The sequence below is a fragment of the Aedes albopictus genome, chromosome 2 (assembly GCF_035046485.1).
Source record: "Aedes albopictus strain Foshan chromosome 2, AalbF5, whole genome shotgun sequence".
Classification (NCBI taxonomy): Eukaryota; Metazoa; Arthropoda; class Insecta; order Diptera; family Culicidae; genus Aedes; species Aedes albopictus.
The window spans coordinates 246,504,223-246,617,388 of record NC_085137.1 but is presented as its reverse complement, the minus strand read 5'-3'; the positions used below and the strand labels follow the sequence as shown (position 1 = coordinate 246,617,388).

Sequence of the window (113,166 nt, the reverse complement as noted above, 5' to 3'; positions counted from 1 at the left end):
AAATGAAAAAAACATGTTATCATTGTTTTATTTGATTGATTAATGTATGTATTTTAACATAAACAAATGTATTGGAAATTACAATAAAAAAATAGATAAAAAACACAGTTTTTAATTGGTATTAAAAACTCATCCAAAAATTTAAAAAGCGATATTTGTTGTCGTATATTCAATGTAAAGTCAACCACAGTGTTAGAAATGTAGACTATTTCAACAAGAATACTATTTGGATTAACAAATATTAATGTCGAAAAGTTTTCGTGAGTTTTCAGTTTGTATTAATTAATTGGTATGAAATTTGTGAATATTTTCTTTGAAAAATGACTATTAAAATAGCATCAGAAATCAAAGTGCCTTATCAGACCCGATTGTTAAGTCACTTTTGGTCAATTCTGGACATGATAAAGCATTGAAATTTCGATAGCACGGCTGCCAAAAAGTGCCTATTCAAAAAATATTCAATAGTGAAAATAGTGAAAAATTTTCAAAAAAATTGGTTAACTGGAGCAATTTTCAATTTTACAGAGTTGGTGTCTTCGGCAAGATAGTGTATTCCAGTAGTATCTACAAACTTGTAGAACATATCACGTTGAAATTTTACGATATAATCATGGAAAAGTTCAAAAAACTGATTTTAAGGTTGTTTATTAAACTTTCATATTTTCTCCCAAAAAATGAACTCCAAACTATATGGTGTCTTCAGCAAAGTTACTTGAAATTACTTGTTCTACAACTTTGCTGAAGACATCTACCCTCTAAAACATTATTTTGAAAAAATATTTTTTTGCTCGGGTTCACCCTACAGTTTTACCATACAGTGAATATGCATAAAAATAGAGACGATATTTCTGAACACATCTTCCAAAGACACCTATATGCTAAAATGTCATCTAACGGCTCTTAGAGGTTTTGATCGTCTTTTTTCAGAATTATCCCACTGTGCGTCGCTGGCTGGCTATAGGGGACTGCATGAAATTCTCTCCTTCTCTTTCACTCTTGCAGAAATTTTGTAAACAACAAGGCCACGAAACGTCACAATCCCATACAAAATCAAAACAGTGCGGTGCCCTATACTCTGCTGGCGCGATCGGGTGGCGTCGCTTGCCTATACCGACGATGGCGTGCCGTGCATTCCGACTGGATGCAAAGGGTCATTTCTTCCAAATATCTGTGTGGCATTGATGACGGACCACAACACAGGTAGAGTGTGGTGACATATGTGAACATGATGAAGGTTTTTGCCGAAAAAGAGTTGATGCTTCAATCAAACTAACTGAAAAGTTCATTTGTGTGGCTCATCCGATCAAGGTATAGGAAGTTTACATGCAATCAAGTCATTAATAGGAATGTTTTGGTTTTGACAAATTACAACCAACCAAGTGAAGATGGTTATTTCTAGTAATCCTACATTATAGAGATCCATTGTAAGGCCATTGTAAGGCCATTGTAAGCCAATCGTGCAGAGAGAACTGTCAAAGTGTGAGCCAAATGAACATGCTTATCGTTCGTGAGAAGGCGTCGTTTGAACGGTATTGCAATCGAAACTAAATAAGTTAAAATTATTCATTTTTAATATCGAAAAATTAACAGTATATGTAAGTTTAGTAAAAAATAAAATTTAAATGATTCTGCTTTCAAAAGTTCATGCTTATGACGAAACTTTTGTTGCTGCACTTCTCGAAAAAACTTCCATTGCTGCTTCTTGCTTCAACTCTGCCGATATGATTTGCGTAACACTTTGCAATGAATTTCAGATTGCTTCGATTACCCCGCTATTTTTTTGTCAAAGTTTTGGAAAAAAAAACTATCTACCATAATTAGAAAATGTAAACAAAACAACTTGAACCTCAACGAAGTCACGCACAAAGTTTGAACATCTAGCTTTGTAACAAGTGTTGGCAGCTGTTATAAACAAAACAAACAGCGTTGCCGAATCAACATATGTAACTTTCGCTCATCTCTATGTAGAGGATTTCTAGTTATTTCCTAAGAGTACATGCAATAGTTAGTTTGTGCCACTGAAGGCATGGCTATTGGCTATTAGCCTGCATTCAAATTTTTCATGCAGCCTAATCAATATTTATAAAACAAATGTTAAGGTAATTTTTTATTTTTTGGTTTTGCAAGATTTACGATTGTACACTGAAACCACTTTCTATAGCAGCAATTCTAATTTCACACTTCCAGCATTATCTACGATGCCATCGCTTGTGGCACCCGCCATTGAACTTAATTAGTGAAAAATGCCATATTTTTTTTCTTTTCAGAATAACTTTTGCAAACTATTTGTTCGTTTAAGCGAAAAAGACTTGAAATCACTCAAAGGGGCTTTTCCCTCTTTCAAAATTTTTAGTTAAAAATAAATAACAATAACAATAAGCGAAAAAGACAGTTTTTCGACAATTAGGGTGACCATTTTCTATAGCCACACTAGGGGGTTTCTTAACGTTTCAGGTTCTGATATAAATCATCAATTTAAATAAGTTGACACAAATTTCCAACCAAGTACATACCGTGATTCGAGTGAAATTGATCAACGTGAAATTTGTTTCTATCTACCAAATGACACTTTGAACTTAAAATAAGATGGGAAAAATTACCATCATACGGCTCAAGGGTTATTGAACGATGAGCTAACAAATCCTGCAACAAATTCATTACACATTTCTGAGTTAAATTTTCTCAAACAATGTGTTTTGCGTTTGTGAAAGACATCTGCAAACTTTTATTACCATATCTAATTAACATTCGAATTTATGTTTCTAGTTCTTATGTAATCGTTAAACCTTATGTTGTCATCAAAATTTATTTATTACCATTCACTTTCAAACAGAAACTTAAATTTTTCAGAAGTAATCGACACATTCTACCCTGACGTTACAAGGTTTTTATGCCTTTTTTTATTAGATTTTCCACTAGCACTCGTAAATACGACGGTAAATCTCAAATATTTTTGCATATTCGGATTAATTGCAAAATTAGCAATGAATATGATCTATTGAACAGTTAGTTTTCATTTGAAAAGTGTGTTGAAAATGGGAATTAATAGCGTGACGTTGTATTGTTATTTATAGTTAAACATTAATTGGGAAGTATCCAAGGGGGAGTCGCTGAGCACATCTTTACTTGTGCCAATTAATTGCAGTGTGCCAACGGGTATTCAATTGTGCCTCAGTGTGCCCCAAAGTGCCACTGCTTGATGATTCAGATTTTGCTTGGCAACTACCAAGACAACCAACTGTTTGTTTTCATTTTGCAGGTCAAATGCACATGGTTGCCTAGTTTTTTCACCCAAACTCAAGTGTCAAAATTGTGGCTCAGAGTGCCTCGGTGTGCCACACAGCGTATAAGACGGTGTGCTTGGCACCTCTTGGCACAATGTTCCAAGCGACTAGCCCCTTGGAAGTATCCCATAATGACATGAACGACGTATACGCCGCAGTAGCTTAAAACACACTTTCATTCAGCTCTCATGCATAACTTTACTTTTGTTCATACCAATAACCAATAACAATACCAAAAACCAATAACAGACGGGATATGCATATAAAAATATCGATGGTCCGACTCGAGTATCACCCCGAATAATCGGGCAATTTTTTGTTCATATCATTTGTTTATTGTTGTTCTTTTCGGGGATTCCTTCAGGGTGTCCTTGTGGGTATTTTTCCATGAACTTTCTTCTCAAGATTCTTACAGAACATTTATCCTAGATTTCCATCCAGGAATTCCACCTTTCGATTAATACAAAAACTGCAATCTTGGATTCCTTCAATAACTCCTGCTAAGGATTCCACCTTTTATACTTTCTGTGGATTCCTCCAGATTTCTTAACGGATTTCTTCTGAGAATTTCGATAGGAAAAACTTAAAAATTTCCTTAGGGAATAAAAGAGTTTACTGCATCAAGAACTTACGAAACAGTAGTTTACTCTGAAATCCAGGAACTCGATCTTGGTTTTTTTTTCAAGAACTCCTAAAGGAATTGCATCAACCCTGTAGGTTTCCCACAAGGAAGTCTTAGAGTATTGCTTGAAACAACTCCTAGAAAGAACTTCTGAAGGATTCCTACAAAGAACTCCAGGAAGATTTTCAGAAGAACACCAGGAGGGTTTCACGAAAGAACTTCTGCAGGATTTGCTTAAAAATTCCTGGAGAATTCCTAGAATAAGTTCTTGGTGGATCCCCAGAAGGAATTCGCTTGGAAGAATTTGAAATCAAAGTTCCAGAAGGAACTCCTGCTGCCAAATTTTGGATGAGTCCCATGAGTTCATGGAAAAATACTAGAAGTAACGCTTTGAACAATCCCAGATGAAATTCTACAAAAATTTTAAAGGAATCCCAAAAAGAAATTCTGCTGGAGGAATATCAGAAAAAAAAATTTGAAGGTAATTAGGAAATTATGTTCAGTGAATTCCCATAGGCAATTGCTAAGAATCGGAGGAACTCCTGTTGGATTTTACTAATGTTTACTTCGAGTGATATTTTGACATTAATTCAAATATACAATAAGTCCTCGAAAAGTTTTTGCACAAACGTACTGAAAATCTGACAATGTACGGTAAAACCACCGTCCCAACAGACTTAGTTAGCTTTCAAGTGTTCGATTCTATACATCATTACAACGTGGAAAGGCTGTTGATTGATTTAAGACCAAGAAATAATCGAATTGTGGCAAGAAATACAAAGTTTGGTCAACAATATGAAATTTTCAAAAATACATGTACAACAAATCATCTTTTTCCCTACGAGGAATGTCGGGAAAATTTTCTGGCATCCGGTATTCAAAATTGATATTGTGTACTGATTAGGATTGATTTTTGTATCTTGCTTATGGAGGAGAATCCTTGCGTTTGTAGTCAGAAAACAATGTGAAAATTGTTGGGGAGACTGGGGAGACTTGATCCCTTTTTCTTAATTTACCTGAAACTTTAAGAAAAACACAAAACTAGATCCGATTTCCGTATAAAATGACAGGTGAACATCTATTGCAAGTTTATACACAACAAAAGGCCTTTAAATTATTGTTAAAGTTTTCAAAACTGTGTTTTTATGGAGGCATGTTTTATGATGTATTTTTCAAAAATGGATGACACTTGATCCCCCTTTGTGAACATGGTTTATTCGAAGGGAAAATAATTCCAAAGTCTTCCTATTCATTTTTTTTTCGAGTTTTCTTGTATTTTCGATGAATATGGAGTGTTTGAAATTGAAAGATTTCCTTAAATTTTTAAGGATATGCCGTATTTTCAAAATGGGGAGACTTGATCCCCATTTTTTTTGGTTTGTACTAAAGTTATAATTATCTGACACATTTTATCGTTGAATAGACTAGAATTTCAAGTAAATAGAGGCTTCCGAATAGAATTTTATTTTTCACATGTACACAGTTCGAAAAAAACCTTTAAAATTATGACGGATCGAATGTTACCAAAGGACCCCGTCATATATGATGGAAATTCTTGTGTGATCTTAAAATTACATTGCAGATATCTGTTAGAAAATATAAAGAAATATTGTGCTCCGAGCGAGAATTGTGAGTAGAACGCCCGAGCTCTCTCGGCTATCTCAGCTTGTTGAATAGCAGACAGTCAAAGTTAAACTGCTTCTACCATAACGCACGCATTCCCGACATGCTCCGGCTGCTGCAGAGAGTACTGAGAGCGACAACGGGGAAACCGCCACAGCTGCGAGCAGCCGTTCGTTCAGCTGATGACGGAGAGTGGCTGGCATGATTTATAGCAGATGCATGTAAATTTAAAGCGAATATGCTTTAAAATCTGTAAACAAGCCGTCTGACCAGCAGCGGGCTGCTCGGCTGATGGTCAATGTTGGTGATTTACATTTTTCTGCCGCAAATTTCAGTTGATCTTCAATTTACGTTTAACTTTGTTTAACTTTCATATTTTTTTTGCTGTGTATAATGTGTGTGTAATCCTCGAGGGAACAAGTCACTGTTGTGTATACTAAGCTGAATTGATGCAAATATGTTAACAACAGCCTTATTTGGATAAATAAGTTTGAATGCATTTTATTCAAACTATCTACTGTGAAATTTTGACACGATTTGGTTAAATTTTCACAAAGTTATTGAGATTTTTCGGAATCGCCTAAAAGATTTCTGAAGGACTGAAAACAAACCATCAGCTGTTAAAAAATAATGCAATGTAGAATCGAAATCACTTGTAGCCAAAACATAGTTGTTTGTCCAGGAGTGGTTTTGGAAAAAATATGCTAGAAGAAAAATGTTTTTGATTCCGAGCAAATATGGAGGGAACAAGTCTCCCCAGGGATCCAGTCTCCTCAGTCTCCCCTACCGTATTTGTCCCGAAAACGTCATATGCCAAACACCTCAAAACTCACACCAATTGAAAGATATTGAGTAATCGTGGATTGGAACCTTCAAAAAATGTCAAGAAAATGATCTTTTATCAAAAAATAAGAGGGATTTGGAAAAAAGGTGATAAAAATTTCTTGGCAAGCGATTGAAGGTACTGTGCAAAACTTTACGGAAGAACTGAAACGCAAAGCTTGAGACGCCATGTATATAAATAATAAGTTAAATCAACAATGTTTTGATGATGATTTAAAATAAGTGAATGTTTTTTTTATGATAAATTGCTTTTGGTTTGGGAATAAGTTAGAATGCTTTATTGATACTTGAATTTTTGGCTAGATTTTGCTGTGCGCATAACTTAGAATGTGTCCATCAGGTATTTTCCAACAACTGGGCTTGAAAACGGTGAGTCGATAAGAAGTGCGTCCAACATAGCTCTGGTCCTCACAAGTTCCTACCTCATACTTCCACGGGTCAAACGAACGCCATAGCTAAGAGTTGTGTGCTTAGCTGGTAGTGCAGCCTGGGCACTGTTGTCCTTCTGACTTCAGCTAGATTGAGGAGGTACGACCCGAGCGTCTGGAGGTGCGGCTCAAACAGCGTCTGTTCTGGCATCCAGTGGTTGAGTAAGAAACGCTGCACCACGCCCAGCTAGATCCAAGGTGGTAACCCCATCAGCGTGGTCGTCCCAGTGTTGGTTGGGACGGTAAACAGAACTGACACGATGGCCCTCCGGCGAGACAGAAATGTTGGCGTAGGCCCAATAAGCCACCCGTAAAAATCCCCATTGCGAATAACATAGGAGAAAATACGACTCGATACAATTGGCACAGACTTACGTGACGAAAAAAGCATTGGCGTAAATAAGGGGTGGCTAGAGGGGGCTTAGACCCCCCTAGAAACACATAAGCCCTCCCTAGAAAATCTTCAAATTACATTGCAGAGCTTATTTGGATACTGAAAATGACACTGTAGCCCCCTCTAGGAATTTCACCAAGTGACGCCAATGGAAAAAAGGACTACGATTGGAAACTTGGAACATGGAATTGCAAGTCACTTGGTTTCGCAGGATGTAACAGGATAATCTACGACGAATTACATCCTCGCAACTTTGACATCGTGGCGTTGCAAGAACTTTGTTGGAATGCACAGAAAGTGTAGAACAGCGGATATCTTCTACCAAAGCAGTGGCACCACCAATGAACTGGGAACAGGATTTATAGTGTTGGGCAAGGTGTGACAACGTGTGATCGGGTGGCAGCCGATCAATACAAGGATGTGCATGTTGAGAGTTAGGGGCATTTCTTCAACTACAGCATCATCCATCAACGTCCAGAAAGAACCGTTCAACGCGCAGTTTCACGAATTTTAATATTTTTTGCTATAGCACCTACAGCATTGATATTAAAAAATTAAATCACCACAACACATTGGAGAATATTATGTCGTTTTAGAATATTCAACTTAGGCCGATGCAAATATTTAATTTTTTTTATGTCACCCCCCCCCCCCCCCTCAAAAATCCTCAAATATTGAAGGGGCGAAAAAAAAACCAATTTTCAATAGAAAAAATGTTTACAATCAACAATTTTTCAATAGTTGAAAAATATTTTTTTCAATAGTTGGTGTATTTTTTATTTTTTCAATAGTTTTTTTTTGTTTGTTCCTTTTTTATTTTTGCTCCACCCTCGTACCGATGAGAGATCTCGGACATAAAAGAAAAATAATATTTGCATCGGCCTTAATACGTATAATAAGATATTCCAGAATGAATTCTATAAACAAATTCAACTTTTTTGGATTGAAAAAGGGATAATTACATGTTTTTTTTTAATTTTATTGCTACGTTGTTCGAAGAATTCAAAGGAAACCAGTATATCTTCCTATTTCTGACGGAAGAAGTTATGATTTTTTGAAAATAGCCGAAGACAAAAAATTGATTAAATTCACCTTTTAATTTCAATGGGTTTGGCTGAAATTTTACCCAGTTACTTATTGTTGGATGCTAATCAAATGGGGGTGGACTTGAAAATCAGAGAACATTTTTAAAATTTGGACAGGCCTAATGTATACACAATAACACCTGCAGTAAAATTTGGTAAAATTGGAGGTTCGTTCCCGTTTTCAACTGTTACTTAACCCGTATCGGCCTGAGTCAGCGCATATGAACTAAAAATGTCGCCGTTCAGCGAATACACAACGGATTTGAATAATTTATTGACAGTACACTCGTACATATGTCTAGTTTGTAAAAGTGGACAGAGAACGTCGGAATGGTCCCTATGGCCGGAGTTATTCCGGTGGGTCACTGGGTCAGATTCGTATAAAAAGGGCTGTTTTTCGGTACACAGAGCGCTTTCCATTATGATTCGCTATTAAACTCACTCTATTTTCACTAAAACTTATACCTCTGCAACCAAACATTGTTTCCACACAGTTTTTGACCGTTTAGGAACTACCGGATGTGGCCACCGGACATAATCTCCGGAGGAACCTGCCACATACTGTATACTGGGGTACACAACCGTAACCTATTTTTTGCAGCTCTATGTATTGACTTTAGCGGTATAGTGTCTTAGAAGAATTTGTTCTATATATTGAACTCTTTATTTTGGGATTTTCACTTTTGTGATTAATCCACCTAAAAGTGCGACAGAAATTCACTTTTTTCAAAAATGAAGATAGAGTGTTGGAGTCTTCTGCAAAGTTGTAGTGCAAAGTGCATTGTTGGAAAGTTTGCCGAACAAACTATTACCATATTTGCTTAGTTATAAGAGATATGTGTCGTTTTTTGTGAACGACCCCTCAAAATAGTTTTTTCGTATATATCTTTTTCTGGGGATTTTTGGTCATTTTCGTGTGTTCTACAAAGTTGTTCTTTGTTATGAAATACTCCTTCTTCTGCTTTTTTATCATTGGAATAACGCTCCAGGTGGAACAGAGCCTGCATCTCAACTACATAAATAGATTTTCTTAATGAATCCTTGGAGAAATCCCTGGTGGAACCATGGAACGAATATTATAGAAATACCTGGAATGATAATAGGACACCTCCAGCATTTATTGTAGGAATTCCTCTTGCAATAACAACCAGTAGCGTAGGCAGCCTTTTCTTTTTTTCAGTTATTCTTTTTGATAAATACTAAGAAAATCGGGATGAAGGAGAGGGCAAGTCCCTTGTCTTGTATATTTACAACTGAGATTCCTACAAAAGTGCTGCTGTGAATCCTCCAGATATTTCTTTAAAATTTCTTGCTGTGATTCCTTCAGAGATTTCCAGTAGTATTTCAAGCGAAATTGCTAAAGAGAGAAATCTGGAAACATCATTGGAAATATCTATAGAAATCCTTGGATAAATCACATAATAGATTTGTATATGATAACGTGGACATACTTCTGGAGCAATCTCAGAAAGAATTTCAGCATTTCAGCAGGAATTCCTTGAGACGTTATCCAAAGATTTATTCATTTTCCCAAGAGTTCCTCTTGATATTTTCGGCGCATTTCTCCAAGAGTTCCTTCAGGAATTCCTCTAGGTAATCTTCTAGGATACCTACCGTGATTTCTGCATTGATCCATTGTGTTTTGTTCTCAAAGTTCTGTGCCAAAGTTATGGTGATTATAGAACTAAGCCACACCTCGAATTTCCAAAAGCACAAATCTGAGAATCCAAATGACGGATCACCCTGAAAACTTGATCGATTGGTCAACACCAGCAGCTGCCCAATCGATCAACTTTTCAGCGCGATAGGATATTTGGTTCTTCAGATTTGTGCTTTTGAAAATTTAAGGTGTGGCTTCGTTCTTCACCTTATCCTGAATCGGATACAGGAGAAAATAGACGCGGCTCTGCGGCGGCAGCAAGAGGGTTCCGTATCGGAAGATCTTGTGTTAACTATATTGTCACGCTCCGTATTATACTGGAGCAGGTTAACGAATTCCAAGAGTCCCTCTTTTTGGTGTTCATTGAGTACAAAAAAGCTTTCGATCGTCTGAGCCACGAAAATCTGTGGGGCGCCTTGAGACGCAAAGGAGTTTCGAATAAAATCGTCAACCTTATGGAAGCGCAGTACGAGGCATGTCAGCAGAGACCATACAAAAGCTTCAGATTTTCATCAACCGATGTCTGCGGTTTATAATTCGGGCCTGGTGGTCTCACAACTGGATTTCGAGTACTGACGATGTCGTTGGAAACCGATATCATCAGAAATTCGAGAACGTAAATGGAGGAAGTCAACCACACACCACGAAAGAACGGAGACGAAATCTGCAAGCAAGCGTTGGATTGGAATCCGCAGGACATCGCAGCAGAGACATACCCAGGGGCCCGTGGCGACGTAACCTCAACAAGGAAATCAAAGAAGGCGAACCTGTCCTGGGTCCAGGTCAAGGCTGAAGCCAGCAGCAGCCCAGGATGGACATCTTTTACGTTGACCCTATGCACCCTATGTACCCGTAGAGGTGCTCAGGATACATGAGTGAGTAAGAGATTCCTGCAGAAGTTCCTTCTGTGATTGCTACACGGATGTTTAAAAGTTACCTCAAATAATTTCTTCACAAACTGATCCAGGGTTTTTTTTGCCGAGTTCCTCTAGTGATTTTTCTCTGAATTTCTCTTCGTATTCTGGAAACCCTCTTCAAATTTCTTTGAGAATTCTTGTTGAAAGTGTTCCTGAAATGGTACTGTGGTTTTTCCAGGATTTCGTGATGGAAATCCTACAAGAAGTGTTGCTGGAATTCTTCAAGCCATTCCTGCTTGAAATACTTCAGGAGGATTCCCAAGAGCAAAAACTGCAGAAATATCATCTAGAAGTGCTTGAGAATTCTCAGCAAGAATACTTGCAAATCCTGGTAGAAGTTCATGAATGAATCCGTGCAGGAATTTCTAAGGTTATTCTGAGAGAAAATATTGGAGGAATCCTTGGGAAAATCTCTAAAAGGATGACCGGAGCAATTTGCGGAGGAATGATAGGAGAAATCCATGGAGAAATTCCAGAAATTTCCAGGAGAACCCATCAGACATTTCTAGAGGAGAGGTGTGGAGCGGACCTGGTGTGATGGTTAGAACACTTGACTATCACGCCGAGGACCTGGGATAGAATCCCACTCCCGACAAACTCGCAAAAAGTGAGTTCTTCCTTCGGAAGGGAAGTAAAGAATTTGTGGAAGATAACTCTAGGAATTTCTTATTGTATTCCAGTCATTTCTGCTGAGATTCCTTCAGGAACTCCTTCTGATTTTTTTTTCGAATTTTTGATAAATTTCATGCATTTTCTGCATCTCCAATTATTACTGTCGAGAATCTTCCAGGAATTCCTGGACAATTTCCTGCAGGTGGGAAACTCAGAAAAAATCCTGGAGGATTCTAGTCTGAAATTTATAGAAGAATCCCAGTAGCAGTCCAGTAGCAATCCCAGCAGTAGTTTCCAAAATAATCTGAAGAAGATTCCTAGTAGGAGTACTTAGTTTCTAAAGAAATCAATACTGGTATCGCTGGAGGAATCCCAGCAAGAATTTTTAGTAAAAATGCCAGAAGAATTTTTGGAAGTATCATGGTAAAAACTGCAGGAGCAATCTGAAGAATAAATTATAAAGGAATCATTGGAACTACAGGCGGAATTTATGAAGGAATTTCGAAAGCAATTTCTGAAAGTATCTATAGAGAAATCACTGGAAGAACTATTGCAGGATTTTTTAGATAAAACAGAATTCATGGAAAAATACTTGGAGAAATCACTTGACAAATCACAGGAAGAATTCCTGGAGGAACTTCAAGTGGACTCCCTGGAAGAATCCTGGATGATATCAGCAATCCCAGTAGCAATTTCTAGAGGAACCCAACAGGCATTCCGGAGACAATCCAAGAGAAACTTATGAAATATTATCTTGGAGTTCTTCAACAAATGCCTGATGGGATTATTTTAAATATTCTTGTTGGGATTGTTTCAAAGGTGTCTGCAATAGTTCCTTTACATATCCTTACAAGGATCCCTCCAGAGATTTATCTAAGGGGTCCTATAGAAAATCCTCTTGCTATGTCTCCAGAGATTTCTTCAAGAATTCCTTCAGGACTATGTCTTAGAATAGCAACAGATATTACTACAAGGACTTCTTCGCAAATTACTGCTGGGATTTCTCAAGCATTTTCAGCTGAAATAACTCCAGGATGATCTGTAGCGAGAGATACCTGCGTAATCCCAGCAAAAGTACCTGATGGTTTCTACCAGAAATTTATAAATAAATCCCAGCAATATTCCTGAAGTAATACTAGTAAAAATGTCTAAAAGTATGTCAAGGTGATTTCCAATAGGAATTACTGGGAACATTCTAAGAACATTTTTATAGTAATCCTCGTAGAAAACCTTGAAGGAATCACAGCAGTAAAGTTCGAAGGAATCTCAGCTGTAAATACTAGCGTGGGCATGCTTGTCACTTTCCTAAATAAGCACTAGACAGAGACAGATGGAAGAGGGGGATTAGCCCTCTCCTTCATCCCGATTTTCTTAGTATTTATCAAAAAGAATAACTGAAAAAAAGAAAAGGCTGCCTACGCTACTGGTTGTTATTGCAAGAGGAATTCCTACAATAAATGCTGGAGGTGTCCTATTATCATTCCAGGTATTTCTATAATATTCGTTCCATGGTTCCACCAGGGATTTCTTCAAGGATTCATTAAGAAAATCTATTTATGTAAGTTGAGATGCAGGCTCTGTTCCACCTGGAGCGTTATTCCAATGATAAAAAAGCAGAAGAAGGAGTATTTCATAACAAAGAACAACTTTGTAGAACACACGAAAATGACCAAAAATCCCCAGAAAAAGATATAACGAAAAAACTATTTTGAGGGGTCGTTCACAAAAAACGACACATATCTCTTATAACTAAGCAAATATGGTAATAGTTTGTTCGGCAAACTTTCCAACAATGCATTTTTCTACAACTTTGCAGAAGACTCCAACACTCTATCTTCATTTTTGAAAAAAGTGAATTTCTGTCGCACTTTTAGGTGGATTAATCACAAAAGTGAAAATCCCAAAATAAAGAGTTCAATATATAGAACAAATTCTTCTAAGACACTATACCGCTAAAGTCAATACATAGAGCTGCAAAAAATGGGTTACGGTTGTGTACCCCAGTATACAGTATGTGGCAGGTTCCTCCGGAGATTATGTCCGGTGGCCACATCCGGTAGTTCCTAAACGGTCAAAAACTGTGTGGAAACAATGTTTGGTTGCAGAGGTATAAGTTTTAGTGAAAATAGAGTGAGTTTAATAGCGAATCATAATGGAAAGCGCTCTGTGTACCGAAAAACAGCCCTTTTTATACGAATCTGACCCAGTGACCCACCGGAATAACTCCGGCCATAGGGACCATTCCGACGTTCTCTGTCCACTTTTACAAACTAGACATATGTACGAGTGTACTGTCAATAAATTATTCAAATCCGTTGTGTATTCGCTGAACGGCGACATTTTTAGTTCATATGCGCTGACTCAGGCCGATACGGGTTAATGATGCAGACATTGCTTTTAAAACTTTTCATTGATGGATTCAGGTTTTTGTAAGATACCTTTTGATAGGAGAAAAAGACTTCCCTAATTTTTTATATGTTGTGTTAAAATGTCCTAGCTTTCGATTGAAACAAAAATTTTGAAAATCGATGTTTACCAATGGTGAATTTAAAGTTTTGGTATATAAATTCAAGATGGCGATCGAAACCAATAAGGCCGCCCCAAGTTTAGGCAAAAGTACCTGTATTTTACCTCTTTTAAACAACATTTTGTTTTGAGGTGTTTTCTGGAGTAGCTTTCAAGTTTGTAACGATTTAAATGTGCAAACTCTAACTAACGTGGGGTACATCATTTTGATTAACCAAATGCATTTTCCTCATTTTTTTGGCGAGGACGTTCAGAAAACCTCCATTTTTAAAGACAAGGTGTAAATAGTGGGCTGGTCTCAACCACAGTTACTCATAGAATGGTGTATTTCAGAGATGGATGAAGCACGAACTCGCTGCATTCTACGGCGAGCACAGCATCCAAAAGGTGACCAAAGTCCAAAGGATACGATGGGCAGGGCATATAGCAAGAATGCCGGGCCGGACAATACTTATGGTATACATACCAGCGTACTATTGGAGTTTGTTCCTTGTTATTTTTTCTATGGATTCTATATCAATTTTATACCATAGGTGATAGTTTGTATTCATATGTTTATAATGTACTATTTTCAAATATTTTTTATTTACTTTGTATAGTTCGTCACCATGAGTGTCGATTTGGAGTTTTGTTCCGTTTTGTCACTGTTGGATGGCATCTTACAAATTATTTCTTCTTTTTATTGAATTTCATTTTTTGTGCAATCTCCTAACAACATACTGTTTTTCTATGTATCTGTCTATATGTATTTGTTGTCTGTATTTTTTTTATTCAAATTGAGCAATCACCTTACGTGGGTGGTCGATTGTTTGCCTGTCGCGTGAAGCGAACAACATCACTGCAGTCTGCACGGCATGCTTCAACTTCAAAAGGTCATATTACTTATCAAAGTGAATCCTGACACAATGATACCTTCCCTACTAACAATCACTCTCCTGCAGCCTTTGGTGGAGACGTGCGGTAAACGCCAACTGTCACATAACAAAGGTTGCTATTAACATTCCTTCCCTCTTCCAACCTGACTGCAAGGACGTGGCTGGTGCCGTTATTGTACCATTAAAGAGAGCCTCTGAAGCGTGCAAAGTGAGAATGTTGACCACTCCCAGTCAATTATTCTGTTGATTCATTGTGCAACAGTCAGTCTAAGCTAAGCTAAGCTAAGCTAGACATACCAGCGTACTATTGTTGAATATGACACATTGCACAGTGGTCCACAAACCAGATTTACGAGGAAAGATGCATTCAGCGCCTTTAAATGATGTTTTAGACAAATATGATTTTCTACAAAGTTGTTCCTAATAATAAGGCCCTCTTTCCAATGTACATTGTGGGCTTCGTGGCCGAGCGGTTAGCGGCGTCAGTCGTTTAGGTGTCTCGTAAGCCTCGGAGTGTGGGTTCGATTTCCGCTCCAGTCGGGGAAAACTTTTCGTCAAACGGAAAATTCTCCACTGGGCCACTGGGTGTTATATGTGTTGTCCGTTGTCGAATGTTCGTACTGTTCAGTCTGTAGAGGCCGTAAGGTCGAAGACGGTGTAATTGTCTTTTTCTTTTTTTACATGAAAATTAGGGTGGTCCATATTTTCACAGGAATTCGAAACCAAACTTTCTTATTTGCAAGAATAGCTATGTACATTTTTGGAAAAGTTGTAGATCTATCAATTTTGAGTAAGTTAGCTGAAGACAGTTTTTTTTGTAGCTTTAAAATTGGCCGATCTAGAGTTAGGGTAATACAAGAAAAACAGGTTTTCTGGCTTTAACTTTTTCATTTTCAATTTCTCATCAAAGTCGCCCAAGAAAAACTTGTAGAGCATTTGAAAACGCGTCGTTTCGTGCGCTAAGACGATCGTTATCTCTTTTGGTTCAAAAGTTATGAGCGTTTTTATTCAAAAACCATAGTTTATTCAAAGGGCCCATATAGCTGAGGCGGTAAACGCACGGGTATTCAGCATGACCATGCTGAGGGTGACGGGTTCGATTCCCGGTCGGTCCAGGATCTTTTCGTAAAGCAAATTTCCTTGACTTCCTTGGGTATGAAGTATCTTCGTGCCTGCCACACGATATACACATGCAAAATGGTAATTTGCAGAGGAAGCTCTCAGTTAATAACTGTGGAAGTGCTCTTAGAACACTAAGCTGAGAAGCAGGCTTTGTCCCAGGAGGACGTTACGCCAAGAAGATGAAGAAGAAGTTTATTCAAAAGGCGATATTACGGGTTGGAGCAAAGATAAAAAATATATTTTTTTGCAATTTCTCATCGTTATAGGCTATTTTACCTCATGCAAATCTGACAGGAAAAGGCCTACTTTCCCACACCAAATTAACAGTGCTGTAATGGTTCATTACAGCACTGATTTGCGTTGCGTAATGAACCATTACAGCACTGTTTTCAGTTTTGGTCAACTTCTTGATGCTTTCTGGACGCAGTTTTAAAAAATTGTGACAACTGCACAATATAACCTGTTATGATCAGATTTTCTTGAACATGACTATGAACATCAGTGTGCAGATTGATGAAAAAGTTTTGTTTAAAACTATCCTCAAGGGTAATTTATGTAATTGCAAAAAACGTTGTACGCAACTCGGTGCAGAACTCGATTTTTCCAGCACTCGTCGTAATTATCCAACTCGGCAAGCCTCGTTGGATAAATGTACGACTCGTGCTGTAAAAATCGTCCTTCTGCACCTTGTTGCGTAAACTACTATTCCAGCACTCAAAACAAGAAATATTGTTATAGAACATATCAAAAAATTAGAGAGGTGTTATTTTTGTAACTTAAGAAAAGTGCTTATTTTTTCAAAAAAATCCAAGAAAAATCAACAATATCTTTCGCACGGAATGACGTAGCAACATTATCAGCGATCGAAAATGTGCGTTTTTGAAAGCTCTAAAAGGCCTTATTATTAAGAACAACTTTGTAGAAGACCATATTTGTCTAAAAAATCATTTGAAGGCGCTGCATGCATCTTTCCCCGTAAATCTGGTTCATGGACCATTATTGTGCATTGTGTTATTCTTGTGATGTTATAGATATCAACAAAACATTGCAAAGCCCCATAAGTAGTTCCACTGTATTTACATCTTGAAACACGTTTACATAAAAAATCCACTGAAATTTAAACTCCCAACATGAGTGCCAATAGGTAATTTTGAACTTTGCCCACGAGCCGATCATCGCATAGGATCATCGACCCCGTCCGAAGTTTGGACTGGACTTCAAAACCTTCTCGATCAAGCTGAAAAGAGCATCATTAGACAGTCAGCATCCGGTTGTTCTTGAGCTTGTTTTATTTCATTTCATATGCAGAAAGGAAACCCGTCGCGAATACAAAACTTGATCTTCTTCATTAGGACACGGTACAATTTTCGTTTTATTAATTCCTCTTTCAGACAAACGAGAAGCGTTGTTTTTTTTTCACCAAAACTAGAATTTATCGACCGTTTTGGCTAAAATCTGCCTTTCGTTATGCGTTCTACCTTGTCGCATTCGGTCAGTAAGAGCTTTACTGGTGGACGTTTTCCGTTAATCTTTGAGCAACTAATTAGAGAATCAAGTTTTTTGGAAATGGTACACACAGGATGACTGCCATAAATTCCAACAAAAATTTTATTAGGCTAAAGCGTATTGGAGTTTGGATATAGAGTTATCATTTCTGAATCTGATAGTTTTTGGATATTGGCAATTTATATGCAAATTGATGATCGGCTCGGTCGCCCTGGTGCTTACATTAACCAGGAGAACGGAATCCATCTTAAGCAAAAAGCTCACATTTTCATTCTATTGAAAACAAAGCTAGTAAGTCCTATTTGTTTTGTTTTTTTTTAAGTTTTTTTATTAGGAGTGAGTATGCCTGACAACAGAAAGAACGGAAACAATCTATTTAGTAAACGTCTGTTTTTGCAATACAGGGCTGTTACAAAAGTGTCGACATCTGCATTAAAGAAACAAAATGATGCAAACAGGCGCAATCTTGGGCGAAACTGTTTGAAATGGATAAAAAAAAATTGAATCAGTTGTCGTTCGATTCCTTCAGGTCGGATATCTTCTATTTTATGAGAATGGATTTCCATTATTTAATTTTCAGGTTTTAAATTATTCCGATTTTGCATATTGCGCAAACTAATTTCAAAGCAATTGGACATTTAAAGGAAGGTCGAGTAAAAAATGATGTTTTCACTCTTTTATCTTAAAGTATGGGTTCTTGAGAATGCTCTGTCATGTTCTTATAGAAATCCAAGCAGTGGAAGCAAAGATATAGCCACAGACAAACAGACGTATCACTTGGAACAAATTGTGATAAAAATCATCGTCACGAAAACATAGACGCCCAATGCTAACCAGGCTGTGTTACACAAACCACTCAGTAGGTGGCAGTAGTGAGCAAACGTCAAACAGGAGCAAAAACGATGCGAGTGCCTTGACCGAGCGATTTGCGAACTACAAAATATTTGAACTAACCGTTCAAAAGGGTAACGATGAGAAGTGAGTAGAGTGAGACGTCTGTTTGTCTGTGTATAGCGTTTTGTGCCTCGCTCCCTTAAGTGCGCGAAACTTTGAACGCGATTATCTCGGAATCGTGTTTTCCCCAAAAACGTCGATGCGGTGACTACGATTGCCGAATCAGTTCTCAACCGATTTCAACCAATTTTTTGAGTGTTCGCTGTTTATGTGTCGCGTCCTTGAACGATCAATATTTTTCGTTTTAGCAGTGCTATCTATATTTTCTTTGATGATTTTCTTATTCATTATTTTTGGCTGAAAATAGTGACTTTTTAAGAAAAATCGTTCTCATTTGCAAAATAAAACCTTTTTTTGTTATTCCGATTGTTCAAGCACACCACAATGTCCTCTAGTAATGTTTTTGTTTTGGGAATAGCGCAATCAGTTGAGTTGTTTTACACTCAGCGAAGTAAACTAGCGAAATTCATCAAAACACCTTATGAAATTTAGCCATAACTGTAAAGTATGGATACCATAACAATACCTTATGAAAATTGATCATGCTTGTTATGACCTAATTACATAAGATAAACTTATGAAAAGAGCAGAAAAATCGTCGAATGATGCAAACTGGAATCGATCCATGAACGTCGAGATCGATGAGCTTGTGCCTAACCCACACGGCTATCGACACTTGAGAATATGTATAGTGTTGCTGAATGTAAGCCAAGCTGTGAGTCGATTCTGCATCATAAAGCAATCTCATGAAATTATTTCTTATTGTCGCGCTTATCTTAGATTCTCAGCAAGCTGCGTTCGAAACGCGCAGCCTCAGATCGCGCCAGACCGCGCACGTATGATTTGTACACGGTGTGCACCTTGGCTAAAACTGTTTTGCAGCCGCCGGGTGGAGTTGTCAGCCGCCGTGTACAAATCAAACGGGCGCAATCTTATGGCGGCTGACTCAGATCAGCACGATCTGAGTGATTAAGCTAGGATGCACAATATCATCATGAATTGTTTAACCTTCCTTTTGCATCACGTTGGCAGCAGCTCGCTGACGCAGTCGGTTTGGGTAAAAAATGACCCTAATGCCAAAGGAGGGTTAAAGACCTTATGATAATCTTAGCTTTATTTGGCTGAATGTACTGTGGAGTTAAGGATTTATCCGGGAAGGAATCACCCGACACATGCAGCACGCACAACTTACCCAGGCTGACGTCGGTTCGAAAGTGACGAAGGCGAATGCATTTGGTTATCATGGGCAGTGGCGGTTGCTACATACTCACTGATGCCAACGTTGTTAGCTTGACAGTTCATAACACAGATAAACGCACTAGATCGCCTGCTGAGATTAATCTCATAACCACAGCTTCGTGCAGCCAAATATATACCTCACATGTACTGTAACCATAGTCACGCAAGCCTCTTTAAATAAAAACACGTTTCACAGAAATTGTTATAACTTTGGCATTTAGTACTATTTTTCATGCTCAAGCTGATTTCACACTTTTAATATTGATCGATAGCCACTTCCCTGGATGTGTGGATATTACATCTTCGAATGAACCTGGTAGATATTTATCGGTTGAATGTGCACTAAATTGCTTTGCACCTTTTAAATCAACAAAATGTGAATACTTTAAACATGTTTTAATAAAACTGCTTGTTTGCAGCCTCGCTATTCCCGAATCTTGGCCGAATTATACTGTCAAGTTTACTCCGACCTCTTTCTTCTGAAATGATTAGAACGCTTTGTCGGGCATCACATTCGTGATGTTTTTCTGGCAAACATGCCTCTCCATGTGAACCAACATTCTTACCAAAATGGAAAGTCCACTGTGATTCGTTGTCCATATTGGAAGCCGGATTTTCCTGTTTATTTTTAATGATTTCCAATTGGATTTACAAAATGCTCAAACACCGTCATCTCTTCTCGGCAATACATTAAGCAGCGATTATAATCGTTATAGGAAATTGAGTGTTCGTGGATGCCCTCATGCGGAAGTTTTGTCGCCACTTTTATGGAACCTCGTAGCAGAAACGCAATTGAGGTAACTTGTGGTTTTCCTACTTATGATTAGGCCCACGATAAGCCTCAACAGGCTGCTTCATGGCAAGATGGGTCACCTAAGGATGGATCATCATAACTTTGTAAATACAAATCGTATTGGTTTGTATTAGTCCTCTACTTTGTGGCGTAGCCAGAAATTTGCTCTAGGAGGGGTTTTCGATGTTTAATAATACCTTTTTTTTATTTGACACTCACATTTCGTAAATATATACAATGAATTTGAGTCGTAGATTAAAAATAGCGACGCATCCCAAAAAATTTTTCATCTCAAAGCGTTTTATACTGGAAATTTGTTCCAGAAATTTTGGCTCTGGGGGGGGGGGGTTGGTTTAACTCTAAACCATTCCCCCCAACCCCCCGTGGCTACGCCAGTGCCTCTACTCTTTAATACACTAGGTAGCTATGCTAAAAGTCGATAATAAGTTCATTAAATACAAAATATGATGTTAAACAAGCAGTTTTAAAATTGACCCATTTAGCCCTATGAAAAAAGTGCGGGGCAAGATGGGTCACCTTTTAAAAAAAATACATTTTCTCAATTGAAAATCGATGTTTTCATTATAAAAGTATCATAATTTCGTGTCATAATTTTAGGCGTTCATTCCGCTTGATTGAACTGAGTTATGAGATAGTCTTGAAATAAAAAATAAATAACTATTAAATGCTCCAAGAATACGCTCAAAATTGAAGGTGACCCATCTTGCCCCGCGGTCGTTTATATGGAGATTATATGCAATGTATCGCATAAGAAAAATGGCTAAAAACCATTCTATTTTTTATTTCCAAGGGTATTTTTCAATTAATACCCTAAACTTTTGTATATTCATGCTGGTCACCTAACAAAATTATTTACATAATCAAAACACGAGTCATGCGCTCGAAAATGGCACTGACCCATCTTGCCCCGCCCCGCCCTGGCACTTTCACGAATATAAAGCCTGTATCCGCAATAATCGGGACACAGAAGTATGGCTGTAGCTCTGTAATGAATCGGTAAAGTTGGCCAAATAATTGACTGAGAACTCTTTGGTGTATGTTTATTATTTGTGCCAAATTTCATAAAAATCGATGCATTAGTTTTAACTGTGGATGAAAAACAAACAGATGTGGTTTTAATCATTTTGTACAATCATGACCAATTTTCATTCGCATAGTAGATGGTTCTTTTACGCTCCAGTTCAAAGTTCTGTGATGATAATTATGAAATTTCGTTAGCAGTTATGATACTTATAGAGACACTCAGGGTGGCCACACAAAATCAAAATTTAAATTCCCGCATTTTTCCCGACTTTTTCCCGCATTTGTAATGAAATTTCCCGACGTTTCTTTATATATATACCTATGGAGCATGTAAAACATCCAAGAATCCAAGCTTCTGAGTGGATCTTTAAAACATACTGAAATATTTTCAAAGTCATTGTGATGCTGTGACAGTTTTACAACATTTTGGAGACGTTAACATCGAAAAAAAAAATTACATGTAACATACGCTTGAAATTTGCTTCTAATTCTGAATGTCTTGAAACGTAAACCTATACTTGAAAATATTTGTGTAATTACTAAAAGATTTTTCTAAACTCTGTAAGAAATCCTTGATGAAGGTCCAATAAAAAAATCTACAGGGGATGGCCAAAATGTTTGGGATAGGCAACTTTTTTTCTCCCGCAAAAAAAAATCAACATGCTGTAACTTTTCATAGAGTGCTTCAAAAAATCTCAAATTTTGACTGTTTGTCAACCTATTATATGTGCATCATTGGTACAAATTTGGGCTCGATTGATTATTATTTCGCGAAGTTAGAACCGTTTGGGTAAAACACTATTATTTAGACAACTAATTTTTGAACTGTCATATCTTGGCAACCAGCGAACCGAATTGAATGAATTTTTTAACGTTTATCAACAATATATTGATACTTAATACGACGTTATAAAATGTAATATTTTCTTACGGCGAATTAAGTTATACCCGATTGAAATTTTTACCCATATAGAGGAAAATAAGTCAAATTTACAATACCACACAAAAATTACTAAATGTGTTCTTCCTTCAATCTAAATAGGCTCGAATATATCTGATTAGAGATAACTTGAGAACAGAAGTGGAAAATCTTTGGATATCAACGCTAAAATTTATTGACATTGATGTAAAAATAATACATTTTTTCGAGAAAAACCCAAAAAGTGTCAATCCATGATAACTTTTTTCAACGTTTAAAAAGTACATATGTTTTAATAGTTTGTGAAGCATTCACGTATTGTTAGTGTACGTTCAAAATTTCATTCAATTCGGTTCACTGGTTTCTGAGATATGACACCTCAAAAATTAGTTGTCTAAAAAATAGTGTTTTACCGGAACGGTTCTAACTTTGCGAAATATTAATCAATCGAGCCCAAATTTGTACCAATGATGCACACATAATAGGTTGACAAACAGTCAAAATTTGAGATTTTTTGATGCGCTCTATGAAAAGTTATAGCTTTTGGGAGAGAAAAAAAAGTTGCCTATCCCAAACATTTTGGCCATCCCCTGTAGTTGGTTAGCTGAAATACTCTTTGGTGAATTCTTTAAACGAGTTACGCTATCCCAGGAATTGTGAAGGTATGAAGGACGGCATTATTGACGTAATTCTGTTTTGATTCCTATATCCTGAATTATGGGAGTGTTTTCTGGTGAAATTCTTCGAGGAATTTGCTAACAAATTTCTTGAAAGAAGCTTTGTACGGATGAATTCTTCCCAAAGTCTCGTAAGCAAACCAGTAGTTTGGGTGTGGTAAGCTTTAAGCTAAAAGAAATAATTTTATTTAGCATTAAACAAACTTTTCTCTAAGTATTTCGAGATCTTACAATTTTTGGTGAACCTCCGCAAAGTACAAATTCACCGTACCAATAATTTCGACCTGCACTGTAGGATGTTCGCTGCATGTATAGAGGGTTCTTAGGTTAGATCTATGGTTCCGAAAACTGTAGTATTACATACTCACATTGGATAAAGCTTATGCCTAATCGTTCTAATTAGATGTAAGCAGTTGTATATATAGTTGCACGATAATCTAAATATAAGTTTTAACTAGTTAAGTTAGGTTTTAAGCAATTCATTGGAGGTTTACCTATGCGTTCAAAAACACTAACTGTAGGCAAGATTCAATAGGTAGTAGATATAATCTAGTTCAACGATTCTTTATAAAGCAAATTTGGACCTAAAGGGATAAATGATTGATAAAATTCATCACAAATTCACTAATTTTCCGGCATAGAACATTACCAATAGCATAGCACATTTCACTTTTCGATTTGTGACACATCATATTGTTAGTGTTCGGGGATTGTATTTGTACATGGATCGTGTGCCTCATCGGCCACGATGTCGTTGCGGCAGGGTGGATCATCGTGACAAGTTTATTGCAAAAATACTTGCAAAAATGTTTGTAATATTTTCTCACATACTCTGCCGGTAACGTATCAGGAAATCTATTCAATAATTGAGTAAACAAATAATTATTAAGAAAATAAAATTCCGTTACATTAACAGGTTCATATACAAACCACCAGATTCAAAATTATCCAAAATCCATTAGATTGCACATAGTTTTATATTTTGTATACATAAAGGGGTTTTACAAGGACTCCCTGGCAATGTATGTCAAAACTCTTGGAATAAACTGGCTTCTGAAGATACATTTAGATAAAAAAAATGTAGAACTCAGATAAATTCCCATTTAATGGGATATACAATGTTCATATGTCTGTCCTAAGGAATTCGTGCAAGAAGCTTTTCATATTTTTCATTGGTAACACCAGGAGTTCCTTTAGCAGAAAGGTTTCATAAAAAAAATAGAGAATTATGTCTTCTGGTTATCAACATGCAATTTTGCTTCCGTTTTAATGTCATGTTTTGCAAGGATTCTAGATATTAATTTATAAATTAATCCAGTAATTTTACAAATCGTTCTACAAATTATTAATTCATAAATCCAAAAAAAAAATCATCCAAGACGACTGAATTTTCAATGTGTTAGTAATTATTCAAAAAAATAAAAATAAAATGCCACTATACGAAATTGTTAGTATGATTACTTTGGTCATTGCAGAGTTTTTCTACAAACTCATTCTGAAATTTGTAGAAATACCGTTAAATACTCTTTCAAAGCAATAACTTCAGGAAGTCCTTCACTAGCAAATTAATAAATAATTTTAAAGTTTCAATGAAAACATTAATTGAAACTTATTCCAAAGTTCAGCCAAATATTTCGACAAAAAAATCTAACTATTACAAGGAACTACTACAGAAAAAATCTGAATAGAATCTCTAAAATAATGACAATAATTTCTCCATGGTCTCAATCAGAAAATCCTTTTCAAAGTGCGTCAACATACAAAATCCCATCGACAAGAATTGTTCGATTACCACCAGAATTCCAGGGGTTTTCAGCTAAAATAAATTTGCTTAGTTTTCCTGGCAGTAGACAGTTGAAACTCTGCAAACTGTGTGATTCCTCGATTATACTCGAACTGTATTTCTCGACAAATAGTATTGTGAAATATTCTGTAGAAAATTATTGAAAGAATGTCATACTCTTCTAGTTAAAATAATAGGTTTTTGCGCATGATTTTGATGATTTCTGGTTTACGTCATTATTAAGCTATGATTAACCATGTATCAGTGGGTCTGCTTCAGAGGCACGTTCTCCTCCATTTAGGAAATTTGTACCAAGTAACAGGCTGAAAATTTTCTAAGAAAATGTTGAAGAAGTATTATTGTTGTTGGAGAAGTATTTTATGGCAATTTTGATAAAATCAGTCAAAATTTGGCTGCCAAAATTATTATTTTTTGATACTTTGTTCACGTTTTGTAGATTAGGTTTTTAGTCGTTAAAAACTTTATTTTGAAAAAATATGATTTGAAATACGTTTTTCCCAAATTTAAGGTCTAATCGTTGACTAAGTATCCGGACAATCTAAACATGTCACTCGGATAATCTCTATCAAAAAAGAAATCACTCGTAATTCTGAATCTAATACTCATCTGCATCATTTTGTTTTTTTTTTGAGATTCCTGCGTGAAACTTCTGAAACTGTGTAAGAATCTGGATTTAAAGTAAGTCAAGTGCTAAATCTAGATTTGAGTTTACATTCTGGAGGCGCTACACAACATTTTGAAAATTCCCGATCATAAACTAAATTCCCGACTTATTCCCGCATATTTCCCGATGGATTTCAATTCCCGACTTTTTCCCGCATTTCCCGAATTTCCCGAATCTGTGGCCACCCTGCACTTTCTTGCAAAATTTCATCAACTTTTATCGATTGGTTCGAAAGCTACTGTTGATAAGGGTGAGTGTTAGTGAAATTTTTTCGTGTTTTTCATGTGCGATGTTTGCGTATTCATAACTTTTGAATTTCTTTACCAATTTTCATGAAATTTTCACAGAAGGTAGTTGATTATGTGTATATTATGTCGGCAAAATTTGATGATTATTGGTAAAGTACTTTCAATAGTACAACCGATACAATAGAGGGTGCTGACTAATTGCTGTCTGAGGGGCTAAAATCACGTTCAGTCCCAATACATGTTTCGATTATAAAATAGTTGATAGAGCATCGATTTTTTTGAAATTTTGCCCATGCAACAAATGTAGATTGAGAGGTTTGTGTTGAAAATTTCAGCCATTTCCTTTGACGAATTCAAAAGTGGCAGCGCTGACAAGCAAAACTAGGGGCTGTACAAAATTCAATGGCGCACATTCTACTCTTTCATTGCTACAACAAAAAGTACTGCACCGATTCACATGAAATTTTGTAGGTGAGATGAACATATCTTAAGATTTTATTAGGTCAAAATTGAGCAATTTTAATGTACATATTACAGAGTTACGACTGTAATTCTGTGTTCCGATTGTTGCGGATACAGGCTTTACTTGAAAATCATGAATGGTAATTCAATATTAGCTTCGATTATATTTTTCAAATATTGTTTCAATAGTTATCAAAAAGTGTGTAAAGAAAAATGTTACAAACGTACGACCATTATATTTTAAAAATAAAATGATTGTGAAAGTACTGAAAATTGCCTGAAATCTGTGTCCATTAGCAAAACTGCTAAGAAGTTGCCTCATCAGCTGAAGCATTTTGTAACATATAAAATGAGAATTATGTCTGCTTTTCAATAAGCATCCTGTGCTACTGTCTTCAAGGAATCAGAATTGGCAGAATACATTTGAGTTTTCTTCTTATTTTCTGCATGTTCTTCTTCTTAAGTGCGCAGAATTAGGAACTGGTATATAATGGTCCTAATTCTGCGCAGACATACTGACACTAAGTTTTGAACATATAATCAATAGATGAACTTCATATTAACGCTATCATAGTAACAAGACCGGGCCAAAAATCTCGTTAATAAAGATATCTGGAGCTCGATTTGAATAGGTCGTATGTGTTTTCGTCAATATAAAATTCGATCAGTTTATTTTAGCAATAGTAGTGTGGCATCTCGGCAACACTGCCGCACGCCCACAGCATCAACCTATAGAGAGAGCAGTCAGTAAGTTAGTGCGAAGTATACGTGAGTGTCGCGTCTGAATTAGAGAAATAAATACTCAAGTTTTGTTAATAAACCGTCGCGTTTATTTCAATCGAAATCCGCTAATCCGTTCCGCAGAATCGTAACCCGTCCGCTCCGAATCGTATATTCCCACATTTGGTGACCGCCGACGGTCGTTTTCGTGAATTTTCGAGACGATTGCGATTTACGACGCGAAAAGAAAACAAGATGGCGAACCCACAGCCAGCCGCCACCGCCGCCGTAGCTGTGAAATTGCCCGATTTCTGGAAATCGGATCCCACTATGTGGTTCGCCCAGGCCGAGGCGCAATTCGCGTTGGCCGGCGTAACACAAGACGAGACCAAATTTCACCACATCGTTGCCAAAATTGATCAGTCGGTGATCTGTCATGTCGCGGATCTCGTCAAGCAGCCACCAGCCAACGATAAATACGACGCAATCAAAACACGATTGGTCGCACGTTTCGAGCTATCGCCGCAGTCGAAATTGGAAAAATTGTTGGGAGCTTGCGATCTGGGCGATTTGCGGCCTACCCACCTGCTGGCTAAGATGCAGGAGCTGGCATCCGGGCTAAACGTCGACGAGGCATTTTTGAAAATGCTTTTCATCCAGCGACTGCCAGCGAACATCCGGCCAGTTTTGAGTATTAACGACGGTAGCCTGGCCAAAATCGCCGAGATGGGGGACAAAATGGTCGACCTAGTCCCACACGTCGCCGAGGTAAAAGCAAACGCTGCAGCTGCACCGGAAGAGCCGTTCTCCCAAGAAAATCTTGCGGCACAAATCGCTGCCCTGACCGCTGAAATTCGCCGTCTAAAATCTGGACCGGAAAGAACGCGCTCTCGTTCGGTATCCCGTCGCCGGAGTGACAACGGAAGTGGCATCTGCTGGTACCACCGAAAGTACGGTGGCCAAGCTGAGCGGTGCCGTAGTCCATGTAAGTACCAACAGCCAAAAAACTAGTGTGCCGCCCACCAGAAACGTGTGAGGTGGGCGCAGGACAACAAAGCTGCCGGCTGGTTATATACGATAAGACATCGCATACGCGATTCTTAGTCGACACCGGCTCCGACGTATCAATAGTACCAGCATCCAGGAAAGATAAACTGAACGGACCGTCGCCATTTCAACTACATGCTGCAAACGGATCGAACATTTGCACGTACGGTAGTCGATTCATCACAACGGACCTTGGATTGCGACGCAGATTTTCGTGGAATTTTCTTGTTGCGGATGTCACTACTGCAATCATAGGAGCCGACTTTTTGGCCAATTTCGGCATCGTCATAGACCTGGGGCATCGCCAACTAATCGATGGACGAACGAAACTGCACTCTGTTGGTGGGTTTGTAAATGCAGTAGTGCATAGTGTTACAACTGTTGATCACTGCCACCCGTTCCACAACCTACTTGCAGAGTTTCGGGAAATCACGATGCCTCCGACAATGCGAACAACAGTGCAGCATGATGTCACCCATCACATTCAAACAAAAGGTCCACCCGTCGCCTGCAAGTCACGTCGTATGGCACCCGACAAGCTGAAAGCTGCTAAGAAGGAGTTTGAAACTATGATGGAACTGGGAATTTGCCGACCATCCAAAAGTAGCTGGGCCAGTCCGCTGCACTGTGTTCCTAAGAAAAACGGTGAGTGGCGCTTTGTGGGAGATTATCGAAGTCTTAATCGGGTTACCATTCCAGACCGCTATCCCGTCCCACACATTCACGACCTTCTTAACAACTTCCTAGGGAAACGCATATTCACGACACTGGATATGATTCGGGCGTATCATCATGTACCAGTCGAAGAGTCGGATGTCGAAAAAACGGCAGTAATAACGCCCTTCGGATTGTTCGAGTTTACGAAGATGCAGTTTGGGCTATGTAACGCGAGCCAAACGTTTCAACGATTTATGAATCGCATTTTTGGGGACCTCGACTTTGTTGTTGTATTTGTCGACGACATATGTATTGCATCCGCATCGGAAGAGGAACATCGTGAACACATACGTGTAGTATTTGAACGCCTTCGACAAAACGGACTAGTACTCAACTTAGTCAAATGCCGATTCGCCCAAACCGAAGTGGATTTCCTTGGTTATCGTGTGTGTTGTGACGGAATTAAGCCGGATCCCGAACGTGTTCGAGCCGTGGTCCAGTACAAATCACCTGAAACCGTTAAGGAACTGCGTCGTTTCTTGGCTCTGGTCAACGGATACAAGCGCTTCATATCCCGAGCAGCGGAAATGCAAAAGCCTCTTCAAGAATTGATACCCGGAAATCGCAGGAACGACATGCGTAAACTAAAATGGAAACCGGTGGCAGAACAAGCGTTCCTGGAATGTAAAAACAGCCTGGCAAATGCAGCTCTACTACAGTATCCAGATTCAACAAAAACGTTGGGATTAATGGTGGACGCTTCGGATGTCGCCGCCGGAGCAGTTCTTCAGCAGCGAGTGAATGGTGCCTGGAGACCGTTAGGGTTCTTTTCTCAAAAGTTTTCTCCCTCGCAAAAGAAATACTCTGTGTTCGGTCGTGAGCTCACGGCCATGAAGCTCGCCGTCAAATACTTCCGATATCTCGTAGAAGGTAGGGACTTCATTATCTACACAGATCATCGTCCGTTGACGTACGCTCTGAACTCCAAATCAAACCATTTGCCACACGAAGAACGTTACCTGGAGTATATATCGAGTTTCACTAAGGACATTCGGCATATAAGCGGAAAGGACAACTATGTTGCAGATGCACTCTCCAGGGTCAATGCCGTTATTGTTCCATCCGGAATAAATTTTGGATCAATCGCTGAATCCCAAAAAGATGACGAGGAACTGCAACGACTTTTAACAAGGAAGGAGACGTCATTGAAGCTGGAATTGAAACAGACGAATCATTTGGATCAACCTGTCTACTGCGATGTGACGAACAATCGCATTAGACCTTTCGTGCCTAAACAACACAGACAGCATGTCATGAAAGTGCTCCATAGTCTGTCGCATCCGGGAGTTCGTGCCTCGAGGAGGTTGGTATCTGAAAGATTTGTATGGCCATCTATCAACCGAGACGTAGGTCTTTTCGTCAAATCATGCTCCGATTGTCAACGATCGAAGATCCAACGACACACAATAACACCATTAAAAGAGTTCAACCTTCCAAACAGCCGCTTCAAACACGTTCATGTTGACATAGTAGGTCCGCTGCCAAATTCGGGAGGAAATAGATACCTATTGACCATGGTGGATCGGTATACTCGTTGGCCGGAAGCGGTCCCACTACCGGACATGCTAGCCGAAACCGTCGCAAAAGCATTCTGCAATGTTTGGGTTTCTCGTTTTGGCGTACCGGAGACCATTACCACCGACCAAGGCAGGCAGTTCGAATCCGAGCTATTTTTGGAAATGACTCGACTTTTTGGAACACATCGCGTACGAACGACGGCTTATCATCCTCAGTCAAACGGGTTGGTCGAAAGGTTCCATAGAACCTTGAAAGCAGCCATCATGTGTGTGGACCCCAAGCATTGGTGTGCCAGGCTGCCATTAATCCTTCTGGGGCTCCGTTCAGCTGTGCGAGAGGACATCAACTGTTCAGTCGCGGACATGGTCTATGGGCAACAACTTCGAATACCAGGGGAATTCTACGATTTCTCTTCCGAGGACATCGATCGTACCGATTTTGTGAAATCGTTGCGAAATGTTATGCAGCAAGTTGGCCCCATCAGCAACAGCAATCATGCGAAACGCCACGTTTTCATCCCCGATGATTTGAAGACTTGCAAGCACGTTTTTGTTCGAGTGGACACAGTTAAACGCCCACTGCAGCATCCATATGATGGACCATACGAGGTCCTCGAACGGAATGACAAATCTGTCCTTCTATTCATGAAAGGGAAGAAGCAGCTAATTTCGTTGGATCGTGTCAAACCTGCATTCATATACAACTCTGAATTGGAAAACGACATGGACTCCAGCAAAACCAAAGTTACGCCATCGGGCCACAGGGTTCGATTCCTTGCGTAACTGGAAGGGGGCTCTGTGGCATCTCGGCAACACTGCCGCACGCCCACAGCATCAACCTATAGAGAGAGCAGTCAGTAAGTTAGTGCGAAGTATACGTGAGTGTCGCGTCTGAATTAGAGAAATAAATACTCAAGTTTTGTTAATAAACCGTCGCGTTTATTTCAATCGAAATCCGCTAATCCGTTCCGCAGAATCGTAACCCGTCCGCTCCGAATCGTATATTCCCACAGTAGCAATATGGATATTTCGATGGTTTTTAATGATAAAACCGAAAGCCGGTTTTGTAAGGAATCGTCTATATGTATTAATTTTGTTAAATTTCAACAGTTTCCGCTATAAGAAGCGAATCCAAATGATCGAATTTTATATCGACGAAAGCACATACGACCTATTCAAATCGAGCTCCAGATATAATAAAATTACTTCTGGAGACTATCAAGCATCGTTAATGCTAGTGCAGTGCTGGGCTAGTGATCTTTTGTAAGTCAATACGGTCAAGAGGGAGGAAGTGTTGATATAATCCGTCGCCCACGGCAGACCGACATGTCGAATGTTGTTTCGGATTTTTAAATAAAGAACTGTAAAAATCATGTGAATTAGCTTCGGTGCGTTAAATATTTTATTCTTGATCATACTTTGTATACGCTTATATGCATCAATGCTCATATTTCGACAAAAGTCTTTATTTAACAGGACGTAAACGAATTTCAAAAAAAAAAACACATACACATAGACGTTTGACCTTGCCATTCATAAAATTCCTGTTGTTTTTCTGTTCCAGCGAACGTGCAATAGCTTTTGGTTTCAACAATTCATCCGAAGTAGTATTGGGATCAGGATTACGAGAAATCGAATCCTGCCGAGTTTGTACAATTTTGGGTGGTATGAACTGAACAAAAAATAGGAAAACAAATACTTAGGTAAACATCACTTTAAAATGGTAGCTAGGTGGAATTAAATAAACAAAGAAGAATTAAAAGTCTTCATCTTGCTGATTCTTTTTTGGGGATTCGTTTTTGAGGATAGTCTCCGCCTTGTTCTCATCCATGTTCAGTGCCATCGTTAGGAGTCGGACCATACACTTGTGCTCTTCCTTTTTGTCGGCACCTTTTGAGGAGGAGAAAAGAGTTACAAATAGAAAGTTGAGATTATTCAAGTGTTGATCCTTGCCTTCATCGGTGACATCCTTCTCTAGTTGCAGCTTCTCTTGGGCAATCATGAGCATTCCTTCTTCAATCGTACCATCACTTATTAGCTTATAAATAGTCACAGGTTTTGTTTGTCCCATTCGGTGACTTCGATCCTCGGCTTGTTTGTCGTTGTATGGATTGAAGTCAATGTCATGGATGATCACCTAGAAATGAATAGTTATTAATACGTACTAATCTATGCCAGATTATCCAAGCCCAATCCCTACCGTATCAGCTGCAGTCAAATTGATGCCCAACCCTCCGGCCTTCGTTGACAGCAGGAAGATGAAAATGTTCGGATCCTCGGTGTACAGGTCGATCATTTCCTGTCGCTCGGTAACGGCCGTCTGACCATCTAGCCGCAGAAATCCGTACTTCCGGATGTCCAGGTACTTTTCCATGATGTCCAGCATCATGACGAATTGGCTGAAGATCAAAACTCGGTGTCCCTCGCTCTTCAGTTTGGGCAGCAGTTCGTCCAATTGTCGGAACTTACCGGATGCCACTATCAGCTGATCGGGGATTCGTAGGTCGTATAAGCTCTATGGGAAATAGAAGCGGCATTCGGAATTCGAAGCAAATTTGAAGTAAGGATGCTAACTTACGGTATACTTATCCTTAAGTTGCAATAACTTAAAGTCAGACAGGTACGCAATGTCCTGAAAAGTTTCATCGATATTTTTGTTCTTCCAATCTGAGTCTCCGGCCAGCTTTCGGGCAATTTTACGAACCTCTGCATCCGAGAAATAGTACCTAGTGAAAACATATAATCAATGACCAGCGTTGTTAATCAACAATCGTTATCCTGTCTTCCAACAGCCTCAACCCTTCAGGACGCGCACCGTTGTAAAAAGCTTATAACATTTTCGAAAAAAAATCGCTTGTTGCTCGAGTTGCATATGCGTGATGCAGTTTCAGGATGAAACAGTCCTGAAAGGTTAATAAAAAAAACTTGTGAAGAGTGGCGCATTCCTGGTAGCCACTCTGAGTACTCACGTCCGTTTATTACATTTTGATATCAGGTCGTACCACTTTTGTACCATGAAATTCGCGTGGAGAACCCGGTGACTTTTTCTCCGAATTTAATACGTTTGAATTTTTCGCGTTTAAATCATCGTATATGTTTTCTAGTGAGGTAAAAATGCAGCGGAAAAATTAAGCTGCAGCACCGGTGCTACAGCGACGGTATAAATACCAGCAAATAAATTGGCCGCCCTCAGATTCTTAGTAACAGTTCGTGAAATACCCTTGATCTTGAACCCAACTTACCTCAAAAGTAATGGGTGATTAGCCAGTTTTCGCATGTCCATCATGATCGACATTCCACTAATCTCAGTACTGCTCTTGAACACACCCGTTGCATTCTGGTACTCGCTGACCAAATCCATGTATTTCTCCTTTTGCGAATTTAGCATAGGTACTTTCATCTAAAACAATAACAAATCATTTATTAATCGCTCTGGCAACAAACTTCTATAAGAGAACATACAATTTCCTCTGTCTTCGGAGGCAAAAAGCTGAGGACATCCTTTTTCAGTCGCCGCAATATAAATGGTTTCATAATCTGCTTAGCCCGCTCAATTTGATTTTTCTCGAAAGTTGTCTGATCTTCTCCGCTGTCTTTCGTTTTCTGTAAATCAGGAACAAATAAACAGATTTAGATACGGCTGGAAAGCCAATGCCACCCAATCACTTACAATTCGCTGGAAAAGCGCCTTGATGTCTTCCACTTTCCCGCCGAACAGTTTCGGCATGACGAAGCAAAGCAACGACATTAACTCCAGAAGGTTGTTCTGAAGTGGCGTCCCGGTCAACAGGATGCGCCGATCTGCCCGAATTCTCAACAGATTTTCGTACCGCTGCGAGGTCATGTTCTTCAGCATGTGCGCCTCGTCGAAGATCACATACTGGAATGGTGTGACGCGCCACATTTTCTTCTCCTCACCGGAAGCGCCCATCATGTGGTAAGTGGTCAGGACAACGTCCACATCGGAGATTCCGTTCTTGGCCCAATCGATTCGGATTAGCTTGCGCTCCTCCTGGCTTCCGTAGTACTTCATGAGGATAAGCTCCGGGCACCACTTCCGAAGCTCGTTTTCCCAGTTGTCCAGCGTGGAGGAAGGTACCACAATCAGCTGGGGATGTTTGATTAGGTCGTTCTCCTTCAACCAAGCGAGGAATGCAATCACTTGAATCGTTTTGCCGAGGCCCATTTCGTCGGCCAGGATTCCATTCATATCGTTCCGATGCATCACGGAGAGCCAATTCAGGCCAACCAGCTGATACTCTGCCAGTTTGAAACCTTCGGGAATGTTGGACGGCTGCTCAACGAGACCTCCATCGGCTGCGATAGCCGATTCTAGCTTTTGACACATCTTTTTGCATTTGTTCATGATGGTCACCAGGTTGTTCCTTCGGGACAAATATTCCTGCGTGTGGTTAAGGATGTCCGTTTGAAGAGACTTGTGAGATTTAAGCTTATCTACTAGGTCGTCCCAACTCGTAAAAGGGCGCTGTTCCAACAACAGGTCTACTTTTTTCGTGGATAGAGTCTTAACGGCAGTCAGCTCATTGGCCGTTCCATTATTCAGGAACTCAAAAACGCCCTTCCGGTCTTTCGACATACCATAGTTACCACCATCATCACTATCGTCATCGCTATCGAACACCCTTTCCTGTTGTTTTCCGGACTCATCTTCGCTGTCACTTCCTCCATCCTCCGCATCCATCCGACGTTTTTTCGCCGGGTTATCCGGCTTCCGAGGGATGTTATTCAACGTGGGAGCCTTCTGAAACACCGCAGCTGGAGAAATGGAAAACATTCGCTTTTTGTTGGGCATGTACGATTTCAGATCCTCCAAAGCCTTTTCCACACTCCACTGATGTCGGACCAAGGTGTCCTGGACGAGCATCGTGTCCACATCGGGTCGCTCGGATCTAACTTTCTGTAGGCATAGCTCTTTATCCCGGACCGTGAGCACCGGAGGAGGATCCACTGTCCCATTCTGTGAAGTAGTCGGAGGGCTAGCGGTAGTCGCGGCAGCGGACGAAACTGCTCCCACCGTGGGAATCGGAACGGGCGATACGATAACCTTATCCGGTAGGGCTGCCTTTGTGGGAGTGGTGCCGCACTCGGTTTCACTCTCACTGTCCACTAGAGCTTGAATACGTTGTCGACCGGGAACCATCTCTAGTTTCTGGTCACCTGAAGTTACAAAAAAAATATGATCATCAGATTGTCACATATGGTACCGTGGGGTGTCCTAATTTCGCGCGGGTCCAAATTTCGCTCACTGATCATATTTCAGGCCAAACAATTCAATAGGCTCTATCTGCATTTGAGAGGCTCTCACAAATCATAAGACGATTGTTTTGACCATCGTTCAATGCAAGAAGACAATCATAATACAAATAAACAGCTGATGTATTAACGAAAGAGAGGGAAACCAAAGAGAGCCTCTCTTTTGCAGATAGGACCTTTAGACATGTTTGGCCTGATTTAGACATCATAATTATAAAAAAATTGTGCAATTGTCCCAATTTTACTTTAACTATACTATCTAAAGTAAAATTTGGACAATGCAACGATTAGTTCTATGATTATGTTCTCTAAATCTTATCAGTGAGCGAAATTTGGACCCGCGCGAAATTAGGGCACCCCACGGTAAAATCAGCTTAATTATTTGAGAACAGTTCAGTTTTCAGGGGCTGTCCATAAACCACGTGGTCATTTTTTTGGGACTTTTGAACCCCCCCCCTGCGTGGTCATTTTTCCATACAAAAATTTTTATATGTCCATACAAAATGGTCATTGGCCGAACCCCCCCCCGCCCCCCCCCCCCCCCCCCCCCTCATGACCACGTGGTTTATGGACAGCCCCTCAATGTTGATTATGAGATTGCTGCGGACCTGTGACACACAAAATATATGCTAATCCAACTCCAGAAATATCATTACAAACTCTATAAGTAACTATGAACTACAATTATTGTAGCTAACATTAGCAATAAAAATATATTACTAACAATCACAGACTTCATAGAAATCAGAACAGTAGTTGAACCTAACAAAAAGTGTTAAACTAAAGGCTTACGTTTTACTAAATAAATACAAATACAAATACAAAATACAAATACTACTAAACGCGACCATCGCTTTTCTGTTTACCCATGTAAATCTAACCTTAAAATACATCGCTCCGTGTATAGAAAACCCGGAGAATCACACGCAGGACAAAAAAAGTAAACACGCAAACGACCGAAACAGCTGCCAGCTTCAGCTACGACCGAGCCGACCCATGATGACGGTGGAAGGGTTGACTGGGTAGGTGGAGAAGGTTCAATGAGGTACAGATACAGGTGGCGCAGATAAACATTGCGAACCACTAGTTGTCTCTTTTGTTCTACCGGTGATCTTATGCAACTCAATTAGTGACGTCACTAATTTAGTTCCATAAGATCAGCGGTAGAACAAAAGAGGCAACTAGTGCCTCGCAATGTTTATCTGCGCCACCTGTATCTGTACCTCATTGGAGAAGGTTGACCAGAAAAGAGAGATCAAAACTATAGCGAATCATATGAAAAGCTCCACAATGTAATTTAGAACATTGGCTTGCGTGTATCTTCCCAGTTTTGTTGTAAAAATAACAATCAATAATTATATTTTGGAATTAAGTTAATAATTAAAATTTAATTCTATATAATTAATGAAGTTAACAATTTAAAGTGTCTCATTTAAGATTTGATCTGTCTTAAAATAATCCTTCACCTACATATTTTTAGGTAAAATTGAAATATCACACTAGAAACTTCTAATTTTCCTACCTGCACTGGGAACTGCTCCGTTCGAACCGCTGTGAGCTGGTTTCCGGAACTGCCGCAAAGACATCGTGCCAGATGGTTGAGCTATCAAATTATTTCACAAATTAAAACCCAAACCAACGAAATCAGTAAATATTTTCACTAAACAAGCACTCTCGGCATGGAATGGTTCCACGAAAAAACACGAACACGACGACGCCGTGAGAGGAAATGGTGAGCAGGAGCACAATTTTCAACACACCGATTTACCGCCGAATTTGACAATTTTCCACGATTTTTCACTTTCAATACGTTTTCGCACACCCGAACTCCCGTTTGGCAGTATTTCTAGCAGAACGGAACGTACTTTTTGCAGGAAAATGGCCCAATTTACACCGATTTCGCAACATGGAGAACCGATGGGACGAGAAAATGCTTCGCGAGTGAAAGAACGCGATGCCGAAGAACAGCGTGAAAGAGGAAAGCGTAATGACAGCTTGCGCGATACGGTGGGTTTGGGCATTGTGGTCGAAAGCATGCTGTCAGTTATAAGGCTGTCAGATTTTTTTCCGCCACCGCCTACACTGAAAAGCGGCTTGCGGTAATGACAAGCATAAAAATGTATTTATGATAAAACATACACACTATTGTCGTCGCGGTTGAAATCCGCAGTTTCCCCACACCCGACAATCGAATTTTCTCAAAATCCGTACGTAAAACCTTACGTCGGACGTAGTGCGCTGGACAGCGGACCTGGCCCTCTATCCAGCGCACTGTGCCCGACGTACGTCCGACACATGGTTTAGGAGATACAACGATTTTCGCGTGTCAAAAATTCCGATTTTCAACTGCACGAACAATATTTTTATTTCGCTGGAAACCAGCAAAATTTGGCTGGTTTTTGACATGTTGTAAAACCAGCGATCCATCCAGTAAAATATTTCTTGCTGATTTTTCAGAAATGCAGTTTGACAGCTTTTTTTGCTGGTCGTTCAGCAATTTTGTCCGAGCTCGAGTCTGGCCGAAATTTTTTGTTTTTTTTTTCTTTTCAGACGAAACAAAAATTGATGGAAATGTTCGTTTGAAGTTAATTTTCGGTATCCAGAGATAGTAAACGCGATGAACGCTTATTATAGAAGTGGCGCATTCCATTTTAATGCAAACCGCGATGAAAAATATACATTTTTTTGATGAATTTTCACGTCCTTCTGCTCGCTTCAGTGTCTCGGGCTGGAGCTCGCAAAATGTGTCCAGGAAAATGCTGATTGTTTGACAACTCTCTTGCTAATGCTCAGCAATTTCTATTTTTGCTGAATCTTCAGCTATCATTACTGAGTTTTCGGCACACTACAGTTTGCTGATGGCGTTCCAGCAATTCATTTTGCTGGACGAAAAAATCGAAATTGGGTGTGTAATCATCGACCCACCAACGCTTCTTGTGTGCGCTTTGTTTCTTCTCACATCAACCGGTTCGATAGCCGAGTGGTAGCGTGCGAGCCTGGTGATGTCAAGGTTCTTGGTTCGAATCCGGTTGCCAACAGAAGCTTTTTTTAAATTGAAAATCGGGTCCATGGTAAAATTGAAAACATAATTCTGTTGAATAGGACAGATCGGTGAAGTACTAGATTTGTAGTAATGAGCTGAATTCAGTAACAAATTATGAAAACGACGTATAATCAATGGTGTAGCATTGATTATACGTCGTTTTCAAAATTTGTTACTGAATTTTAGTATGGTGAGAAGGTGAATTCTCCGTTTCTGCAATGAAATGGTGCAAAAAGCGTGGGTATTATGATTCCTTGTCTAATTTAATGCTGTTTGAACAAAACTTTGGGCAACAGTGTTGTTATTTTCTCCATTTCTTGCAACAACATAGTTATCCAAAGTTTTGCTCAAACAGCATCAAATTAGGTAAAGAATCATAATACCCACGCTTTTTGCACCATTTCATTGTAGAAACGGAGAATTGAGCTTCTCACCATACTAAAATTCAGCTCATTACTACAAATCTAGTACTACACCGAACGTGCCCCATTGAAACGAAACTCAGTCTGCACAAATTTAGTGGCGTTGTGTATTTAAATTGACCCTCAGAATAGTAAATTTCACCGCAAGCCGCCGTTCAGTGTAAAGCAGAATTTGAAAAGGGCATGAAAGCATTGATTGCGGAGGGGTCTCCAGTTAGCCTAGTGGTTAAAGCTATGAATCGCCAATCCGGAGACAGCGGGTTTGATTCCCGTTCTGGTCAGGAAAATTTTCTCGACTCCCTGGGCATAGTGTATCATTGTTGTTGTTCGGTCAGGCTAAGGCCGGGGTGGCCTCTGCTGTACATAGTAGCCGCCTCCATTCCACTCGGTCCATGGCTGTTTGTCTCCAGTTCCGCACTCTGCGTAGGGTCCGCAGATCGTCCTCCACTTGGTCGACCCACCTAGCTCGCTGCGCTCCACGTCTTCTTGTACCGGTCGGATGACTCTCGAGAACCATTTTAGTCGGGTTGCTATCCGACATCCTGATGACGTGACCCGCCCACCGTAGCCTCCCGATTTTCGCGGTATGGACGATGGTTGGTTCTCTTAGCAGCTGATGCAGCTCGTGGTTCATTCGCCTTCTCCAAGTACCGTCTTCCATCTGCACTCCGCCGTAGATGGTACGCAACACCTTCCGTTCGAAAACTCCAAGGGCGCGTTGGTCCTCTGCACGTAGGGTCCATGTTTCGTGCCCATAGAGGACGACCGGTCTAACCAGCGTTTTGTAGATGGTTAACTTCGTGTTACGGCGAACTTTGTTCGATCGTAGAGTTCTGCGGAGTCCAAAGTAAGCACGATTTCCTGCCACAATGCGCCTCTGAATTTCTCTGCTGGTGTCGTTGTCGTCGGTCACCAGTGAGCCCAAGTACACGAATTCTTCAACCGCCTCGATTTCATCACCGTCGATATGAATTCGGGGTGGCGGGCGCGATGATTCCTCCCTGGAGCCCTTTGCCATCATGTACTTTGTCTTCGACACATTAATGACTAATCCGATTCGCTTGGCTTCACTCTTCAGTCGGATGTACGTTTCCGCCATCGTCTCAAATTTACGAGCAATAATATCAATATCATCGGCGAAACCAAGCAGCTGAACGGACTTCGTGAAAATCGTCCCACTCGTGTTTATCCCCGCTCTTCTTATTACACCCTCCAAAGCAATGTTGAACAGCAAGCCCGAAAGACCATCACCTTGCCGTAACCCTCTGCGAGATTCGAAGGGACTCGAGAGTGTCCCTGATACTCGAACTACGCACATCACTCGATCCATCGTCGCCTTGATCAATCGTATCAGTTTATCCGGGAATCCGTATTCGTGCATAATCTGCCATAGCTGTTCTCGATCGATTGTATCATACGCCGATTTGAAATCGATGAACAAGTGATGTGTGGGCACGTTGTATTCGCGGCATTTCTGCAACACCTGGCGGATGGCGAACATCTGGTCCGTTGTAGCGCGTTCACCCATGAATCCAGCCTGATATTGCCCCACGAACTCTCTTGCAATCGGTGATAGACGGCGGCATAAAATTTGAGAGAGTATCTTGTAGGCAGCGCTCAGTAGTGTGATCGCGCGGTAGTTCCCGCAATCCAACTTGTCGCCCTTTTTGTAGATGGGACACACGATACCTTCCATCCATTCCTCCGGTAATACTTCCTCCTCCCAAATCTTGGTAATGACCCAGTGTAGTGCTCTCACCAGTGCTTCTCCACCGTATTTTAGAAGCTCGCTTGGTAGTTGATCTGCTCCAGCGGCCTTGTTGTTTTTCAACCGGCCAACCTCCTCCTCAATCTCTTGAAGGTCAGGGGCCGGAAGTCTTTCGTCCTGTGCACATACTCCTAGATCTGTTACCACGCCACCTTCGGTACTTGCAACGTCGCCATTGAGGTGCTCATCGTAATGCTGCCGCCACCTCTCGACCACCTCACGCTCGCTCGTGAGAATATTCCCGTGATTATCTCGGCACATGTCGGCTTGTGGCACAAAGCCTCTGCGCGAGCGGTTCAGCTTCTCGTAGAACTTTCGTGTGTCCTTAGCGCGGTACAGCTCTTCCATCGCTTCGCGATCTCGTTCTTCCTGCTGGCGCTTCTTCATCCGGAAGACTGAATTCTGCCTGTTCCGCGCCTGTTTGTAACGTGCCTCATTCGCTCTCGTACGGTGTTGCAGCATTCTCGCCCATGCTGCATTCTTCTCGTTTTTCAACTGTTCACATTCGCCGTCGTACCAGTCGTATCTGTGATTCGGAGTCGCGAAGCCTAGTGCTGTAGCCGAGGTACTACCTATGGCGGATCGGATGTCCCTCCAGCCATCTTCAAGTGTAGCTGCGCCAAGCTGCTCTTCCGTTGGTAGGGCCACTGCTAACTGCTGCGCGTAGTCTTGAGCCACTTCTACGTTACGAAGTTGCTCGATGTTGAGCCGCGGCGTTCGACTTCGACGCGTGGTGATAACTGTCGAAAGTTTTGAGCGCATGCATACAGCGACTAAGTAGTGATCCGAATCTATATTCGCACTGCGGTATGTGCGGACGTTGGTTATATCTGAGAAGAATTTACCGTCGATTAGAACGTGGTCGATTTGGTTTTCTGTCTGTTGGTCGGGTGATCTCCAGGTGGCTTTGTGGATATCTTTGCGGGGGAAGAAGGTGCTTCGGACTACCATACCACGGGAGGCTGCAAAGTTTACGCATCGCTGGCCGTTATCATTCGATACGGCGTGCAGGCTGTTTCGCCCGATTACCGGTCTGTACATTTCCTCCCTTCCTACCTGCGCGTTCATGTCGCCGACAACGATTTTCACATCACGCGGCGAGCAACCATCGTATGTTTGCTCTAACTGCGCGTAGAACGCTTCTTTCTCGTCATCGGGTCTCCCTTCGTGTGGGCAGTGGACGTTAATGATGCTGTAGTTGAAGAAACGGCCCTTAACTCTCAACATGCACATCCTTGCGTTGATCGGCTGCCACCCGATCACACGATGTCGCATCTTGCCCAACACTATAAATCCTGTTCCCAGTTCATTGGTGGTGCCACAGCTTTGGTAGAAGGTAGCCGCTCGATGCCCGCTTTCCACACTTTCTGTCCAGTCCAACAAAGTTCCTGCAACGCCACGATGTCGAAGTTGCGGGGATGTAGTTCGTCGTAGATTATCCTGTCACATCCTGCGAAACCTAGTGACTTGCAATTCCATGTTCCAAGTTTCCAATCGTAGTCCTTATTTCGTCGCGTGGGTCTTTGCCGATTGTATCGAGTCGTATTTTCTCCTATGTTATTCGCAATGGGGTTTTTACGGGTGGCTTATTGGGCCTACGCCAACACTCCTGTCTCGCCGGAGGGCCATCGTGCCAGTTCTGTTTAACGTCCCAACCAACACTGGGACGACCACGCTGATGGGGCTACCACCTTGGATCTAGCTGGACGTGGTGCAGCGTTTCTTACTCAGCCGCTGGATGCCAGAACAGACGCTGTTTGAGCCGCACCTCCTTGGTGAACAGACACTCGGATCGTACCTCCTCAATCTAGCTGAAGTCAGAAGGACAACAGTGCCCAGGCTGCACTACCAGCTAAGCACACAACTCTTAGCTGGCGGTCTTTGTCATCGCTTGACCCGTGGAAGCATGAGGTAGGAACTTGTGAGGACCAGAGCTATATTGGACGCTCTCCTTATCGACTCACCGTTTTGCAGCCCAGTGTGTATCATTGTACTTGCCTCATAATATACAAATTCATGCAATGGCAGGCAAAGAAGGCCCTTCAATTTATAACTGTGGAAATGCTCAAAGAACACTAAGTTGAAGCGAGGCTGGCCAAGTCCCAGTGGGGACGTAGAGCCATAAAGAAGAAGAAGAAGCATTGACAATCTTGTTGACAATGACTACAATATCAGAAGCGTTGACTGTCTAAATTGGAAATCATGATATTGTATCTTTTTACTGCGTTAGCTGCTGATGGAAAAATTGTTGACTTTTTGATCTCGTTTTTTGATAAAGAACACAAGCAAGTTCATCCACTTCATAAGTCCAATAATAAAAATAATTCAATGGTTTCCAAAAGTTTATTCCTAAGTTCTTGTGTATATTCTTGTGTATCACTTGCAATGGAAAAATAGATCAAAACAAAACATTTGGCTTCAGAATTAACATTACATAAGTACGAAAAATTCTTATCCACTTATCCGCGAGCGATAATGGCGGCGGCGGGCATAACCAATCGGTTCGGATTTTGACGTTTCTTGGGGGAAAGTCAAAACAGATTCATTCTTCTCACCCCTTCGCCCACCGTTCGGTGGCGCCAACCTATTGTCATCCCCAAGAAACGTCCAAAAGCGAATCGGTTAGCAGTACCCGTCGCCGCCATTACCGCTTGCGGATAAGTGGATACTTCAACTTCAAAGTGTCTTACAAATCGCTCTCAGCTACTCCTCGCGCAGATATTCGGTTAAAACGCTCTTCTGCAGAATTGATTAAAAAAATTGCAGCTGCTAAGAGCTGCCAAAACATTAGTGCCATTATGATATGTGTTATAGCAAAATTGTATGAAAAACAGCAATTATGTTCGGATTTCATTCAAAGAAATCGACAAATAATGAAAATGCCATTAATATGAAATTGAGAGCGAGATTGAGAGCTCAATATTGCTTCAGTATTTATTTATTTATTTATTTATTTATTTATTATTAATACATCAACAGACTTATTGTCCTAATGATGGTTAGTACTTAAAAATAACAACAAAGCTCGGTCAAGTAACAGTAAAAAATAATACATACAACAGAACAAAACAACTACAATACAATTCATTATACTATTCTGGAGGTGAGTTCTTCAATAAAATTACTGCGGATGGTTTGCCTGGGAAGATGGAAGTCAAAACCTGATGCTACTCTGTTAAAACAACGTTGCAGGCCGATCATTGCACTGTTTTGTCCAAAAAGAGTTCGTCGGAGCGGCAATCGTAACATGGCATTAGCCCGTAGTCTTCTGCTGCGAGCACTAATGTCGATCAGTGCAAGAATAGCAGGACAATCTATTCTCCCTTGCAGCAAATCCGCGATTATCATCGCTCTATTAACATCTCTGCGTGTTTGTAGCGTTTCGAGGTGTATCAATCGACATCTACTAAGATAGCTCGGCAATCGGTGAGGGTCACGCCAGGGAAGCCTGCGAAGTGCAAAACGGATGAAGCGACGCTGAACCGATTCAATCCTTTCTATGCCGTTCTGATAGTATGGAAGCCAGACAGCGGAACAATATTCTAGAGTCGAACGAACAAGCGAGCAATAGAGTGACTTAAGGCAGTAGACGTCGGTAAATTCCTTGGCAATACGGAAGATGAATCCTAGAGTCCTAGAAGCCTTCGCAATAACATACGACAAATGGTGTTTGAAAGTCAGCTGAACGTCCAGAATTACACCTAAGTCTTTCACATGATCAGCTCGTTGAAGTTCTGTTCCGTGTAACTGATAGTTAAACAGGATTGGCTGTTTTCTCCGAGAGAACGAAATTACGGTGCATTTTTCGGGGTTAACTACCATACGATTCAAACTGCACCAGTTCGCGAAGGCATTCAAATCAGCTTGAAGCATCGTAGCATCACAGATAGAACGGATGCGCAGGAACATTTTCAAATCGTCTGCGAAGCTTAATCGTGGGCCTTTGATAACGTAGTTGACATCGTTGAAATACAGCAGGAAAATTAGGGGACCCAGATGACTCCCTTGAGGTATTCCAGAAGTAGCCTTGAAAGTTTCCGAGAAATGCCCATCAACTCCAACCGTCAGAAAGCGTTCTGTGAGGTAGGAGTAGAGCCAGCGTAGTGTCTGGCCGCCGATCCCAAGTCTCTCAAGTTTAGCGATCGTCACAGCATGATTAATCTTGTCAAATGCAGCGCTCAAATCCGTGTAGACCACATCAGTTTGGGCTTGTTCAGCCATGCTGTCCGTAATGTGAGACGTAAGGTTCAAGAGATTGGTGGTAGTGGATCTACCCGAGATGTAACCATGTTGATTTTCACTGATGTACGGCTTGCAATGAGACATCAGTGGTTCCATAACAATAAGCTCGAATAGTTTCGAGATGGCACAGAGAGATGATATTCCTCGGTAATTACTGACATCCTTTCGATCGCCTTTTTTGTGAACGGGAAACACGATAGCTTTCTTCCAGACTGACGGAAAAATTCCGCTAGTTAGGGACAAAGAAAACACCAACCGGATAGGGTCGACTAATTCGTCAATATGCGTTTTTAGGAAAGATGATGGAATACCGTCGGGCCCGGGATTGATCGATGATTTCAATTGCCTGGCTGCTCTCACAATCGTTGTATCATCAACACCAATCGTGGTTAGTACATCACCGTTCAGTGGAACATTACTAGCGGCAAGCATTATATGCTCTTCGGATAGAACCTCCTCACTGAACACGCTAGCAAATTTACTGGCGAAAAGACGACACACATCGTTCCTATCAGAGGCCACTCGACCTTCAAGCGTCATTGTGGAAGGCAACCCAGACTCCTTTCGTTGTTGATTCACATATCGCCAGAACGCTTTGGGTTTCGACTTCAGTTTTCGTTGGATGTGTAGCTGATATCTTCTGAAACAGCGCCTGCTAGTGTTCTTATATTCGTTGTTCACCCTCAAGTAATGGTCACGTAGAAGGAGCGTTCGGCGTTTGGAATACAGTCTAAGGGCTGCACGTTTTGTAGTCTTCATTCTGCGGAGCTCTTGAGTTTGCCAAGGTGGGCCACAGGAGGAATGATTTATTTTTGGTACATATCTTTCAATTGCATGTCCCATGATATGCGAAAGTGTTAGAGCAGCATTTTCCACATCGTTCAAATCCAGAACGTCAAGCCAGTCTATTGAACCAAGAAATTCAGCTATGCCTTGGTGGTTCGCCCGGTTGAAATCGTACGAGACCGGAGAAATGCTTTCCTGGATGTGTGCGTCATTATAGTTGAGAACGAGTGCAAGTGGAGGATGATGTGTAACAGTCTTAACCAAGGGGGACGGGGCAGCTGTTAACAACGGAGCCACATCTTTCGAACTGACGAAACAAAGAATAGAAAATCCCGAATAGAAAATTATGGTTCATGGTATCGTGCATATTATAGGATGTTCATTTGTGGAATAATAATGATAGATATAATAATATATTCATGATTGAATGATTCAAGTCTTTGAAATTAGATCATTCAATACTTTTCAATGATCGTACTATTAATGATAACGATTCCTTCTATGATTCATGAATAATTTTTAATAATTAGTTTTTCATGAATTTGCTGACCGCAATCAATAGTTAAAGCTTTTTCACTGCACTCAGACCGTGCAGTCATAATCGAAATGCAAATATGATGAATTATAATAAACATACCTTGTAATCCTAGTCAAATCCGTGATCTAACTCGTCAGCAAGCCCGTCAGTGCTTGAAAAAAATATTCCTGGTGACCAATTCCCAATTACCAACACTATCACGCTCTTGATCACGCTACCATGGTTTTGTGAAGAACATGGGAAACTTTACATGCCGCAGGTGGTAGATATATTCCCGTGCACATCCTCCGTCCATCCGTCGTCACTGCACTGTAAGTATCGGCTCCGACATCGGTTTTCACTGGGGTTCACTGGGATAGATCAAAGAATATTCCTGCCTAACATTTTTTGCCCTTCGCGCCTTTACAACATTATTGCATTTCGGTCAACCGCGAGCACAGATTCTGTTTGGTGTCGTGCGTAAACACAACAAGAGAAATTATCAAGACAGATTGATCAGGTTCGATTCCTGATCCTTCAAATAAAAAAACACCGTCGAAGTAAACAATGATTCACATAATCGCCGCCAAACTTGACAGTGTCCGACAAGTGCCCGCAGGGTGTGCTTTTTTCCTGTCGGTAAAGTAGATTTGGTGAAATATTTCCGTTTTGTTTTTATTATTCGTCGTATCATAAAGTAGATGATAGAGTGATTATAACATGTATGATTCTGCAAAATTTTTGTTCGAGAAATTTGGCATTTTTGAATGGTAACGATACTTAACAACCCATTCGGCCTATCATCAAAACTCCCGGAATGATAAATGCTATCATCAAAACGATTAGTCTTATCATCGATTTATAATCCACTTTATGATAGCACGAATAATTACTAAAACATACGCTGTACAATTAATGTATCATACCGTTTTATTCGGGGGGTTTAGTCTAAAACCATATTTCAAGCCATTTTTTGCCACGAAAAGCAATAAAAACGAAAAAAATGGACGCCATGTTTCATCATTTTTTTTTCTCCCCTGTTGGGGAAATTAAGCCACTGCGTCATTGAGCTTTTGTGGCAATAAATAAAATGCTGGGATGCTAATTCCAGCTGTTTGTCATCCCCCTGATATTTTTTATTTTTGAGTGTGACCGACATACAAGCCGACATACCTTAATGAAATTCTAGTACTATTTTTTTTTTCGACCAACTGTTCCGAACCCGCATTTTGACAGCGGTAGCAGTTTTGACAGCCGTGTTCCAAAAATCCGAAGCCAAATCGACCCAGATTCAGAACGAGAAGCTCTCCATTTATCAACAAAGTGCAAAATATTTTAAAATTTATCTGATTTTCGGTGTGTTTAGTGATAAACCTAAAAGTTTGATACTGTCCTAGATCATGTGAGTGATGGAGTGAAGGAATATGGTGTTGTTATAGTGGAAGAAGTGCTGAAAACGCTATTCTAGCCAATTTCCGGCTGTGCATGTTAGTGAGGAGCTGGGCAAATACTGTGCGTCTTGTAGTATTTGATTAGGTCCAATTTATTCCGCAGTTTCGGAATAATGGAATAGTTGAATTTCTAAAAGCGTAAGTATTTTTTTACCCATTCATGTTTAGCACTATTTTCATTTGGTCAAACGAAGAAAAAAATCACATGTGTTTAGTGATAAACCAGCAAAAAGCAAGAAAAATCGCGTCCGAACTGATACTAAGAAGAGCACTGAAGTATGTGACACTGAAGTCTGCGACTGTAGATAACAACTGGACAGATATTTCTTATACATAATGTTTGATATCATTCAAGTAGCACTTCGCATTTATCAGCCTGTGCTTCTTGATGTTAGTCATTCTCTTTGAGTGTTTGAGGCATTTAATTGTATCTAATCCAGTTGCCGTCGTATGCTTTGGTGCCTCTTGTGTTTCATGCAATTTGCAAGCTTATAGATAGCATCCCCTTGATTTCGGAATTTCCTCCCTGTTCTGGAAAAAAGCAGCAGTGTATAATTGCAATTGGTACTTTGGACCTCTTTGGACAATAAATCATATACATTACAGCTACTTGCGATTAAACGCGTATCAACACAGAGACATACGAATATATTCTTAAAGTTTAGAATAGCATATAGGGTGCGAGCACCGGTAAATGCAATTCGATTAGGATATCATAATTTTTTAACGATCATAGCAAATTTTAACTACTAAGGGGTCCACTATTGGTTAAAATACCCTATGGGAAAATTTTCACCGATAGAATATTTTGAAACCTTCTGCAAATGCAAATATTGCTTGGATAATGATGTTATGTAGAATGAAACCCGATGTAGGTACATTCAATATTTATAATCTCTTAATTCAGACATAGCGTGCGTGGGTGATGTAGGATCCCGTCGGCTGTAGTGATCTCCAGGTATAACAATAAGGGAGGCTGAAGTAGGTGCTACGTATGGTCATGCTTTCAGAGGCGGCGAAATCAATCATTCGTAGGCCGTTCTTGTTCGTTAGCTTTTGGCCGCTGAACTTTCCAATTGCCAGTCTAAATACCACCTCATGACTAGACATGTGCGCTGCCACCGCCGTCAGTCAGTGGGGCAAGGGCGCTCGAAACCTAAAAAATGAAAATGTTTTTCACGTAGATGAATTTTTTTCCAGATCCTAAATATTTCAACTGTCGAATTCCAAAATTTCATTGAAATTTGAATTTTTGACAGCCTTCTGAACATACCGTGGTTTATGGCCTTCATACAAAAACTGTAATGTTTAGTCATAGCTTTGCCAGTGTGCCGCGCTTTAATAAACGCTTGAACTGTGGTAGTTGCTTTGAAGATTTTGCTCCTAGACATGTGCAGATCATTTGTATGGAATTTAAGATGTTACAAAGCTTCCTAAAGAAGAGTTATTCTTCGATATTCTTGAAAATTACCCGTTTTTGAGTCAAAATTGATCTAAAACTGTAGTAAGATGCGAGTGCCAGCGATGCGGTTGTGTGATTTTGTAAGCCTAGGACCAGTGCTTTTGATTGGTGTATGATTTACTTTGCGAAAACTTGCGAGAGATTTCGTGATTTTCATACGTTTTTGGGGGTTTCGAGTAAGAGGTTTTAGCTGGCTTTTGTTTGTGCACTGTGCGTTGTTCATATTTTTCCACGCTGCTGAACAAAATTTCTAACGCCGTTAAGAAATCGACAATGATTTTTTTCGAATGCATTTTCACGGTGCTCTCCAGACCGTTATTATAAAATAAAAATCTTCATCCAATCGATACCCACCACTTGTTTCTATGACTATCCTGCATGTCTGAACAAAATTTGAAAAAATATCGTTGGGCCCATTTTCTAGTTACGCCTTGTTAAAGGGTGTAAAGCCCTATATTCAAAAAAAATCGATATGTTCATGTACTCAACCATTTTTTACCCTTCTTACACCCATAAGAAGGGTATAAATATCGCTCGAAAAACCGACTTTCGATCCGAGGCCCGGAGGGCCGAGTCTCATATACCAATGAACTCAGCTCGACGAACTGAGCAAATGTCTGTATGTGTGTGTGTGTATGTGCGTTACAAAAAAAAGTCACGCACGTTTCTCAGCCGTCTGTCAACCGATTTGAGTTCTCTTGGAAGCAAATGAAAGCTACTACATCCTAGTAGAACGCTATTGAATTTTTTTTCGATTGGACGTTTGGTTACCGAGATATCTCTCGAAGAGTACTTATGGGTCATACTTCTAAAATTTTCAAGATTTTTGACCAAGTGTATCATAATAAATATTTCGACCGTTTGTCAATCGATTTGGGTTCTTTTGACACCAAATGAAAGCTACAGCATCCTAGTAGATCGCCCAGAAATTTTATTTCGATTGGACATTTGGTTACAGAGATATATTTCGAAGAGTACTTGGGATTTATACAACTAAACCTTTTGAGATTTTTGACCAAAAGTATCATAATAAATATCTTAGCCGTCTGTCAACCAATTTCGGTTATCCTGGCACCAAATGAAAGCTACAACATTCTAGTAGAACCCTATACAATTTCATTAGGATTGGACATTTGGTTACCGAGATATCTTTCAAAGAGTACTTGGGAGTAATACAGGTTAACTTTTTGAGAGATTTTTGACCAAGGGTACCATAATAAATATCTCAGCCGTCTGTCAACCGATTTGGGTTCTCTAAGCACCAAATGAAAGCTACAATATCCTTGTAAAAGGCCCTGAAATTTTATTTCGATTCGACATTTGATTACTGAGATATCTTACGAAGAGTATTTCAATAAATTCTTTTTTTTATTATATTCACTTGTTATCGTGCATTTGTTTTTGACCAGTCTATGGGAAATTATTTTTCAATAAATGATGCTGACCTCATACAAAGTATATACTAGCAGGTTATTGTTTTCAACAAAATTATAAATAACAAATTACAAATACACAGGAATTTTATGGAAACTAACAATATGTTAAATGAAAGCTATGAAGAACCAGACAGCCAAAATAACTAGCTAATACCAAAACTAATTAACTTAGTAAATATATCATTTTTGTCGTTTTTACACCATAACCATGAATACCAAGTACTTCGGCGCTAATTTAATTGACTGATTTAGACAAAGTGTATCTCGCTGATTTTCTTACCCATTTGTTAATCGATTCAAGATCTTTTAGCAGTTAATAAAAGATACAAAATTCCAGAATATGTAAGCTATTTTTTATACATTCCATACAAGACTCTAGGAAGTGTCTGGCATTTCTGGTAGTTTAGTCCATGGTCCATGATGCTATTTTGGAAACCAATCCACTAGATGCCAAATCCACAATATTTTCTAGAACTTTTGGTCAATTCCACAAAACAAATATGTTAAATACAAATAATACAACAATAATTAAATTATTGTTGTATTATTTGTATTTAACAAATTTTTTAATAAGTGTAAGAAGGGTTCTGTGCACCATAGGTGGATTAAATCGGGTTTTTTCCAACAATTTGATGAATTTTCGTATTGAGCTTTATTGAACATTATGTTGGCTGATTTGTTGATGAAAATGTGAACATTTGAGTGTTGTATTATGAAAAAGTGCGTTCTTATACATATGTAAATATTAGAATAAATTCTGAATATCTATGTTAGTTTCAACTAAGATTGAAACGCGTGAAAGAAATCACAAGAAAAGGATAATATAAAGATACGTATGTACACTACCCGCCATAAATATGGCATCGCATCGTCTAATATGCAACACCCTAATTGAATATTGCAGCACCCCCAGAAAGTTTCCCGGATGGTAAATATTATTAACAAATGACTGGTTTTATTGTTCACAATGAAACACATAGTAGATATATTGTTACTTTTTACAACAGAAATCAAGCCCATAAAGTTCGTACAATAAGTGAACATTAGCTTCATTAGTGACTAATTGATTCGATTGTTTTTCAATAGTTCTATAATAATTGAAAGTTACTATCAGTAAAAATTAATTTAAATTGTTTTTAAATAGTTGCAAAAGTGCCTGCAAAGTTCAAAAAGCAAAAGAGTTTATTTCTCAATTACACTTAAAAACAATTCGTAACAAATAAATTACAATAGATATTATTGTTGCATGGATCATGTTTGTAAAATCAAATACAAAATCACTTGACATATTTTTTATAGTTTTCGTTTTAAATTTGAGTACAGTAGATGTTTCGGTTATCGAATGTTATTCGCTAAAACTTCAACGACTGACAGACGTCAAAGCCGTGTTAGCAGAGGAAGCTCTCAATGAATAACTGAGGAAGTACTTATAGAAAACTAGCTGAAAAGCAGGTTTAGCCAAGTGAGGATTAGACCGGCCCACATTTGTATGATCGATCAAAACGATCAACGATCAATTCTGACTATACATGTCAATGGTTGCTCCTCCGTGATTGATCTGAACTGGTACCAATTGCACTGAGATCCAACTGAATAAGAGGCTGGGACATTCCACTTATTCTCAAAGTGCAATTTTAGCAGCTCATGCATATTTGATCAATAACGGCGCCGGCCAAGTCCTTATAGTCAGCTGGGAAGGGAAAGGAATGTTAGAGTGTACTGGTTGTTGCTACTAGAGACCGAGAGCACTCTGCGTCCCCACAACAGGCACGGACTGGAGTATTTTTTAGACGGAAAGGATGGAAGATCTGGGAGTCACCGTTGGGTCGGTGATGCGATCCATGGATAGGGGATATTTATAGTGTTCGTGATAGATTGTGTGGTGAATAAGGTGAATAAGGTCAAGCGGCACAGCACGCTTTGGTTGCATAACTTATAGGCGTTATATATACACTGTGCTGTGAGTAGAAGTTGGAAGGGAGGGAAACGACTTTTTTCAATTCGTTTCTGGTTCTAGCGATGGCTATGAACATATGAATATACATGAGTTGTATATGTAGAGAAGAGAGAGCGAGAGAAAGTGGATAGAAAGATACAAAGTAGGATGAAAAGGACGGGCCAGGGACAGTGAATCAAAATTCAACCATCGCGCAACAATAATGACAATGTCGCAACCTGTATTTGTTGCGACAAACAAACCCATGCGACATAAGTTTGTCCCAACTTGAAAATATTGGGATTAACATCGTACACCACGAGTTTAGAGATTTTTAAGCCTTGCATTGCGATTTTCGAACGGTAACTTCGAGTCGGTAAACACTGCAACTCTGGTGAAGCTCTATCATCAAACAGTTTCGACTTTAGGTTAGCAATATGTTGTATTTTCGGATAGTCGCACAGAGTAAGAACGCGTGTTGATCACAGCAACGATAACAAATGCATGCCAGTTTATTATTGTGTATCATGGTATCAATGACATATGAGCATAATGGACTGGTAAAGGAAAACAAGGGTTTTGAATACAAGGTAGAATATTATAACATTTCTTCCTCCCTAACGATGATTGCTTGATACATTGAGAGTTAGTATAGTTAGTAAACACAAATTCAGAGATCGAGTCTATTCGGTGCTTTCCTAACTCTGTTAGACCTTCTGAGGTCCGTATCTCCAGTCCCCGAGGCATTCGTTGGTTGAATACAGTGTGCTTGTGTCGCTCTTTGACTTTGACTTGGATAATGATTGCGAGCGAGTTCGGGATCAGCGCTATTGACAGGTTCGGAAGGGTCTCGAGATTCTGTTGGATCAACCAGTACCTCAGATGTACATTCTTGTGGCGGTGGCAAAGGAATGGACGGCCGAACAACACTCCTAACAACAGGAAGTTCAGACTGAGACTGTTGACTCACTGGACCTGGTCTGATTTGGTCAATATGACGTTTCCACAACCTACCATCATCAAGTTCGATCATATAATGCAGCTTCCCAACCTTTTCCGAAACAATACCAAACCTCCATCTATCCGAATGCGAAAGAAAGTCTCTGGCAGCTACTCTGTCATTTATCTCAAACGAACGAACTGTCACCTCTTCTCCCCTGGAACCGAAATGCTTGTCGTCACGGTCGCTTTTGGGCACTAGTAGGTCTATACGAGATCTCATCTGCCTCCCGAAAACCATCATCGAAGGACTCTTCCCAGTAGCGGGGTGGATGGTTCTTCTGTAGGCCATGACTATATTGTGCAGTTCTTTCTGAACTTCTGATCGTGGACACTGTAGAGCCTTTATTTTGTCCTTAAACGTTTGAACATATCGTTCGGCTTGGCCGTTTGTGGCTGGATGATAAGGCGCTCCCATTTTGTGGATGATTCCATTTTTCTTCAAAAAATCTTGAAAGTGTGCAGATGTGAACTGCGTACCTCGGTCCGTGACCAACGCCGTTGGCAAACCAAACGTGGCGAAAAACTCGCGCATTCGCTCAATTGTAGTATCGGTTGACATGTCAGGGATAACCTTAACCTCAGGCCATTTACTATAAGCATCCACAATTATAAGAAAGTAGAGCCCCATAAACGGCCCCGCGAAGTCGGCATGTATACGCTGGAATGGTTCCACTGGCCTCTCCCAACAGTGTGTTTGTACCTTTGGAGGATCATTCCTGGTTCTTGCACAGCTGACGCAATCACGTGAAAGTTCGGTTATATCGCGGTCAATAGATTCCCACCAGCAGTATGATCTCGTTAGAGATTTCATCCGAGAGATCCCGAAATGTCCTGCATGCAGTTCTTCAAGAACTCTTCGACGCAAAGGTTCCGGGATATACACTCTTATGCCTTTCATCAGACATCCGCTTTGCAGACTGAACTCGCTTTGGTCAACTCCGAATCGATCACGGCCTTCTACTGATCGCCCTGTCTTCAAACCTTGGATTAAGTTGCGAACGGAAGCATCTTGCTTTGTATTCTCTTCGAGTTCCTCCACGGATACGGGCAGCGTACGGATCTGATCCAACTCGATGACGTCAACTTCTTCGATGCGTTTCTTGTTGGCTCTATCTGGAACAGGTAAACGGGACATTCCGTCTGCGTTGGCGTGGTCTTTTGAGGGTCGATATCGGACATCAAATTGGAAAGACTCTAAAAAGACAGCGTAGTGTTGCATACGCAGAGCAGAAAGCGTGGGCAGACCTTTTTCCGGCGAGAAAATTTGCGCCACAGGTTTGTTGTCTGTGACAAGAACGAATTTCCTGCCAAACAGATACTGATGAAACCTCTTGACACCATAGACAATAGCATACGCTTCTTTGTCGACTTGGCTGTAATTTTGCTGAGTTGTGTTCAGAGTTTGTGATGCGTATTGGATCGGGCGTTCGCTTCCGTCCGGGTATACGTGACTCAACACCGCCCCAACACCATACGGTGAGGCATCCACGGCAAGAACAAGCGGTAAACTCGAATCATAATGGACTAATACGCGATCGGACTGTATCTCAGATTTCAACCATTCAAACGCCCTTTCACAATCGTTGTCCCATTCAAAAGGAGTATGGTCTTTCAAGAGATTGTTGATTGGATAGATTTTCGTGCTGAGATCAGGCATGAATCTTCCATAGTAATTAACAAGCCCAAGGAACGCCCTGACCTGCTCACGGTTCTCTGGTCTAGGCATTTTCTGTATAGCGGAAATTTTTTCTTCCATCTTGTGGATACCTTCGGAATCAATGACATAACCACAGTACTCAATAGAGTCCGCGAAAAATTCGCATTTAGCTACATTCACTCTCATACCATGCTCTGCAAATCTCCTCAAAACTTCTTGTAGTCGCTTCAAGTGTGTCTCGTAATCCGGCCCTGTAACCTTGACATCATCTAAGAAGACAGATACCCCAGGAATGTCACGAAGAATCTGCGAAATCTCTCTCTGGAATATGGCGGGCGCAGAGGCAACACCATACATCAGTCTTGTCGGTTGGAATAATCCCAAATGAGTGTTCAATGTGAGCATTCCCTGATCTTCTGGTCGCACACTCATCTGCAAGTACGCCTGTGCCAAATCCAGTTTTGAAAACTTCTGCCCACCTGCCATATTCGCAAAAAGCTCATCAACCGTTGGTAATGGGTGCTCATCAACCAACAAATGCTTGTTCACCGTTAACTTGTAATCTCCGCACAACCGGACCTTATTAGCGGACTTCATCACCGGCACGACAGGAGTACCCCATTCGCTATTATTGACCTTCACCAGAATCCCATTGTCAACCATTTCATTGATTTCTCGTTCAACAGTATCACGGATAGCGAAAGGTAAAGTGCGAGATTTTAGAAACACTGGTCTGGCGTTCGGTTTGAGAGTAAGACTAGCCTGTATTTTAGTCATCTTGCCGACGGAATTATCGAACACGGAAGGAAATTGATCAATGAGAGACTTTACGGAATCTGACAATGGTGGACGAATAGTGATTTTATCGACAGAAGTAACCGAGCCTGCCATAATTTCATTCCAATTGAGTTGCAATGCACGCATCCATTCTCTTCCCAGAAGGGGATGCCGGTTCGAATCCACCACAAACAGGCGTAAGGTTTCCACTTTGCCTTTGTATACCACATCAGCATCGACGGTACCATGAACTTTTATTTGACCACCACAATAACTACGCAATTTTGTATTTGTCTGATTAAGCGGAAGGTTTGTGAGATATTTCGCCCTGTCAGTAGCACTTACCAGCGACACAGGTGACCCACTATCCACCTCAAACCTCATCAGTGATTGATTTACCGTAAGCTGTATGTAGATTTTCGACAACGGTTTATTCTCATGACTTACATTGCAATTACAAACATCAATGACACAGATCTCATCGATCGTTTCGTCCCCAGAATCGCTATCATTTTCACCCCCCTCCTCGACCAGATGAGTTTTCAATTTCTTATTATCATCTTTCTTGAATTTACTGTCCGGTGGCGTACTGAGACAAACACGTTGCAAATGTCCCTTCTTTCGGCAAAATCCACAAACAGTATCTTTGTGTCGGCAGACGTTTGCAAGGTGCGTCTCACTACCACATCGGTAACACGTTTTGTTAGTATTGTTAGTTACCTTGCTCGTCGACGATCGTTGGTGGTGAGCGGAATTGTCAATCAGATTCAGCTCATGCAACTTCCGGTTGAGAACTTCAGCACCTTCACCGGACGCCTCCATCGCAAGTGAAATGTCCTTCGCCTTGTCGAACGTCAACGCCTTTTCCTCGATTAGACGCGACCGGATACGCTGGTTGCGAAGCCCGAACACCAGCTGATTTCGCAGCGCATTCTGCAGATAGTCGCTGAATTTGCAGTATTTCGCTTCACGTTGCAGCGCCGTGATGAACTCCGCAATCGATTCCCCTTCCATTTGTGTCCGGGATCTGAACTTCCACAGTTCTACCATCTCGAGAGGTTCCGGATCGTAATAGTTCCCAAGCACGTCCACGATTTGTTGATATGTCTGATTCTCCGGTTCGTCGGGAGACACATTGTCCGCAAGGATGTTGTATGTCTCCGAGCCCATGTAGTGCAGTAGTACACTTTGCATGACGTTGTTGTTCACACCAAACAGTCGCATTGCACCTTCCAGCCGTTTCACCCAACGGCCCCACTTTGTTTTCGTTCTATCGAAGGGTTCGAAATTAAACGTCGGTGGAATCCCCGCTCCGGCGGCATTTCCGGCAGCAGCAGCAGCAACATTCGTCGGATTAGCCATCACTCACATCAAGCGCAATCAGCAGTAGCAGCAATAGAACAGGGTCCAACCTGGCAGCATCAAAACACTCAACAGCGCAGCAGCAAAACGGCAATGTACAGCCCGCGTCGTAGCAGAAAGCAATTAGCAGCAACCAACACCTCAGCAAACACGTAACCTCAACTTCGTATGTCCAAATTCTTTTCCGGCGATCGGCCCCGCTACGTAGCACCAGCCAAACGGCTGCAATCGGCCGAATCTTCGTAGGTTCTTCTTCTTCTTTCGTCGCCAACTGTTGTATTTTCGGATAGTCGCACACTGAGAGAGAGGAGACAGCTCACTGACAGCCACGATGTTTACATTTCTTCTTCTTACTTCTTTTTACAATTTTGTGCGCCGCACAATGGTTTGAAAATATATTGTTGGTCAAAAATGATTTGCATATTGAGATCGCTGCGACAAAGCATTGCAAATAAAAGGATTCTTTGCGCTGATTGAGGGAAACTGGCCATCATTAGTTTAGCATATGCGATCACAACAAACGGAGCCAAATTTTAATAAAATCTTTTGGATATTTGGCCACTACGCACCACCAATGTGCGATTTTAGCTCGGTTTTCGGTGACAGTTTGTGACAGGTCCTCCTTGACATTAGGTAGCACGCAATCGAAGCCAGCTGTCTCCTCTCTCTCAGGTCGCACAGAGTAAGAACGCGTGTTGATCACAGCAACGATAACAAATGAATGCCAGTTTATTATTGTGTATCATGGTATCAATGACATATGAGCATAATGGACTGGTAAAGGAAAACAAGGGTTTTGAATACAAGGTAGAATATTATAACACAATAATTGATTATTCACGAGTTGAAAAGTACGCAACAAATTCAGCTTCCGTTTTGTCTGCAACAAAAAAATTCGAGATCATGTCATTATCTGTTACCAGTAGGGATAAAGAGTAATCGTCGCACCTTCTTTGTTGCTTGTTTTGTGCCTATTTTGTCTGACAATTCTCTTCACTGGCCAGGGAGGGTAAACCGGCCCACATTTGTATGAAGCGAAAAAAAGTTTTCAAAATTCACGGGGCACCCTCTAGAATCGTGCCTTTGGATGAGAAGAACAATCTGTAAAAGATTTAGCTCAATCGGTTGAAAACTGAGCTGGCGCAAATGAGTTGAAGGTTTGTATGGGATGTTCAGTCCAATTATATGGGGAATTGGATGACCTCCAGTCTCTTATACAGCACGCCGGTTTGGTGAGTTCGATTTGACTCAGAATTGAAATAATAGTGGTTGATACCCTAATGAACAACTTTGTAGAAGACCGTATCATGATAAAACTTAATTCAGTTGCGGTTTGGCCAACGAAACCAGGATTAGGACATCTTCCCCCGTATACTCTCGGTTGTTATATGCAGCACGTGTTTGCTGTTCGAAACTTGCTCACTACATCATAGGCGGCTATGTTGTCCTTCATTTTCATTGCTCACGCATATGGGTGAGTATCGAGACAATGTAGAATTACATAGCTGCCTATGCTGTAGCGCGCAAGCTACGGCTGACAAACACGTGCTGCATATAACAACCGAGAGTATACGGGGGAAGATGTCCTCATCCTGGTTTCTTTGGCTAAAACCGCAACTAAATTAAGTTTTATTATGATATGGTCTTCTACAAAGTTGTTCATTAGTGTATCAACTGTAATTCTTTCAATTCTGAGCCAAATCGAACTCGCCAAACCGGCGGGCTGTATGAGAGACTGGAGGACATCCAATTTCCCATATATTCGGACTGAACATCCCATACAAACCTTCAACTCATTTGCGCCAGCTCAGTTTTCAACCGATTGAGCTGAATCTTTCACAGATTGTTCTTCTTATCCAAAGGCACGATTCTAGAGGGTGCCCCGTGGAATTTTTCGACATTTTTGTATTTGGGCCGGTCTAGTGAGGATGTTACGACAAGAAAAAGATGATCAATGATTTTTCTAATGTTTTCCAATAAATTAAAGGATTCTAGTAAATAGTAAACTACCATTGATAACAATACAAATACAATTACATAGTTTAATGGGGTCAATTGAACCGATGTTAAAATAAACATGCAATAATATTTGTTGTTATGTAAACAGATGTCGCCTTTGAAAAACCAAAGAATTCATATTTCTCGGTAACATTTTTCTCCAGCATTTACAGATACTAATGGCCACATGAATTGTGAACGATTTATTGGATGGGTCATACGACCTGAGGTCGGACTTGTGATATTTGGCAGTTATTTGAAAAGATTGAAGATAGATCTTATGAACAGCTGCCAAGCATTACATACCAGACAGACATCAGAGTGTTTGATTCTTATCATAAAATGTGCATATCATTCTGGCGGACGTTAGTGCTCGTAAATGCTGGATATAAATGTAAGTGGGAAATATAAATTCTATGGATTTTCAAAAGCGAAAACTGCTTACAAATAACAACAAATATTATTGTATTTTTATTGTAACAACGATTCATTTGACGCCATTCAATTAATTGTATTTGTATTATAAGAACAATGAAAAAACATTAAGATATATTGTTATCTTTTGAAAATTGCCCTTAAAATGTCTTATAAAACAATACATTCTATTGTTTTTCGCGAAAAAGTGTATACAAATTTTCTCAAAATTTTATGGTTAAGATACATAACGACCACCATTTTTTTATTGTAAAAGTGCCATTTACCTTCGCCGAATGGTATAGAACAATAGGGGTGATGGTGAGTATGCCGTGTAAATTACAATATGTTTAATGGTGAATATTTTTCGAAGGAGCGGACCTGGTGTGGTGGTTAGAACACAAGACTATCACGCCGAGGACCTGGGATCGAATCCCACTTCCGACATACTCACAAAATGTGGGTTCTTCCTTCGGAAGGGAAGTAAAGCGTGGGTCCCGAGATGAACTAGCCTAGGGTTAAAAATCTCGTTAATACAGACAAAAAAAAATATTTTTCGAAAAAATGGTGTTGTAACAAAAAATTTATCGTATTTTTATGATATTTTTTATCAGGGTGGACATCACCTAAAGACTTCATCATTTTCTGAACTGTATCTCAAAAACCGTATCCCTTGCATAGTTAAGACCTTCAGCAAAGTTGATCAGAAGGTCTATGGCTATCAAATAGTAGTAAGTTTAGTGCGTAATTCCACCGCTATGTGTGCATTTACAATGAAGTACTTCGACATGGTTTATCTCATGATTCTGACCACCTAGGCCATACGCCACAGTTTGTCACACCGCCGGTTTTTATTTTCGCGTCGGTGATCAGTGCACAAATTTGCATAAAGTTGAAATAAGAATTAAATGAAACAAAATTTAAAACTGTTTCGTTAATTTAACCATCAAAACAAAGGTGTTGGAATCCAAAAAATCACGTTATATTCAGAAAAATGAGCTTTTTCGATTAGGCTATTGAAAATAGGAATATTTTATTCACTAAACAACCCGATTCTCTCAGGGATTTCTCCTGGAATTCCTCCAGAAATACCTCTAAGGTACTTTTCGTTGATTCCTCTTAGAAAGTCTTTGGGATTCTTTTTCGAATTTTCTTGTAAACTCCCACTACAATTCTTTTGAGGATTCCTGCTGGAAATTCTTTTGGGATTTCTACTGGATATTTTTCATTGATTCCTCCTAGAAATCCTTGCTTAATGGATTCCTTCTTGATTTGCTTTAGAAATCCCCGCCGGAATTCCTTCAGGGATTCCTGCTGTTAGTACAGGGTCAAATATTTGCCTAAAAAGAAACCAATGCTCAAACATCTTGTTTGACTCGATCGAATTTTCATTAATGTCAAACTGATGTTGTTTCTTAAGTTCTTTCCTTGTAAAATATTTGACCCTGTGTACTTCTGGCCTTAGGATTTCTTTTTGAATTCATTTAGGAAATCCTCCTGGATTTCCTTCTGAAATTCATCGAAAAATTTCAATCATGAATTTAGAAGTTTCTGCAGGGATCTCTTTAAGACAGATTCTTGAACCACCAGAGATTTCTGCAGAAGTCCCTTCAGGGTTTCATACAGCAGTTTCCTGCAGAGATAAGTCCAGAATTTTCTTCATGGATATCTCCAGGAGTTTCTTTTTAGGGTCCTCCTGGAATTCCTTCTGAGATTCCTCCCTGAAATTATTCGGAGATTGTTTAGTGTAAATAGTGCGATCTTATTATCAAATTTGATAGCTTCTGAATGCTCTAAGAAAACGAATCAAAAATTGTAGCAAAATCGATATTGTGTTGCCTTCATTTGCAATGGAGTAATGCAACATGAACTACACTAAAGATACGGGTAATGTCACAATAGGTCTCATCACTGATCGCAGGACGGATCTGAACAGAACTGATAAAAGGTATTCATTCAATCCTCATAGTATATGTGAAATTCTAGGATATCTCTTGAGTAATGTGCCTATTGCTCAACAATGTTTACCTTTTTTCAATAGATTCAGGTACGCTCCATCAGTCGCGCTTAAAAAAGTTACACCAGCGGTCGCATCGTGTACTGAGTACACGGTATGTTCTTTCAATAATGGTTTCGATGCTTTACTAGATAGAATGCTGGTGTCTTCGGCAAATATGTCCAGCTGGAAGACGCGTGTCTAGTAGTGAACATGTGGAACTGGCCCACCCGATCTGGTCCAGGCGCGGGCGTCGGAATGGCCCCCGCGGGAACGTGTTCCGTGGACATTTTTATCATGGCGCCAAAACTAGGCATGCGACGGCGCAATCTTCAGGATTTTTCAGATACATCATCTTAGTAACTGTTTAAAGGACCAATGACCTCCCTAGCCAACCCGTGGCCACCGGAATGTACCCTGGAGGAACCTGTTTCGAAGACAATAAAAAATAATACAAAGTCAATTTTCTTGATATATTCCATTTAAAGTTACAATGTAAGTCTTACATCGTTTTTTTGTTCTGCCCTGTAGTGTTGGTTCCTCTTCTGGCACCATACGACGCAACAACTGCTTGGTATCATTGGAAGCGACGGGATTCTGGCTCGTATCTGGACATATTCTTTTATCAAGTCTGTTGTCGATAGAAGCGAGGGTTCCCAATTTTGTTAATACTTTATTCTGCGTATTACAAAATTCCTGCGATAGCACATAAAGAAGATTTAGTAGGAGGTTATGCCATGTAAATAATAATACCTACTTTAGTTTTTCCTCACTATCGCACAACAATTGGTGCACTAGATTTAAGCGGTAATGCTTTTTACTCCTGACGTGGATACCTTAATTAGTTAGATAATTGTCAGATAATAGTTTCGCTGGTTTTAATTTGTTTGTCTCACCTTGTTGCAATAGTTTTAATTCACACAACTATGCACTCTTCCTTTAGGCTCCAATTTCAATCATCGATTTCTAGTTAAGGCATGACTTAGGTTTAGTTTTACATAGGTTATCAAATTCATTTCATGTTGTTTCTTACCGTTAGGATAAGCGAATAATAGTAGTTCAACAAATATAATAAAAATAAAGAAACAAAATAGGAACGATATTCAATTTGGGCACCCAATTCGATCCACTTGCACGTTTGTTGATGTATCGTCTATTGTCTCGGCTCGGCAAGTAGTCCAAATAGGCAAAGCTGCACCCAGGGTGCTGTTGGGCAATGAACAATCATTGCCCCGACGATCCCTCTGTTGAACAATGGGAGTGTCTGGCATTTGTGGCAGACTCAATCGGGGGAAGAGTGGGCTCGCTGGTCGACGTTGCGCATTCAACACTCCCCCCTTCAATGCGCCGAAGATCTCTCTGAGTTGCATTTCCTTCTACGCCAACGTCGAGCACTGCGAGTTTGATTGCTGGTCGCTCGTATATCCCACTAGCGGTTTGTACTGTAGCCCACCTTACTTGTCCGTCTGGTGTTACTTTGGTGGCTATCACCCGTCCCTTAGGCCAGCAGCTACGAGGGAATTTTGCGTCGACGATGACCACGATGTCATTGATCCTTATCGGCTTCACTTCCGAGAACCATTTCGCTCTCCGGGTCAAAGACGGGAGATAGTCGTGCACCCATTGCTTCCAGAACTGGTTTGTTGCGCTCTGCGAAAGTTTCCAATTCTGTTTTAGCCGGGCAGGGCTGTCATCGAGGCTTGTCCACGGGAGCACTCCATTTGACGACCCAATGACGAAGTGATTCGGTGTCAATACTGGAGACTGATCGTCATCGAGTGGAATTTCGGTCAGAGGCCTTGAATTCACGAGGTACTCCACTTCTATCAGTATATTCCGTAGTGTTTCGTCGGACGGTAGGCGGTTCGGTCTCAGCTTTTCAAGGTTTTGCTTGACCGATCTAATCAGCCTCTCCCAGGCTCCGCCCATATGCGGTGATAAGGGCGGGATGAAAATCCACGTCGTATGCGGCGAAGTGAATTCTGCTACGATCTTGTCGTGCTCCAGTTCTTCAAGTGCGGTCTTCAGCTCTTTGTTGGCCCCCACAAAATTGGTACCACGGTCGCTGTAAATGGCAACTGGCACCCCCCTTCTGCTCATTATGTTGCGTAGAGCCATGATACACGAGTCAGTTGTTAGTGAGTGTGCGATCTCCAGATGGATGGCGCGAACAGTCAGGCAAGTGGCTAAGACCCCCCAGCGTTTCTCCACTCGGCGGCCAACGGTTACCATCATTGGGCCGAAATAGTCCACACCCATGTGGCTGAAAGGTCGACTATAAGCTGCGAGGCGCGCGTGCGGCAGGTCACTCATCAGCGGCGCCTGTGGAGAAGCTCGTTCGTTTTTGCAAAATTGGCAGTTGTTTCGGACCGACTTGTAGACGACTTTCAGACGGGAAATATAGTAGCGTTGTTTCAGCTCGTTGATTGCGGTTTCATGATTCTGATGCAGAAATCGTTGATGAACGTCCAATACGATGAGCTTTGTAACACTGTGTTCCCGAGGAAGAATGATTGGATTTACGACGCTGCTGTCGACGAATTGGCAGGCGCTGGTACGCCCGCGGATCCTCAGAACTCCCTTCTCATCCATGAACGGACAAAGACGATACAGCGTGCTGCCTTTTGAGATTCCCTTTGAGGACGATCCTTGATGCTTTGTGGACAAAATTGCAATTTCCTCCTCATACGAACATCTCTGAGCTGTTTGGTGCAGATAGGATTCGGCATTAGTGAGCTCATCACGAGTGAGCGGACCATAGGCTTTGGGCAATTGTCGTGTAGTTCGCTGCATGTTTCTAATGGCTCTGAACACATACGCTGTAGTCTTCAGCAGAGTACGCCATTGGCTGAATCTGCTAGTATCGATTATTGGCTCCAGTGCTTTGAAATGGAGGTGAAGATGTGGACGCAGCTCCGTGTCGGTGGTCTTGACAGGCTGAGGAGAGATCGGCCACTGCTCTTCAGGTTCCCAAAGAAAATCGGGTCCATGAAACCACCGGCTAGAGGCGCTGAAATCAGGAGAAGTTTTCCATTTCGTTCCGTCATCAGCTACGTTTAATTTCGTAGGAACCCAACGCCAGTCTCGTAGATCCGTTGTTTCTAGAATCTCGCTGATTCGGACACCTACGTACTGACTATAGCGCCGGTGATCCGAGTGTAGCCAGCACATGACGTCCCGAGAATCAGTCCAAAAAAATCGCTTCTGAACCTTAATCGATAGGGACTCCAGAATAGAATCTGCCAGTCTAGTCCCGATAACTGCTGCCTGAAGTTCGGAACGGGGTATAGAGAGAAACTTTAACGGCGCCACCCTGGTTTTGGCTCCTGCTAAAGTGCATTCAACTGTATTTTCCTCCTGGAAACGGAGATAGACGGCTGCCGCGAAGCCGTTCTCGCTGGCGTCCACAAAGGTATGCATTTGGACAACGGTTCCTTCTTCTGCAGATGTGACGGTCCGGTAGCAACGAGGAATCTTGATGTCCGCTACACGAGGAAGAAACCGCAGCCATGTGAGCCACTTCTCAAAGTGACAATCGTGGATTTGCTCGTCCCAGTCGATGGATGCTCTCCAGATCTCCTGTAAAAGGCATCGGAGAAACATCAGGAAGTGGCTGATCAGTCCGAGAGGGTCGAAAACCATCATAAGGGTCCTTAAAACCTCACGCTTTGTTGGTCGTTTGCGACCAGACAACAGATCAGCGTCGTGGCGGGAAGATAGTTTGTACGTAAAACAGTCTGCTGTAGTATCCCACCACATTCCGAGCACCTTCTCAGTGGTTTCTGTTTCTCCGATGCTCAGGTTTTTCTCGTTGGTTTTCTCTCCGTCCAGCGCGGCCACTACTGCTGGTACGTTGGACACCCAGTTTCGCATTTCGAAACCTCCGCATTCATGTATTTCTTTTACTTCCGTTGCTAGCTGGATCGCCTTCTCCTCTGTTTCGACACTGATCAGCATATCGTCGACGTAGTGGTCATGGACGATGGCGTGAACAGCTTCAGGAAACTCTTGCTCGAATTGTTGGGCATGTGTGTTCTTAACGTATTGTGCTGTGCTTGGAGAGCAGCACGCACCAAAGGACATCACTTGCATGACGTACGTGCTGGGGGCTGTGTCATCTTCGTTGTCCTTCCAAAGGAAGCGCAGACAGTGCTGGTCAACCGGTCTCATCAGCACCTGATGGTACATTTCTCTGATGTCACCGGAAACCGCCACACGAAACTCACGGAACCGTACCAAGACTGACAGGAGAGAAACCAGCAGATCAGGGCCCTTAAGGAGAACCGAATTAAGGCAGACTCCATGGATCTTCGCGGCTGCATCCCAGACAAGTCTGATTTTGCCTGGTTTGTTGGGGTTTACTACCGGAAAGATTGGTAGGTACCAGACTCGATTGCAGGGCGCCTCCAGTTCTTCCACGGTCATCTTCCTGATGTAGCCTTTCGCCAGATAGTCCTTTATCTTCGCATTGAGTGCTTGCGCAAGGTCTTCGTCTCTTTGCATTCGACGATCAAGACATTCCCATCGACGTAGTGCCATAGGTCTGCTGTCCGGAAGCCGAACGTTATCGTACCGCCATAGAAGCCCGGATTCATAGCGTCCCTTTGTGCTCCTGGTGAGAGTTTGCAGCAGTTCGTTCGCCCTCCGATCATCGTTAGATAGCAGGAGTTTGCTCGGCTTACTGATTCCCAAACTTTCCAGAGAGAAATACTGCTTCATAGCTTCGTGTAGCTCGTCGTTCGACTTGGTTTCGCATTGGCAAAGCTGGACACGATGATGATTGATGTGGTTGGCACTGGTTCTGGTGCGGGAACAACATCCGAAAATCATCCAACCCAGGCGAGTCTTCACTGCTGTGGGTTCGTTCGGCTTGCCTTCGCGACATTTCATCACATTACCCAAGCTCGCATGATCTAGCCCGATGAGAAGTCGTGGGCTGACTTCTTGATAGGATTCCACAGGTAGGCCCTTCAGATACTGATACTTCTCCTGCATCTCGTCCATAAGCATCGTCTGCGATCGGAGCTGAAGATTCTCAACTGTATGCACTTCGCCGAGCTTGAACTTCTTGAAGGGTGTCGTCACGCTGGAAATCTGGAAGTTTACTTTCTGCGACAGAGCTTCGGTCCTGTTGGTGCCACCGGTCCATCGTAGACAAAGGGAATTTTGCGGTCCTTGCACTCCTAGTTCGTCCGCCAAACTCTGCTCCATCAGCGTTAGTTCCGAGCCTTCATCTAAGAAGGCGTAGGTTCGTACCACCTTCGAGGGGCCATACAGAAGCACTGGTACGATTCTGAACAAGATCTCGGACTGTCCTTGGTGTACATTACAGCTGGTACTGGTAGCTTGATTCCGTTGGGTTTCCGAAGACTGGACTGGAACCTGAGATGCCGCATCCGTATGTCGTTCTGTGTCGTGTAGGAGAGGATGATGCAGATAGGAGCAACCATTTGTGCCGCACTCCTTTTTCTGCTTGCACGGGCCGTTGTGCTTTCGTAGGCATTTTCGGCAAACGTTAAACTCTCGCACAACTGCCCATTTTGAATCGTAGCTAAGCTCCGTGAAGCGTTTGCATTGCGCCAACGTCAAACAGCTTCCTTTGCACCCAACGCACTCTTTGACGAACTCTTTCGAAGGCGCAGGTTTACTGCTCACCGGAGCGAACGACTGCTGGCTATCCTCGGAGTGAAGATTCAGAAACCCATCTTTCTTCGTTGTTCTAGCTCGGTGTTCGCCATCTATGCAAATGGAAACAGCACTGGCATCCTCGGCTACGAAATGGAGCCACGAGCTGAAGTCCAGGAGGTTTGGATTGGGTTGATCCCGAGAAAACCGTGCCCAATCCAGCTTTAAAGTTGGTGGCAGCCTTTCCACCAGCTCGTATCTTAGGGAAACGTTATACATAAAGTCACTTATCTCACAGGCTTCCACCGTCGCGACTAGATTCTCTACGCTGAGGGCGAACTGGATCACGGTGTCCAGTTTTTCGATGCTGGGAGATGGCAACGAGCGAATCTTCCTAACGATTGCCTGAATGATGGCTTCAGGCCGTCCATACAGCATTTTGAGGGTGGAAATCACTCCCTGAACGTTTGATGGATGAAGCATACGGCACTTGACAGCCTCCAGCGCCTTTCCTTTGAGGCACTTCCGAAGTCTCAGCATATTTTCCTCGTTTGAGAATCCACAGAGCTGAGTGGACGAAACGAACATCGAAAGGAAGAGCGGCCAATCTTCTGGATTGCCATTGAAGTCTGGCAAATCTCTGGATACTGCCTGCCTAGCAGCTAGTTGGCTTCGGTTTAACGTGTAGGTAGCATCATCGTCTTCAATTTCGGGCTCTGCAGATGGGATTCTTCTTCGCGGTTGGGTGACAGGAGTGGATCTCTGTCCAGGAACGAAATCTACAGCAGTAGTAGGGAATCTGGTTTCTCTACGGTTCTCAGCTCGTGGACGCAGCTCAGAAGTTGGAAGGTACTGTGATCGCCGTTGGTTTAGAACTGGGTCTTCACATAGGTTTGACGGTGGAACTTGAGGACCAAAGGTTCTGCTGGTACACTGCTGAAACCTTTGCGATGTAGTTTGCCGTGGCTCTACATTTCTTAGGCTATTCGTTGGTCTACGATCAGCATCCGCTAGTCCGATTTGTGGACGCGGGGGTTGATAACTGCTATCATTATGATGCGTGCGGTTGTTCTGCACCGACATATTCGCTATGGACGGAGCACGACGTTCTGCAACCTGCAGCTTACTCATCAGTTGTGTGATCTGGAGTCTGTCGCAGTTCTGTTGGCCTTGAAGTTCTTGGTCCCGCTGACGCCGCCGTTGAGCTTCCTGTACATTGGCCAATACAGGCTCGTCTTCTGGGTCTACGTCGACAAGACCGGAATCATCCCCGCAAATCTCCGTGTTTTGTATCCACTGCTCTATCTTCGCCGCATTCTCTTCCATCGAATCTTGGTGGCTGATCTTGGATGAAGTGTCGCTCTCCAGTTCTTGTAGCAGGCTGTACTTCTGCTTCAAGTATTGTTGATGCCATTCTCGTTCCTCCTCTAGTTTTTGCAGCTGTAGTTCGATTTTTCTCTTCTCACTACGCCTACTTGATTGTCCAGCCGATTTTGATGAGACTACTACGCTGGGGGGTGAAGTAAATTGTTGACGATTCTCGGTGGCCCTTTGCATCACGGGTACCGAAATTTGCCTGGGGGTCTTTCTCTTGGACGCACTTGCACATTCAGGGCACGACCAGCTTATTTCCTCCACTGACTGACTCACTTCAACACACGAAAAATGAAACCGCGAACCACATTCGCCGCACTGCACCATGGCTGTATTATCGGGCACATGACACAGCTTACAACTACTGACTCGGTTTTCGCGAACGCGGCGCGGGGGATTTCGCCTGACAAAGGTATCGTTGCGAATCGTGACATAGACTGACTTTCGTTTGCTTTTATTCTTTGTGGCAGTTTTTGCCTTGGGTATGGCTCCTTTGCCGGTACTCACCGTTCTGGTAACGATTACCTGAGGGCTAGAAGGGAGGGCCGCGGTGACCGTCGGTTGAGACTCGTTTTGGACTACCTGGCTTGGTACTGTCTGCTCCGTCTGAATCCTTGAATCAGTCCGGACGACGTTCTCCAAAAGTCTTACCGTCTCCGGATGAGCTATATCCGGATGGTTTCCGCTGACCGTATGCACATCACCGTCGATGGTCGGACTATATCGAACATTCGCATGTCTTCGCTTTTGGGAACTGCTCTGGCTCGCCATAATGTCCCGTAAAGAATTTTGTAAATTGTTGTCGATAGAAGCGAGGGTTCCCAATTTTGTTAATACTTTATTCTGCGTATTACAAAATTCCTGCGATAGCACATAAAGAAGATTTAGTAGGAGGTTATGCCATGTAAATAATAATACCTACTTTAGTTTTTCCTCACTATCGCACAACAATTGGTGCACTAGATTTAAGCGGTAATGCTTTTTACTCCTGACGTGGATACCTTAATTAGTTAGATAATTGTCAGATAATAGTTTCGCTGGTTTTAATTTGTTTGTCTCACCTTGTTGCAATAGTTTTAATTCACACAACTATGCACTCTTCCTTTAGGCTCCAATTTCAATCATCGATTTCTAGTTAAGGCATGACTTAGGTTTAGTTTTACATAGGTTATCAAATTCATTGCATGTTGTTTCTTACCGTTAGGATAAGCGAATAATAGTAGTTCAACAAATATAATAAAAATAAAGAAACAAAATAGGAACGATATTCAATTTGGGCACCCAATTCGATCCACTTGCACGTTTGTTGATGTATCGTCTATTGTCTCGGCTCGGCAAGTAGTCCAAATAGGCAAAGCTGCACCCAGGGTGCTGTTGGGCAATGAACAATCATTGCCCCGACGATCCCTCTGTTGAACAATGGGAGTGTCTGGCATTTGTGGCAGACTCAATCGGGGGAAGAGTGGGCTCGCTGGTCGACGTTGCGCATTCAACAAAGTCCATTGCTAGGTTTTCGAGGAAATCTCTTCGAGATACACATTCTGATCCAGGTTTTTCAAAGTGAATAACTTGGGCGTTGATTCCAGCGATGTTTAGTAAAAGGTTAAAGTTTTTTTGCTGGGCTTCCTCCCGTAATTCCTGATGTAAATTATTCATGGTTTTCTCCAGAAATAAGTGTTTCCTACTAGGAAACCTCTTGAGAATATATTAAGAACTACTGCTGGAATTGCTCTATGACTGCTACGGGAGTTTTCTAGACATTTCAGGAAGGTATCCTCCAGGAATTTCTGCAGGACTTTGAAGAGCAATAATAATATATTTATTGGAGATATTCCATGGAAATCTCAGCCAGAATGACCGAGAAAATTCCAGAAGGTGCCTGCTGTTTACTGGATGTATTGCAAGAGGAATTCCTAGAGGAATCCTTGGAGAAGAATTCCAGGAAGAAATCCTGGAGGGATCCTTAGAAGGATCTTCAAAGGAACCCCAGCGGTCATCCCTATAAAAATTTCTGGAGAAATCTTTCGGAAAATCTTCTTAGATTTCCTCTAGGAATGCCTGATGAGATTCTGCTAGGGATTCTTCCCTCGGGAAAGAATGTTCCTTTTAAGAAACATTCTACAGTTTATTCAAATCCTCTCGCAATATGTCAATGAACTCTTGCTCGGATTCCTTCAGCAACTCCTACCACGATTTCTCCAAGCATTTTTGCTAGGATTTCACAAACATTTCCAGATGATATTTTTACAGTAATTGCTATTAAGAATCCCCCAGGAATTGCTGAACAATTTCCGCCATTAATTGCTTGAGGTATCCCAGCAAGACTTCCTAGAGGTTTCCCACCACGAATTCATCGAAAAATCTGAAGCAATTTCAACATAATTTATCAAAGGAATCTTAAGAGGATTTCCAACAAGAAAACGAAGACGAATTCCTGAAACAATCCCTTGATACATTCTTGGGAGAAGAGCAAGAGAAATTCTGAAAGAATTCCTGAAAAAAAATCTCAATGCTGAATTTCTGGTAGAATCCATAGAGAAGTTACAGTTGTGGTTGCTGAATGAATCCTATCAAGAATAATTCAATGAATCCTAACACAATAATGGAATCTAGAGGTAATCCCAGACAAATTCTTAGATAAATTCCAAGAGGTATTACTAGAGGAACAACTTAAAGAATTCGTGGATTAAACCCACCAGGCATTTTTCGGGAAATTTGAAGTGAAATTTCTGGAGGAATGTAAGTCTTTTGAGAAATCCTCTTGGAATTCCTCCACAAATTAATGATGGGATTTCTTTTGAAATTCTTGCTGAGATTGCCCCAGACGTTTCTCCAAGGATTCCTTTACATAAGCTGCATGTAATTTCTCCAAAGGTTCCTATAAAAATTCTATTTGTGATTTTTCTAGGAAACCTTTAGGAATTTATCTTGCAACAACTGCTGAAATCCTTCAGATATTCCTACTATTTTTTTCAGGAATTCTTGCTGGAATTTCTCAAACAATATCAGCTGAGATTTCTTCATTATTGCTCTAAGTAGTCCACCAAGAATTCCTGGCAGATTACCAGCAGGAATTGGCTGAGGAATTCCAACAAGCCTTACTGATGGATTCTTTCAGAAATTCCTGAATGAATCTGAGAAGCATTCCTTGAGTAATCCTAGCAAAAATTCTCGAATGAATCTCAATTGGGTTTCCGGCATGAATTACTGGGTAAATACTAAGAAAAGTTTCTGTAAAATAACATCTTTCTGGTCATTACATACATTGTATGAATGTTACAAGAACCTGTAATAATCCCGCTTTTTTCCATGTATATCATTAGTAATTCAGTATAGGGTGCGTAAATTACTGTTTAAAAAAAAACACCACCTGCGCTTTTTAGCTTTGCGTTTGATCGTCAATAGAAAACACGCTCCGATGGAAGAATTTGAAAACAAAATATTGAGTTGCAGAATAATTTGTTTCGTTTTTTAACCCTTTGGAGCCGGATAGTTTTGCCACTGCTGCCGCAGCCTCGCTGGCTTCAAATACGTTTGTTATGCTCGGTATCATCGCCGGGGTCATATTGACCCCTCCGGCTCCAAAGGGTTAAAGCAATGTTTCCCAAACTTTTAGGAGGTATCGCCCCCTTAGAGCTCCAAAAAAATATTTTCGCCCCCCTAGGTGCGATTTTATTTTTTTCTATAATAGAAGGCTGAAACGGTGCTTAGCTAAAGCCTTTAAAAGCGCTACTGTGGCAAATCTACCAGTGCCATTCAGTGTATCTATATCTGTGTCACTCTCATTTTCATTAAATTGTTTTGTAAATGCATTGATTTTCCGCATTTAAAAAAAAAATATAGTGAATTTTCTTCGTACTTACAAAAATTGAAATCGTGTTTATGCCTACTTCTCAAACCGTTGTTAATTGAACATTTATTAATCGAAATAGAACGAACTGTAAACACATATGAACACTCGATATTCCTACCAGATGTTTTATCATTATCATTTTTAAAAGGACTTTTTCAACAACTGAGAGTCAATGTTTGGTTATAAGTAGCCAAATAATTCTGGTGAAGAATTTGAAAACAATTATAAACATATGTTATGTGAAAGTGCAACTCAGAAAAATATCGGTGTGTTTCCGAGGGCTGAAAATCTCGATAATAAAGAAAAATAATAATAATAAATATTGGTGTATTTTCAAATGTAGTTACGTTTCTCCAGATTCAAATCAACGAGCTTCGTATAAATTTGAATGCTTTCTGTGTTTTAAAAAAATATCAAATAAATAAATATGCAGCATTCATAACTAGATTTAAATGGAATATTACGCAGAATTTTTGGAACGTTTTCAAATTAACTTTAGTAAAATTTGGAATTCCTCCGAGAAGCTTTTCTGAAATATTTTCAAACACAGTTGTTTGTAAACACTGTGATATGAATTTAATCAGGAAAATGTTTTAAAATTTGTCTGATATTCATGTTTTTGCTTGGAAATTCTATGAATAAGTCCGCCTGTTGAAATGAAATTTATCTCTTCATTTCGCGAAAAAAACTATGTTCTTTTTATAATTTTGACAAAAGCTAATCACGATTCACGAATGTTCATTATAGGAGATTCCAAATATATTTTTATTTAGATATCCAGAATCACACAAACCTTTCAGAAATACGTGTAGCGGTCTTGTCTAGCAATTTTGCCATAGAGTCCACATAAATTCCAATAATTCTGTAAAATTAAGTCGATGCTTTTGTTTATTAGTCACAGCATTTTTTTTATTATCCTAGACAAAACTTGAACTGTAAGCTTGAATGTCAGGGATTTTTTATGTTTCAGTTCACTTTCTCGACTTGTAATTCAATACTTTCGATGTTTTCCAATCATTGAAAAAATCGCCCCCCTTTTTAGTATTTTCGCCCCCAATTTGTATTTCTAAAACTTTCGCCCCCCCCTGGGCCTGATTTTCGCCCCCAAGGGGGCGATTTCGCCCACTTTGGGAATCACTGGGTTAAAGCATCACCACGCCTCAACTTCTAACTAAGTCAGAATCCTTTCTTTTGTTTCAGATTAAGTCCTTCACCAAAAATACGCAAACCAAAGGCAAAAGTTACTAATTATCACCAGCGGCAAAAAATCGCATTAAATCTAGTTAAACGCCGATAGTGATACAACGATGATCGTCACATAGCATGTAATCTCAACTAGCCTACAAAATACTCCAAATACTCTCTCTCCCGCCCGCACGACACTCCCACTTCCTCGCTATTTGAAAACCATACCAATAGTGGGCATTTCTAGTAAACGAACCGTGACCTATCACTGCACCATAATACAGCTAGCTATACCTGCCCTTTGTTCGTTCGAGAGATGGAGAGATGACAGCAATGGTTACCAAACATACGTAGAACAAAGCCGTGAAAACTGATTTTTGATGAGCGTCCGGATCGCGAAATAAAAGAGATTGACCCACGTGTGAGCTAATTCACTTCCGGTGTTCGCGTTCTGACTAACGGTAATGGAGGGGGAACTAATAATGCATATGGCGCATTTACGTGGGACTCGGCGATCGGTCAAGTGATTCGGTGTGGTTTAGTTATTTGCCGGTAATCTTGTGGAACTGTAACAATTACTCAAACCGAGCTGATAAACGTCGAGACGAGGTCGAGCCGGTGAAAACAATCTGCCGCGCGCGTTCAGCCAGTGTTAAGTGTGACGCGTTCGGTTTCAAACCTCACGCGTACGCAGTAATAAACGTGAGATTAGAGAATGTACCTGCTCAGTGAGGACGAAATTGGGATTGTTTAGGCGCTTTTCGAATAAACTGGTCGGTATAATTCGCCTTCAGGATAAGGTACACCACAAGGGAGGACTTTGTCATCACAATGAAAATAATGGAATTGGGTAAGTTGTACCATGTTTTACATGTAATATTGTTACTTTACTTTTTCTTTTTTCATTCTTCGATTAAATAAATTAATTTTCTTTTATGGTTTATTTAATTAACCTTCACATACCCGCCCTACGACAACTCGTTCTGAAAATGCTGGCATTTCCTCAATTTTCATCCGATTTTTTTTTAAGTCGCCCTCAATCGATCATAAATTGGTGTAAGTTTATTACACTCAAGTGGACATGTAGTATCCGGATCCATTCCGGAGATATTCCGGATTGTACTGGCGGTCAGGGGGTGGGGGAGGGGTTTGTTTTGCCATATGGCTAAAAGTGATTATTTCGTGTGCTATTGTGTTTCAGGAACTTGTTTCAGGTGTTCTGGAGCGGCCATATCAGTTGCTACATACTTCAGTCAATTGGTTCTGCCCCATTCTCTTGAAATCATGAAGTTTGTTATGTCGCACGGCATGTTTTGGTTGCACACCAGAAACGTCCCCGATGTCACCCCCGTGGAACCTATGCTAGTTGTTCCGGGGTGGCAATATTAGTTGATACAGACTTCAGGCTATTGTTTCTGACGCAGTCATTCGAAATCATGGAGATTGATATGTCGCACGACATGTTTTGGATGAAAACCAGAAATGTCCCCAATGAGGCCCCCGCTGAACCGGTGATCCAGATGGGCCAACTAATTCAAATCTGATTAACGCAGTTGTGATTTGTTGTTCACAATGAAAATTCAGCTGAAAATTAATGGTTCAAACACAATAGCACACGAAATAATCATTTTCAGCCTTTTCGCCACCCTCCCTGACCCTAGTACAATCCGGAATATCTCCGAAATGGTTCCGGATATTGCATGGCCACTTGGGTGTAATAAACTTGCAGCAATTTATGATCGATTGAGGGCGACTTAAAAAAAATGGATGAAAATTGACGAAATGCCAGCGTTTTGAGTATGAGATGTTGGGGGTCGGGTATGTGAAGGTTAACCTCAGTAAAGCCAATGTAATTTTGCTGCCTTGAAATCCACTTTTATTTACATTACGTATTAGGTACTCAAGTCTTTTTTACGACGGTAATGGTATCGCGTAAAAAGGCGATTAAAAAAAAAAAAAACAAATCACGGTAAGGGGTTCTAGGATGTTTGTGGACATTTGTCCAGGGTGTCTACTACCTGGAAAAACCTGGAATTATCAGGGAATTTTACTCGACCTGGAAAAATCCTGGAATTCTCAGGGAATTCTGTGACAATCAGGGAATTTGTGGATTCATCATTTCAATACAAACTATCAGTTAGAAATGCTTCAAAGCGAATAAAAATTTTGGCTGCGCCGCTACTAAATGCCCAGCCTCTCGATTCCATATTTGTCCATCTTGATGATTTCAGGGGGTTTCGAGTGTTTCCAGATGGAATTTAGTGAGGTTAAGAAGGTTTCAGGGGGATTTTCAGGAGGTTGCATGGGGAAATTGATAAGAGTTGCATTGGGTATCTGGAGGCTTCAGCAGAAGGTTTCGGTTCACTTTCATTTCGTTAAATATTATTGTAATTAACTTGTATTTTTCCACAGCAATCTCCTATTTTATGTTTTACCTAGGGTGACAATGGGTATTATCGGCAGGTTTGTTCTCCTCGTCATGAGGGGTTTTTGTCAGCCAAATTGCCTGAAACTTGGCCATATATTTCAGCTTAGTTGGGAAGGATTTGAGACCAACTCTGAGTTCAATAGGTTTCAAAAAACCCCTAAAGACGAAGAGAACAAAACGGCCGAGAATAGGTAATTTCCCCTATTTCGGAAAACTGAATCGACATGTTTTTATTGTTATGATTTTAAATTTTCAAATCTTTCAATCTATTGCAGCCGTAAATATTGGCTTAGTAACTTAAATTGTATAAAGCAGAATTTATTGAGGTTTGCCTAACAAATTCGCAATTGCCTAGTAGATGTTGAAAAATACCTGAAGGAGCTTAAAGATATATTTTAATCGTAATCCTGAAACTGCCGCAGAATATGATTGATCAATTAGAACTCTTGGCGGATTTGATGTTAGTATTTCTAGCGAAATGAACTAGATGCCTTGTGGAAGAATTCTAAAATATTTTTCTGACCTTTTTTGAAACGTTTCAAGATCAACTCATAAATGATTCTATACAATGTTTAAAAGAATTTTCAACTCTCTTTTTGCAATAGTTGCTTCTGATCTCCACAAATTTTGACGAACTCGAAGGAAACTTTTTTCGATGGACATAATACAATAGTTTTAGAACACGGTTGCCAACTTATTAGTATATTCTGATTGTCAATTACTTGTTTCAAGAGTGAAACTATTGACAACCAAAACTATTGATTTACATCATTTTTTATATTTATTTTGAAAATAGTCCACCTGTAACAATATTAATTCATATACTTTTGGTAAAAACGCTGTTTTGACATAAAATAATCGTTGAAATTTGTTGTGGAGAAAGAATTAAAATATTCTGAAGGAATCCCTGAAGTTAAATTTATGTGGACATTTTTTAAATTTTCAATTGTAACTGGCAGTATTATTTGAAGTCATTTTTTTGCAACTCTGAAAGCATTTTCTGACTGAAAACCTATAAACATATTTAACATTTTTGCTAGCAATTTCTATAAAACGAGAAATCGCTGGAGAGAAGAAACTAGCGAAATTCTTGAAAAATACATACTTGCGATTCTTTTGCGAAACCAACGAAGGTCTTCGTACGCAATAACTGAAGCGTGAAGGATTTCTTGGACGTTTTTTTCTGACAACATTTAAGAAAGTTTGCTCAGGAACTTCTTGGTAGATTATCTGCTGGAAAGGCCAAGCTTAACTTTTATAAAAATATAGTGTAATTTCTTGTTGTTTTCCTTGCTAAATTCCTTCAGCAATTCATAAACAAAATTTTCATCAAATTATGCAGAAAATTTTCCAAAAGTGTCACCAGGATCGTTTTAAGAATTCCATCAGAAAATCATCTCGTGCTTCCGCTGGTGGAATGTTATCCTTAAATGTCATTAAAGTTGGAACCAAAAATTTCCCAAAATGATGCGTTTCCACGAATTTTTAGAAATCTGAAATCATGTTTAGTTTAGTCGAGTTTCTTGAACCTGGATTTATTTTCAAATACCTGGAAAATCCTGGAAATATCAGGGAATTTCATTTTCATAATTGAGTAGACACCCTGATTTGTGGAGAAGTGGAAAATGAAACAAACTGAAATTGCGGTTTGTTTGCAATCCAATTTGGTTGTTGTTTCTTGCTCCAAGATGTTTAAAAAATTTGCAAATTAATTATAATTATTTTGGTGAAAATTGCAGGAATAACAAAGGGGGACGGGGGGAGGGGGGTTGTGTGGGTTGGTTGAACTAACTGGTTTGTAATTTCAACAAAGTATTTAATTTATTCTAAAACAAATTGTACACACTAAGATTCAGATATTCCAGCTCAGTAATTTTTTAACTGAGTTCAGTATTTCTTCCATCTTTTTACTGAGTTTTCAACAGCAGATTTATCTCGGTACACTCGGTAATCGTATTTACCGTTCACCAGTAATGATATTTACCGTGCATCAGTAACTTTTGACAGTTCCTTAGCTGAGCTCCGTAACTCATTTACAGAACATCCGTAAAAGAAACAACCGAGCGTACCGAGTTAAATCTGCTGTTGAGAACTCAGTAAAAAGATGGGAAAAATACCGAGCTGATCTTAGTGTGTAAGTGGCAGTTGAAAACAACAAATAAAACGGTCGATTGTAAAAATAAAATAACCCACTAAATGATATTTTCAAACGGATGTTTGTAGAATTAAACGGCTGAATTGCCAGATAAACAACTAAAAATATTGGTTAGAAACAACTACCCCAGGTAGTAAAATCAAACCAATATTTTGTTAGTGCCCAATTCAACATAAAAATCCGGCTAAACTGAACTGAAATTCGTTTGTATTTGTTAGCATCAAGTATCCATGACGACCTTAGCAACTGAAGTTTGTTTGTTAGGGTAAATAATAAATCTTTTCATTCAGTTTCCAACGTTCAAACCGAACAGACGTGTTTTACTTCTGCGATAGTATTTACTACTTATTATTTCTCCGTGCTGTAGAAGAACCAAAAAAAACGTTGTGGCAAAGAATAGTACATCAGGTTTACGGTGTACAATATTCAGAAGGTGATACGTTCCGGAAATCTGACAGTTTTTTGATGACGTAATTCAAATCGTTCATAGGCCAGAAAACAATAATCTACACTCCATACCAATTTGATACACGTAAAACGATAAGAATGACGTCACATGTTTACACCCAAAATTGATATTTATATACACGCAGAAAAATGGCGCTTGTTTAAAACAATAAAACGCATGGTTGATTTTCAAACTGAGAATTTACTTATTCCAAAGTTATATTTAATTGTTTTCATTTTAGAGTTTATCAATACAAACAACCGATTACCATCATTTCATATAATGTCAAAAATTTCATTTGTTTCAACAAAATAAAAACCATAAACATGGTCCGAAAGCACTCACACATCTATAAAATGCTTACCCCAACATCGCCACAACGAAGAAGGTGCAGCTTTGGCCGTGATGGATAACGCGCAGGTACTCACGACAGCATCCACAAAAAGTTGATCGGTTTCGCCTTTTTTGTCTTTTTTTAGTCGTTCTCCTTCCCATCCGCTTACCGACGGTCTAAAAATAGATTTCCGAGCTGCCGCAGTTGCTACCGTCACCTACACAATCACATTCCGGGTTTGTTAGTGGCAAAAGTGCAGTCGTTTGGATCAATCCATTATTTCATGTTGAAAAAACCATATCTGTTTGTTTTAACAAACTGTCAAAAATTTCGACAAATAAAAATATGTGTATTATCAAACAATAGAACAGTTCAATTTAAACTAGAAAACAGTTTGTCGTTATAGTAAACTGAAAAATCGGTTGACTTGAACTAGAATTTACAGTGACCCCACAATTTATAAATCGGCAAAAATGACCACAGTTTATGGATCACTCCATTTGATCAACATGGTGATTCATAAATAGTGTACAAAAATTAAGGTGATTCATCGGTGTGGGGTCACTGTAATTGTGTTTACAATTTATTTTTCTGCGTGTAGGTTACTAGCCTGCCTTGTGATCTTTATGCCGTGATCAGGTTGAAAGTGTCACAAGGCTGAATAGGTTGTTAAGGCCCATTACATTAAGTTTTAGCGTCTTAAAATCCCTAAACGACTTGAAATCCCACTTCAACAGTGCATCAGAACTTCAGGCGCACATCACTTACTTACCTTACCGATCAGGCTAAGGCCTGGGTGGCTTCTGCTGTACATTCCACTTGGTCCATGGCTGTTTGTCTCCAGTTCCGCACTCTGTGTAGGGTCCGCAGATCGACCCACTTGGTCGAACCACCTAGCTCGCTGTGCACCACGTCTTCTTGTACCGGTCGGATGACTCTCGAGAACCATTTTATTCGGGTTACTATCCGACATCCTGATGACGTGACCCGTCCACTGCAGCCTCCCAATTTTCGTGGAGTGGACGATGGTTGGTTCTCTTAGCAGCTGATGCAACACGTGGTTCATTCGCCTTCTCCAAGTCCCGCCTTCCATCTGCACTCCGCCGTAGATGGTACGCAACACCTTCCGTTCGAAAACTCCAAGGGCGCGTTGGTCCTCTGCACGTAGGATCCATGTTTCGTGCCCATAGAGGACTACCGGTCTAATTAGCGTTTTGTAGATAGTTAACTTCGTGTTACGGCGAACTTTATTCGATCGTAGAGTTCAGCGGAGTCCAAAATAAGCACGATTTCCTGCCACAATGCGCCTCTGAAGTTCTCTGCTGGTCTCGTTGTCTGCGGTCACCAGTGAGCCCAAGTACACGAATTCTACAACCGCCTCGATTTCATCACCATCGATATAAATTCGGGGTGGCGGGCGCGGTGATTCCTCTCTGGAGCCCTTTGCCATCATGTACTTTAACTTCGCCACATGACTAATCCGATTCGCCTGGCTTCATTCTATAGTCGGGTGTAAGTTTCCGCCATCGTCTCAAATTTACGAGCTATAATATCAATATCATCAGCGAAATCAAGCAGCTGAACGGACTTCGTAAAAATCGTCCCTCTCGTGTTTATCCCCGCTCTCCTTATTACACCCTCTAACGCAATGTTGCACGAAGACCATCACCTTGCCGTAACCCTCTGCGAGATTCGAAGGGACTCGAGAGTGTCCCTGATATTCGAACTACGCACATCACTCGATCCATCGTCACCTTGATCAATCGTATCAGTTTATCCGGGAGTCCGTATTCGTGCATAATCTGCCATAGCTGTTCTCGATCGATTGTATCATACGCCGATATGAAATCGAAGAACAAGTGATGTGTGGGCACGTTGTATTCGCGACATTTCTGCAACACCTGGCGGATGGCGAACATCTGGTCCGTTGTAGCGCGTTCACCCATAAATCCAGCCTGATATTGCCCCACGAACTCTCTTGCAATCGGTGATAGACGGCGGCATAAACTTTGAGAGAGTATCTTGTAGGCAGCGCTCAGTAGTCTGATCGCGCGGTAGTTCGCGCAATCTAACTTGTCGCCCTTTTTATAGATGGGACACACGATACCTTCCATCCATTCCTCCGGTAATACTTCCTTCTCCCAAATCTTGGTAATGACCCAGTGTAGTGCTCTCGCCAGTGCTTCTCCACCGTATTTTGGAAGCTCGCTTGGTAGTTGATCTGCTCTGCACATGCTCCTAGATCTGTTACCACGCCACCTCCGGTGCATGCAACGTCGCCATTGAGGTGCTTATCGTATTGCTGCCGGCTCCTCTCGACCACCTCACGCTCGTCCGTGAGAATATTCCCGTGATTATCTCGGCACATGTCGTCTTGTGGCACAAAGCCTCTGCGCGAGCGGTTCAGCTTCTCGTAGAACTTTCGTGCGTCCTTAGCGCGGTACAGCTCTTTCATCGCTTCGCGATCTCGTTCTTCCATTGGTAGGGCCACTGCTAGCTGCTGCGCGTAATCCTGAGCCACTTCTACGTTACGCAGCTTCTCGATGTTGAGCCGCGACTTCGACGCGTGGTAATAACCGTCGAAAGTTTTGAACGCATGCGTAGTGATCCGAATCTATATTCTCACTGCGGTATGTGCGGATATTGGTTATGTCCGAGAAGAATTTACCGTAGATTAGAACGTGGTCGATTTGGTTTTCTGTTTGATGGTCGGGTGATCTCCAGGTGGCTTTGTGGATATCTTTGCGGGGAAAGAAGTTGCTTCGGACTACCATACCACGGGAGGCTGTAAAGTTTTCGCATCGCTGGCCGTTATCATTCAATACGGCGTGCACGCTGTTTCGCCCGATTACCGGTTTGTACATTTCTTCCCTTCCTACCTGCGCGTTCATGTCGCCGACAACGATTTTCACGTCACGCGGTGAGCAACCATCGTATGTTTGCTCTAACTGCGCGTAGAACGCTTCTTTCTCGTCATCAGGTCTCCCTTCGTGTGGGCAGTGGACGTTTATGATGCTATAGTTGAAGAAACGGCCTTAATTCCTTGCGTTGATCGGCTGCCATCCGATTACACGTTGTCGCATCTTGGCCAACACTATAAATCCTGTTCCCAGTCCATTGGTGCCACAGCTTTGGTAGAAGGTAGCCGCTCGATGCCCGCTTTTCCACACTTTCTGTCCAGTCCAATGAAGTTCCTGCAACGCCACGATGTCGAAGTTGCGGGGATGTAGTTCGTCGTAGATTATTCTGTCACATCCTGCGAAACCTAGTGACTAGCAATTCCATGTTCCAAGTTTTCAATCGTAGTCCTTATTTCGTCGCGTGGGTCTTTGCCGATTGTACCGAGGTGTATTTTCTCCTTTGTTATTTGCAATGGGGCGCAACACACAATGGTCCAATTTTGAGAAAAGCTGGCAGAAACTCAATTTTTGAACATCTTTTAAATTGGTTTTGGTATATCGATTATTTATCTACAATATCAGAAGCGATGACTGTCTTTTAAATAAATTTGAAATCATGATTTTGTATCTTTTTATGGCGCTAAATAGCTGCTGATGAAAAAAAAAAATGCTGATCTTTTGATAAATAACACAAGCAAGTTCAATGGTTCCAGCAGTTTATTCGTAAGTTCTTGTGTATATTAGGCACCTGCAATGAAATGGAAAGGATCAAAATAACACTTTTGGCTTCAAAATTAACATCACATATTATTAGTACGAGAAATTCTTATACTTCAACTTCAAAGTGTCTTACGAATCGCTCCCAGCTACTCCCGCGCAAAAATTTGCTTATTTTTTAATTAAAAATCAAGAACCAAAAAGTGAGGAAATGCTTCCAGTTTCGCCTTAATGTGCACAATTCGAGAGTTCAGTATTTCAAAGTCAATAACGGCGCCGGCCACATCTTTACGGTCATCGGGAAAGGGAATGTTATTTGAACAACCGTTGTTACTAGAAACCGTGGAGTCCACAGCATCCCCACAGTTGTCTCGAGAAGGAGTATTTGCTAGTAGGGTAGACTAAGGTGTGGATCTTGGAACCACCTTTGGTAGGTGATCTGATCCACTAGTTATATGTAAATACACGACACGGTCGTCTTCCCGATTATGATTTATTTGGTCGCGGTAATAAGGGTAATGCACATACCTAGGGGTAAGACAGATCTAACGAGAGCAAATCTGTGTTCGAGGTGTTGTTCAGAATTCTTCACAGTTCCTCAAAATTTCTCCCATTTATGCCATAGTGTGATCTGACATCAATGTCAAACTGCAAAGTGCTGCGTGTGCTGAAGGAAAATTGCAGTTTTAGGGATGTCTTTCAACATATTTCGTCGATCATCGATAAAAAGAGTAACTCAGAATTTCTCAGAGTTGCTCTCGTTTGCACAGTGTCTTGCCCCTAGATACATACGTCAACGATCGTTCAATATTAAACGCGTCACCGCATCGATCGTTTACTTAACCGTGAAAACCGACTTTCCCACGAAACTTATCGTGCGCTTCTGATTCCGCATTCAATATTCGCGTCCCCATCTCCCTACCGAGAAAACCGAACGACTCACAAAAATAGTCGCGCGCTTCTCACAGTATTGAACTTACGAGTATACGGAGAATGAACTTTCAAACTTAGATAGCTAATTTTGATTAATGTATTTTACTAAGAGTAGTGTTATGTGTAATCGACAGCCGTTGAGGTAATTAAGCCAATTATTTTTAATTTGCTTAATGATTGATGTGAACTGCAATTACTTTCTTCTAACATCGCTTCTTTTATCGCTTCAATATTAGACTAGCACCAGAGCTACAAGATCAATTTGCAAATATTACCAGACTCCAGGAGTCCTCATGAAAACGCATTGGCGAAATTACCCCAACTCCTTCTAGGATGTAAAAAAAAATCGGAATGATCTCACCCAGTTCCACATCGTCGGATGACCACAACCACTCCTTGACTCCTTCAATTTTCTGCAATACTGTGCTACCAAGTCTGCATCCATTTTTTATCACTTCACGAGGTAGGACAGTGTGCACCTGCCCCAAACACGTGTCACTTTTTATTTTTTTTCCTTCGAACAATGCAGCGCGACCGAAATCTCTATCGCAACTCCGAATTGACGGACCCCTAATTTAGCTATTATAGAAATTAACATTGTTTGCTTGGGTGATACCTTTTTTATTGATCAATATTACCCCGAACCAGTGTTGGGAATACTCACTTGTGAAAAGTTATACTCATTTGCTTCTATCTTACTCTAGAAGCGTGCTATCAAAAAATAATGTTTGAAGGACTTTTAGATTGTAGTTTAATCTAAAAGTTTGCCGAATAAAGTGAAGGTCGCAGTCGCATACCAAAACCGTGAGAGAGCTGTGAGCATAAGCTGAGTATAAATCACACGAATTTTACTCACCTCATACTCACAGCTCTCTCACAACATTGATATGCGTTTGCGACCTTTACTTTATTCGGCAAAGTTTTAGAATAAACTACAATCTAAAAGTCCTTCAAACATCGTTTTTTGATAGCATGCTTCTGGACTGAGATAGAAGCAAATGAGTATCATTCTTGCAACTGAGTATTCTCAACACTGCCCCGAACTACGGAAACAACATGAATAATTTAACCTTCTGGCAGTCGCGCGGTCGGCCACAAAAGGCGAGATTATCTTAGCGTGTTGTACAAAATACGGTTAAGCACCACCATAATGAAGAGGAAATCGTTCTCCTCATTGGAGAGTTTGGTAAACTTGATTGTAAAAAGTGCAACAGTCGATGCAAGCAAGTTTCGTGAATTCCACTCTACCTTTCCTATGTTTTGGACGCAATGTTATATTATTTTGATTGCACAGCCGTTATATCATAATAAGCACGGTCACATGGCCTGGTATGTAAACTTTTAACATTTCAAGCGACATTGATTATCCCATATCTACATGAATGTAGCAACATTTCATTCTCAGTACTGACGGAGCAGCTCTTTGACAAGGTTGTACATTATCATTTATAAGTAGTTATTGATAAATTTCTAATCGAAGAATGAATGAAGGTATGCCATGCAATAAATATTGATAATTCGAGCTAACTTTATTACTGATATCTGTTTGCTTAGGAGGACGCAGCCACGGCCATCCTCGGACGTTGGTAACGCTCATTTTTGGCACGGTGCTTGGGTTCGTCTTTGCCACGTTGATCACCTCCAGTACCAATCGAGCCCCGTGGCTACCGGAATACTACCACTCGAGGGAAGCTCCTGCGATTGTCAGCGATCCGCACACGGGACACGAGCTGAAAGGGGCGGAAGGCCCCGAGCAGGAAGTCGGCTATCATGCATCACACGAGGAAGTCCACGCCCACGAGAATTCATCGCTGGCGAAGCAGCTGTACCGAGACGTGCGGGTACTCTGCTGGATCATGACAAATCCCAGCAATCACAAAGCGAAAGCTCTGCACGTGAAGCGCACGTGGGGCTCCCGGTGCAATAAGCTACTGTTCATGAGCTCCAAAGCTGGTATGTGTGATCTGCTAGTTGATAAGCTTTTCAGGAAACTAAACAGTTGTTTTTGTTACACTTCAGATCCGCTTCTGGACAGCGTCGCCCTACCAGTGAAGGAAGGCCGCAACAATCTGTGGGCGAAAACGAAAGAAGCATTTAAGTACATCTACCAGCATCATCTCGACGATGCCGATTGGTTCATTAAGGCTGATGACGACACGTGAGTTGCATGGTTCATGATAGTTTTCTTTGGGTTCGTTGATAGTACTTTACGATGGAAGAATAGGAAAACATTTTTAGTCAAATATGGTTCATACAAACCTAGCCAACTTTATCTGGACAAATCCAAGAAGGGAGAAGGGAGTTTTTCGTAATTTATGAACGATCCCTTCTACAGTTATCAGTTATATTCCAATAGAATTTAACACGAGTAGAGGTGAACAATGCACCAAGAACAAAATAATAATTAACATAATTTGTCGTAAAATCAGACTTTAGCATTCCTACACACTTAGAATAAATTACAGTATTCGGTGAAAAAAATCACCGAAACTGGTCTGTAAACAAGCAAACTACAGTATTACGGCGAAATCGATGAAATTGCAGGAGAAAATCGGTGAAATCTAAGAAATCACCGAAGAATCGGTGAAATCAGACAAATTTACAGGAGACCTGTGAATATTTTACCGAACAAATCGGTGATGGGACTATTTTACCGTACTACTGTAAAATGCGTTTGACAGCCACGCCGGCAGCTTCGAGCATCAGTTGTATTACAATTTGCGCATCATCTCCAAGCAAGACTCTCTTGTACAGTGGCAGCAAATGTGGTTCCTGATCAGAAGGTCATGTACTCAATCCCATCATCGACGTTTTTTATGAAAATATTGTTTTTTTGTGCTCGCATAAAATCGCCGTAAATTTGTAAAATGTACCGTACGTTCAGTGATATTGAGAATTCATTTGTAAACAAACATACCGAACGTTCTGTGATTTTTACGGTAAAGTTGTAAAAAGTACCGAATGTTCCGGTAATTTTGACAGATGCATTTTCCTGAGATTCGCAGTACGTTCGGTGGTTTGAAAAATCACCGAACTTTTTACCGTACGTTCAGCTGTTGAGATTACGGTAAAAATTTACCGTAATCCGTCATTTTTTCTAAGTGTGTATACTCTTCATGAACAGCTCAAAGGGGCCGTCCACAAACTACGTAGACTTTTTGAGAGAAGGGGTTGGATGGTGGATCTGGCCAAAGTCTACGCTCCATAAAATTCCTAAATTTTTGTATGGACAAAAGTGTACGAGAGGGGAGGGGTTCTGAGATGGCCAAATTTTGGTCTACGTGGTTTAAGAACAGCCCCAAATTATGCATGAATATTTAAACTTGCATTTTTAGCAAAGTTCGTTTTTGCTAGATTTTTAGTGAACAGTATTAATTAACACATCAATAACAATAGCAATTTTTTCCATAACTTCAACGAAATAGTTTCCCAAAATCTTACACATCTCGATACGTGATTCAAAGTACAATTACAAAGTTATCAATTTTTCAATTTATTGCAGGTATGTCGTGCTAGAAAACCTTAGATATATGCTGTATCCATACTCACCCAGCTTTCCGATATACTTTGGGTGCAAATTCAAGCCATTCGTGAAGCAGGGCTACATGTCCGGAGGAGCAGGCTACGTGCTCAGCAAGGCGGCTGTGAAGCGATTTGTCGAGGAGGCCATTCCAAACAAAAACTGTCGGCAGGATCACGACGGTGCCGAGGATGTGGAAATGGGTAAGTCGAAGCATCTCGTTTCCTAAGAATCAATGCTTAGAGATTGTTTTGTTTCATAGGTAAATGCATGGAATTAGTGAAGGTGCTGGCTGGCGATTCAAGAGACTCTCTAGGAAGAGGTCGGTTCTTCCCGTTCGTACCTGAGCATCACCTGATACCAAATCACGTGGATAAAGATTTCTGGTACTGGAAGTACATCTACTACAAAACGGACGAGGTTGGTAACATTTCCGTTGTTTATGTCAAAATGCAGAAATAATATAGGTGATAATATGTATGTCTTCTACCACAGGGACTGGATTGCTGCTCGGACAATGCAATCTCCTTCCACTACGTGTCGCCCAACCAGATGTACGTACTGGACTATCTAGTCTACCACCTGCGGCCGTACGGTATCGTAGGTCACTCTCAACCCCTACCGAACAAGCTCTCCCTGACGGACGTCGTCCATTCGGATGATCTGAGCAAGACTACCGAGCGACCCCAAACGGATCCCAAGGACCCGAGCCAGACTGACGACGAAAGGCAGGTGTCCAAAAACCTTCTTCTAGATTAGTACCGGTTCTTCAATAGCTAGGTGAAAAGTATGTGATTAACTTTTGTGCGCTGTCGAGTGTTTGGGGGTTTGTGCGATTTTATTTCAATACCTAAATTAGTTCGTACAAAGTAACGATTTGTAGGCATTTATGAAATTATAAACTTCATCCGCCATATTAAGAGTAGTTGCCGCAGAGCAGAAATACCAAAGTTTTTTAGCAGTAAGTGAATATCGTGTAGATTAAAATGCCTCTTATTCCGCTGGGAACTATGTTTAACGAATCTCGGAATAAAGTGACGACATACTGTGTTTTAAACCTAAAGGATTTCTTTGCATATGCCTTTTTTTATTCATGATGACTTCATTTTATTTCTTTCATTTGGTTCAACATCTTTACACACATTGTTTTTTTTTTTTTCCTTCTAAACCATAGGGGGAAAATTTGCTCAACAAACACCCTAACAGGAAGGTTAGGGTAGTGTGGGGTTTAGGCCGTCTTCTACAACAAAAGTAAAAGTCAGGACTACTCTATCCTCGACCCACTAAAACACATTCCTATGGTCGTCAAACCCTTCGTCTCTCCGGAACCACCAAGAAGGCATTGCTTCAGAGAGGGGCTAGTGCACATCGCACCCTCAAGGTTAGCTGCGTAGCCTGCAGCAACGAACATCGATGACTCGCTCTGGAGAGTCCATCACGATAGCCTGCTGGCGCTTAGCCAGTTTCCCGAGTGGTCCTCGCCACTCCCTTTGTCCTCGGAAGGCGAGCAGGGTCAACCTCGCCCGCACCCAACTGCTTTGCAGACATCAAGAACTGATGCCCACGTGCAACCCGATCTGAACTGCTGAAGGCAAGGGTATCACTACCCTTCAGGCCCTATCAGCTGCACCAGAAGGTTACTGACAGCAGGGTCTCCACCTGCCCCGACCCCTTGCCGGGGACCCCTTTCCAACCGCGGGCTCGGATCCAAACCCAGTAGACCGACGCCACGACAGCAGCGCTACCGGGACTTCCTCTCCGTGGCCACTTAATCGCTGTAAGGGTCGATCTCGACCGCAGGGCACCGGTATGACCTACGAAGCCGACTCCGTTGGTGTTAAGAATTTCAAAATTTTTGTTCCGTTGATTCAGATAAAAAATATCCGTGGATTTCCCGGAGGTTTCCGTAGAAAAACCGGGTTAGATTTATTCTACGGATCCGGATACGGATACGGATCCGCCGCAGCGGAACCAGTTCCGGACGTTCGGATTTCCGGACATAATCTCCGGAGGAACCTGTTACATATGGGTCATTCCACGCCAAGTGACCGACCGCTTGCAATCGACCATCACGGATTTAAACCAAATTTGGCTGAAACATTTGTTTAGATGGAAAAAGAAAAAATCCAAATTTTGGTGCCGATTGGATCACCCCTCGGCCCGTGGCAGCACCCCTCGTTTTGGCCGATATGAAAATTATCCTCTCTTTCTTTTATTTTTATCAATGAAACGATTGCACCTACACATTTTCGACCTTTGGCTTTTTTAAAGGAAATCGTTCAGGGAATCCAGAAAAAATACTATTTTTTTGATACAGTGTTGCCAGATATCATATTTTTCAATTTTAAATCTAAAAATCGATTTTTCTCAAAATACGTATATTTTGATTTGAAAAATTTTGATTCCATCGTGTTTATCAGACTTTTTTCGATCGAAAAAGCTTAACTCCCCAAGGTAATTTGCGTCGTTCCTGAGATATAGCGTCTTTAAGAAAAAATATTCATTTTTTTCATATAAAGTATTATATAAAATCATGTGCAGATTATAAATTTCGTAAAAAAACATTGTTCGATGCCATATAATCACGTTTTGTGCTGATTTGAACAATATCGAGTATAAAAAGGATTAAAAAAATGGTGACAGTGTTGCCAGTTTACCTTTTTTATTAAACCATGAAACCTAACCTTCAAGTGTTTGACAATGTACAGGTTATTCTAAAAAATCGCACTATGTGTGTTGCAAGATGTGTGAGCAAGATAAAAACAATACACATCTTCTCTAACGACCCTGTTGTTGACCTTTTCTTCACAGACAAACAGACGTAACACCTAGAATTTTTTTCGCGAAAATCCATTGCCTAGTTCACACTAGGTGAAACGTCTAACGCTTAGATAAATGATGTGCGCACCTCTGATTGTGAAAGCTACAACTATAAAGGTTTGAAAAGATCGTTAAAACCGTGGTCGTTGGATTTTTTCCAATGTTACGTCTGTTTGTCTGTGTTTTCTTGTTTATGGTCCTATCTGACAAAATGGCCCGATAATATCTGTATTGTTAGTTTGATAGTTAGGAGAAAGATGAGGATGAATTGTTAAGTATAAAATGTATTTATTGTGAAATTCATTTCAATTGTCATTTTATTCATTTCAACGGTGTTTTAGATGGAAGTGTTGCCATACATTTTTATTGTTAACATCTAATTTACACGAAAGCTTTCGTAAATAGATAACAACAAATAAAAACAAATGATTTCTATATTTATACATAACGAGCACATTTGGCAACACTGCATGAGTATGAGCATAGATGGCAACACAATTAATAATTGCTACTCCATGGTTAATCGCAGCAAACGATTGTCGCTTTAGTTTGAGTGTTTGCTTATCAGCGACGACAGCAGCCCCTTCGATCACTCACCAGCATTCTTCACCATTCGCCATTCATTCATTCATTCATTTCACTCAGAAATTTTTGTTCATTCTTCGCCACGAAGAACAAACAAAAACTCATACCATATGCAATTACATCAATAGACAACACAATACTCAACACTGTTCTTCACTGCTCTGCCTGGGACAATAAATGACATGATCTATTATTCTGCAATCCAGTAAGAGTAAACGCAATACTAAGCATCCCCGCACCTATTGTTTTCGTTTCCGCTAAATATTAGCATACTTGGCAACACTGCCGTAAAAATCAATCAAAAGATATTTTTACAGGGATTTTTATAAGGAGTTGGACCTTCGAATATAAAATAAAAATACTGAAGTCTGAGCTACCAGTTGCGCGACGATGCGTAGTATCTAATATTATCTTATTCCAAAGGATATCATACTTCATATTTTATCATATTCCATATTTTCAGGTTCAGCTTCTGAAATTAGCTGTGGGTCATTGAATATAGTTATATCGAAATGACATCTTCAGCACTGTTGCTTATAAATACACTCATTAAATGTTTTCCTGAATATATTTTGCGTCGATGTTGCCAAATATACTAAACCTAAATAAAAAAATACTTTTAGCTTGTTAATTAGATGTCATACTAATTTTCTAGTAAAATTAAGATTTCTGCAATAAATATAACATATTTGGCAGCACTTCCGTTCAGATAATGTTAAAATATATGAAATTTGTTTAGAATTGATGATCTCAATAGATACATTTTTTTAGTTTAACAGGTTATGCTAGTCCATTACGATAGACTCTTAATTGATGAACTGGCAACACTGTAACATTTTTTTAATCCTTTTTATACTTGATATTGTTCAAATCAACACAAAACGTTTTTATATGGCATCGAACAATTTTTTTTGTGAAATTTATAAACTGCACCTGATTTTATATAATACTTTCAGGGCTGTTACAACAGTCGCGGATTTCGCGGTTTTCGCGAAAATCGCGATTTTCGCGGATTTGTCGCGGTTTTATGTGCCACGACGCGGATTTCGCGGATCCTTCAAATTTGGTCGCGATTTTCGCGGTTTTGTCTGAATTTAGTCGCGCATTTCGTGAATGGCTATCTGTCTGTCAAATTGCAAAGTTGAACTCGTGCGATTTTGTTGAACTTCATACATTTCGTAAAAACCAAGACTACCTAAGCTTTATTTTTCTATCCATATATTTAAGCTTTTAAAAATAGAACTGAACAAATACATGGTCAGTCAAATCAATTTTAACTAAATAGAATGAAATTTTCCATAGGAGCCAATCCAAAAGGCTCGTCACGATGAACCTAAAGAAACCCCAACCCAACAACTATTAGGTCTCAACAAAAATGATCTCAATATCTACACCAGTCTAATGTCTGGTCACTACTGACCCTGCAAAAGATCGGAGCAATCCAAACCTCAAATTATTGCTTCTGTAATGAGAAGAAATAAAAATTAGAACACATCCTCTGCTTTTACAGTTCACTTACCCATCGTTCAAAGTTCTCGGCAAACCCATCTTGGGCCTGCTGACACATGGTTCTTATCCCCCAGAAACTTGGTTGACTTTATAAAGCTAGCATCACACACTGTAACTCAGGATTTCTTTTCATCAATAATAGTTGGTCTTGAGATCAGGTATTTCAGTGATAAACATGTTACTGAGATAACTTGCATGCTTCACAGCAAAAGGGTATATCACAATAACCCTAAAATTTGGACGCAGTGATCTTCACCCAACAAACGAGAGAGATGGTTGTTCCTTGATCTTTGGAAATTTCAATACGCTTTCTGTAATAAGTATCACAAACAGAGATTGATAAAAAAAATAGGTCTTATTGTAAAATCGTTGTTGAAACCCAGAGATCAAAATTGTCAGTACAAAGTTTGAAATGTCGTGTCTTTGAGAACTCTGAAGAGGGTCAACGAAACTATTCTTAAAAACATGTCATCAATTTTATTTGAAATTTGAATATTTATGTTCATGTCGCGGATTTGTTATCCAAGTCGCGGGTTTTATTTCGGAAGTCGCGAATTTCGCGGATGATATTTTGGAAATTTTGTAACAGCCCTGTACTTTATATGAAAAAAAAATAATATTTTTTCTTGAAAACGCTATATCTTAGGAACGACGCAAATTACTTTGGGGAGTTAAGCTTTTACGATCGAAAAACGTCTGATAAACACGATGGAATCAAAATTTATAAAATCAAAATATACGTATTTTGAGAAAAATCGATTTTTAGTTTTAAAATTGAAAAATACGATATCTGGCAACACTGTATCAAAAAAATAGTATTTTTTCTGGATTCTCTGAACGATTTCCTTTATAAAAGCTGAAGGTCGAAAATGTGTTGGTGCAATCGTTTCAATGATAAGAATAAAAGAAAGAGAGGATAATTTTCATATCGGCCAAAACAAGGGGTGCTGCCACGGGCCGAGGGGTGATCCGATCGGCATCAAAATTTGGATTTTTTCTTTTTCCATCTAAACAAATGTTTCAACCAAATTTGGTTCAAATCCGTGATGGTCGGTTGCAAGTTTTCACATTTTCTCGGTCACTTCATATGGAATGACCCATATTGTATACTGTGGTTCGCATTCATAATCATTTTTTGCTGTTTCAAGTATTGAATTAAGAGGTATGATGGCTTAGAAGAGTTTGTTCTATATACTTAAATCTTTATTACGGAATTTTCACCTTGACGATTAATCCACCTAAAAGTGTGATAGGAAATCATTTTTCTCAAAAATGAAGATAGAGTATTGGTGTCTTCTACAAATTTGCAGAAAACGGTATTACAGTAATGTTCCGATTTTATCACGGCCTCCACGCGTCAGTTCTTCATTTTTCATTATTTGTTGTTACATTTGAGAGCAAGTGTTTCCCCTCTCCTTTAAGATGAATGTTGAAGACGTGTTTTGCAACGTTAAAAGTATTGAAAATGCATATATATTTTGTAGAATATTCAAAAACATTTTAAAAAATAGGCGTGATAAAATCGGAACAATACTGTATTTGAAAGTTTGCTGAACAAACTATTACCTTATTTGTTCAACTTTAAGAGTTATGTGTCATTGTTTGTGGACGACCCCTTGTAATAGGTTTTCTGATATAACTGTTTCTATGGATTTTCGAGTGTTCTACAAAGTTGTTCTCTGTGATGGAATACACCCCCATCTGATTTTTCATTCATACTGGAATAACACTCCAAGTAGAACAGAGCCTCTGTATCTTAACTTCCAAAAATCTCAAAAAGACTCCCTGGACGAGTCTTTGGAAAAATTCCCCTTATTTTAGAGGAATTCTTGGAAAGAGTGTAATATTTCTCCAAAGTGATTACTGTAATCTCTCATGCAATTACAGCTGAGATTCCTACATACAAAAAATGCTGTAATTTTTCCATGAGTTTTTTAAAATGCCCTGCTGTGATTCCTTCAGTGATTTCTACGGGGATTTCTACAGAAACTTTTCTAAGTATTTACCTATGTAGTAATTCATGCCGGAAACCCACTTGAGATTCATTCAAGAATTTTTGCTAGGACTACTTAAGGAATGCTTCTCGGGTTCATTCAGGAATTTCTGAAAGAATCCAATAGGAAGTCTCGTTGGACTTCCTCAGCCAATTCTTACTGGTAATCTACCAAGAATTCTTGGTGGATTCCTTAGAGCAATTAATGAAGAAATCTCAACTGATAGGGTAAATGTACTAGTCTTCGCCCCCTCCCTAATTTTCGCCCCCTAATAAAACATTCGTAGTTTTTGTGATTAATTAGGTAGATTGTTGTTTGCTTTTCAACGTATCTGAGAGAGCAAATAAAAATCAATCTTGTGCACTAATGACATTCCACAAAACCACTAACTTAATCTATCGAATTAGCGATTGTAAAATAGTCATGGCAATGATGTATGTTTTTTTTTCAACGCAATGCAAACAGTAGCGATAATCAGAAGCTGGGAAGACATAGAAAATCAACTCTTCCAACTCAAAATAATGAACATTGATAATCACACAAGTCTTAGGAATACACAGCAGGTTATTTATTCAGCTCAATTGATAGAACTTATCAATTTTTAGCTATTTTTATAGATGGCGAAAATTAGAGCACTAAATTTTTAGTTTCCAATTTTCGCCCCTGGCGAAATCCCTTGTCCCGTTCTATTTGTATTGCGTGTTTCAGTTTTCGCCCATCCCTTTCTCGTACTGAAATCGGAAATAACGGATAAGGTGAAGTTGATCTAGGAGAAAGTGGGACAAAATATACCATTTATGCAAACGTGGTCATTCGAATCTATTTAATGAGTGTCTTCTGTGATTTTTGGCCACTGAATTCGGAGGTCGATTCGACACCCAATTTTAAACGCCATTTTCAACAATCCTCGTCAAATTGAGTCTCCTTGCAATCACACAAACTACTTCGTTTTTGATGCAACGTCTTGCTGCCATCGTTGAAAAAAAGGAAAAGAGCGAAAATGAAATGCGAGCAAGCCAGCCAGAAAAGCACGTGCCAATCTGTCACTTTTGGCACATTTGACTTTGAAGTCAGGTGTGAAGGCAAAAACGGGTGATATTTGGGACTGTTCGCGGCACTAATGTTCCAAAATTAGAATAACTAGCCACAGAAGTCCAATGTCGCGACTGTTCGTGTGACTAACATCTAGTTTGCCACGCCCTTATAGCATCAGTAGCGGTCCTAGAAGTGTCAAAATAATTTTGTTTACCAAAAACAAAAGATCCTCTGCAATATGTACACTTCAAAACAATCAATTATTACAATTATAGATATTAAACTAATTAACTAGGAAAAGTGACTACAGCCCCATTGGAGTTCTAGTGTATTTCTACTGTTCCAAACCGTCGTGTTCTATAAGGGAATGCCCGCTCAATCTATTTTGGAAGATAGTTTACTATTTTGTATAAAAGACGTCAATTTTTGGTTCACGTGACGCAAATTTACCGAATCAGATAAATAATTGAGGAGTCTAGATGTAAGTGACCTTTTGTCAAGCCTTTTGTCCAACATAAAAAATCCAAAAGTCAAATTTTTCTAAACTTGTTTAAAACTATGTTTACGTTGCACAGTGGCTGATTTCGTCATTTTAGCGCGCTTAATTAAAAACTTTTTTACTATTAAGTTAAGCGTCATGGTGTCTTCGGGAAAGTTTTTCACTATAATAAGGAGCTTCTTTTGAGCTTCTGTGAAAAATGATCAATCCCCCTAAAAGTGAGATAGAAAAATTATTTTTTGAATTTTTCAAGATGCGAGGTTGGTGTCTTCACAAAAGTTGTAGAAAATGTAGTTTGGAGCAACTTTGCCGAAGACACCAAGTTTGTAACTCCGTTACTTTTCAAGATACGTTACGTTTTCTTTCATCAGCCCCTTGAAAAATGTTTTTCCGCAATAACTTTCTAAATATTGATTGTACATTTTTCTCATGTTCTACAAAGTTATAGATAATGGTAAAACACACTTTGCCGAACATGACATCCCGCTAATTCCAAAATTAAAATAGTTATAACGGTTTTTATAGTTTTTTGGGCCATATTTCAAGCATATATAACTTAGCTATAGGCAATTATATGCAAATTTCCTTTTACGCATGTGAAAGTACATGTAATTGCCTCTCTTAGAAAGTTAAAATCATCAAACTGTAAGAAACTGTAAGATGGTTTTTGTATAGAAACTTACATTCATTTATGTTACTCTTATATGGGATTTATATATATTTTCAACATATTTATTTGACAGTTCATGTCAGCTTGCATTTTTATTGTTATTGTAAGTGTGTGTTAATATAAAGAAAGATTTGTTGTGTATTCTGGATCATTCATGAAGTACGTTACTTAAAAACTCACCAACAACTTCTATTTTCTTACTAACTCACAATGCTCCACGTAATCCACGAAAAAAACGCATGAAGTGAAACTTTTTTCGTCGGATCACGATTTAACAGCAGCTTTCTTTGAAGTGCAATAAGATTTATAATTTACTATAACCAATGTAGACATAGATATGTACAAGTGAGTAGAGGTGGGCAAAACGGCTCACTTCAGTGATAGCATCCGAACCGGATCCATCACATTAGTGAACTGGATCTTTTGAGCAGATCAGCGGCTCATTTAAGGACAAACATCTTGAAATCCCGCTTCAACAGTTCATCAGAATTTCAGACGAACAAATCTCAAGAAGCAAGCTTCAAACAACAGTACATTTCATTATTCTGTTCTTGCTCACTTTTTTTTAAAGACACGGACACGTTCAATGCTTCCAGTGAGCTTTTCGCTCTTTGAAGGAAGCACGACACTAGACAACGGACTAGCATGCAACGCCCAGTGGCACAGCCGAAAACTTTTCCTGACAGCTGCGGCGGGAATCGAACCCGCGCTCCTCAGTACGATGCGACTAAGAGCTTGGTGACCCTAGCCGCACGACCACGGAGCCGCACCACTTGTAATAAGCTTAAAATAAGAAGATCAGGTGAGCTGGTGTTGTTTACGAAGAGATTTGTGCTTCCAAAATCGTGAGTAGATGCCGAAGTCGGCCATTGTGGCGGCCATTTTGGGATTCTAACAAGTCTGTCCTTAAATATGGAATGAATGACCAAGCTTCACCGTGCCAAATGGGGTTGCTTGCTTCCAGTTTATTCTCTCAAGGGGACCCCACACCAGCATCAATACTTCATCAATATCACTACTTCTTGACAAAATTTCCATCAAACCTTGAGCTTAATCGAAAGATTTTCCAATAATACATAGGGATAACCACGAGCTTGACGAAAATTTCAACAAAAAGTATCGATAGGTATTGATGCTCGTGTGGGGCCCGCTTCACACACAGCAAGTGGCACTTATTCTCTTGATCATCCCGACCCGCATTATCTCTCTCCCAGCGCCAGCTCCACAGAACCTACTGGATACTGCTGAAGAACCGATCGAAAGAAGTGATAATGTGTGAGTTCGTGTTCGAGTTCGGGATGTTCGGATCAGATCTGTCCGGACTCTCACCCTTAAACGAAAGTACACAACGAATGAGTAACTTGCGAAAAGACAAAGGATTTTTCACTCATATTTGCGTACGACTGGATCAGCACAAAAAATGTGCTGATCCGGTGTTACACAAATTTGCGTAAAATTTCACACAAGTTTGCATGAAATCTTTTGTCTTTTCGATCGCTGCGTGAAAGTTACTCCTTGCTCTGTGTACATCGATCTTTCCGTGCTGCCGGTACTGCTCTCCCGCTTGAGCTGAGAGCGATAGATCGTGTGCGTTGTTTGCGGCTGCATGGCCAGGGGGAGGGAACTGTTGGTTGTGTGTGCTTGGCGCGTTTCGTTGAGCTGCTGTGTTTTGGAAATGACCCACAGCAAAACAAAGAGAACCTATCGGTTCTTTTAGGCTCTTTCTCACAGAATCATGTAAACTGGTGACCCGGCTCTCTCTGTAAAAGATCCACGGTTCACTCACTCGCTTTACTGATACGATTCTTTTGAACGGATTCGGATCTAATTGCCCATCTCTACTAGTGAGAGCGTTGACAGAATATGTCACGCGCATGTTTGGATTTTTTTTAAGAAATGGCGCTTCATTCGCTCTTTTCGTGGACTACGTGGAGCACTTGAGTTAGTAAGACAAAAGAATTAGATGGTAAGTTTTTATGTAACGTACTTCACGAATGATCCAAAATGCACCACAAACCTTTCTTCATATTAACACATACTTACAATAACAATAAAAATGCAAGCTGACATGAAATGCCAAATAAATATGTTGAAAATATATATAAATCCCATATAAGAGTAACATAAATGGATGTAAGTTTCTATACAAAAACCATCTTACAGTTTCTTACAGTTTGATGATTTTAACTTTCTAAGAGAGGCAATTACATGTACTTTCACATGCGTAAAAGGAAATTTGCATATAACTTCCTATAGCTAAGTTATATATGCTTGAAATATGGCCCAAAAAACTATAAAAACCGTTATAACTATTTTAATTTTGGAATTAGCGGGATGTCATGTTCGGCAAAGTTGTGTGTTTTTTCATTATCTATAACTTTGTAGAACACGAGAAAATTGTAGAATCAATATTTAGAAAGTAATTGCGCAAAAACCTTTTTCAAGGGGCTGATGAAAGAAAACGTAACGTATCTTGAAAAGTAACGGAGTTACAAACTTGGTGCCTTCGGCAAAGTTGCTCCAAACAACATTTTCTACAACTTTTGTGAAGACACCAATCTCGTATCTTGAAAAATTCAAAAAATAAATTTTCTATCTTACTTTTAGGGGGATTGATCATTTTCACAGAAGCTCAAAAGAAGCTCCTTATTATAGTGAAAAACTTTCCCGAAGACACCATGACGCTTAACTTAATAGTAAAAAAGTTTTTAATTAAGCGCGCTAAAATGACGAAATCAGCCACTGTGCGTTGATGAGAAGAAATACAAAAAATGGGTGAGAAAATGGAATAGATTTTAAAAGACTTTGCATGGGGTGAAAAATTGGTGATAAATTTCGCGCCTCTTTTACTCACGAGGGTTATCACTATAACTCTATGTTCAAACTCTCTGAATTTAAAAAGTGTTAAATGTTAGGTGTTGGAAAATTTTACGAGGCAAAACGACCGCTGGCATTTTTTGCTTTGGCTAGTAATAAAATGTAACTTCCATTCGACTCTCATTTAACTATTCGCAACAGCTATGAAAGATTATAGGATTTCTAGACCCCCCCTCTTCCCTCTGTCACGCTTTTTCGTGTACCTAATTCATGAAGTGTCACACTTTCTCAGACCCCCTCCGCCCTAAACGATGGACGTCATATTTGAATGACCCCTAGTTAATCGGTCAATGTCAATCGCTTGAACTCCATGTACTTCAAATTAGAAAATCTTTTTGACGTAATTTATTTATAAGAATATTTCTGGCGTTTGATTTAAATAAGTCGTAAGTTTACTGTGATTGAGAATAGCCGAATTCGCCAATTTTGTTATATTTAGTGTATGATTTCAAAATAAATAGCTCTAATAGACATTTTTTTTCGTGACGTGATTTATGGATGTTCCCCTTAAGTTATGTAGTGCAAAAAAATCCATTTCAAGATCATCCCTTTCATTCTAATTGTTTGCATGGGACGTTAACAGACCACCCACTTCACCCCACAAAGCGTGACGTAATTTGTGTACGTACCTTTTAATACGTAATTTTTAGTTGGCCATGTTTTCTACTTTACAATCTATCTATTGATCTATGCATGAATTGTTTCATTCTGTTAACTTAAACTCAAAGAGGCGAATAATATGCATACAGGAAAATCATTTTTTCTTGATTTTCCAGAGGGCAGCTTGCTTTGCATAACCCAAAAACGCAGAAGACAGTACTAAGCTTGCCGGGATAACTCGTATTCAATAAAATTTTAAGGATAGCCATGATCGAATTGAGGAAAACTTATGGGCAACTGTAGGGGGCGAAAATCAGAGCGGAGGTGGGGCGAAGATTGAATTTTGGGGGGCGAAAAATAAATCATAAATCAATATTGAAAATTGTCATTTTAATGTATTAAATCTTCATTTAATAGTACTTTTGAGTTGGGTTATCACTGATTAAAAGATAATTAGCAAGAATCACCAAAGAAACATAGATATCATCAGAAATATATGATGAAACTCAATAATTTGGATAGTTCAATGCTTTAGGGGGGCGAAATCTAGTGCTTTTACCCTATCTGAAGGAATTCTAACAAGAACTTCAGCTAACGTTGCAAGATAAATTCCTAAAGGTTTCCTCGAAAAATCTCTGGAGAAATCACAAATAGAATTTTTATAGAACCCTTGAGTGAAATACAGGCAGCTTATGTGAAGTAATCCTTGGAGAAACGTCTGCGGTGATCTCAGCAAGAATTTCAAGAGATATCCCATCATTAATTTGTGGAGGAATTCCAAGAGGATTTCTCAAAACACTTGTCCTTGGATTCCTCCAAAAAAATTTCTTTGCATTTTTCTGTGCATTTCTCATAGAATTTCTGCAGACCTCTTCTACGAAAATACTCTAGAATACCCCGCCCACAAGAATTTCTACAGAAGATCCTGTTGTGGTTTTTACAGGCTTTTATTTTCAAAAAATTCCTCCAGAAATTTCGCTTCAAATTTCTCCAAAAATGCCTGCTGGGTTTAATCCACGAATTCCTCAAATTGTTCCTTTAATAATACCTCTTGAAATTCATCCAAGAATTCTTCTGGGATTACCTCTAGATTTCATTCTTGTTGGGATTCACTGAATTATTCTTGATAGGATTCATCAGCAACCACTACTGTAACTTCTCTATGGGTTCCTCCAGAAATTCACCCTGACATTTTTGTCAGGAATTCCTTCAGAATTTCTCTTGCTCTTCTTGCAAGAATGTGTCTCTTGATTGTTTCAGGAATTGCTCTTCGTTTTCTTGTTGGAAATCCTCTTCAGATTCCTTTGAGAAATTATGTTGAAATTGCTTCAGATTTTTCGAGGAATTCGTTCTAGGATTCCTCAAGCAATTAATGGCGGAAATTATTCAACAATTCCTGGAAGATTCTTAATTCTGCAATTACTGCAAAAATACCATCTGGAAACGCTTGTGAAATCCTAGCAAAAATGCTTGGAGAAATCGTGGTATGAGTTCCTGAAGGAATCCCAGCAAGAATTCATTGACATATTCCGAGAGGATTTGAATAAACTGTAGAATGTTTCTTAAAGGGACCTTCTTTCCCGTGGGAAGAATCCCGGTAGATATTTCTAGCAGAATTTCATCAGGCTTTCTGGAGGAATTCTAAAAGGATTTCTCAAAAGATTTCTCTAGAAAGTTTTATGGAGATGGATGACTGCTGGGGTTCCTCTGAAGATCCCTTTAAGGATCCCTCCAGGATTTCTTCCTGGAGTGTTTCTCCTAGGATTCCTCTAGGAATTCCTCTTCCAATACATTCAGTAAACATCAGAGACCTTCTGAAATTTCCTCGGTGAATTTGGCTGAGATTTCCATGGAATATCTCCAATAAATATACACGCAGAAAAAATATATTAAACAAGCCTCGCGGCGTTTATTTTAGTTTCAAATACTTCTTCACTTTGAATCTATAACATAATTACCATGAAACTAAGCAATTTTGTGATTTCAAAGTCTATATTTTTTAGAAACAAATATCCATCGACTTAGATTCAAAAACAACATATGTTTGTTTAAAAGTGGTAACGAAATGAAAAAAAAGCATGCGAGAATCGAACACAGGTACTGTCATAATATGCATCACTGATAGCGAGCTATTGTTCACGGCCAGATCTGCTCTTGAAAATCTCAGGGTAAAACTGAATCATCTTGTTCGTTATTAGCTATGTGCATTCTCCGATATTGTAATCAAAGAAAATATTTTTTTGATTCAATAAACCCCGCGACTTAGAAATGAAGTCTCTTTGAATTTGGTTCTAATATGTGTTATTTGTCTGCGTGTATTAATATTGCTCTTTAAAGTCCTGCAGGAATTCCTGGAGGATTATCTGCAGATATTGTATGGAAAACACAGAAAAAAAAATCCGAAGGATACCTTCCTGAAATGTTTAGAAAAACCCCCGTAGCAGTCATGGAGCAATTTTAGTAATAATTCTTAATATATTTTCAAGAGGATTCCCAGTAGGAATCACTTATTTCTGGAGAAATCCACGAATAATTTACAGCAAGAATTATTGGAGGAGTCCCAGCAAGAAATACTTATGCGTTTTATTAAACATCGCTGGAATCAACGCCCAAGTTATTTACTTTGAAAAACTTGGAGCAGAATGCGTATCTCGAAGAGTTTTCCTCGAAAACCTAGCAATGGCCTTGATAAAAGAACTTGCCCTGGTACGAGCCAGAATCCCGACGCTTCCACATGATACCAAGCAGTTGTTGCGTCGCATGGTGCCAATTGAAGAAGAGGATCCAACACTACAGAGAAGAACAAAAGGACGATGTAAGACTTTCCCAAGTGACCATTGTGCTGTAGCCTTTTTGCATGCAGATATACGATGTATTTAGAGCAATCATTACTTTACATGCAAATTTAAGGTTGATTTAAAGTGAAAATAAGCAGTTATAAAATCAAATTAAGATTATACTGGTATAATCTTAGTTCAGTCGCATAATTGCCATTTCCACTTTAAATCAACCTTAGATGTTCATGTAAAGTAATGATTGCTCTAAATACACCGTATATCTGCATGCAATAAGACTTCAGCACGGTGACTACTTGGGTACATTGTAACTTTAAATGGAATATATCAAAAAAATTGAGGACTTTTTTTATTGGCTTCGAAACAGGTTCCTCCAGGGTACATTCCGGTGGACACGGGTTGGCCAGGGAGGTTATTGATTCTTTTAGCAGTTACTAAGATGATGTATATGAAAAATCCTGAAGATAGAGCCGTCGCATGCCTAGATTTGGTGCCATGGCCAAATTGTCTTCGAAACAGGTTCCTCCAAAGGACACTCCGGTGTCCACGGGTTGGCCAGGGAGGTTACTGGTCATTTTAACAGTTACTAAGATGATGAATAGGAAAACCCATGAGGCGTCGCATGCCTAGATTTGGCCAGGGAGGTCACTGGTCCTTTTAATAGTTACTAAAATGATGTATATGATAAATCCGTCGCATGCCTAGTTTTGGCGCCACAAGCAAAATATCCACGGAACAGGTTCCCGTGGGGGCCATTCCGACGCCTGGACCAGATCGGGTGGGCCAATTCCACATGTCCACTACCAGACGCGCGTCATCCAGCAGGACATATTTGCCGAAGACACCAACATTCTATCTAGTAAAGCATCGCAGCCATTATTGAAAGAACATACCGTGTACTCAGTACACGATGCGACCGCTGGTGTAACTTTTTCTAGCGCTGATGGAGGGTTAACTTATTTCGTAATCGGTAAAGCAAATGAGTGTTCAAAAAATGCCCAAAGCATGGCTTCGTTCGAAACTTGAAACCAATTAACTTTTTTAATAGTCGTTGACAAATAGTAATCCAAAACTCATGAAACAGTGAAACAGATAGTCTTACAGGCTCTTTCCAAGATACAATAATTAAAGTAAATATTTTTGTCGAGTGATGAGTTAAATAAGTGTACTTTTAGGAGGTGCATTGATTTTTCATTTCATTTTTCTTTTATTTCATAATAGTATAACACCAATATTCAGAGACCCTACTGGTATTCCCAATGTTCAAACACTTATTCTGAAAATCAATATATTTTACGCTGCCCCTATTGCAGAAAAGTGACGACATGAGCAACAGTATGCCACGGCCTTTCCGCTACGAAAGTCGAAACTGTTAGCATTATACAGTTGACTTTTGAGACACTCTATATCGTAGAGAGCTGAAAGAAAGTTTCCTAAAAACTAGAACGTGACATAGCGGAACCATTTTTGCCTAGACTATGTTTGTTGTATGGGATTGTCCATTTATTACGAAAGGCATCTTTTTACTATTTTTCGGCATCTACTTTCTTTGTAAGAGTTTTTATATTCAACTCTGAACAATTATGTCTGGCAGGATTATTAAACCTGCCCCTGTCATAAACTTCACGTAATTATTGGACATCCCCTGTGTTGCTTTGAAGAAAGCACGCTTTACAACTTTGTACTTACTTGCGATAGATAAGACACTGTATATGTGCCGCAACGGCGTTCGTTAAATGCTTTGACTAAACCAAAAGCTTGTATAGTCTGGGGGAGATGTAAGTTTAATTTTTACAACTATTGGTTGGCCATGGACAAACAAACGGCGGAACCTAACGAGAGCCAGCTTTTTAGTTTGTTCTTGCAAATCAACTGAAAAGAAAGTCTTCCGGAGCAGTGTTGAGAGTTCAGTTAGTGGTGGAATATTAATAATTGATCGTTAGCAGATTTTTAGTTTAACAAATAATGAACGTGGAATATACATATTTAGGTTCACAGCCGGGTATGCATTTACAGATAAACTCTCAGCATTTTCGTTAATTCGCTAAAAATTGTTCTAGGGGAGGAAAAGCATAGCCTTCCGCGAACGGTATTCGTGCTGACCGTTGGCATAATGTTTGGGTTTGTGTTGTTTGGGTTGATCACTTACAGCAGTAGTCGCATACCGTGGCTGCCGTGGTACCACCGTCCAGGCCAATTTCCCCCTATACTGAGTGATCCCCTGTCGTGGCACGATCTTGAGGGCGTTGAAGGTCCCGAACAGGAGGTAGGGAATCATGCGGCACACGAGGAAGTTCACGCGCTTGAGAACTCAACTCTTGCGAATAAGTTGTACCGGGAGGTGCGAATACTCTGCTGGATCATGACTAATCCCAGCAATCATAAAGCGAAAGCTTTGCACGTGAAGCGTACCTGGGGTAAACGATGCAATAAGATATTGTTCATGAGTTCGACGGTTGGTGAGTGTTACATCGAATTGATGCAATATGCAGGTGATAACGAAAATCGTTCTTAGATCCCCTTCTAAATACGATTGCTCTACCAGTGAAGGAAGGTAGAGATAATTTGTGGGCGAAGACGAAGGAAGCCTTCAAATACATCTACAAGCATCATCTTGATGATGCCGATTGGTTCTATAAAGCTGATGACGACACGTGCGTATTAAGTGTTTCGCGAGTGCTACTACTACCCAAATGATACATCGCTGTTGTTGTTTTGCAGATATGCAGTGCTTGAGAATCTGCGATATTTGCTCTACCCGTATTCTCCCAGTTATCCAATTCACTTTGGTTGTAAATTTAAGATGGAAGTCAAGCAAGGCTACATGTCCGGTGGTGCTGGTTACGTGCTCAGCAAAGAGGCTGTTCGGCGCTTCATCGAAGAGGCCATCCCGAACAAAAACTGCCGACAGGATAACGGCGGTAGTGAGGATGTCGAAATTGGTAAGAAAGATTTTGAATTGAATAATAAAACCAACCTATTACAAAGGTCGATAGTGAGAAAATTAACGATAAATGGGCTGAGTATAAGGATGCTCAAACTTTTAAACATCGCGACCCAGTTATGACGCTACCACAATTTCTTGATCCAGGGCTTCTACAAAAACTAATGTTTGAAATAGTTATTTTAGTGACCATGTGACAGGAACACTGACCAAATAGTGACGTACAAGTGAATTCAATTCTTTGGCTGATTTTTTCTCTCCGGATTGACCAATGTGACGCTTACACGGGCAAAAATGCGGAACCCAAAACTGTGTGTTTTTATGGTACAGAAATATACCAAATAGGGGTAGGCGGGGCAGTGTGGACACCCTCAATATTTTCAAATATGCGAACTCTTTTGCACTCTTAATGAATGGAGAATATAATAGAATAACTAGCCAGAGAATATAGTCCATTTATCTAAAACGTAGATTCAGCAAAGAAACATTCAAAATTAAAATTATACTTGACTGTACACGAAAAAGTTGCATCCTCCGTTTTTTGTGCATGGAAATTATAATTTTCACATCATCTAAAACAAGGTTTAGTGAGTAATTAATTGCAGGTCGATTACAAACTAATATTTCTAGAACACATGCAATTAGTTTTGCTGTATTTACATGCTTAACATGTTAATGTTTTCTTCTTTTTTATATCAATAATCTAGTTTGAAAATATTATCTCCTACCGGGGCAAAATGGACACTCATCTATGTGAGAGAAACGGCAAGGGAAAAATATAACCTAACTTTTGGCTGTTCGGGTCCGTATGAAGTTGATCATCAATATTAACTTCTTTTCCCGATCAGCCTAGATAGCTGTGTAGTGTCGGTAGCGGTTGTCTTAATTGGCTAAGAATAACACTACGGACCACCTGTTCCGGGGATAAAAGTCCACTAAACAGGGAACCCCAATCCAAGGTGTCAGGCGACCCGTGCTGATGGATGAATGGTTGAGGGGGTTTAAAATATGCTCGATTTTTAACGGAGCCCGTAACGTAGGTAGATCGCCTTTTTGAGTTGCGCTATGGTTGAAGATCTACCAAACCGAACCCTAGTGACATCCGGTTTGTCAAGTTGGGGTAATGTGTTTTGGTAATAAGGATTCATGGTACAAAGTCCTTGTTACTGGTGACAGTTTCTAAAATTGCATTTATTCTGCCTTGCTGATAGTTAAAGAATCGGACTTTGCCCACCCGAGACTACACTTGATGTTAGGAAAACAAACATGCTTTACGTATCTAATTGCGTACTAACCTATCAAGGACTATTAAGTTCTGGTAATTCAAGGACGCACGTGCATTCTTATTGCAGAACACATTCTCTAATTTGACAGAGTTTTGCAACTAGCCTAAAGTCCCGGGTTTTTCTTTGTTGTCCTGGGACTAAACTAGAAGCATGACATGGATGGGGCTAAAGTTCCGATTGTTTTTCTCAGAATTCAAATAGTTTATGTTTGATTAGGGGCGCTCTTTCACTGGGATTTAAATCTCTATGATAACGGGACCTTTTTATCGCAATCTATTTCTTGCACCTCTGGGATAACAAAACAGGAACTGCACAGAAATCGATGCTTCATTGCCTCTCAATGACAATGGAGTAGTACGACATGTACTAAATACTAAGGATACGAGTAATGCCACAAAAGATCTAAATACTGGTCGCAGTGGCTCACCAGAACAGAAAAAAACCTTAATAACAAACCAACCACATTCGTCGATTCATGTATATTTTCGGTTAAATGTTCACTATAGTAGACATAGGGTGAAACAAATTGTTCAAAAAAAGACAACAGTGTAAAATAGTTGTTCAATGCACAGCTGTACATGCCAACAAGTACAAAGCTTTATCCAAAACAGCCTGAAGTTAAATTAACTGAACAAAAATGAACTACTTTGGCGTATCATTAACCCACAGCAGTTGTTTTGTAATACAATAACTTTATAGGTGTAAATAATGTACGCAATTCGTAAAAGTCTCACGGTGTCCATACTGCCCCATAGGGGTGTCCATTCTGCCCCGCATGTTTCAAGACGGTCATGAAATAGTAACATTTTTTGAAACATTTTTTGTAGTGAATAAATCATGTTTTTTCGTTTACACTCGTGTACAATAGCTGCTAAATAGACTTAAAAAGGATACATGTATAAAAAAAATAAACTTTTATGACATTTTGCCAGGTAAAATTGGCAAAAACCTTAGGGTGTCCATACTGCCCCACCTCCCCCTAATATCGGCATGATCATGACGAGGCTTGCCGTAACATACTCTCTCGATCAAAAGTTTGGGTCACCCCGTCAAAAACACGTCATGGGCCTAAAAACACACATTTCCGTCAATAAGAGCCCAATAACAAACCTCAGATCTCTTTCAAAAGATAATAAGTCAAAGAAAATTTTAACATGATTTAGGAGAAATTTTTACAAACATATTTACATGTGAACTTAACCTAAAGTTGCAACATTCTCAGAAAAATTAAGGTTGAAGGATTCGTCATTGACAAAATCGTCATCATTGCAAATTCAAAAGCAGATTTCTCGCTCAAAACTTAAGTGTTTGCATTGAAAATATATTCACTGTACTCCATTCTCCACCCGCAACACAGTGAATACAATTTCACTGCAAAAATTTCATATTTGAACGAGAAAACTGCTTTCAAATTTTCGATGATGACGGTTATGTCAATTACGAATCCTTCAATCTTAATTTAAACTTACGGCAGTGTCGCTGGGAATAAGGTTTAAAGATGAGAGCGGTAGTATAACCTAATTTCTATGAGCTTTCAACTGCTTTTTACCGCACTTAGCTAAAAAAAATAAGAAAAAAGTTATTATGTTAACACTCCCAATACCGTGGTAGGAAAAAAAAAATGGGAGTTAAAAGTTTGAGCAGCCGTCTGTGAACCGATTTTCAGTTTTTTTAGGGATCTTCGACCCAAATTTTCTATTTTTATTTTATACAAAACTCATGTTTTTAGGGATGCTCATTTTTCATCCAGAATAGCGTGAGTGAGGAACGTTTTTTAAATGATATTTTTTATTTGTATGCCAAAATGACTGCAAAACATGATTTCTGCTAATAAGTCATAGTGCAGAGGTAATACAAAATTATAGCAACTATCTTGAACATCCATAGCTACGATCAATTGTAGCTATCGACAACAAGCGCTCGAGTGTTCTTGCTAAGCATCCTAAAGAGTTAGAGTCTTCAGCAAAGTTGTTTAGATTGATTGGTGTTACACTTTTATGTCTTTGGTTTTGATCTAGTGTTCTCGATATGCATCCTAGAAGCCTAGAAGGTTGGAACCGTGGACAAAGTACTTTGGATTGATTGCCACTACATTCTTACGTCTTCGCTTTTGGTCTAGATCTGCTGAAACTGATCTGGATAAGATTTATCTATCAATACGTCGCTCTACCCAGGTAACCAATAAGCATTTAAATAAGCAGTATTTCAGTTTCAAAACTGCATTCCACGTGCCTACTGCTTCATAATATCAGTTCGACTGCTAAGCTGCCCTAAATGAGCAATCGAGCTGCTGCTTAACATCTGACAGCTGTTGCGTAGCATTTAAAATGCTCGATATATTTTGGTTAAAGAGCATCTGAACTGCTATTTTAATGCCACAGAACTGCTAGGAGAGACGAATGATGCTAAAAGTACAACACAACAACACGATAACAACGTTCTAATTTATGAGTCACGGCTATAGGACCGGCATCATTCGGGTATCTTTTTAGTCATAGGTAGCATACGAAGGTAATTAATGAAAGTAAAGGGGCATTTTGTGAATAAATTTCTTTTGATCCGTTTCCCATGTTGATTATCAGCACATGCCGGAGCACGGGGTTAAACGAAACAACTGCTGGTGTTGAGCCTCAAATAGATCAAAAAATCAACGCACATTATCTGATCATCTATAGATCAAACTGTAGCACGGTTCTGTTACATCATCAACCCGAGGGTCGAGGGATCGAATCCTGGTTACGCAGAAATTGGCAAAAAAAACTAACATCCTTCCAAAACGTGCCCCAAACATCAAAAGCGAGATAAAAAAAAATGAGAAGAGAATGGGAGGAGACTAGGTATGAAGCGGGGAAAATGAGCAGGGCGAAAAATTTTGTTCTTGGTCTGTGTTGTGCAAGTATAAGCTCAATTCTTTTAAATTTTGTCAATTAGTGCTGTTGTACTAAACCCTCTCTTTGCCTAATCTCAATTAACCAGGAAAATGCCTAGAACTAGTAAATGTAGAAGCTGGTGATTCAAGAGATTCTTTGGGAAGAAATCGGTTCTTCCCAATGGCACCCGAACATCATTTAATTCCGAACAATGGGGAAAAGCAATGGTACTTGGATTACGCATTCTACAAAACAGACGATGTAAGTTACAATTATATATAAATCGAAATTAGTAGGAAAATTATTGAAGTAAAATTATGTTTTTTTTCACAGGGAATGGAATACTGTTCGGACAATGCAATCTCTTTCCACTACGTGTCGCCCAACCAAATGTACGTGCTAGAATATCTCATCTACCACTTACGGCCATACGGTATCGTCCCACATCCACAATCTTTGCCGGAAAAGCTTCATGTGGGCCATGTTCTACCTGCGAAGAACTTCAGCAGCAGTACAACTACTGAGGTGATACAAGTGAATAAGAACACCACGAAAAGTGAAAATAAGGAAGCAACAACGACAACAATTATACCTATGTAACACACTCTCTAGTTTTTGATTCAATTTAATGAAAAAAAAAATTAATAACGTAATCATCATAAAATAAGAAAAGTCAATTACTGCATGTATTTATTTGTATTTATTAAATATAAATTATTCCCGTTTTTTTTGGAGTCTCAATAATAGAAATTTTCTTAATTTCCTTCGACAAAGGGGTTAATCAAAAGGTTAAATCGATAGATAAGAGGCAGTTACTTCACACGAGAGCATTTAGAGTCTGATCAAAAAGCCTCTGTCAGTGCCTTTAACATTTAGAATTGATTGATTGATTGATTTGTCTTTATTTAAGAACATTTAGAACTAATTAACTAACAAAAATACTATGATTTGGTAAAAATGTTACTCCGTGATACGGTTCCTCCCTTCGATTGAGGTAAATTTAAGACATAAAACCATCGAAGCGAATTTGACTATTTTTCACATAAGGGTGAACCTCGCTGCTATTGCTGTATCTAATTAAGCTTGTAAAAGTAAAGACAACATTAATCTTTGAACGGTAATTGAGCCTGATGGGTTGGTTTTCCGTCAGTATAACAACTCAATTAATCTCCACTGGGCACGGTTTCCGTTGCGTGTAAGTCTCTTTTTTTGTCCTGAGGCCACTAAGCCGTATGAGCTGACAACATTTATTGCCCTCAATCCAGTAGCACCTCCAGCCACTTAACAATGTTAAATGTGCGATCCGAACTACGAACGGTACTGCACCATGGCGAGCTACGCATTTAAGCACGTTTATTAAAGTAAATTTTTCAACAAGCCCATCAGCAGCCACAGGACTCCGGTCAGTTTCAATCAATTATTGTACATTTGTCGGTAGAATTTAAGACTTCATTAAGCCCAATGCAACTAATGACTGGTAATAATTCGGAGAGGAGTGGCGACGCATGGTGGTTGGTTCATGTTCGACAGTGTTACAAACTCTTTCGGACCAGCCAGCAGCGTTGTGCATATAACGAGGTGCGATATACAGCGTACAAACTGCGACCAGCCACCTGTCTGCCTGCCTACGTTAGGAGTAGCTAAGCCACTTAGTGGACAGAGGGCTTTGTCACGCTGCTGACCGCAGGATCAACAAATTAGTTGCATCTAGTTCAATGCAAACCTATCATTAGTTAGATTCAAAACTTGCGTGTGCTACCAACAATTACCCACCAGACAGAAGCACTGCCGCAACGGTACGAAAGGTGTAATCGATGAAAGGTGCAAGATTGTCACAACACGGTATACTAGTCAACGCCTCTCATCGAAGCTTGGAAAATTTACGGTGTGTTACAAGAAAGTGTGCAAGGACGATAGACAACAAGCATAAAAAAGGTAAATTATTCTAGCACAAAATATTTTAGAATAGAACAATAGAGCACCATATACCACATTGCATTAGTAAGGGCACCAAATCCACCATGTTCATAGAGCTCAATCTCGGCTGTTCGGGCTCAAAAGAAGTTGATCATCAATATTGATTCCTATTCCCGATCTACGGATTGCCTGATCCGGTGATAAAAGTGCACCAAACAGGCAACCCCTAATGCATGGTGTCAAGCGGCTAAATGCGTACCGTGCCTAAGAATGGATGGTTAGGGAGGTCTTATAAAACCCTAACCGTTAACGATGCCTGTGGAGTACCAGGACACACTCCACAGTATTTTGTCCTTACTGTGTTAAACGGAGCAATGAGAGCATTGTGTTGTTCCTTGCTGTGCATGCATCGCTCCTAATGGGGTGAGTAAATATTGCAGCATAATCCATTGCGTTCGCCATTCTCTCGCGCAAAAACGAAAACAATAGATGCGCGGGTGCTTAGTTTTGTGTTGTTTCTTGTTATGAATGCATATGGTTTGGATCATTGGTTTCTTCTTTGTCGCGTTCAGTTCATTACTGTGTGGAATGGGCTTAAAGCTTCTGCTCCCTAATGGGGTAGAGACGCGCGCAGACTTTCTTTTATTAGACATGTTTTCGTATAGACAAGTGTCCGGTTGTGCGCGAAAATTAGTGCTTATTGATCCATTGTCAGAACACATCACCAACCATAAGTGACTCCTAGACCTGACAATGTACCATACCCTACCACAGTGTTCGAAATCGATGATTTTGCGATCAAAATTGAATAACTTTTTTTAGGTTGGTTCTAGAGGTTTGGCGTGTTCTACAAAGTTATTCTGCATGTTAAAAGGCATCTTTTGATAAAATGTTTTTAATGATTAATCCCCCTAGAAGTGAGATAAAAAATTTATTTTTTCAAAAAAAAATTTTAGAGGTTTGACGTCTTTGGCAAAGTTATAGCCCATAATAAGAGAAAAACTTTCGTAGAACATGTCAAAGCTCCACCTCTTACGGTTTTCGAGATATGGAGCGTTTTGTGCGAAGTACCCCTAAAACTAGTTTTTTCAGTGTAGCTTCAACAGATAAAATCCTATAGTTTTGTGATCTTCTACAAACTTGTTCAGGACGTCAAAATACACATTTCTTCCGAAGATGTCAAGTCATTAGGTCTTAAAACAAAAAAAGTTATAGGCAAATTTGTCATATTTTAAGGTGTACTTTCACCTTAAGTAACTATTTCCGGCGCAAAATGGCGCAGATGGCTCAGTCGGTAATTGAAAGATTAGACTTTTTGCTATCACTTGGAGGTGGAAACCCTCGTGGGCAGTAGTGGGAAAGATGGTTTAAATACAAGGCAAAAACTTATAATTTTGCTTGTAATACAAGAAAAATAAATAAAAATAATAATTTAGAAGCCCGCAGTA

The 113,166-nt window shown here is 40.2% G+C and overlaps 4 protein-coding genes across 5 annotated transcripts; 2 read left to right on the top strand and 2 right to left on the bottom strand.

The window, feature by feature from the left end:
- Window positions 1-27,276: 27,276 nt before the first annotated feature.
- On the top strand, window positions 27,277-28,032 carry LOC134286440 (uncharacterized). The gene has a single exon (XM_062848051.1). It carries the CDS (start codon window positions 27,277-27,279, stop codon window positions 28,030-28,032), a length of 756 nt encoding a protein of 251 aa, XP_062704035.1.
- A 3,640-nt stretch (window positions 28,033-31,672) lies between these two features.
- Window positions 31,673-37,530, bottom strand: LOC109622900 (SWI/SNF-related matrix-associated actin-dependent regulator of chromatin subfamily A containing DEAD/H box 1 homolog). The gene is made up of 7 exons (XM_062851450.1): window positions 37,099-37,530; window positions 33,973-35,480; window positions 33,765-33,905; window positions 33,545-33,702; window positions 32,881-33,028; window positions 32,503-32,817; window positions 31,673-32,439 (listed from the first exon to the last, which is right to left on the bottom strand). The coding sequence occupies exons 1-7, from the start codon at window positions 37,160-37,162 to the stop codon at window positions 32,059-32,061; spliced, it is 2,715 nt and encodes a 904-aa protein (XP_062707434.1). The 5' UTR covers window positions 37,163-37,530; the 3' UTR covers window positions 31,673-32,058.
- Window positions 37,531-47,605: 10,075 nt separating this feature from the next.
- Window positions 47,606-110,405, top strand: LOC115258588 (uncharacterized). Its single transcript, XM_062848049.1, has 12 exons — window positions 47,606-47,943; window positions 73,898-74,732; window positions 85,352-85,750; window positions 85,817-85,955; window positions 87,300-87,520; window positions 87,580-87,737; window positions 87,813-88,075; window positions 104,727-105,160; window positions 105,217-105,355; window positions 105,423-105,643; window positions 109,908-110,062; window positions 110,135-110,405. The coding sequence occupies exons 2-12, from the start codon at window positions 74,714-74,716 to the stop codon at window positions 110,399-110,401; spliced, it is 2,415 nt and encodes an 804-aa protein (XP_062704033.1). The 5' UTR covers window positions 47,606-47,943; window positions 73,898-74,713; the 3' UTR covers window positions 110,402-110,405.
- LOC134287995 (uncharacterized) lies at window positions 62,885-70,334 on the bottom strand. Of its 2 annotated transcripts, none has more exons than XM_062851449.1 (2): window positions 69,767-70,334; window positions 62,885-69,705 (listed from the first exon to the last, which is right to left on the bottom strand). In XM_062851449.1, exon 2 carries the CDS (start codon window positions 69,613-69,615, stop codon window positions 63,070-63,072), a length of 6,546 nt encoding a protein of 2,181 aa, XP_062707433.1. In that variant the 5' UTR covers window positions 69,616-69,705; window positions 69,767-70,334; the 3' UTR covers window positions 62,885-63,069. The 2 variants fall into 2 exon arrangements, with proteins under 2 accessions (XP_062707433.1, XP_062707432.1); XM_062851448.1 differs by having other exon boundaries at window positions 62,885-69,975; window positions 70,043-70,334.
- Window positions 110,406-113,166: the final 2,761 nt, after the last annotated feature.

What these genes read in the sequence shown, in the direction of transcription:
- LOC134287995 (XM_062851449.1), bottom strand. Translation starts at nt 69,615, where the DNA reads ATGGCGAGCCAGAGCAGTTCCCAAAAGCGAAGACATGCGAATGTTCGA.
- LOC109622900 (XM_062851450.1), bottom strand. Translation starts at nt 37,162, where the DNA reads ATGTCTTTGCGGCAGTTCCGGAAACCAGCTCACAGCGGTTCGAACGGA. An exon ending in AATCACCCATTACTTTTGAG is followed by an intron (nt 33,029 to 33,544) that starts GTAAGTTGGGTT and finishes TGTTTTCACTAG; the next exon opens with GTACTATTTCTCGGATGCAG. An exon ending in ATTTGACTGCAGCTGATACG is followed by an intron (nt 32,440 to 32,502) that starts GTAGGGATTGGG and finishes ATTCATTTCTAG; the next exon opens with GTGATCATCCATGACATTGA.
- LOC115258588 (XM_062848049.1), top strand. An exon ending in TATAAAGCTGATGACGACAC is followed by an intron (nt 105,356 to 105,422) that starts GTGCGTATTAAG and finishes GTTGTTTTGCAG; the next exon opens with ATATGCAGTGCTTGAGAATC. An exon ending in TAGTGAGGATGTCGAAATTG is followed by an intron (nt 105,644 to 109,907) that starts GTAAGAAAGATT and finishes TCAATTAACCAG; the next exon opens with GAAAATGCCTAGAACTAGTA.
- LOC134286440 (XM_062848051.1), top strand. Translation starts at nt 27,277, where the DNA reads ATGGCGAACCCACAGCCAGCCGCCACCGCCGCCGTAGCTGTGAAATTG.